General features: G+C 39.9%; 4 protein-coding genes across 21 annotated transcripts; 2 read left to right on the forward strand and 2 right to left on the reverse strand.

Moving 5' to 3' along the window:
* Window positions 1-749: 749 nt before the first annotated feature.
* LOC107971530 (uncharacterized) lies at window positions 750-2,958 on the reverse strand. Its single transcript, XM_063815933.1, has 3 exons — window positions 2,890-2,958; window positions 1,629-2,208; window positions 750-985 (listed from the first exon to the last, which is right to left on the reverse strand). Exons 1-3 carry the CDS (start codon window positions 2,956-2,958, stop codon window positions 969-971), a joined length of 666 nt encoding a protein of 221 aa, XP_063672003.1. The 3' UTR covers window positions 750-968.
* DMTF1 (cyclin D binding myb like transcription factor 1) lies at window positions 1,744-45,613 on the forward strand. Of its 15 annotated transcripts, none has more exons than XM_016945079.4 (19): window positions 1,744-1,898; window positions 3,729-3,867; window positions 12,838-12,960; window positions 14,280-14,396; window positions 15,824-15,946; window positions 20,325-20,419; window positions 22,872-22,986; window positions 23,928-24,004; window positions 28,868-29,025; window positions 30,636-30,668; window positions 31,555-31,664; window positions 33,724-33,952; window positions 35,153-35,304; window positions 37,412-37,621; window positions 40,236-40,318; window positions 42,488-42,643; window positions 43,015-43,392; window positions 43,977-44,121; window positions 44,324-45,613. In XM_016945079.4, exons 4-19 carry the CDS (start codon window positions 14,288-14,290, stop codon window positions 44,431-44,433), a joined length of 2,283 nt encoding a protein of 760 aa, XP_016800568.3. In that variant the 5' UTR covers window positions 1,744-1,898; window positions 3,729-3,867; window positions 12,838-12,960; window positions 14,280-14,287; the 3' UTR covers window positions 44,434-45,613. The 15 variants fall into 15 exon arrangements, with proteins under 15 accessions (XP_016800568.3, XP_016800567.3, XP_016800574.3 ...); XM_016945081.4 differs by having other exon boundaries at window positions 1,889-2,287; XM_054687623.2 differs by lacking the exon at window positions 1,744-1,898 and adding an exon at window positions 1,901-2,134.
* TMEM243 (transmembrane protein 243) lies at window positions 45,448-69,647 on the reverse strand. 4 transcript variants are annotated; one of them, XM_009453482.5, is made up of 5 exons: window positions 69,541-69,647; window positions 68,456-68,748; window positions 48,314-48,364; window positions 47,248-47,352; window positions 45,448-46,076 (listed from the first exon to the last, which is right to left on the reverse strand). In XM_009453482.5, the coding sequence occupies exons 2-5, from the start codon at window positions 68,531-68,533 to the stop codon at window positions 45,954-45,956; spliced, it is 357 nt and encodes a 118-aa protein (XP_009451757.1). In that variant the 5' UTR covers window positions 68,534-68,748; window positions 69,541-69,647; the 3' UTR covers window positions 45,448-45,953. The 4 variants fall into 4 exon arrangements, with proteins under 4 accessions (XP_009451757.1, XP_519179.2, XP_054543601.1 ...); XM_519179.9 differs by having other exon boundaries at window positions 69,378-69,604; XM_054687626.2 differs by lacking the exon at window positions 45,448-46,076 and having other exon boundaries at window positions 46,998-47,352; window positions 69,541-69,630.
* Window positions 68,990-74,826, forward strand: LOC134810623 (translation initiation factor IF-2). The gene is made up of 4 exons (XM_063815934.1): window positions 68,990-69,010; window positions 69,085-71,587; window positions 71,860-71,969; window positions 73,899-74,826. The coding sequence occupies exons 1-2, from the start codon at window positions 68,990-68,992 to the stop codon at window positions 69,739-69,741; spliced, it is 678 nt and encodes a 225-aa protein (XP_063672004.1). The 3' UTR covers window positions 69,742-71,587; window positions 71,860-71,969; window positions 73,899-74,826.
* Window positions 74,827-144,179: the final 69,353 nt, after the last annotated feature.

Raw genomic sequence — 144,179 nt, forward strand, 5'->3', positions numbered from 1 at the left:
TGATTATTCAAGCTAAAGGGATAGAGACGTTATTATATTTTTTTAAATTATGCATTAAGCTAATATTAAAATACATTTGTCATCCCCAAATAAATACCAATTGACTTGGGAAAAGGTAGTTATAAAAGAAACTCAACCAGAAAGGGAGAATTTAGTTATGAGGATGCACTTGACTTTTTGGGGGGAGTTAGCAGCGTGCAGGCTGACCTAAAATTTAGCAGAGGAGAATGGATAGCCCGACTATAATTTATATATCACTATTTTATGCCTTAGCAAAAATAATCCTATATGGTTATGTCTTATGAAAAATATGGCTCATTAGGAACCACCTTATCAATGTTAATGTCAACAATTTTGTATATGTAATTATTATTTTATTAGAACTGCTCTTTGAGTAGTTGTATTGCTTTCCTGGCTTTAAGGTTTATTAGTTACCATTTTTAATGCTTAATACACGTCAGATTCCATGCAAACTACGCTGTCTACAATATTCTGGAAGGTAGATCTTATTACTCCTAAAGTAAACAAAGCTAAAAGAGGTGAAGTGCCATATCCACTACTAAAAAATGGAGCCAAGATTCACACTCAGGTCTGACTGCCTGAGTCCATACCACGATACTATTCTGCCTCATAGTTTTGCTTACATAAACATTATTATGTACTTATTAAAAAATGGAATGATACACGGCTTAACTCCAACAGAATGCAGAGTGCCACAAATTAGTAATAAAGTTATCAACACAAGAAAATGCTGCTTCTGAGATTTATTTTTGAAAATTAGTCAAACATGTCGATCCTCCAGTAAAGCAAAGCATTTGTAAACTGGTTGTAATCATTTGTTTTCGTTATGAAAGTACTGCCAAAGTGTATTTTGTGAACTGCAACCGGGTAGTTCAGAACACAGGCTTTGGAGCTGAGGCTTCAATTCTAATTCCACCGCCAACTTGGGAGCCCTTGGACACATTCCTTCACTTCTCTTTGGTTCCTGTGTAAAATGGGATTCATTTGTAATAATTGTAGCGATGCACTTAGAACTTATGAACATTAAATGAGTTTAATACACGTAAAACATTTACCTGTCACATACACACTCAAAGAATGCTGGCTCACATTACAGAACCCAAAGGCTTATTTATCCTTTTCGTTTATAAGGGTATTAAAACGCATTTTCGATTTAGGATGGGTTTATACGGCTGCAACCCAAGGAGCATCTGTACTTTTAAGAGGAACTGGGCACAGCAAAACAGCATCTTCCTAGTCTAACAGTAAGACTACATTCACAGAGGACACATTTCATCAAGAACGACTTAACACGCCCAGACATCTCATATTATGGCCCTGCGGTAAGGCAAATCAAGTATGAAGACACACACTCCCTGTTTTCTTCAGCACTGAGATCACCGGTTCCCTCCGTTCCACACCGCGGCTCCCTCGGCTCGGGGCCACAGGGAACTATGAAAATCGGCACGCGAGGCCTAAGTGTCCCCAGAACCAGAGGAACCACAGTTGCGTCATAGCAGAAGGACCTCTTTTACAGCATCAGCAGTGGGATAGTCAGTGCCGAGTTTTCCTGGCAGGACAGCCGACAACCACCGCCACAGACCAGTACAAACATTCCAACCCAGGACCTTTTTTCGCGCGCCGACACAGCCGGAAGTGACGCGTACAGCCAGCACGCTGTACAGCCAGCACGCTGGGCCGCCAGCGGAACAGACGAGCGGGAGGGGCAGCGTGCGGGGAGCTGGGGGCGGGGCGCGGCCGCAGCTCCGTTTCCGGTGGCTCGTCGCGCTCGCTCACTCCAGCTGCAGCCACTCTCGCCCGTGGCTGCTTCCTCCATCCTGGTATTTTTTGGAGCTTCCATCCTGGTTCTTCCAAAGTGCCCGGACCCAAAACAGGAAGTAAGTGCGATGGAACCTTCAGGTTCCAACCGCCGCCCGGGCCGCTCCGCCCAGTGGAGCCTGTCCGGCCCCCTTGCTGCCCGCTAGCTCCCGCCGGCTGGCGCAAGCTGTCGGCGCCGGGGCACTGCGGGCGGGGTCGGGGCCTGGCCTTCCTGACGTTGCAGCTGCCGTCCCCGCACGTTCCGGCCAGGGCCTCCCTCTTAGGGCCGGGCGGAGCCCGTGGCTGAGGCTGCAGAGTAGGGAAGCGAGCGGCTGCCGAGGCACAGCAGCGATCCGGCGGGGGCGGAAAATGGCGGCGGCTTCGGAGGAGCTAAATGGCGCCGGGACCCCTGGGGGGTGGGGTGGGCCGGGAGGTTGAGTAGAGAACTGGGCCAGAAGGAGTGGAGACAGTAAGGAAGCGCTACTTTCTCGTGGTGTTCTATTTTTAGTTTTTATTTTTGTTACGTTTTCGGTTTTGTTTTATGGTCCAGCGTAGGAGAGGTAGGCTTGGGTGGGGTTGAGAGAGTGGGGGTGGGTCTCGACCCAACTTCCCCCCCCTTTGCTTTTTTGTTCTTTTCCCTCGTTTGCGCTTTAGATTCTTCTGTAATTTTGCGGGGGTTCAGCCTTGCTCGGCGATTCACGGCCCAGGCATAGAGAATCGGGATAGCTGGCCGAACCGTCTCTGTCAGTCTGACTCTCTTTAAAGAAGGAATGTGGGCTGGGGCGCGGGGACAGTCCTGGTGGAGCACGGAAAATGCGGCTGTAAAGTAGTAATTACCCTATTGTGCCGAGTTCCGAGAAAGTTCTTAAAATTGTTAAGTCCACTTTTTTCTCTAAAATGTACTTCGCTTTGAGAATTTCTTCAGGGAGGTATGTAGAATGTTTTTACCACAATCTCCAGAGCAGATTTGAGAGTAGAAGTGGCCAAGTGCCCTTTTGTGCAATTGAATGATAGAGCATATGTCTTTATATAAAATACTCGGTGTAGATAAGGAAAAGGATAATAGTATACAGTATGAGTCAGGACTCCTCCCTTTCTCTCATTGAATTTGTGTAGTTGCTTTTTTCGCAACTCATTCATCTTTGTGTACCTCTTTTTAATGTACATGGATTTGATTATGTGTGCCTCCTTTCTGACAGTCGAGGCTGCATGTTGGGACGTCCTACAAAATGCATATTCTGTGGAATTATTTTTTAATATGACATGTCTTAAGCTTAAAGTGACGCCATTTGGAAAATTTTAAATTATACCTGTATTTTTAATTCGTGGGAGAAAACCATTTGTAGTTTTAAGCTCCAAATAGGAAAATATTCTTCCACTATGTTGAAAGTATTGCAAAATCTGTTTTTTTCAGTTAAGGGTTTTCATATTTTTTCATTACTTCAAATTTCTTTAAGCTGGTTTTGAATTTATATTTCAAATAGCTTTCTGAGGATTACTGTCTTTTAATAACTTGAGTAATTTGCCATCACTTTAACATTTAAAGAATGACTATGGCGATACACCAAAATCTTATCTTTTTGCTCTTATGGTGTACTTAGAGACAGGATTTCATGTATTTGGTTAGGATTTAGAAATTCTGTTAAGATTTAGAGAAAAATGTTAAAGCTACATTCCTTAACGTTACAAAAATTGTCATGCTGAGAGAATCCAATTTGGTGTGAGAATAATTTTTTTCTTCCATACAGAAAGCACAAAAACCAGCCTGATTGTATTTGGAAAAAACCATTATGTTATAGGTGTGAAAAATAAATTTCATGATTGTGGTGATTTTTATCTCATTTTAACTCTCGATACTAGGTGCTTCTGTATGCCACCAAACAAGCTAATTTTTTTTCTTACTATTTTAGTTGATAGGCTCACCCCAAAATATGCTTTTTGGGACTGATTTAGCACCTGCATATTCTGCGTGAATCTCTTTAATTGGTTGCAGTTGAGCTAATGGTGGAGCCAAAATGCTATTGCCCTGTCTTCATCAACATTTAATCAGTAAGTACTGGGCATTGCATCTTTCTTAGAACTTTAAGTTCATACTTTGCAGTTATATGAATACATTATTTTATGTAAACATTTTTCTGAGTGTTCAGGTTTTAGAAGTATTTTGAGGGGAAGAAATCAAAGTTTGGGCGTTATGACTTGAGCTTTGAAAACAGCATGGTTGGGAAATGTTTACTGGTGGAGACTCATATCAAAAGTAGATAGCTGTCCTCTAGTCCTTTTTTTAGAGATCTCTTTTTTCAATCCTTTAGTTATCTCATTACACCCCAGGGGTGCTTTAAAGGTGGGGAGATAGTGTATGTATTTTATAAGGTTAGTTTGATATCACTGGTTAGTATTTAAATAACAACAAAAAACTTGCCTTTACCTCCTCCGCAAAAAATCTTACCTTTCTATTAGCCTCATTTATCTCTCCCACATCTACAGACTCTAATTTTTATTAATGGTGTAATAAACTTACATGTCCTGAAAATAACATCTCATTATTTTAAACAGTTGCCTTTGCCATGCTTCATTAAGTGCATTGGCTTAAATTAACACCTGTGAGGATGACTGGGATAATGTGAAACAAGTATTCCTAAGGATTTACTGCCTGGCACATAGATGTTAAAATATTGAGGGAGCTTAGAAGTGTTTTTGAAAGTATTGACGTCTTGCATCACTTGTATTAAACACACATCTGTCTGTTGCAAAGACATCAAAAGCTTAGAAAGGAACAAAGTTTAAGGAGGGTTCATTCTACTTTTTTTATACCTTATGTAGAGACTGCATATTTAACACTGAGGTGGTGTTCTGCCTTTCCAAAATGGAGTTTTCCATTTTAATAGTCCATTTTTTTTCTTACCACCATCATATTTTTCCTATATGAAAGGATTTCCTAGGAATTGATATACTTTTAAATGCTTTGCAATTGCAGCTCCTTTATGTCTCCAAATGATACAAGAAGACCCGAGAAAGTGGTAAACTAAATGATTTTTATTAAAGTAATTGCCAAATATTAAAGATAAAATATGGATAGTTACCAAATGTATGTGGCATTTGTTTACTTTCATGTCATTTCTCCGTTTATCTTGATGGTGCTTTCATTTTGTGAAGAAAATTCCTGTAATAGAAATCACAAATAGATTTTGTGTTTGCTTTGATTCTATAAAGGTAGATAAGTTTAAATAAAAAGAGGAACGTGGTTATGTCTCCTCCACCCCCCCCCCACCCAAGTTTGTAGAAAGATAATCCATTCCATGACTGAGTACTAGAAATAAGTTGTCAGAGAAAAGCACACTGGAGAGCTCATTATGAACAGTTTAATTTTCTATCATTTCATATATTTAAATGTCATTTTGATTATGTACACTGTTAGGTCATTCTTCCAAGCACCAGTGGTCAAAGCTGATTCATTCACTTCCCATCAGGTGTTACGTATCAGAAATGCTCATTAGGTTTATTTTAGTGCCGGTGTATATTTTAGTATCTAATGAGTAAATGTGCTTTAAAAATTAACTTCACTGTAAATCACAGGTGTCTGGTGATACTGTATATGTCCATGTAAAGAGCCTCTGATGGTGCCTTGTAGAAAAGTACTCAGTTTTGAAAGGATGAAATCTTTCAAGTGTGGCGAATAGCACATTGTAAGCTCCTGAACCATGCATGAAGTGAAAAATAACATTTTTGTTTTTGAATAAGCAATATAGTTTTATTGTCAAACCAGATATGAAATGCTGCACCTTAAAATCCTTGCTATTAAGTAATCCTCCTTACTCAAGTAATAGTGACATTGTTTTCAATAGTTGGTAATTGAAATCAACAAAGCCTGCTAGAATAGACTCCACTAACAGCTCTGTTGACATTTTTATGATATATAGTCATATTTTACCATCTTAAAACCAAGCCATAGTAAACATTAATTAGGTACCTTAATTGAATATGCCTTATGTTCATTTATGGCTCTGCTGCTCAAACTTTTCCACAAAGTATATAGAGGAACAAATCCCACGGGGCCTGGCACCATAGTCCAAAACATTCTTCAAGTGTGTAGTGTTCCTATTCGTATCTTGAATAAAGTTTGTGCTTATGAAGATGTTATGCTTATTCTATGACCTTCTTGTCTGACAGCCCTCTGTGTACCCATGTTTAGGATGTATGAATTTGTTACCTATTATCTTCCACTAAGATTTTCTACTAAGCAGACTTTCATTATTTCGAAATAAACATATCTTAAAATTTATCTTCCAAATTCCTTAGACGTTACTAAGCAAATTCTCTTTTAAGTAGTTTTTAAAGCATTAGTTATACAATGATAGAGTAATAGTCCATTTGGAGTTTTATAATAACATAGCTACAAAAACAAATGTTGAGTAATAGGTACGAATTAGATAAATTTAGATCTATGTGCTCATTCAAAATGTAAAGTAGTAATGATACTGGAAAATGCTCCTGATACAGTAAGTACAGAAAAGTGTGACAGTATGATCTTAATATTGTGAAAACAGTAAAAGATAGGCATGCTGATAACATGGGTAGAAGACTTGCAAATCACACAGAAAGAACATGAATGATTTTTCTTATACTGTATTGGGTCAGGAGAAAAAAACATCTGAAAACTGTCCTTACTGCCTTATTAGTTGATCTATGCCAGAGACTGTTTCTCAGCCTGTGTTTCTCAGTCTTTAACTCACCTAATAAAATTGTGGTGCTATATGTTCTGTAGCTTGCAAGATTTCACAGTATAAAGTGAGTGTATTAAAATAGGGAATGTTTTATATCATGTGGTCTCATCCCATGTTCCATTTTAGAATCACAGCTCCAAGCCTCTAGGGTCAGCAAATGTTGGTTCCTGTGCTTCTCATGATTGCCACTAATAGCATCTAAACTCTTTCATACTTGTATCAGTACTGTAGTTGGAAATGAGTATACAGCTGTTTACAGAATTAGCCCCCAAAACTGGGAAGAAAGGTGACTTTATTCCTTGATTCTGGTTTTTAGAAGATATTCAACACTTAAATGCCCAGAAAAATGAGGACGATAGGTAGACTCAATTGATGGAAATACCAGTCTAAGATAACCCATTGGATAAGGACTTTACATCAATACTGAAAGGAAGAATAGCATGAATAACTCATTTCTTTAATTGAATTCTGTGTTAAATAACAGATCCAAGAGTTATTTCTTTATGCTTATCCCTTTTCGTTCTTCCAGGTTATAGTATATTAAATAGGTTCATCTTTTTCATTGGGAGCTATAAGGTTATATTATAATGAAGACACAATAACTCCATTATAAGAGTTTTGTACCACACTTAAGGTTATGTGTTTTTTTTTTTAAGCCACCAGAATGGTTTTATTTTTGTCATTGACAACATGTACAAACCTGCAATTGTATAATTGTTTTGTTTGGTTTTTAAAATACTAAGTACACATTAAAAGTATGTTTTAAGAAATATGATGCATTAAAGAAGTTCACTGTAAACATAATTCTCAATGTATTTTCCTGCCTTGTTTCATGCATAAATAACAATCTAAGTAGTCATAAATAAAACTGTCAACTTTTGTGGCCCAGAACTATATACAAATTTTGAAGTTTGGCAGAAGGTGTTCTGTATGGTTTTATAAATTAAAACACACAGCATTTGTATTGATTATTAATGAAATGACTTATCCCAAGTCCTTATTGTATCCCAACCTGTTCTGTCAATAATAAACCTTCCAATGTACTTGGTAAAGATGCCGCATGTTTAAAAACTCAATGATTAAAATAATTCTAAAAGGTAATTTAAATAGTACTCAGTCTTATTAAAACCACTTCAGCTTGTCTGAAAAAATGCTGCTAAGGAGTGAATTCTGTACCATTATTTAAATGGCATCTAACAAAATCTAAAATTTAAGGAATCAAATACATTTTAGTCTTGCAAAAAAACTTCATTGAGATTGTTACAGGAACAGAATGCTATCCTAAGTTTTCTAAAATTTATTCTTGAGTCATCAATGAGTTAAAACTTTAAGAATTATAATAATTTTAGAAAGCCATAATTCTTGATGCAGAGCATGATTAGTTTTTAATGACCAGAAATTATTTCTTCAGAAAGCATTAAATAACTGTTGAAACATACCACCTATCTAGTGATTTATCAAGTAATCACTCAAGATTTATTAAGTACACATTTAAATTTTAGGTAATAAAAGTCAACTGGAATTTTGTACATTTCACTATTTCATTTTATACTTTTTTTAGGTCTTCATTTATAGGGTATAAAACTTAGAAAACATTCTTAACCAGTATCTTCCTTAGAGTTAAATGATTCAAACTACAAGTAATGCTAAGCTAAATGCTGTCGTTAATACTGAAACCTAAGTTTCTAAAAGTTGTATTTTTCAGTCAATACAAAAATGATCTGGCTCACTGTAAACTGCCTAACTTTAAAAAACTATTATTTGTTAAACAGCAGATTACAAGAAATGTTTCCCCTGTTCTTTTAAAAAACAAGATTATGAGATACATAACCTAAATAAAAATTTACAGATGGTGGTTGAAATCCTGTCAGCTTTCAGCCCAGTGTAACAAATTCCATAGTTATGCATGAATAATTCAAAATTAAAGTTTTTAATGGAAATGTCAGTAAGGCATATAACTATATTTGTCAGGCACATGATAAGACTAGAAAATTAAAGCTATCAAAGCTATAAATAAGGAGTGCATAAATAACGGCAATGCCAAAACATTAGGGCTGTTAAAATTTAAACACATCTGATAGTTCTTTCTGTAAGCCACTCTCCACTGATAAAGCTATGGATAAAACTTAATTCCTTGCACAGCTTTCTAATAACTGATGATAAAGCTGAATTCCTTGTTCATAAAGCTGTACATCAATAGAGAGAATTTTCACATCTATTCAAAATTCTTGAAATCTCAAGCAGATCGTACATGGTTTTCCTAACTGCATTTGGATTTGCTGCTACCCTCAGGTATTTTTTTCTTTAATGTGCTAAGGTATTGTGCTATTTAAAGATACGCAGCAAATGATGAAAACATGCAAAAATGCCACTTCAGTTAAAATGGCTGTTAAAATTGTGTTTCTTTTTCTTCTGTATCTTCTCGTTTTTAGTGTAAAAATAGTACATATGGTATAACCCATTACAAAGAAGGAAAATTGAAAAGAGCTGATGTGCAGTTATGTGTTGCTTAATGACAGAGTTCTGAGAAATGCAGTTTGGGTGATTGCATGTGAGCATCATAGAAAATACACAGACCTGTACAGCGTGTTACTGTACTGAGTACAATGTTAACACAATGGCAAGTATTTGTGTATCTAAACATATCTAAATATAGAAAAGGTACAGTAAAAATATAGTGGTATAATCTTTCAGGCTTACCATATATGCACATTTGATTGTTGACCAAAATGTTATGTGTTACATGACTGTCTTTATTTTGCTCCAAAAAGGACCAAAAGAGTGATAGAGTTGGCGATTTTCCTGTTTTCCAGATAAACCAAATGGGGAGGGATTCCAAAAGTTGTTAACCATAGGTTCATGTATAATGAATTGGAATAAAGGAACTAAATTACTAAACTTTCTACTCTACTATCACAATTTGATTTATTTTGATTTATTCACCACCGTTTCTCAGTCCAACATCAGAATACAGATATATTCTGTGTAACAACTGTCTTGATTGCACTTGGTCCTTTTGTTCTAATTTGAAAGCTTAAACTTCATGAAAAAAGTATCAGTAGTTTGTCATTTCTTTTCTTTTTTTTTTTTGACGAAGTTTCACTCTCGTCCTCCAGGCTGGAGTGCAATGGGGCGATCTTGGCTCACTGCAACTTCCGCCTCCCGGGTTCAAGTGATTCTCCTGCCTCAGCCTCTCGAGTAGCTGGGATTACAGGCGCCTGCCACCACACCCGGCTAATTTTTGTATTTTTAGTAGAGACGGGGTTTCAGCATGTTGGCCAGGCGGGTTTCGAACTCCTGACCTCAGGTGATCTGCCTGCCTCGGCCTCCCAAAGTGCTGGGAGCCACCCAAAATGAGCCACCACACCCGGCCTGTAGTTTCTTTTCTTCCCTACTTCTAATTCTGTACATATTTCAGTAAGGCTTCTGCCTCTACTACTCCCACCAAAACTACTTTTGTTAAAGGCACCAGTTCTCCATATTGCCAGATTACGTAGCTACTTCTCAGTTATCTTTCCCCCCAGCAGTTTTCAACATAGTTAACTACTTAATGCTCATTGAAAAAACACTCTTGTGCTTCTTAGTTAATACCTCTTAGGTTTTCTCCTGCATCTCTCTAGGTGGTCCTTCTCCTTTGTTTGACTTCCCAAATTTAGTGGAGTGCTCTAGAACTGTAATCTAGGCTGTCTTCTCTAACCTGTTTTAAGAAATCTTTAAAAACAATGTGTATGCCAGTAAGATTTATAGGTCTAATCCTGGCCTGTTGAACTCTAGTTTTATATATTTAACTCTCAGTTTGACATCTTCATTTAGATACCTTATATCTTATATTATTAGTATTAATACTAATATTAATAAAAATAACCTACCTTTTGAATCTTGAACTGTGTGTGTTACCCATTAAAAGTGAAACTAGGTCAGTTTCTTAAATATTAATAAATGTACTGACCACATAGCTCAGACTATAGGGGAAAAAAGGTGAGTCAAGAACATATTTAGGATGACGGGACCAGGCACATTGGCTCACGCCTGTAATCCCAACACTTTGGGAAGCTGAGACAAGTGGATCACTTGAGGTCAGGAGTTCGAGACCAGCCTGGTCAACATGGTGAAACCCCATCTCTACTAAAAAAAATACCAAAAAAATAGCTGGGCATGGTGGCACACGCCTGTAGTCCCAGCTACTCGGGAGGCTGAGGCAGGAGAATCACTTGAACCTGGGAGGCGGAGGTTGCAGTGAGCCAAGATTGTGCCACTGCACTACAGCCTGGGCAACAGAGTGAGACTCCATCTCAAAAACCACGAAAAAAAGATGACAGCATAAAAACAAAAAAGGTGACTGTATCCCCAGTACCTGCATATAGTAGAGGTAATATATTTGGATATATTTGTTGATTGAACAAATAAGCTTGATAATTTACAAAGTAGCATAGAATCATTCACTAATCTCTAACATGAGTTGCAGAACTTTAAAAAAGGAGCCAGGATTCCTGTTCTTTTTCTCAACGTTGTGGATTAACTGGGGTCCTGAAATGATATCATTAAAATGTTAAACCTGTGACCATTTTGCACCTATAAAATAAGCATTGTACTTTTTGCTTTGAAGTTTTAAAAAAATAACTATTGGCAAGATTACCAAGAGTACAGTTTGCATCTCAATGGTTGGGATATAAATTTGTGCAACTTTTTGGGAAAATATATTGCAATATGATTGAAAAGTTCGAAATTTTGTCATATCCTTTGATTTAACAATTTTTATTTACTAATATTCAAGGAAATAGTGTAAAAATATGTTTTTCAGTATGGTTTAAGGAAATTAAAAATTGGGAACATCATAAATGTCCAGTAACGGATAACTGTTAAATAATGTAACGCTTTTTATTGCAGCATAAGTTTTATTTTTTGCTTTTCTATTTTTTGAGACAGGTTCTCGCTCTCACCCAGACTGCAGCCTTGATCTCCTGGGCTGCAGCCATCCTCCCACCTCAGCCTCCAGAGTAGCTGAGATTATAGGCATACACCACCACACCTGGCTAATTTTTTATTTTTTTTCTGGAGACTAGATCTCACTATCTCAGGCTGGTCTCAAACTCCTGAGGTTAAGTGATCCTCCTCCCAAAGTGCTGGGATTATAAGGGTGAGCCACCACGCCTGGTGCAGTGTAAGTTTTAAGTAATAACTTTTGTTAGATGCCTACCTTGGTTTCCTTCACACTTTTCAATCTGAGCAGATTCTAAAAAGCAGGATATAAAATTGCACAATACACTATAATCACGGATACACATACACCGGGAGATGAGATTAGAAGGAACTACACCAAAGAGTATGAAAAATCGTTGGGAAGTTTATGGATGATTTTAACCTCCTTTTTTTTACTTTTTTACATTTCTTTCTCCCATCTTTTGTAGTAGGTATTACTAAAAAGCCAGCCTTTAAAAAATTAATGGATTCAGAATGATAACAACATGAAATCTAATAGCTTAATGGTTCTCCAGCAGGATCTGTACCTTTTTCACTGAAAATGCAAAGAGGATCTAATTAGAATGCCGCAAAAATTAGAATTTTAATCCCTAATTTTTGCTGAAACATCCCCTTGAACCTCAAATCATGTGCTTTTTTTTTTTTTTTTTTTTTAAGGTCTTTGGTTGGCTTTTGAGGATAAAGATGAGAAGCTTATTGAAAGAAACCTTTAAAAACCATTTCATATTTCATAAAGTTTCACATTGCTTTCAAGAGCTTGTAATTTGTCTTTTCTGGCCTAATTGTTTAAGGTTTTGTTTTTGTTTTTTCCACAGATTCCTAGATAGGGTTGTTCATCTGTCATCTTAAAAGGGTTTTCTGGATGAATAGGGTACTATATAATTTTTAATGCTTTAAGATAAAACATAAAGAGAGGTGTTAATAATTATAAAGAAGAACTATAGTTACTAGTAATATTTATGGTGCTGTATTGATTGATATACACATCATGTTACATAATGGTACCACGGTCTACAGTTCATAGAACCACTAGCATAGCTGAGCCTGTTTTTTTTTTTTCAGAGAACGTTTGTCTGCCTGATGAGAGCCACTTGGGTTAACAAACTACCTGTGAATAGTCATCATTTCTGTCCTTCATTGGGGAATACTTTTAGAGGCCAGTTTCCAAAAATTCTGCTTCAAAAAGAATTCTGGTTTTGTCTTACTCTTCTAGATGAGATATCACAGAGGCTTGGGCCTAGACTGTCATCAGCATACTGCTATACTATTCGTTTGTTCTTATTAAGCCTTATTGTGTGTAATGCTGTTACTTTTTCAGAGTGTTGCGGAGATAGGAACATGGGAGAGAAACAATCTGGATAACATGAAAGTGATGCTGGTTGCTAAGGGAAGGCAACCTGATTCTGTGGGAAGGGCTGTAGCTGATCCATCCGTTGTCTAGGTAAGTCTGCTTCTGTTGCAAGGATCTCACATGATTTGCAAATTTGTCAAAACTAGATCATGATTTCCATTTACCTTTATTTTGGGAATGGCATAATTACTATTGTAAAATGAATGATGTCCTTTTCAAATAGTAATTTGTATAGTAAAATTTTAATGAATTATTGGATCTTTACCATGTAAATGTTAATATATTTAAGTTTTTGTGCCAAAGGAAAATACATTCACTTCAGTGGTAAATATATGAATGGACTAATATCTTGTGTATAGGAGCCAGAGAGAGCCAAGCGTGTTGGCACATACCTGTACCCAGCTATTCGGGTGGCTAAGACAGGAGTATCACTTGAGCTCAGAAGTTCAAGGCTCTAGGGCCCTTAAGACTGTGCCTGTGAATAGCCTCTGCACTCCAGCCTGGGCAACAATGAAGACCCCTTCTCTGAAAAAGAAAAAAAAAAAAAAAAAGCTTAATAAACATTGAGTAATTATATCAGGGTTTGTGTCCTCTGTATTCTTTAGTTGGTAAAACATACGTGCCAAAAGTGAGTATTGAGGCAAGAACCTCCTTAAACCTTATAAGGTATTTCTGAAGACTTCAACCAGGCTATTGATTATAGTTTCATACCTTTCCCCCCACTAGCCATGAGATGCTATATTCTGAGACTAGTTATTCCATCTGTCTGAACAAGAGGAAAATAATATTTGTGTAAAATAGCAGGTAAGGATACTTTGAACGATGTTCAAAGTTACCTGTTTCAAAAGAAGGACTAACTCGTCTTTTAAAATTACAATTTGGTCAGTGATGGATGTATGCACTTTTTCAATATTTTGAAAAGAACACAGCAAGAATTATTTAGTGTTCCTGTTTTTCAGATAATAGAGCTTAAATACCTGTAAAAAATGTTTTGAAAAAATAATTCTTAAGATAAAAGTTTTGATGAATCTTCTGCTTAAAGAAAAAGAAGTTAAGCACCTACAAAGCTGTCCATAAAAACACAGTAAAAAAGTGGGGAGAGTTTTGCTGATAAGACAGATTCTCTTTTGTTGGATGTTGCAAAAACGTTTTTTAAAGTATTACAAATGTTGTAGGTTTTTAAAATTTATCAGAGCAAACAGATTCTTTGAGATATCTAATTCTAAATAATGGGTATAAATTTGTGAAAGGCAGTTTTTGAAATCTGAACTCTCGTTGCAATTTTCCATGAAGAACACTGTAGGCAGATACCCAAATAAATGTGTGTGGTATTTCAGGGGATTATAAGGGAATACTTCATATTTGGGAATAATTTTTGAAATCCTGATCTGGAATCTGTTCTTGTACAGATTTGAGTATGAGCACAGTGGAAGAGGATTCTGACACAGTAACAGTAGAAACTGTGAACTCTGTGACTTTGACTCAGGACACAGAAGGGAATCTCATTCTTCACTGCCCTCAGAATGGTAGGAGAACTTGCTGATATATAATTCTGACTCTCTGAATTTATGAATTCCATGTCACTTTTGACCCCTATTTCCCAAATAGGGGTCTAGGTGCCTATGAGTTTAGGCTGCACAGTAGAAAAGGAGATTATCTCTTTAACATAAATGTTAGTTTTTGTCAATCTTGTTGCTATGTTATAAATAGGATCTGTTGAGCCCCCAAAGGTAATCATGGAATAACTATAATATATACTTCTTTTTTTATACTAATTGGTACCAGCAGCATAGTTAATACATTAGAAAATGTAGAATTATTCCTCAATGCAAGTAGACTTTTTTGTTAGAAACTGTGTTAAAGAATTGTACACAATCATTTCAATATGACTTAATATGGTGATCTACAATGAATTAAGATTCAATAGCTTTCCAGCTGATAATTTTGTTGTTACTCCCCGACTTGCTCATTATTTATGTCATTTATTTATTGTGCTCTGAAGTTCATCTTTACTCAACCTAGGTTATGTCTTCTCTTCTCACTCTGTACATAATTCATAGGTTATTTAATTCAAAGTTAGGATTTTAAGTAGCACCTACCTATAAAGATGACTCAGAATCTGTCTTTATACAGAATTCTCTGTGCTTCTCATAGGCATCTTAGGTTTCATATGTCCCAAACAATCCTTACATGTACTTCCTAAACCTAGTTCTCTTTTTTCCTTTCTCTGTGAATTTCATTACTTAGTGTCCAGATCATGAATGTGGTTGGGAATAAATTACTTCTCTCATCACCTGCATCATTTCATTTGAAGACTTCTTGATAGTATTATGTTTTTTAAATCCATTGCATCCTCTCTGTTTCAAGCCTGCCTTTGTTAGTTCAGTTTCTCATTTCTCATCTAGGTAGCTCTAATATCCTTTTAACCAGTGTCCTACCTATCATTCATCTTTCAAGCAGCTGATGAAATTGTTCCTGATACATTTAATAGCATAAAGCTTCCCAAGGTTTTTAGAATATAGTACAGGTTCTTTAATTTGGCCCATAGGCCCCAGTCATTTCTGCTTTCCTCATAGTCTTACCTCCTGCCGCATTTCATATACCTGTGTTCCAGCAGATCACACTATCTTTATTTTCCTAACATACCTATACCTTAAGCTTCTCATACGTCTGTGTCATTGCACATATTGCTTCTACTGCCAAGAGAGAGAGCAGTTTTCCCCGGGCTTCCCTTCTCTTTCAAGTTTAAGACACCGCCTTGAGGAGTTGAATACTGCAGTAGGCATAGAAAGGCAGTGTCCTTTTGAATCCTGTTTGCACAACTAGGTTTAGTTAAATGAGCAAATTGGTAAGAAAATTTTTTTAATAGATAAGAAAATTGTAGAGCCATTGTTAGAGATTTTATTTTCCCTCTTTGGTTTGAAATTTTTGTTTGTTTGTTTTCTTCCATTAGAAGCGGATGAAATAGACTCAGAAGATAGTATTGAACCTCCACATAAAAGGCTTTGTTTGTCCTCTGAGGATGATCAGAGTATTGATGATTCTACTCCTTGCATATCAGTTGTTGCACTTCCACGTAAGTCACTACGTATTAAGAGCCATAGAGTTCCCTTTTAAAATCAAAGTTTAGCTTCCAGGACTTTCAGTTGGCATTTCTAATAGACTTGGACTTACTGCTTTTTTCTTCATTTAGTCAAACCACCTCTTTTTAGCTAACAATAAATACTATGTGCCAGGCATATCGTTAAATACTTTTACGTATATTGCCTACTTTAATCTTCCCAACCTTTTTTTTTTCAATTGCCCCACAAGGAGCCTTTTTAGACTTTTTTTCCTGATTGTGCTTTTCATGAAAATTACAAAATGTCCTCAAAAATAGCTTGTATTTCTTAATGTACTGTCTGTATGTCCTTGCTTTGTTCATAAAGATAATAAAATTGTTTGTCACATGCATTTCCCCCTACCCCAAGAACCATATTTGCCCTCATTGAGAAGAAAGCATGCTTTACAATAGGTACTAATATTGTTATTCCTATTTTATAAGTCAGGAAACCGAGACACAGAAAATTATAATAACTTGGCTAAGAGCATATCTAGGCATTCTGGTTCCTGTAATACATACTCTTAACCCCAATGCCATATTGCCTCTTCAGTATGCTGTATGACAGCATGAAAGTTAGAAGCCTAATTAGTTTATTCTTACTGAGAAAGTTCTTAATGTGTTTCTATTTCAAGATCATTTAGAGTAGACTGGCTTCTACAGGAGGTACAATATTTCAAGTGCAATACTGTTGGCACAAGACAGCATACCAACTGCAACATTAGGTTGTATTTCTGATTTGCTTAGCAAAGAGTGTGGAGTGTTCAGGAAGATTCTGGAGTAGATGCTTTTGTCCATGGCAATGGGGATGCAACACATGGCTGTTGGCACTCTTAGCACAAAGGAGGGTTTTGCCATAGCTGAGAACTTTGATTTTACACTCAGCATCAGGCAAAATCACATCTTCATCTTTTGAAAAAGCAAGACTTGGTTTTTAGCATGGAAAATCATATCTTAACAAGTAGATATGTACTCTGAATTTAGAGTTAATTGCTTGCTAAATTGAACAGAAAAACTTTTAGTTTACTGTAAGACTTAATTGAAAAACAGTGTTAATATTGCTTCCAGTTGTGGCATAGACAAGCATAACATTTCTAATTAAATATTCTTTCCTCCTGATGATTCCTATTTTTTTAAAAAATCTTTCCTAATTTGACTATCATTATGTTGTGTTTCAATTCTAAAACTTAATTGGCCTATCTATACAGATGTAATCCTAAATATTTTCTAAGCTAGAATTTTTGAGTGGCTATTTTGATATAAATTGACTTCAATTCATTTTGTTAAAGTGCAATGTCTTGTTCATGATTGTAGGTTCAAACTACACTTGGTATTAGTTTTATTTTATGGTGGTAAACCAAATCCTTCATGGCGCTGTTCACTTAGCTTCAGATAATAGAGGTATGTTGACATGAAAGCACATGAGCTGCTTAATGTTGGGTCATAGCATCATCACATCTGGAAGACACACTGAAGCCTAATGTTTAGCAATAAGACTGATAAAGTTTATCTGTCTAGATTGTAAAAATCCTCACAGCATCAGCCTAACTCTCATATTAATCATTCTAACTCACCACTTCTTTTTGTAGTCATCTGCCACTACATTTATCCCATTCCCTATTTATAGTTGTAACTATATAGTGATTACAGTATTCATCTAGATGATTCTTTCAGTACCTTAGCCTCTTATTCCTTTTGTTCTCCATTTATTACTCCCTTTACCACTCTTACCTATTACTGGAGTCCATTTGTGATCTATTTCAGAATTTCTGTTTTCCTACCGCTACTTCTGTCTTTCCAGCTCACTTCCTGTAGGACTCTAACTCTGTAGTCTTTTGCCTCACTGGGCCCCATTGATCCTGTTACGTTTTCATTGTTCCTTCTCTACTTGTATCCTTTCTTTCCTTTTTACCCTGTTTTACTTTTATGGTTAATCATTATAATCACTGTCTTGCATTCACCAAGTCCTTTTTTTTCTCTCACTTATTTGGTGAACTCATAACTGTCTAAATCTATCTTTGCCTGTTTATGTCTGTACCAGTGCAGCTAATTGAAAAGTATTAGAGAAAAATGGCACAAGCAGGCTGACTATTCTCACTCTAATTCCTGATCATTAACCTGAAGTGGGCTCATAATGCTGCCCACCAGTAACAACAGCTCTCTAGTGTTCTTTTTCCCACTCTGAGATGACTCTTTCATTTGTCCTGAAACTTGCAAATACCTTTTCCACCTTTTTACTCTGAGCTGATAACCCTATTCCCTCTTCACAAAGAAAATGGAAGTAACCAGAAAATAATTTCTACAAATTCCCACTACCACAAATACATACCTACCTGCATCTATGTCCATCCATATGTTTGTTGTCCTATCTTAGGCCTACCCTTCCATTTACTTAATTTCTTCCCCTTTACCTACTCAAGGACATTGTTCCAGTAATTATTTTGTTTCTTCTGTATCACCAGTTTTTCTTCTACTGAGTCATTCCCACAGTATCACAAACATACTGTTACTTTTCTTTAAAATAAAAAGTCCCTGGTCAGGCGTGGTGGCTCATGCCTATAATCCCAGCACTTTGTGGGGCAGAGGCGGGCAGTTTGCTTGAGCCCAGGGGTTTGAGACCAGCCTGGGCAACAAGGCAAAACTCTGTCTTTACAAAGAATACAAAAATTAGCTGGGTGTGGTGGTGCACGCCTGTAATCTCAGCTGCTAGGGAGGCTGAGGTGGGAGAATTGCTTGCGCCTGGGAGGTTGAGGCTGCAGTAAGCTGTGAGTGTGCCACAGCACTCTGGCCTGGGCAACAGAACAAGATCCTGTCAAAAAAATAAATAAAAAGTTCCTTTAGCTCACTTTTGGTTCTTACTCAATTTTCCTCCTTGTCTTTAGAGCAGAATACCTTGAAAATTGCCTATATTTGCCTTCATTTCCTTTCCTCATTTTTCCTTAAACTTACTCCAGTCAAGCTTTCACCCCTTAACTAAACTGTTTTTCCCAGCTCTCCAAAGACCTTCTTGTTGCCAAAGTCAATGGTCACCTTTTTAGTGTTTGCGTTACTTGATCTGTTGGCAACTTTTGACAATATTTATTACTCCCTCCTCCCTGAAACGTTTTCACTTGGCCTGTAGAAAACATTCCTCTGGTTTTCTATTTTTCTGTCCATTTCTTCTTAGTCTCCACTGCTGACTTTTCCATGTCACCAGAACCTCTAAATGTGGAGCACCACAGGACTAAGTCCTTAGACTGCTTCTTTGTTTTCTTTACTCACTTTTTAGGTGATCTCAGCTCAAGGTTTTAAATACTATCTGGTGTTAACTACCAGATATATTCCAGACCAGACTTCTCATTCTCTAAATATTTAGCAGTTGTCTCAAACGAATGTATTTAAAGCAGAGGTTCTGTAACTTCCTGAATCCTTACATTTGCTTCTTTTACAATCTTCTCCTACTAATTAGTAGCAGGTGTATTCTTCCAGTAGTTTTGATTTTTTTAAAAAAAATTTAACGTTATCCTTGGCTCTTCAGTCTCTTCCATCTCTTCTTTGTCTACAAATCATAGTGGCTCTGCCATCCAAAATACATTCACAATTTGAACTACCAGCCACTCTCACTTGCCTTCACCCTAGTCCAAGCCACTGACCTATCTTTTTTGCATTTGCCCTTCAGACTGTTTTTCTTATAGCAGCCAGAGTGAGCCTCTTAAAATAAAAGATTATATTATTCCTCTATTCAAAATCTTCCAGTCGTTTCCCACCTAAGAGTTAAAACCAAAACCTTTTGGCTTACAAGGGCCTACACAATCTCCTACTGTTCTTGTTTAGTCTGCTTTAGCTACACTGGCCTCCTTGCTATTCTCGTGAACACTCCAAGCATGACCTGTCTCAGAGCCTTTGCACTTGGCTCTCCTTGAAATGCTCTTCCTTGAGATACCTGTAAAACTAGCTTCCATCCTCACTTGTTCCAAGTCTTGGTCACTTTTCCTAGCCTCCTATATAAAATTTCAAATACTGTCCTCCACCCCAACACATTCCCTTTCCTGTTAGGTTTTTTCTCACTACTAATCACCATCCAACGTAGTATCTTGTCCATTTTGTGTCTTTCCCCACTAGAATACAGGCTCCATGAAGAAAGGATTTTTGTTTCCCTTGCTCACTGCTATATCCCCAGCACCCACAGCAATATCTACTATGAATTAGGTGCACATTAAGTATTATTAAGCAAATGAATGTATATATGTGAAGATGTATTAACAAGGAGTGTGTTAGGAAATTAGATGATCATGTTTTTTTTCCCATGGATATTTTTAGAATAATTAGAACTTGCCGTTATTATTCTGGAGATGAATGGTTCCTTTTCTTGAAGTTTCAGAAAATGATCAGAGCTTTGAGGTGACCATGACTGCGACCACAGAAGTAGCAGATGATGAGGTTACTGAGGGGACTGTGACACAGATACAGGTATAGTAAATCTTTTAACTGGCCTCAGGAGGATGATCCTTTACACATTGCTTAGCTAATAAAATGATGAGAAACCTCAGCCTCCCAAGTAGCGAGGACTACTGGCACATGCTACTGTGCCCAGGTTTAGCCCTTATTATGAAACAAATTACAAAGTTTTTTTGTTTTGATTACTGCCAAAGAGTTAATGAGTTATAATTTAATATTTAGCCTCTTGGTTTGTTATCACCACTTTAGTGAACAAAAAACTTTTCATAATAATTTCTAGTATTTGTTTAATAAGATTGACTTTAGACACAAAATGGACAAGATGTGAACTGAAAGTCAGCATAGTTAAAAACCCCCTCAGAAATAGTCTGTTTCTTACTGTGTCTTTGCTGTGAACCAGGTGCAGCTATTTTGACATAGTTTGGTAGTTAATGTACTGTGTCTCCTTCCAGTGATGAGACTAGCTTGAAAAACAATTAGAAACTATTATAAGTCCCTATGTATATAGTACTTTGTGGTTGCAAGAGGTCTTCAGTGGGCTGAATATTTTAATTTCTAAGCCTTATATATACATTATAGGCATGAAATCCTGCAACCAACTCATAAAAGCTTCATTTTAAAAGCAACAGCATACTAAATAAAGCTGAGTCAACTTAATAGATGCATAAAGTAGTGAAAAATGGGGGTAAAATACTCTAAGACTGATTAATATTTATATATCATATATAGATAGGTACCCTTCAAGGTACCTGAGTTTCCTGCTGTTGTACTCACTAAACTCATTTTATTGACAGTGTTGAATACTACTGCTACTGCTTAAGAATTATTTGCTCATTTGAGGGAAAATTTGAGCCCTAAGGCATTAAATGTTTGCCCCCAAATAGTGGTTAATCAGCATAACAGACTTATTCCTAAGGTTCATGGAATGGGCTCTGCTATATAGACATACTTTGGGAAATGGTGATTTGATTCTCATATCCAACTGATTAAGAGAAGATAATTTAAGAATATTTTCTACATTATAGTTCTTAAAAGTGAGTATTGTATGTATCAAGGTCTTTTGATAGCTCTCTGTTACACTCTTTACTGATGTATAACTCTAGGATCAAATCTTATAAAAATTGTGATCTTCAGAATATAAGAAGCCTTAGACACATATAGTCTGTCTCAATTCTTAGCTTTATACAGGTCCCTCTTGATTTCAAAAATCAAAAAGTATGACACATAAATAGAGGGCTATAAAACTTATTCACACTTGTTCCAGTGATTTCCAGCTTTTTGCCCATGGATTCAAAAACACTTTCATAAACACACTATATGTATTACCACCAGATATAAAAGTAAAGTAATAGGCAACAATAGAAATGTGGCTTTTCTCCTAATTGTACCTTGGTTGTCCACTGACAGCTTACCTCTTTCCAAGAGAGATGAGGACAACTTATCTCTTTCCAAGAGAGATGGGTTTCAATTTCTCTTTATATTAGAAGTTCAGTTTCTGTTTATTCAGGAAGTAGTAGTCCAGTCCTTCTTAGGATTTACCTTCAGCCGGTGACATTGCTTAGTCTTTTTTAGCCCAGAGACTGAATTGGGTTGAGTGGTCACTAAATACGTGACTCTTCCCTTATTCTGCTTATGATAGGCTAATACCTCATACGGTAGCACTGTTGCCAGGTCTTCCTCATTTACATTACGGTTCTCTTTAGGCCAGGGTCAACTCTGCCGAAGGCAGCTTTTTTCCCCTACAGGGTTTGTTAGATTAGATATGCTTGTAACTGAAAATACAGCTAGTGGTGGTTGCACAGAAGACTTAGCTGCATTAAGAATAAGTAGTACCATATAGTTCTTTGAGAGAAAGGTGCATTAATAAGGCTCTAGAGGTTGGCTAAAGCAAAGTTGTCAGAAAACAATAAGCGGACAGTGATTTTGCAATAATGACTTATGATTGTGCCTGTTAATATTTTAAGTTAAGAGATGACATTATTGATGATTTAGGCAGCAAGCTTATCTCTGAGGGCATTAACAAATCATAACACCCAACCCTAGGACTTCCATTTTCCTATCTAGAACAGATAATAACTGTATATTGTATATTGAGCTCATTTACATGTGTAAATATTTCAATTTCCCTGAATATTCTATGTTGATTTAAATACTTAATGGACTCTTGGCCCATTTTATATAAAACTGAAGCCAATAGTACATTTACTTGCTTAAATGAAGGTCATATTGTGTTAATGCATATAATTTTGTTTTCATACTGCCATAATAAAAACAGCAAGAAATATTTTTTTGTAAATTGGATATATTTTTACTATATCTAAAACAAGTGAATTCCATATGACTATATTTAAGTTTTATAATGCTTAGCATTACAAAGATGAATCCGGTTGGGCATTAAATCAAGCTGCCATTTTTTTGTTTTGTTTTGTTTTGTTTTGTTTTGTTTTACTTTTACCTTTTCAAGATTTTGCAGAATGAGCAACTAGATGAAATATCTCCCTTGGGTAACGAGGAAGTTTCAGCAGTTAGCCAAGCATGGTTTACAACTAAAGAAGATAAGGATTCTCTGACTAATAAAGGTAAGATACACTGTGAATTTTAGTGCCCAGTGAAAAAAAATGGAGATAGAAAGGGCTTATAGTCGTCAGGATTCTGAGTTGGACCTTCATCACTGGGATTGAGCAGTTAGAGTAATTGAGCTTTTCTAACTGAATTAAATTTGGCCCCAGATGACTTTGAATTAAGGTTATGAAACCACCATTTGTTTTTCAGTAATTAATTATTTCTCTCCTGATTTGAAGTAAATTTTGTCTTGTTAATTTTTGAACAAATGCATAGTGGTGGCATTTAAGACAATATAGTTATTGCTTATGAGAGTAGGAAGTCAAGCCTTTTCAAGGGTCTACTAACTGGTCTGATAAGCAGCTTAGAGGCTCAAGGTAACATAGTGTTTACAGTGTTGGCTATGCTCAAGCATAGCTGGGGAAGGTGCTACAAAAAAGTGAGGGTTGTGTCTGTGCCACTCTGAAGTACAGAAAGGAAGCAGAAAAACGTAAATAATTTTCAACCACTGTATAGTAAATACTTATTAAGAATACATTATTCACTTGATATTCAATATTTACCTTGCCCTAGAGTTTTTTGTATGTGTTCTTTTTGCCCATAAAATTTTCACTGGAGAAATTTTTCAAAAAGTTTTGAGCATGTTTGGCTTTTTTTATTTTTATAAGTTTCTTTTTAGCTGTTCTATATTGTTGAAAGGCTAAGAGAGGTAATATTTTTTTAAATCTTTTAATTACCATTGTCTTTTTTTAGTAGGGTCAAATAAATGTATTCTAGCATAAAAACCAGAAGTTACAAAAGCAAGTTTACCTAGAGACCTTTCAGATTTCAGAGGAATGAGAAATGAAATTAGCTAAATTTCATCCCCAAATATAATTTAATCACAAAGGAAATCTTTGGTGTTTTATTTCTTTCAAGGAGTAACATTTTTTATAACATTACTTGTTTTCTTTTAAAGGACATAAATGGAAGCAGGGGATGTGGTCCAAGGAAGAAATTGATATTTTGATGAACAATATTGAACGCTATCTTAAGGTATCTTATGGCATATTTTTATGTTTCACCAATTTGTTTATTGCCAGTTGCAAAAATATCAACACAGCATGTTGTGTGCACTTATTAGGAGCTTTTTACTTATTTTTGTAATGGATTTTTGTAATGGCTAACATGTAGCTGAATAATTCTAAAATACATTATTATAGTACAATAATATTTTGAATTCTCAGTTTAAAATAGCTTTACTGCTTTAGTTACCACCCTAAAGTTTAGATAAAATCTTAGTAGCCTCTCAACATTTTAAAGCCTTATCTTTTCAAGAAGCCTATAGAGTTTAATTTATTTTGTTTAAAGCTTAAGGTATGCATCTTTGTTTTGTTTTGTTTTGTTTTCGTTTTTTTTTTTGAGACAGTCTTGCTCTGTTGCCCAGGCTGGAGTACAGTGGCACAGTCTCAGCTCACTGCAACCTCCGTCTCTTGGGCTCCAGCTATATTCTCCTGCCTCAGCCTCCTGAGTAGCTGGGATTACAGGCATGCACCACCACGCCCGGCTAATTTTTATATTTTTAGTAGAGACGGGGTTTCACCATGTTGGCCAGGCTGGCCACAAACTGCTGACCTCAGGTGATCCACCCATCTCGGCCTCCCAAAGTGTTGGTATTACAGGCATGAGTCACCGCGCCCGGCCTAAGGTATGCATCTTTGAATGAATTTTTGATGTCATAGTAGTCCTTACCTTTTAAAAAAATCAAAAATTTAGTTTATTTTCTTATTCAGGTTTATTTCTTGTTAGCTTAGTACTCTTCATTAAATGTCTTTTGAACACAGTATTTTTAAGGCTTTAGATTGTGTTAAGGCATGGATTGCTTTAACAGTGTTTGCTTTTGAAGTCAGTGATCCATTTGGGCAGACTGGAAACAGGTGAAGAGTGTTAGAAAGCCTGGTATCATGTGAATGATACATGTGAATTCTGTACAAGATTACAGAAAGAAGAGTTTTTAGAGCAGTTATGGAAAATTTTGGTAGAGAAAGGATTTGAGCTGTCTTAAAGGATAGAACTTGGGCTAGAGTAGAACTTGAGGGAACTGCCTGAATACATGCCGAAGCAGCAAGAAATCAAAGATCAAAACCAACACACATTAAATTAACCCCTTTACCTTGAACTAAGATAAATAGCCTCTGGAAAACTGGGCTCCGAAGTCTATGCCAAAGAATTTGAACTTTATCCTATAAGAGATGAGAAGCATTAAAGGGCTTAAGAAAAGCTAGTAGTTTAGTTGAGTAAGAAATTGGTGGGGTAAATCTGTATTCTCAAGGAAATCTTTCTAGAGACTTGCTGGCCATCTCTGTAATGGAGTTAGATTCAAATAGTGTTATGTCTAAAATGTAGATCATTAGCATCATTTGAGGAAGGATGGTGTACAGTGTTTAACCATTCTCCTATCGTTTGATATATTGACTACTTACTCTTTTCCACTCTACACTAATGTAGAAACGCAGTGCTGTCTAGAAGGTCCACATTTTTAAGTTTAATTTTAACTGCAACTTTCCCAACCTAAGCTCTTTGAAATACAGAATTTTAAAACTCTAATTCTTCACTAATAAATGAGATCCTTCCACCATGTTTGTTGTTTTAAGAGAAACAGAAATACAGTGGCCATTGAAAATGAATCCAGAAGTGTATTTCAGTTGTCCTCTAGTCACATATGCTTTAGTTAAACCTGGAAAATGCTATTAGTTTAGATAAAGCAGTAATCAGTGCTAAGGAACACTGAACTTTGAGAATTAAGCTGGTTTCTTGTCTAGGGGATTGAAGTAGATGATCTCAAGGACCCTTCCAAGTTAGTGATTAATGGGCAGGAGTGTGAGTAGGATTTGAGACCTTTTAGAGGACTGTTTCAGTAGACCAACTGATTGTGGCAAAGGACTTAAACTACAGTGGTAGAAATAGAATTGGTAGGGAAAGGGCAGATAACCAAGTATCTGCAAGGATGCCTGAACTGAATGTTGGGAAAGAAGGGAAAGGAGTTAGAGCAACTTAAGAGTTTTTATTTTAGGTGATTGGGAGAATGATGATCAGATTGGCAGAAATAGGAAATGTCCAAAAGATTATTTTGGAAAAAGATGATTTGTTCAATTTTGGTTTTTGACCATAGCTTTTATTATGTGGTGCTCTTCTAAGACTTCTGTAGAGCTGGTTTTAAACTTCAGAGAATTCGAATTAATTGGGTGTCATATGTTTCATATTTGGGTTAAAAGGATAAATGCAAGTAACGTCTATAAGCAAGAAAAAGGGCAAGGAGTGTGGAGGCAGGAGAATCTTTCATCTCACTCTGTGGTCATCCTGCAATACAGTGTGCTTGCATGTAGTAGCTCAGTAAATATTTAGGTTTAATCATTGGCAAAATTGGAATTGCATAAGAAAGAATTTTAGAAACCATTCTAAAATATAGAAATTTTTTGCTGTGAAGTTTCATACATTCAAAAGTGTATAAAATGCATACACTGTGATTTCACCTGTTTTTGAAATTTATATAAATAGATTCATTCTCTGGATATTCTGTAACTCAGTATTATTTTAATATCCTTACCCATTTATTTAGGTGTATTTCATTGTGCAAATGTGCAAGTTACCCATTTCACAGTTAATGGTCATTTGGGTTCTTTTTAGTTTTTTGTTATTCATTTGTACCAATCTAGTGGGTGTTAATTATGGTTTTAATTTATTTCTCTGATAACATTTTGATATGCTTATTGGCTATTTGTGTTTCTTCTTTGAAATTCCTGTTTGTGTCTTTCACCAGTTTTTCTGTGGAGTTAACTTTTGTTTAACTTAGACTTTCTTAATGTATGCTGGGTACTAATGGTTTATTGGTCATTTGTATTACAGATACCTTGTCCCAATTTAGTGGCCTGTCTTTTCCTCCTCTTTAGGTGTCATTTGATGAGAAAAGATTTTTAACTGCAATATCAAATGTATCACCTTTTTTGTTTGTTTGTTTTGCATGCATGCTTGCTTGTTTAAGAAATCATTCCCCGCCTCAAGGGCATGAAGACATTCTCACATTATCTTGTAAAAGTTTTATAATTCTGCATTTCATTGCTGTAGGTGTGAGATATAATTTCAGTTGTATCTCTTTCTGTATAGATGTCTAATTCCTAATTTACAGTGTCCATTCTGTTCTAAATCAAGCTGCCACAAATTTGTTTCTAGGTTTTCTAACTTGTTTTTAGGTTCTGTTTGTTGATACTTGCACCAGTACAGCGCTGTCTTCAGAAATCCCAATATCTGATGGGGCAAGCCTCTTCATAAATATCTTGGCTGTTCTTGGCCCTTTGCTCTTTTGTTATAAATTTAGAATCAGCTTACAGAGAGTGAAACACTCAAATGGAGTTTTTATTGGATAGCATTGAATTTGTACATCAACTTGGGGGGAATTAATATCTTCACAGTATGTCATCTTCCTGTTTAAGAACATGGTATAACTTCATTTAGTTCCTCTTCAGTATCAAGTTTTATATTTTCCTCCATAAAGGACATTGATAACTTGCCTAAGTTCTGATGCTCTTAATTTTGACGCTGTGTGGGAACTTTTTAAAATGTTATGTAAACTGTGTAGAAACGCAAATAATTTTGGTTTTGTATCTAGCAACCTTGCTAAAATTAGTTCTTTTTTAAAGTAACATATTTTTTTCATAGATTTTTGGGTTTCTACATATATATCACAAGTGATTCATCTTTTCTATTCTTTATAATTTTGGTTTTTTTAAAAATCTGATTATCAGTGAATCCTAATTTGATAAGACTAATATGAATATTGAATTTTATGAATGTTTTTCCCACATCTGTTGAGATTTTACATTTTTTCCATAAATCTGCTGATGTGATTAATTACATTAATAATTTCCCTGAAATTAACACAAACTTGTATTCCTGGGATAAACTCACTTTTCTACGTGGACATACTAATGTTTTTATACATTGCTGGGTTCAATATGCTAAAATATTATTAGGATATCTATGTTAGTGAATGCGTTTGACCTGAAAATTCTTTTCTGAAACTGTCCTTCTCTGGTTTCACTATTAGGGTTATGCTAGCCTGATAAAATAAGCAAAGAAATGTACCCACTTTTTTTTTTTTTTTTTAACTTTTGATAGTTTAAGAACAGGATTATGTGTCTATTTGGTAGGATTTACCTATAATGTCATCTATGTCATGTGGGCCTAGTGTTTTTATTGTGAGAAGATTATTTAATAACTGATTAGATTTTCTTGATGGTCTGTGCCTATTTGATTTTCTGTCTCTTCCAGAGTCAGTTTTGGTAAGTTGATGTTTGATGTCTTCTAGGAATTGATTCATTTTACCAACATTTAAATTTATTACCATAAAATTGTTCATTTCTGTTAATGGTCTAATCTCTGCAGCATCTCTATTTAGGCCTCATTTTTCCATTTCTAGTACGGTTTGTGTCTTTTTTTAAAATTTTGGCAGAACTTTAATCATTTCAAGTTTTATTAATCTTAATGGATGTTTTCAAAGAACCAATTTCTAGATTAGTTTATCCTTTCTGTGCTTTGATTCTGGATTCCATTGATTTTGCTCTTGTGATTTTCTTCCTTCTGCTTTCTTTAGATCTATTTTTAACTTTTTATAATTTTAAAAGAGTTGATGGAAATTCAATTTATTGAATTTGATAGTTTATTCTTGGAACATTTAAGTGTCACTTTTGTATCTCTTGCAACATCTTAAAAGTTTATATTTGATTTATTAATGAATTAGTGATATATTATTTTTCTAAATGCCGTTGATGACCTTTAACATTAAAACAAATTTTAAAAGCATAGTATATCCATATGCATTTTATCAGAAATCCCTAAATCAAAGAAATGTAACCCATTTAGGCACGCGGAATAAAAGATGCTACAGAAATCATCTTTGAGATGTCAAAAGACGAAAGAAAAGATTTCTACAGGACTATAGCATGGGGTCTGAACCGGCCTTTGTTTGCAGTTTATAGAAGAGTGCTTCGCATGTATGATGACAGAAACCATGTGGGAAAGTATGAGAACTTGTAATGCTGCATGTTTTCATGTAATTAGGGGAAATATTTGAGGAACTGTCCATTTTTTTAAACAATAGAAATATGGTCAAGGTATTAATTGTTGTTAATATTTTTATCCTCCAGGTCCATGTTGTGAATATGGTGAAACCTTATTATTAAAGCCTCTTTTAGAAATTAGGATCTAATTCACTTTATATAGGTTAGATTTAAGACTTGGCTTACTTAATATGTCAAAGTGTGCTTTGTAGTAAAGTAACATAAAAAATACAGTACTGATTAAAGATTTAAGAAGTGTGAAAATAACTTGAAATTTATTGGTAACATTTTTCCTATTTATTTTTAGAATATAGCATTCCTAGGTCAGTGGCCTTTTTTTAAATCCAGAATGGAAAAGAACTACATTTCTGAAAACAATGTATGGATTTCTGTTTTAGATAGCATTTATGGGAAGGCATCATTAAGATTCTTCAAATGCAATGATTATATACCGTTACTGACATATTTTTAATTTCTCTTTGGAAATTTTAGGTGGCAGTAGTATGGCATATTAGATACTGCCGAGCTAATGTTGGAGCTCTTTCTCTAGCTCTTCAGCAGCCTGCTAATGAAAGTACATTTGAAAGCTGAAGAGGATTAAATTATGTTTTTGTGACAGTGGAAAAAGAGAAAAAATTTTAAATGGAGCATAAATGACTTGTTAGCAATTCATAAACTTTCCATGCATTACAAATGGTTACAAAGTGAGCAGCCTTTCATAATTATTAAATGGACATTTTTAAAAAGAACATTACATAGGCTGTATTGAGTACTTGCCTACTGTAATAAAGAGCAAGAGTATGTCAGATGTCCATACCTGGGTAAAGGAAATGAAGATAACCTTAATTTGTTCAGTGCTTTGAGGGAATTTTCTGTAGATTTTCTTTTTAGCTCTAGTTTACAATGTCACCCATAAGTTTTTTTGGAGTAGTTATGATTTGAGAGTGCCAAAATCTAAGTTTGAAATAAAGGAACTGTTAGACAGCATAGGAGCAAATGTATGTTTTAAATGTTGATTCTTTTTCTAGAGAAAATTATACAATCCTTACCTTTATTATAACTAAAAATATTTACTGTTTAAAAAAAAATAAAAATAGAAGCATTTATTTTCAACTTTTTTTTTTTTTTTTTTTTTTTTGAGACAGAGTCTGTGTTGCCCAGGCTGGAGTACAGTGGCATGATCTTGGCTCACTGCAACCTCTGCCTCGTGAGTTCAAGCTCTTCTCCTGCCTCAGCCACTCTAGTAGCTGGGATTACAGGCGCCTGCCACCAGCTAATTTTTCTGTTTTTGGTAGAGACGGGGTGTTTTGCCATGTTGGCCAGGCTGGTCTCGAACTCCTTGCCTCAAGTGATCCGCCTGCCTTGGCCTCCCAAAGTGCTGGGATTATAGGCGTGAGCCGCACCCTGCCTATTCTCAACTTTTATTAATCCACTTTAAAATGGGTTACTTTAAAAGTATTATATGCTAAGTGACTTAACATTCAGCTCCCTAAATGAAATTCTGATTTTTATTGAGGTTTTTAGCATTCATTGTTTTAATTGATTTTTTAAAAATTTCTCTGAATTTCTAGATATACACCTGAAGAAATTGAGAAGCTCAAGGAGTAAGTTTTAAAGTTTTTTTCATTAATTCTAATTTTTTATGTCTTACGTCCTTAAAAGTTTTACTTTGAAAATTTCAAGAGGTTTTTGGCAGACTGGTATAATTGAATTGTGCTATTAAGCATGATCGGCCTTAAAAAGATCGCATCAAATCCATTACTTGCACAAAATAACCATTTTCATAATGTATAATCTGGTCTCCTGATGCCATTCACCAGATGCTTCCTCAGACCACTAATAGGGGTTCCAGAAAAGATTAAGGGGCCATTTTTGGTAGCCTGAAGACTAAATTTGGGGCATTTATATACCAGGATCAAAACCAGGGTTGTGCTACATGGCTCGGTTTAGAATGGTGACTTGGCAAATGTTTCAGTGAATATCTGGGCTGACTCAACCTTGCAAAGGCTATTGAATCTCAGAAAGTAGAATTTTGCTTTATTGAGTTAGACCTTAAAGTATGGTTTAATGAATTGTATGGATCATGAAAAAATTTGAAGGTAGATTCTGTTCATAATGATAAAGACCTGTGAAACTTTAGATGTCTAAAGAAGAGTTTGTTGGGTATATGCTCAAAAGGGAAAGTCTGGGGCTTGCCTGGGAGATTGTGTCAGTAACCTGAGGGGAAATTGGTCTTTTTTGAACACATATCCAAGTTACTTATTTCTTCTCTGACCCAGGAAAAAGGCAATTGCTGCCTGTTTTTTTTTCACCCACAGACAACTGTGGACCCCAAAAAAAGGCCACACTTTCAAACTTTGGCTCTCAAAGTATTGCTGCCCACAACTTCCAAACCAGTCAAATGGGAAGAAGAAGAATGAAGAATAAATGATGAAATTAAAAGGGAGAAAACAATTGAACCAAATGCTGATTGGCAGACTCTTGTTTTAGGCTCCGGATAAAGCATGGCAATGACTGGGCAACAATAGGGGCGGCGCTAGGAAGAAGTGCATCTTCTGTCAAAGATCGGTGCCGACTGATGAAGGATACTTGCAACACAGGTACTGTGACTACTACTGGTAGCGTTTTCTTGTCACCACTTAAGCCTCCTGCCCCTTAGGATACTGCCTTTTCTTTGCTCTTGGGGAGTGATTTAGATCATTCACCTTAGTTCAGACTTTATTTTCTAGTCTTCCTTTTCCTTGAGCTTATTAGATATATCAAACTAATCTTTTACTTTGTTTTTGTATAAGGTAACATTGTCTTCAGGGACACAACATCACCTTAGTGTCAAGATGATTCAGATCTAACATGTTTCAGTTTTGTAACAATTTCAATACTTCCCCAGTTGAGAAAGTATTTTGAAGACATACATGCAGCAAGTAATTTTAATTTAGGCCCATCTAACTTTGAATTTACATTAGCAACAGCTAATCAGTGAGTGTTTATGAAAAACTTTAGTCACAGGTAAGTCCCAAATTAGGAAGAAGCTGTGTTCCAAAGATTTGTACATATTTTGCTTATTTTAAACTCAAAGTATATTTTTCCATAGAAAAAATTTATGATTGGTGTTTCAGTCCCCTGGCAAGACCACAAATGCCTCTTAATGCATGCAGATGTCCTGATCATACTGTTAAACCTAATCTTTGCGACCAACAACGTATTTAGGCTCTGCTATTAACTGTCATTTAACCTTTCTGAGCCTCACTTCCCTCTGTAAAGTAAAGAGATTAGAGTAGGTGGTCTCATAGTGCCCTTTTAGCCATAATGTTCTCTGAAGGATCCACAATCCATGCCCACTGTTTCAATTAAAAAAAAAAATTTCTGAAGTTTAGCTTTAGCTTCCAGGGCATATACATTTTGACCTTAACCCCCTGCTCTAAAAATGAAATCAGAATTCTTTCCTGCTTAACTACTGCACTATCACTGTTACCTGCAGGGCAATGAGAACATAAGTTCTACCAACTTTGTCATTCTGTGACATGGCTAGCTTAATGAAAGAAGCAGGGCTGTAAGCTTTAGATTTAGGATAGGATCTCAGAGTTTCATGTAAGATGCTGTGAGTACAGAACCCCTTTTGGTAACATAATTTGGAAGGACACAGTGGCATTTCCTGATTGCCAGCCTGAGGGATTGATTGATCTGCCTGCTTCCTTCTCATGTTGTGACATACAGCTGCTGATGAGGCCATGCCATGAAACAGCACAGTCTCAAAGTAGTCCCATCCTTTCACACCATGCTAGAATAGGAGAATAGGACTTTGTCTTGAATCCATCCACAGTATTCATAATTGTGCTTGGCATATAATGAAAATTCAATAAACATTTGCTAGATGAATGGAATCCCAAAGCAAGCACAGTCTTTTTGAAATTTTCTAGAGGTTTTTAGCTAGTAATAACAAAATGGAAACAGAGGTAAAGAAGATGAAAAAAAATGGCTTTTTTCCCTTTCTGTTTTTCTGCTCTAGCTCCATAAGAAAAAGACAGAGAGGAACATTTGGGGTTATCTATTAGTGGGTTTATGGGTTGAGAAAACACAGGAATAAAAGTAAATACTTGTATCAGACTTTACTAATATTTCATCACAGTAGCTTGGAGTTGGGATAGTGGGGAAACAAGATGGTAGAAACCTAGTTTTTACTAAAATAGGTTGAGCCCATTGGTGTAATTTCCCTTGTCCCTCATCATTCATTCCTATAAGTAATGGCCTCTTGAACTTACTTTTGCAGAGCAGGGAATCTTAGGTGACAGTAAGAAAAAAAGCATGCCATTTCTTGTCTGTCAGCCATTGATGAAGCTCTTCCCACTTCACTGTTTATAAAGGACTTAGTGTAACTTGAGAATACATTCTTCTTTGTAGTTATGTTTTGGGTGGTTTTTCTTTTCATAATTGGTCAGTGCTTTCCATTAGGATTCTTTATTTTCTTTTCTACTGAGACCCTTACTGGGCTAGTAAAATGAAACTGTCTTAGTGGGTATATATGGTTTTCCACCAGAGGGTCATTCAGAAACAAACTCTTAGTACTATTGCTTACTTCCTATCAGTCCTTGTAAATACAGGGCTGAATCAGATTTGTAAAAGAAGTTAGCAGTGGTAGTCTGGATGATTTCCTTCTTTCAGGGAAGTGGACAGAAGAAGAAGAAAAGAGACTTGCAGAAGTGGTTCATGAGTTGACAAGCACTGAGCCAGGTGACATAGTCACACAGGGTGTGTCTTGGGCAGCTGTGGCTGAACGAGTGGGTACCCGCTCAGAAAAGCAATGTCGTTCTAAATGGCTCAACTACCTGAATTGGAAACAGAGTGGGGGTACTGAATGGACCAAGGAAGATGAAATCAATCTCATCCTCAGGTTTGTGTCCTGAATCTTGTAATGACAAAAGCCACTTAATTTCTGTGGATGTCTTGATAGACTTTCCTCTTTTGGTTTTCCTAGATGCCTAGTGTCTGAAAAGTATCCTTTCCATAGAGCACTACTGTTTAAGATCTTAAGTACTTCATATTGAGCTCTTTTTTTGTGTTGTGTTTGTTCCTTTTTTTTTTTAGTGGGTTTAGTGCTCATGCAAAGTACCAGATTGAAGGCGTGGAGACTGAAGTCCTCTGTATATCCACAGAACAGGTATGGCACAGGCAGCGGCAGTGTAGCTTTTCCACTGTCCCACCAATGTGCCTCAGTCCTAGCCTAGGGGGAACACGTTTAGGATAAGAGGGCTGTTCAGTCTCCATGCCCTTCAATCCTTGGCTACTGTGCTAAGATTGCCAAGAAGGGGGCCCAGTCTGTAGTTACCTCCACACCTCCAAAGTAGACCAAATCAAACACATCCATTTCATACAAATTCGAAAAAGCTTTAAGATATCATAATCCCAGCTTATTTTTTTAAGTAGCTGGTTTAACCATTAAGATTTATTAACTAAAATGGGCAAAAATACTAGCAAGAAATTATTTAAGACCCTGAAGTAATAGAGACTGTCACCATGGCTACTCCCTACCAAAAATCAAATCGTCACAACAAGCTAGAAAACAAACAGATTTTTTTAAACCTCAAATTTTGTTGTACTATTGTGTTGTTTTTTGATTGCAGCTATTGCTTTTGTGTTATTTTGTTTTGGATTTTTTTTTTCAACTAATCTTTATAAATAGCTCATTTCTAAATATTTTTGCTTAACAATGGAAACGCTCAGATCCAGGAAATAAATGACTTAGTAAATGCCACACTATGAAACATTGCATATATACAACTAAATCTGTTCTTATTCTAACCTTTAGCATACTCCTTTCCCTTCACAGTGCCTCATCTGGCTCTAACCATTTGTAGTTTAGCCCATTGGTTGTACCTTTAATTAAAAGTGGTTGCTGTTGGTATTTCTTAGCTGTTAGCTCTGAAAGCAGATCTGCACTCCTGGAATCCTTTCCCGTGTAACTTAACAATAGCATCTCATTGGCATAACCTGCCATTCCCTTTATTTGCCAGTGCAATTACCTGTAGGCAGAGGAGGGGTTCTTATAGAGAAATTAATTTAATGTCTAACGATGCTTATTTTGTAACTGTAGGATAGCAGAACTTGATGTAGCTGATGAAAACGACATTAACTGGGATCTGTTAGCTGAGGGATGGAGTAGTGTCCGTTCACCACAATGGCTACGAAGTAAATGGTGGACCATCAAAAGGCAAATTGCAAACCATAAGGATGTTTCGTTCCCTGGTAATGTATTACTTACTTTTTAAGCTCCTCCCCTTTTCTTACCATATTTACTCCTTAGGAGTGAGAGGTTAGAAGTTCTTTGCCCCAGCTAGAGATATCATAGCAGATTTCTACTTACACAACTTCCCTGTTTCTCTCAGTAATTGTTTTCTTCCCCAGAGAAGAGTTAATACTGTTTGTAATTCCTAAAGCCCCTAAAATGAAAATGTACACACTTATTCTTGTTCTTCTACGTAAACTATCAGGAGGAAATAAAATCATGCCACATAACGATTTAATTTTTATGTTTTTAGAGACAGGGTCTAGCTTGGTTGTCCAGGCCGACATGCAGTGGTGTGATCATAGCTCACTGTAACCTTAAACCTGTCGGCTCAAGTGATTCTCCCACCTCAGTCTCCTGAATAGCTCGGACTACAGGCACACACCATGTCCAGCTATTTTTTTTCGTAGAGATGAGGTCTTGCCATGTTACCCAGGTTGGTCTCCAACTCCTGGGCTCAAGTGATCTTCCCAGCTTGGCTTCCCAATGTGCTGGGATTACCTGCATGAGCCAGCATAGCTGGCCACTCATAACCTTTCAGTCAACAACAGATGTCATACATAGTATTGGTCTCACAGTATTAAAATACTGTATTTTTACTTTTTTTCTGTTTAGATACACAAATATTTACCATTGTGTTACAGTTGCCTACAGTATTTGGTACAGTAACATGCTGTGTAAGGGTTTGTAGCCTAGGAGCAATAGACTATATAGATCATCTAGCCTACGTGTGTAGTAGGCTGTACCATCTAGGTTTGTGTAAGTACACTGTGATGATCCCATGACAGAATCACCTGATGGCTCATTTCTCAGAACATATCCCCATCCTTAAGTGATTGATGACTATATTTTTATTTTGTACAAAGATGTACTTCTGAAAACCTAAGTTTAAGTCAACTTTTGTGAGTTGTATAATTTCAAATATCTTAGCTAGGTGTGTTAGAGAAATTCTGTGATAATTTTGTAGAACAAAGGCTCTGTAATTTTCTAATTTTATTAATTATATAAATCTAGAGATCTTAAGTTGGGTTTGCTTAAAGTGAAGCATACTTTTTGTTGCCTGTTTTGCATTTAGGTATTAAACTGAGTTGTACAGTCTGTTTAATTTAGGTTACTAAATTTATTCCCCTTATTATAGCACTCTTAACTTCCATTGTTCCAAAGGAAAATTTAATGCTGAGGAACTTTGCCTTGATGAAAATGTGGTTTTTTAAAATACCCAGGTATAGGCCAGGTGTGGTGGCTTATGCCTATAATCCAGTACTGTGGGAGGCCAAGGCAGGAGGATCACTTGACGCTAGGAGTTTGAGACCAGCCTGGGCAACATAGCAAGACCCCATTACTACAGAAAAAATAAAAACCAATTAGCCAGGCATGGTGAGCATGTGCTTGTAGTCCCAGCTATTGGGGAGCAAGAGCCTGAGGCAGGAGGATGGCTTGAGTCCAGGGGTTCGAGGCTGCAGTGAGCTATGATCATGCCACTCCAGCCTGAGCAACAGAGCAAGACCTTGTCTAAAAATAAAATTAAATTAAAAAATCCAGTTAGAGAGGATAAGCGTATTTTACGAATAAAGCAAAGCAAAGTCTAGAATTGGCTTCCCTGTGCAAGAATACCATATTACTGTTTGGAAAAGATAAGTTGCTACCTCTAGACCAACAGTCAAGGGCCCTTCAGCCCTGGCGGAGAAAACATACACTATTCGTTTAAAAAATGAAAATAAGCTGTTTAGCATTGCCAGTATTCTTCCTAAATAATAATTCTATCAAGACACCCTAGAATAGAAAATGTCCTGTTTCCATGTTCTTTGTAATGTCTACCTTTTTTTAACACTATAAATCTTAGATGGCAAGAATAACAATATTAAGAATTAAAATTTGTTACAATGTTTATAAAAATCTCAGGATATGTTGTTTTTTAAAATATCTTATTTTTATAAGCTCTCACATCCAGTATGCAGTTATTTATTCCAAATACTTTCCCTCCTTACCTCCCCCCACCTCCCTTGCTGCTTAGATGGTGGTCTGTCGGAGAATCAATGTTCTTTTTGTCTACCCATCTCCCTTCAGTCTTAATAAAAGGTCTTAAACAGTTACATGAGAACCAAAAAAACAACCCAACGCTTTTGGAGAATAAATCAGGATCTGGAGTTCCAAACAGTAATACCAATTCCAGTGTGCAGCATGTTCAGATAAGAGTTGCCCGCTTGGAAGATAATACAGCCATCTCTTCTAGCCCCATGGCAGCATTGCAGATTCCAGTCCAGATCACCCATGTTTGTAAGTGTTTGATCTTCAAGATTCCTTGCTGTTTGATCTGTATGATTTGGTTAATGGCTCTGATGTCTTTTGGTTTTCTAGAATGTTAATAGAAATTTACCCAAGTCGGTGAACTGAAGGACATCTAAGATATTTTGTTTAGTTCAGTTAATATTTGCACACAGAATGAATGTGTGACAGGAAGGATGTATAAGCAGTTGCCCAACCATTATAAACCATTTGAAACCATCTTAATTTCTAGATTTTGTAATTAATGACTTAATAGAAATTATTAAAAATAGAAATTAGAATGAATGATAGAAAACTACCTAAAAAGCAGTCAATCAAGCAAAGAAATAGAATTCACCAACTGGTATGTCGTGTAGTAATTTCACTAGAAGACATATCAATTGGGGATTGATTTGAGGTCGTTTGGTAAAGAAATGAGTTTTGGCAAGGTTAAGAATGATTTTCTTCAGGGAGTAAAGGGCCAGTTTCCTATTGGGAACTGTGTTTGGACAGTTTTATGCTTAATGAGATTATGGGAACCCAGCCATTGTTAGAGTGAGAACTTTTTTTTTCTTTAGGTATAAGTCAAATTGATCTTTATCCCTTCCCGTCAGTCTTGAATTATAGTGACAAAAAAAGGAATGAGGATGAAATTCTCAGAACCATATTCTTCCTTGTTTTTGGTCTACATATGCTACCTGCATTTGAAAAGATAACCCAAGAGTATTCCAATCACTATGTTAGTCTCAACCAGGTGATTATTGGCATTTTGAGCGACAGGTTTTTGCAGACTGTCCTTTACATTGCAGGATATTCAGTGTCCTTTGATCTTGCCCACAGAATATTAGTAGTACATGCCAGTCATTATGAGAAACAGAAACACCCTGCATGTTTCCAAATATACCATTATGATTCCCTGGTTGAGAATCGCAGAACCACATATTGGTGTTTAACACCATATATCCATGTACATTGACTGTCAGAGTTACTTTAGAGACATTTAAACTAACCATACCTCTTATTCTTAAAATCCTAATCTGAATTTGGTTATCTTTCTACCAGTGTAATCAACAATGAAGGATTTCTTTTCGTTTTTGTTACAGTCTGAGGATTGCAAAGCAACTGAAATTACTAGTCCAAGTAAATATGAGAGTTGCTATTGGTTATAAATTGATTGGGCATGTTAGTTTTTCTTGGCTATTGAGTTGACAGTACCCATTGGGAAGACAAACATTTTATAAATGATACCTTAATATTGATAGCATCATTTTAAATAGTATTTAGAATTTTCCCTCTTACAGCAAGAAAAATGAATATAGTTAAGTGTTCTACAATCCACCTATTACCTGTAGCATTCTAACTAAAATCTCTTTTCGTTTTTTAGGTTAGGGAACAGGGATCAGCAAATTTCTTTATGTAATGAGCCAGATAGTAAATATTTTAGGGTTTGCAGGCCACATAGGTTTCTGAGGGATAGTCTTTGTTTAGCTTTTAAACAACCCTTTGAAAATGTAAAAACCATATTGGCCTTAAGCTACATTTGTCCCTGACAGTAGTTTGCTAACCTTGATTTAGTTTTATCTGGAATCACTTCAAATTATTATAGCTGTGATCTTATGGATCCATCAAACAGTAAGATGAATAATACAAATCAAGTGCATTTCTCTTGGTAAGGGCATTAGATTCCTTTTAAATAGCTGAGAATTGTAGTCAGAATTTAATAAAGTATAATAAACATTACACAGTAAAAGTTCCAAATCATATTTCACATAATTTACCTATAGGTATGACTGCAAGCGCCAAAAAAGATGACATTTCTAGCATGTTCTATTTAACCTTGAGCAGACGTTGATAAAGTCTGATCCTCAGTTGACACACATGTAAAGACATTATACTGTCTGATCTTTATTCAGTCCCCAAATGTGGTCTTCGGAAATAATGCTCTCTTAACATTTATTTGTGTTTACAAGCACTTTTGATCCTCACAGCTGTATGAGGTAGGCAGGACAGGTAAAAAAAAAATATCTGAACGTTAGTTTATAAAGTAAGTTATTTACCCAGGTTTTATACTGCTAGGAAGTGATTAAAACCTAGTATTTTTGGACTACCAGTCCAGACATCCATACTGCTTACCCATATGTACAAGAAAACTAGTTTTTACCAAGTTCCTGTCTTTTTGCAGGTTGGTCTTAGTGTGTTCCTCTTTACTTCCTACCGTTAGAAACATTTAATCATGTATACCAAGGGTTAGCAAACCTTTTCTATAAAGGAACAGATATAGTAAATATTTTAGGCTTATGGGCCTTCTGGTGTCTGTCACAGGTACTCAACTCTGTTGTAGTGCTAAAGTAACCACAGAAAATATATAAACCAGTAGGTGTGGCTGTGTTCCAATAAACTTTATTTACAAAAACTGGCAATGGGCTGGATTTGTGGGCCATAGTTAGCCCACCCCCGCACTATATGTCATGCAAGACAAATTCATTAGATTCCTTATCTAAGAAATGTAAATGACTTCAGGTCTCCAGGCAAATTATTCAATATTAAATTGCCTTTATGATAATTGAGTACACTAGAGAAACTTAAATTTACAAAACATTTATTGTTGTCCTTATTCTTACCACAGCTTCAGCAGACTCTCCTGCTACCGTTGACTCAGAAACAATAACACTAAACAGTGGAACACTACAGACATTTGAGATTCTTCCCGTGAGTAACGCTTCATATATATTGGCCATTTTTATGCATGAGAAAGATCAGTTGGTATCACTTTTGTGTTTCATTTGCTTATGATTCATAAAAGTCTGAGGCCAAATGAATGGTAGACTAAATCAGACTTCCACTTTTATAATTTTAATCAGCTTTTCTCTCATCTGTATATAAACCAAAATGTTATCTATATGAAAATGACAGTGCTAATGAGTATATACATACTGTGGATTTGTACTGAGTTATAATTTATAACCAAAAAGTTCATATTGGTTATTTGAGAAAGTTTGTGGACAAACTAATCATGAGCAATTTAACAACATTCATTCAGTAAACACTGTACTAGCCACTGGGGATACAAAATGTAAAAGTCCCAGTGCTAAGTGGTTTAGCTGCTTTGGAAATGTGTTGTGGCTCCTGAAGAGGTTAAGCACAGTTACCAAAGGATCCACCTAAGAGAAATGAAAATATCTGTCCAATAAAAACTTGTACATGAATGTTCATGGCATTAAACAACCAAAATGTCTAGCAACAGAAAAATGGATAAAATGTGCTATTGCCATGCAAATATTACTCAGCAATGAAATACTGAAACATGGTACAACATTGATGAACCTTGAAAAATAGGCTAAGTGAAAGAAACCAGACAACACAAAATATCACATAGTACTTGGCTCCCATTTATTTGAAATGTCCAAAATAGGCAAATTTGTAGACAAAAAGTAGATCAGTGGTTTCCTGCAGCTGAAGTGTAGGTTGAAAGTGGAGCATGACTGAATGCCCTTTCTAAAACAAGTAAACCTATAATTCATATTTCCTTAAGAAAATAAAAATTTTATTAAATCAAGATTTAATTTACCATGAAGAACACAGAGTTATTAGTGCAAGACTTTATTCATCCTCTCCCCAGCCAAATCCCAAGAGGATGGCCACCTTTGGAACTTTTTACTGGCAGCTTACTTAACCTAAGTCAGTCTCCTAATCCAGTGGTCTTTGAAATGGGGATGTATAAGACAACCATTTGACACAGGTAGAAAACTTTTACTTTTTTAAGCCCATTCCCCTGGTAAACAATATATGTACACACCTATATATTTGAGGTATGTGTTCAGGTTTTTACTTATGGGGTCACAATATTTAGGCTTTCCCTTAATTTATTAACAGGATAATAATAGTACTCCAGCTTCAAAAAATTGTGAAAATTAAATGTTAAGTATATTAAATAAAACACATATAATATATACGTGTACATATAAAGTATTTAAAATAAAGCCTCACATTTGTGATTAATATATGCTACCTTTAGGAAAATGATTTAACCTTTATGGAAAGGAAAAGAAATTGAGTCCTCACAGAGTTCCAGGCACTTTCATAATCATTTCTAATCCCAAACACTTTCCATGAGAAGTAGTTACTGTCTCCACTTTAGCAATAAGGAAACCTATATTTGGGGATTTAGTACCCAGGAGAGTTGTTTTAGCTAAGTACACAAGACTGAAAAACAGGCTACATGATTTTAAATCCCAGACCTATTTTAGAGTGTAAATACTTTTTTAGAATATTAAGATAAACCTAAATCAAATTTTTTATATAGAAGCTTATGGTCGTGAAAAGTTTATTGGTCAATTTTATTATACTTCCTTTAAAAATTCAAAAGAAAATGTGTTATTTAATAGTTAACCAGCTTTTTCAGATAAACATCTTTCTCCTTCAGCAGAACATTGCTAATTACTATTTCTGTACCCTGTCCCTTTCTGTAAAAAATTTCCCAAAATTATACCGTGAAAAAGTGTTCAAGTAAACACTGCTGTTGTGCCTTTTTTTTTTAAAACTGGGGGCCTGCCAGTTTTTACGTGCTACAAAGAAGGAAAAAGAGGGGTGATTGGGCGTTGTGGGTTACTGCACTGGAAACAGTGGCTCATACAACTGTCTTGGTGCCCTGAAACAAATAGCTGAGACCAGACCATAGAAATACACAGGAGCAAAGAGCAGCCTCTTAAACCTTCAGGCTAGGTAATGACTTGAGACGATTATGCCCTACATTGTATTACTTGTTCGCACCTTCACAATGGGTAAGTACATTTGTGTCTAGTAAACTAAACTCAGTCCGTTTTTGTGTATAAAAGTAGACTTAATCATTGTTAAACTATCTTTTCCTTTTTCCTTTAGTCTTTCCATCTACAGCCCACTGGCACTCCAGGCACCTACCTACTTCAAACAAGCTCAAGCCAAGGCCTTCCCCTAACTCTGACTGCTAGTCCCACAGTAACCCTGACAGCTGCTGCTCCTGCTTCTCCTGAACAGATTATTGTTCATGCTTTATCCGTATGTTACATAAATTACTTGATTTTTGAGTACCTGTTATAGACCAGGATTAGTTGATAAGGACCAAAATAGAAGGTAGTTATCTAAACAGTTCTTCCTACTGCTGCTGTTCCAGGCACAGTGTTACACACCATCACTCTGCCTTCACTGGAGTGTATGTTTCATCCCTTCTCTTTATGTAAGATGGCTATACATTAGAATAGGGACATTAGAAGAACAAAGGCCCTAGCAAGTAAAGGACAAGGGTTCTAGAAAAATAGTGATAAAAGTATTTACAGTTTGAGAGGTAAGAGATGTGGGGGGAGACAGTGAGGTACCCCCATAAATGTCATTTGATTTACAACTTTAACAGGTTCTTTAATGTTTTATAGCCAGAACATTTGTTGAACACAAGTGATAATGTTACAGTGCAGTGTCACACACCAAGAGTCATCATTCAGACTGTTGCCACAGAGGACATCACTTCTTCCATATCCCAAGCAGAACTGACAGTCGATAGTGATATTCAGTCATCTGATTTTCCTGAGCCTCCAGACGCCCTAGAAGCAGACACTTTCCCAGATGAAATTCATCACCCTAAGATGACTGTGGAGCCATCATTTAATGATGCTCATGTATCCAAATTCAGTGACCAAAATAGCACAGAACTGATGAATAGTGTTATGGTCAGAACAGAAGAAGAAATCTCTGACACCGACCTTAAACAAGAGGAATCACCCTCTGATTTAGCCAGTGCTTATGTTACTGAGGTAAGTTGTACTTTAAGAACAACTGAATGGATTCTTGCCTTGAGCCTCAAACCTGCAGTTTGGGAAACTTTTTTCTGAAGACTCATGAAATTAAGCTCAAACCCCTAACCTCACACCTCACAAAGTGTTGTCGCTGGCAGAAATGGGCAGGCAGTGATCCTGTGGCAGTCAGGAAGAATAAGAAAACCATGTTCTATCTTACCACAGTTCCTCACTAAAACTTTTTCCTCTTTACCTACAATACATTGAGAAATGTTTGTTAGAACCCATGGAAGCATTTTCCTGAGAGTGGTTAGTAATCTTTGTGGTTCAGCCTAGGAACATCATCCTACACTGTAACAGCATTGTTTCTTCTGTTATATTCAGCTGACCTATAACTGACCTAGTCCTTATGAGTTCCTTTTGTTAAAAGTATGTTAGATTGTGAGGTCATCTTTTGTCCCTGTGAGACCTTAACTTTTTATTTTATATTCTGATTTTTAAATGGGTTATGTTTAAGTCTAACCTATACATACCTATACATGGGATTTTAAGGAAGACTAGTAAGGAATATGAGTCAATATTTTTTTTCTAATGTTATTTAGGCTTTAGAGTCTCCCACTATAGAAGAACAAGTTGATCAAACAATTGATGATGAAACAATACTTATCGTTCCTTCACCACATGGCTTTATCCAGGCATCTGATGTTATAGATACTGAATCTGTCTTGCCTTTGACAACACTAACAGGTACTGTAATATAATACTTACTATGTGCCTGATAAATTTTAGATGGAAAAAATCAGACATTTAATTAACTTGTTTCAGTCTTTCTTGATCCAGTAAGCTACTAGTCCTGTTGAGTTCTACACTGTCGTAGAATACCTTAAATTCTTGACATGGATTAGAGAATAAATATATACATTTAAGACTAACTTGAAACTCATTACAGATCCCATACTCCAACATCATCAGGAAGAATCAAATATCATTGGATCATCCTTGGGCAGTCCTGTTTCAGAAGATTCAAAGGATGTCGAAGATTTGGTAAACTGTCATTAGAATAATTCTTAGAAATAGGCAGTTCAAGCAAAGAAGGCCCACTGTTAATTACAACCTCTTCAAAGAAATAGGAGCAACCCCCAAGAGGCTTAATTTACCAATTTAAATAGCCACAGTGCTTAAGCCACACACATTGTTGCTGCTATGACTTTTTACCTCCTTTAAACACATCATCTGAGGTTGAGTTTTATGACAGTATGTAGTTGAGTGGAGGCTGGGAGTTTTAAGCATAAATCCCTGTTTAGTGTTACATGGGAATAAGGAATTTCATTCACTTCAGCCACTAAGAAAAGTTTAGAATCACGAAAGCTTAACTGCTGTGGTTTAAAGTACAGTTTCTCTAAAGATCAGACATGGCACTGTCTCCTCTCAAGTAAGCCTGGTTGTAGTTCAGATGAGTCTTTTCAACATGGTCTAGAGCTTACCAGTGATCTTCTGATCTTCAAGAAGACTAAGTTTGAGACTTGACCAGCATACAAGTATAGAGACCTAGGAGGTGGTCTTGTGGTGGTTACATTTGGTTAACCCATTGCTGGCAGTGGGAGCTGATTTAGGCAGGGTAAACAGGAAAGCATTAAAAGTTAAAATTCACTACAGGTTTTTTGTTACTTTTAAAGGGAATATGGATAAGCATAGTAACAAAACCCACCAGAATCTAAGCAGTTTTCACCCCCTCAGAAACCACTGTCATTAGTTTACAAAGTTAGCACTTTGAAATAAAACTAAATGAGGAAGGAAGTAATGTTACCTATCTTTGATACCATGACCATTTATTAGATGTTTTGCTATATAAATTACCGAGAGAATAGTTTGTCATCCACTTAGTGTGTTAGCTGGTGGGGTACAATATAACCTCTCATCTCAGGCAATTTTAAAAAAACAATATTTGCTTCTATAACAAAAGGAAACAAATCTAAGAATCATTCCTGTACTACAGAAGGGTTAAGGCAAAGGTAGCCTTTTGGGCTTTTTAATGAATATGACCCCTATAGAAAAGTCAAGAAAAAAAAAACCTTGTATAAATTATTTTATTTATTATTGTAATTAGATCTTCACAAAGTTGTCTTTTCACTGTCTGTTTTGTCAACGTGAAATTAAATTGTAGTTATAAGCAAAAGTTGGTTGCCTAGGGAACAATTGTATATTCAGTTTGACAGAAATAAAAGAATATTTGTCTTAAGATGCAAGATTTGTTTTTACATAGCCTTTTGCCATACAATTATAAAAATTTCATTTCAAAAGTGAAATTTTTTTGTGCTGTTTTAGCTTTAAGGGTTGGAATGTTTAGGTGCTTAGCTTTAAGGGTTGGAATGTTTAGGTGCAACATCAGCTCCTTAAAGAAAAAGCAAAGTGATCTAGGGTATGTCTCCCTTGCAAGAGGGAATTAACATTTACAATTAACATGAAAATCATGTATCAGACTTCTGCAGGAGATTCTTCAGCATACCTTATCCAAAAATTACTCACTGTCCTAATGTATCATTTTGAAGAGTCCTGGTAAGTACTTCTCCTTGGCAGCCTCACCTTCCCACATCATGGAAGTACAGGTTTGCACATATACACAACATGATGATAGAAAATATGATATAGTAAATTAGCTTTCTAAATTTCGGTTCTAAGTCTCCTTGTCGATACCAGTAGATCTAAAAGAAGAATTAAAGTTTATAAATTAAAATTTAAAATATAACATTTTCTCTACCAATTTCAAATTTCATTAGTATTTGTTTATTCCCCTAAATGAGACAGACATTCTCCATATTCTGAGGTCTCTACATTCCTGAGATCAGTACAGCCAGAATTTAATTCTTACTCTGAGTTTCCACATCCAAGATCATACTTATTCCTACTTTCTCAGTTTACTTTCCTCTATATTCACACCTATATACTCCACCAGTCATCTGGCAAGCTATCCAAGAACATATACCTGGGCATACTACTTAACAGAAAAGGAAGACAACATTTAGACTCATGATTCATACAGTTGGTTCAGACTGTAAAATAGGGCTTCCATAATATATTTGGATTAAACTAGTTCATTGTTTGTTAGTCACTTTAGGCTTCAAGCTAGGGGAACAGGAAAGCTCCCAAAGTGGGATGGGCTAGTTCTTTTTCAGGTCATGGGAGTATATAGCAGGATCAGTGAATGAGAACACTTGGAGATGTCTCCTGGTTTAATTAATTTTAACTCAGATAAGCAAATTACTATTAATTGTTTTTTCTTTTGATTCTGCCTCTAAAGGAACATGAAACAATGTAGCCAACTAATGAATGAACACTGAGGAGCCACCACCATCTTTGTTTCTTCACCATAAAAGAAACATTTGCAGTAAATCAAACATTTTTACAACAACTGCAGCTTTAGATTTCCCAGGAGGTTTTGGTGTTAATACCTCCATTTTGGGAAACAAACATGTAGATTAAACTAATTTTGTAATAATTAGAATTAAATCCAGAGTGCTCTATCTCTTCCCTTAGCAGTAACTGGCATTTCCCAAAGACTGTTGGCCCTTACGTAGTCCTTGAGTGAAGATGAATTAAGTAAATTAAAATCTTTGGCCACCTACGTCTTTCCACTAATTTTTTTTTTTTTTTTTAGCTATCAAGGGAGTGGAATTTCTCTTTGGGGTTACAACTTTGGGATTTAGGAGAAAAGAAGACTCAGATTTTATTGAGAATTCTAACATACTTTTAGGGGGAGGATGAGGATATAATTAAGAGATACCCTTTTGTATAGACCCAAGGCTGAAAATTTTTGTCCTGTGCATTGCATCTTAAACCCTCAAGAACACTGTTTAAATTCTCAACAGTACTTACAAGTATGCAGGCAGTAATACTACTCAAAGAGATGCAGACAGCAAAGAATATATTCAACGGTTTTGGAGGTAGTTGAGGAAAAACAAAAGCACTTATCAGCGTTACCTGTATGAAGAGAAATTATGTAAGGCCTTAACAGTAATTCCAAGACTTGGTAATTACCAACTGGAGTCTAGGCAACAGTACTACAAAATGCTTCATGTTATAAAATTACATCTGCCACCAAGTTTGCTTTCTAGAATGTTAATACAGTAATTATAAATATGTTCGAGTTATTTTAGTACTTCTTTTCTAAACTTTCCCTTACTTATGAAAGGAGAGAAAACATCAGTAATACTAGCTGATCCCAAAATAACTTCATTAACTAAACCTCACTCCCAGGATTAATGTTTCTGCTGGTAAAAGTTCTAGCCATTTTGTTATTTTAAATATTTCTAGCAAAATGAATATAATCAAAACTGGTTTTGCTATAACATTATGAAACACACTGAAAGACTTCTAATGTTGTGTAGTTCTGTTTCTAACAGATGCAGCATTATATGCAATCTTTTCATTAAGAAGCCATGGAAAAAAATTCTCTTAAATTTAATGTGCCAGAAAAATGTCAAACTATGGAAAATACAGCTTTTAAAAATTTTATTGTAATAGCTCCCAGATGTATACTGTATACAGGATGTATACAGTAAAACTACTATACACTGTGACCAAATCTTTTAAAACTTGACCAAAGGGTAATGGATATGTTCTTTAGGAACAAAATAGAAATGGGGAATTATGGTAGATGACAGAAGGAAGTGGCTACTAGCCACTGACATTTTTACAAATTTACTAGGCAAAACATGGTAAACTCAATTATCTTAAAACCAAGTTGTCTGACTTGTACCATTTCACATATTCAACCTGGGGGTGGGGCAGAATTAAATTAGCTACTCCAATTAGCAACTGCAATTTTGTGGTAATAAAATTAAAAGCACTTATTTAGCTTCTTTTGGAAAGTTAACCATAATTGATAAAGTTTTCAAAACTGGCTAAGAGCCTGGGTGAGGCACAAAATGAGGATACTTACTAGAATCAATAAGGATGTTAAGCTGCCAACAACTAAATTGATGATTCGATCCTGAAAGAGAAAAGAATTTTTAAGCCATATGACTTGGATCCATGTTACCTTCAGTATAGTACAATGCAAGGCATTTGGATGGTTTACAATAAAGAAACCCAAGATCCAGTCCTTCTCTGAGCTTTACACATAAAACTACCAGACAAAGCAAAGTGTACTGAGCCATAAGAGTGGAAAATGTACTTTGGGAAAATGGCCAACTGGGGAAGGTTTCTTGAAGGGACAGAACATTTATACTAGAGTCTTGATTGGGTAGTATCAAATGGGTAAGGGAGGCTTACAAATAATGCATGTGCTGCTGAGGATAGCATGAGCCAAAGGAGAAGGACAGGCACTGCAGGAATGGCCAGGCCAGAGCATTGGTTAAAGGTATCAGGAACCGGACTAGATGTAGAGTACCATGATGTGTCTGGAACTATATTTGTAATACAGCTTAGGTATCCTTGTCTAGTCTAAAAATAGATGCTGTTAAAAGGGATGGGTCCTAGAGTGCCAAGGCTTGGCACTTGCAATCTTAAGAGACCATCCAGTCCAGTAGTTTTTCCAAGTTATTTAATAGTGAAGGGCTTTAGTATATAAACAAAATATTGGTTGAATGAAGAACCTACCTACTGAGCTTTCTTGTCATTCCCATCCCACCCCAACCAACAAAGAATGTTTGAAAAACTGATCCAATCCTAATTTTACAGGTTAAAGTAAATTTAGGCCCAGTGTGGTTAAATTATTTTCTAAGAGTCATAACAAGTTAGAAGCAATTTTGAAACCAGAGATTCCTAAATCCAGGTCACTGGTTAGAAGTAGTTTCAGGTACTACTAAAAAGGTAAAGTATGATAGTGACATGCAGTCTTACTTCTGAGAAGTCAAAGCTGAGTCTTTAACGAATCAGTCGTCTTAAATGTTGTTTTGATAATGGTCTGAGCAGAGAATGGCAGGATATGGAACATGCCGCCAATAAACAAAACCTCAGAGATGGGAAGGACACAGGAACAATCACAGAGCAGCAACCGAATTCTCATTTCCAAGTAGTCGCCTTTTAAGGATAAGAACCCACAGAAGTTAAGAGTCAGGCAAAATTGGGAGGGAAAGAGTAAGAAAGCCAAGTATTGGATGTGTGTGATCTAACCAAGGACAAATCACAACTCTCCAGACCAAGGCCACTGCAACTGAAAGGTTACAGAACAAAAGATACTGGACTCCAGCCACACCCTAACTCCAGAGGACTCAGAAGAGATCTTACCACGACCTCAGCTAGAGAAGCCTACACAGCACACAGGAGCCTGAACTTAGGACCACTTGTTAGGAAAGGGACCCAGGGACAAGTCACTGCTCACTTTAACTTCTTCCCACATGGGACAACATAAAATGTGTAGAGAGACAAAATCCATGGGAGCCCCACTGTTTTTGAGAAGCAAGAATATCTGCTGCTCTCTGAGTGCCAGGGATTTCCAAAATAAAGCACTGCATACCTCACAACAGCCCCCACCAATAGAAGTCAAGCCAATATATCACTAATTGCCAAATGACACACAGCAAGTTGCCTACCAGGATCAAAGTAGGAGAAAAATAATGGTAAAAGGATATTAACTATGCCAAGCACATTCACCAATCCTCTCTTTAAAAATTCTAGGATGAAATGGTAATATGACTGTTTAACAGGTAGCAAAACAGGCTCAGGGAAACTGAGAACTTTCCCAAGATCTCAATACCATTAAGTGATAAAGACAAGATTCAATGCCAAGCCTCCTTTCCCTATTTGCTTCTCACCCAAAGAACAACCTAGAGTGCTAGTGCTGGTCTAGACAAAGATGTCAAGTGGCAGATGACACCTCAAAAAGCCTATTAGCAAAGTACTACACTGTGCTTACCTTTCAAGAATGATTTCCTCATAGGTGACTTTGTTCCACATTGTTGGATTTCTCCATATAACTGATTTTAATCATCCTGATGAAAATATATCTAAACTTTAATGAATACTTTCCTGCCTACCTTTTAGATAGTCACTGAACAGAATTCCAACAGATTTTCATGAATATCAGTTATTGTTATAATGTAGTGGTCCCCTCTGGGATTCCCAAGATGGGATGAACTATTTCGGACATGGCAGAAGTGTTTCTCAGAATATTTTCTTTCTCCAAGCCAAGGCCTTCTATCAACCGTGAATTCAGGTATGCAGAGTTAACTTCAGAAGCCCTCCTACTTCTAATGCTCTCTGTTTTAAACTTGCTACTCAAAAGTGTAGTCTATGAACCAGCACATCGGCCTCACCTGAGAGAACTGCGAGAAATGCAGAATCTTAGGCCTCACTGAGACCAACTGAATCAGAATCTGCGTTTTAACAGGATCTGGTAATTTATGTGCACATTTAAAATGGAGAGGCTGTGCTCTAAAGTTTAGTCTAAAATAAGCCATTTTTAAATATTAAGTTCAAATCACAGGGTACAGCTCCTTCCCTGGGCCTAGAGATTATTTTTCAGGGTTTTAGCAGCTCTTCTAGCTCCCAATCTCCAAAGAGGATAATAGAGAATAATTAAATAGCTAGTTAATTAACACTTCAAAGGACAGTTTGGGGAATAATATGCTCCAAATTGGAGCTAGAGTACATGGAGAAAAGTGAGTAATACATTTAAACTTTGCTGTTTATGGAATAAATTGAAACTCATTATTTCTACTTCTACAGCTAGTCTCTATTAACTCAATTATTTCTCACAGAAACTAGCTCTGTCTCCTCCCCAGTTTTATTTTCACTCTAGTTCTACCTACCATAACTTGTCTCTCCTACCAGAATTTTAAACCTTGTACTGTGGCTTATTTTCACTCCACAAGGAAGCTTGACAGGACAAAGGATGGCAATTAGCCTGGATCCTTGCCTGCTGAGAGGACAGGATACAGATTTAGGATTTCCTTCCCAGAGACAAAATATTCTGCAACAGGTTTAGACATAGTCTGAATTCATATATACATGAACATAAAGACAGACGTTGTGTGCATACATACATGTATATATATAGTTGAGATTTCACCTATATCATCTTGTAAGTCATATATTTATGCATTTAAACATTATCTACTATAATTCAGATGCAAATACAAAAGTGAATAAAAACATCTCTACCTTCCAGAAGTTTACACTATCCAGAGTTCAGGAGGGCACTAAGAAGACAGAAGGTGAGCTATCTTGGACAGTCAAGGAGAGACTACCAGAGAAGTCAAAACCCTGAGGAAGACTAGCAGATGAAAAGGAAAGGAAAGATGGTTCATGAAAGGAATTCCACAAAGACCCATGGGAGAACAAAAGCATTGCTGTTACAAAAAAAATCAGTGGGACAAATGGAGATTGTTGACCAAGTTTCATGAGAGCTGAGAGGAAAAGAGCTGGAATGCAATGCACAGTGAAGAGCCTGGGCCTGACGGATTCATGTCTTTGTCTTCCTTTAGAATGAGGAAAGAGAAAAAGATGGAGATATATGCAACTGGTTTGTATCTGGAATGGTGGAAAGCAAGTAAGGAGTATGTTATCTCCATTTACCAATGGGTAACTAGGTTCCAGAAGACTGACTTGCCAAAGGTCACACGGCTAGGTAATGGCAAAAAATCTCCTATCCAATGCTGTTTGCAAAAGACAAGTGTAATGAACAGTTCAAAAGGTCTAACAGTCCTTAAACTAATAAATACAGACCTTAACACGGTCTAGAAACCAAGGTTCTCATCTCATTCTGCCACTAGCTAGCTTTGTAAACTCAAAAGGATTCTTTAACCCATTTGACTCTATCAGATGAGAAGACTGGGCTAAATGATACCTGGTCCCTTTCAGTTCTTACACTTTATGGTTCTGAATCACCAGACTGCACTTGGGCCAGAGAAGGACTAATCCCCTAGTGATTAAAAGCCAGAGAACCCCTATACTTGCCTGGTCAGTCATTAGCCAGCATCTGCTAGAGAAACTAAAACTCAAATGATCAGGTGGTAACAATGGCCCTGGGAGGAAACTGGCAATAACATCCCAAATAACCAAAAGCTAGCTCTGCCCTCAGCTCCTCAGCTCCCTGGAAATATCCTGGTTCTAAACAGTTTGGAATGCTTACAAGCAACATTGTATTCAGCCTTCCATTTCCATGGCAATGTTTTGCCTACTTCCAAAATGAATTTCAAGGGCATGTGCTACTATAATAAAACCCTAACCTAACTAACCAACAATAAAAAGACCAAGACAAAATTTCGAAAAGGCTTTGGGGAATGGTGGAATGGTGGGGGGGAAAAAGCTAAAGAATCTACAAAGGCCAGTCATGGTGGCTCACACCTGTAATCCCAGCACTTTGGGAGGCCAAGGTGGGAGGATCACTTGAGTTCAGGGATTCAAGACTAACCTGGGAAAAATACTGAGACCTTGTATCTACAAAAAATATATAAAAATTATCTGGGTTTGATGACATGTGCCTGTAGTCTCAGCTACTTGGGAGGCTGAGGTGGGAGGATCACTTGAGTCCAGGAGGTCAAGGGTGCAGTGAGCAAGGATCACGCCACTGCACTCCAGCCTGGATAAAATGAGAATCTTAAAAAAAAAAAAAAAAAAAAAATTGTCTTAAAAAACATTTCTCATTTAAACGCAAATGTTTGTATGAAGATTTCTGACAGCCAAGTGGGAAGTACAACAGAATTTTAAGTTCTAACTAATAATAAAAGTAAGCATACTGGATAATTAGAGTCAAAATTCTCCTGGCTCTAAAAAGAATTTGTCCCATGGGTTGGAACAAATCTAGGGACACAGAAAATATAGATAATTCATACACAATCATTTCTTATATTGGTCCATAAAAAAATCCCAAAGGCATAATGTCAACTCATTTCCCAAAAAACCAAGCTCTGGCATGGTTAAAATGCTACTCCCAATTTTGACTACTCATCTGTATTAGTTTCCACACTGCTGATAAAGACATACCCAAAACCAGGTAGTTTGTAAAGAAAAAGAGATTTAATGGACTCACAGTTCCACATAGCTGAGGTAGCCTCACAATCATGGCGTACAGTGATAGGCACGTCTTACATGATGGCAGGCAAGAGAGAAAATGAGAGCCAAGCAAAAGGGGGAAACCCCTTATAAAATCATCAGATCTTGTGAGACTCATTCACTACCACGAGAACAGTATGGGGGAAACTGTCCCCATGATTCAATCATCTCCCACCAGGTCCCTCCCACAACACATGGGAATTATGGGAGCTACAATTCAGGAGGAGATTTGGGTGGAGACACAGCCAAACCACACAATTTCATCCCTGGCCCCTCCCAAATCTCATGTCCTCACATTTCAAAACCAATCATGCCTTTGCAACAGTCCCCCAAAGTCTTAACTCATTTCAGCATTAACTCAAAAGTCCACAGTCTGAAGTCTCATCTGAGACAAGTCCACCTATGAGTCTGTAAAATCAAAAGCATGTTAGTTACTTCCTAGATAAAATGGGGGTACGGGCATTGGGTAAATACACACATTCCAAATCAGAAAAACTGGCCAAAATAAAGGGGCTACAGGCCCCATGCAAATCCAAAAACCAGCAGGGCAGTCAATTTTTAAAGCTCCAATGTCTCACATCCAGGTCATGCTGATGCAAGAGGTAGGTTCCCATGGTCTTGGGTGGCTGTGCCCCTGTGGCTTTGCAGGGTACAGCCTCCCTCCCAGCTGCTTTTACAGGCTGGCCTTGAGTGTCTGTGGCTTTTCCAGGCACATGGAGCAAGTTTCGGTGAATCTACCATTCTGGCATCTGGAGGATGGTGGCCTTCTCACAGCTCCACTAGGCAATGCCCCATGGGGACTCTGTATGGGAGCTTCAACCCCACATTTCCCTTCCTTGCTGCCCTAGCAGAGGTTCTCCATGAGGGCCCCGGCCCTGCAGCAACCTCTGCCTGGACATCCAGGTGTTTCTGTATGTCCTCTAAAATCTAGGCAAAGGTTCCCAAACCTCAATTCTTGACTTCTGCGCACCTGCAGACCCAACACCACATAGAAGTTACCACGTGCAGCTCTGAAGTCATGCCCTGAGCTGTACCTTGGCCCCTTTTAGCCATGGCTAGAGCTGCTGGGACACAGAGCACCAAGTCCCTAAGCGGCATACAGCAGAGGGGGGCCTGGGCCCAGCCCACAAAACCATTTTATCCTCCTAGGCCTCTAGGCCTGTGATGGGAGGGGCTGCCTCAAAGGTCTCTGACATGCCCTGGAGACATTTTCCCCATTGTCTTGGGGATTAACATTTGGCTCCTCTTACTTGTGCAAATTTCCACAGCTGACTTAGATTTCTCCTCAGGAATTTTTTTTTTTTTTTCTATTTCATTGTCAGGCTGCAAGTTTTCTCCTTAGGAATTTTTTTTGTTCTATTGCATTGTCAGGCTGCAAATTTTCCAAACTTTTATGCTGTGTTTCCCTTTTAAAACTTAATGCTTTTAACAGCACCTAAGTCACCTCTTGAATGCTTTCCTGCTTAGAAATTTCTTCTGCCAGATACCCTAACTCATCTCCCTCAAGTTCAAAGTTCCACAAATCTCTAGGGCTGGGGCAAAGTGCCACCAGTCTCTTTGCTAAAACATAACAAGAGTCACCTTTACTCCAGTTCCCAACAAGTTCTTCATCTCCATCTGAGACCACCTCAGCGTGAACCTTATTGTCCATATCACTATCAGCATTTGGTCAAAACCAGTCAACAAGTCTCTAGGAAGGAAACTTTCCCACATCTTCCTGTCTTGTGAGTCCTCCAAGTCTCTAGGAAGTTCCAAACTTTTCCTATCTTCTTCTGAGCCCTCCAAACTGTTCCAACCTGCCTGTTACCCAGTTCCAAAGTCGCTTCCACATTCTCGGATATCTTTACAGCAGCACCCCACTCCTGGTACCAATTTATGTATTAGCCCGTTTTCACACTGCTGATAAAGACATACCTGAGACTGGGTAATTTATAAAGAAAAAGAGGTTTAATGGACTCACAGTTTCAAGTGGCAGAAGGCAAAAGATAACGTCTTACATGGTGGCAGGCAAGAGAGAAAATGAGAGCCAAGCAAAAGGGGCTTCCCCTTATAAAATCATCAGATCTCATGAGACTTATTCACCACCACAAGAACAGTATGGGGGAAACTGCCCCCATGATTCAATTATCTCCCACCGGGTCCCTCCCACAACACGTGGGAATTATGGGAGCTAAAATTCAAGATGACATTTGGGTGAGGACACAGCCAAACCATATCATCATCCTTCAGAACTCAACACTATCAACTTCACTGTAAATCCTTTCTGGACACCACCCTGGGCACCTCCCCTCAGAGCACCCACATCACTTTGCTCAGTCTTTACACTTAACTGCATCAAAATGTATTGCTTGTGTCCCACACTGGCAGTTAATGGTGGGAAAGACAGTCTACAAGTAGTCCCCCTTACCAGCGGGGGATACACTCCAAGACCACCAGTGGATGCCTGAAACCACAAATAGTACCAAACCCTATACATACTGTTTTTTCAATCAGATAACAGAGATGGCTACTAAGTGACTAACAGGCAGGTAGCATCTACTGGACAAAGGGATGATTCACATCCCCAGCAGGAGCAGGACAGAGTGAGAGTTAATCATATTACATAGAACAGTGCACAGTTTAAAACTTACAAATTATTTCTGAAGTTTTCCATTTAATATTTTTGGACCATGGCTGACCACAGGTAACTGAAGCCTACAAAAGTGAAGCTGTGAATTAGTGGGAACTACTACACTTGTTTTCCTTCTTGACAGTGTGGCACGCTGTAAGCACTCAATGAATGTTTGTTAAATGAAAGACTCAAAGCAGAAATAGCCAACGGTATTTTCTTTAGAATGCCTCTAACCAGTAGAGACCATTCATCTCATCTTACCACTTAGGGCCTGGCCTATCAATAGGAACATAATGGGCCTCACTGCTGCAGGGCAGGCATGCAATGGCACCACAGAAGCTGTGGCCTGATCCTACAGACCAACAGGTCACGGTCTGCCAGCCACAAAGGTGCAACACCCTAACAGATACCTCCCAGGCTAGGCTCTGTTGTTCCCAAAGAAATATCAGTGGTAAACAATGGGGATCTCTGAGGTCCACGTTTTCCTGAGTAGAAGCCCAGTTACCTTCTGCTAGGGCAGGACCAAGGACTGATTTATAAGGCATCACAGCTCTGAACTCCAGCTGACAAATCAATCCTTCGGCAATGCTCCCCAACACTCCCAGAGAGGGGCAAGGCAAAACAGAGAAAAGTCCTTGCAGAAAAGCAAAAGCCTGGATGGACAATGCCATGAAGACATTCCCTACTACATTCTTGAGGGAGAAGGCAGGGTAGAGGGTGGAGGAAGATTGAGAACTCCATTTTTGGTGTTACTTCTAAACTTTCTATGTGATTCTACAAAAGTCTTTCTCCTCAGACAGGGAGTCCTATAGACCCACATCCCTTACCAGGTGCTCAATCCGATTTCCAGGTTAGACCTCACACCTTCAAGTGTCCTCCTCTGTCAGACATCCTACCCCTGGGAAGCTGTTCCACATGAGCAAACTGCATCCTAATAGAGCTCATGCCCCTGTGTACTCAGCCAGAGCTCATGAGACTTATTTACCACCACAAGAACAGTATGGGGGAAACCAACCCCATGATTCAATCATCTCCCACCGGGTCCCTCCCACAACACATGGGAATTATGGGAGCTACAATTCAGGAGGAGATTTGGGTAGAGACACAGCCAAACCATATAATTTCATCCCTGGCCCCTCCCAAATCTCATGTCCTCACATTTCAAAACCAATCATGCCTTTGCAAGAGTCCCCCAAAGTCTTAACTCATTTCAGCATTAACTCAAAAGTCCACAGTCTGAAGTCTCATCTGAGACAAGTCCACCTATGAGTCTGTAAAATCAAAAGCAAGTTAGTTACTTCCTAGATACAATGGGAGTATAGGCATTGGGTAAATACACACATTCCAAAATCAGAAAAACTGGCCAAAACAAAGGGGCTACAGGCCCCATGCAAATCCAAAAACCAGCAGGGCAGTCAATTTTTAAAGCTCCAGTGTCTCATACCCAGGTCATGCTGATGCAAGAGGTAGGTTCCCATGGTTTTGGGCGGCTCCGCCCCTGTGCTTTGCAGGGTACAATTCTGATACTTTCTTTGAAAACCCAGCTCCAGGTCACCCCCAAACCTCCAACCACTTCTAGATAGCAGCAATAGGCCTTGCTCTGAAGTCTTTAAGCTATCCTAACTACAAATGTCAGTTTACTCCTCTGTCTCTTCCTCTACCTTGGAAGGTCTGGGAAGGTAAGGACCATGTCTTCCTTGTTCACTGTTGAATTTTGGGCCACCATATATGGCTATATAGCTGAAGTTCAGCCCAATGTTGCACTTTCCAAGTTTTGCAGCCTGGCATCAGCCTGCATCTACCCAGAGGCAACAGCACATTTTTCTAATTCAGACAAAGCCAAGCCACATGTTTATGAGGGCTCCCACTACCCAGGGTGTAAATACTCTAACGATTGTACAAAGGTGCCACCGTATGGCTGGGTGATGGCCCTGGCCATATCCCTCTGCCAACCACGATGGCTAGCAGGAGAGATAATCAATATTAGTTGAAATAACACACTAACTGGGCTTACTACAAACTCATGTTTTCTATCCTCACCTGGGCCTTCACTGTATTTCCATGGCCTCTTATTTTGGGTGGACTGCCCCTGCTTCTCTCCGGGAAGTGGTTTGAAGCTCCAGCTTTCCTCAGGTTCCCAGTCCTACCCTTGAAGCCTTTACATCCATTCTCACACTACTAGAAAGAACTACCTGAGACTGGGTAATTTATAAAGAAAAGAGGTTTAACTGAATAACAGTTCCACATGGCTGGGGAGACCTCAGGAAACTTACAATCATGGTGGAATGTGAAGGGGAAGCAAGCTACATATTACATGGCAGCATGAGGGGGTGGGAAAGGGTGGGAATGAGGGAGACTGGGGAGAAGAGGTTGAGAGGGGGGAAGAAGAGGGGAAGAGAGAGAGGTGGGAGAGAAAGACATAGTGAAAGAGTGAGAGAGCGAGAGTGAAAGAGAGTGAGACAGAGATTGAGACAGTGAGACAGACAGAGTGAGACAGTGAGAGAGTGAGATAGTGAGAGAGAGAGACAGTGAGAGAGAGACAGTGAGAAAGACAGAGAGAGAGACAGTGAGAGAGAGACAGTGAGAGAGAGACAGTGAGAGAGAGACAGTGAGAGAGAGAGTGAGAGAGACAGTGAGAGAGACAGTGAGAGAGACAGTGAGACAGTGAGAGAGACAGTGAGACAGTGAGAGAGACTGAGATAGTGAGAGAGCGAGAAAGACAGAGACAGAGCGAGAGAGAGCGAGAGCGAGACACAGTGAGAGCGAGACACAGAGCGAGACACAGTGAGAGCGAGAGACAGAGCGAGAGACAGTGAGAGCGAGACAGTGAGAGCGAGACAGTGAGAGCGAGAGACAGTGAGAGAGCAACAGACAGAGAGCGAGAGACAGTGAGAGAGCGAGAGACAGTGAGAGAGCGAGAGACAGTGAGAGAGCGAGAGACAGTGAGAGAGTGAGAGACAGTGAGAGAGTGAGAGACAGTGAGAGAGAAACAGGGGAGGGGGACAGAGAGAGACAGAGGAGGGGGAGGGGGTACAGAGAGAGAGACAGAGGAGAGGGAGGGGGGACAGAGAGAGAGGAGGGGGAGGAGGGGACAGAGAGACAGAGGAGGGGAAGGGGGGACAGATGGGGAGGGCGGGAGCGGGGAAGCGTGTGGGAGCGGGGAACTGCCACATGCATTTAAACCATCTGATGTCATGAGAACTCGTTCATGAGACAGCACTTGGGGATGGTGCTAAACCATTAGAAACTGCCCCCATGACCTGATCACGTCCCTCCCTGCCCCTCAACATGTGGAGATTACAATTTGACATGAGATTTGGGTAAGGACACAGCCAAACCATGTCATTCAGCCCCTGGGCCCTCCGAAACCTCATGTCCTTCTCACATTTCAAAACCAATCATGCCTTCCCAACAGTCCCCCCAAAGTCTTAACTCATTCCAGCATTAACTCAAAAGTCCAAGTCCAAAGTCTCATCTGAGACAAGGCAAGTCCCTTCCACCTATGAGCCTGTAAAATCAAAAACAAGTTAGTTACTTCCAAGATACAATGGGGGTTACAGGCATTGGGTAAACAGACCCATTCCAAAAGGGAGAAATCAGCCAAAATGAAGGGGCTACAGGCCCCATGCAAGTCTAAAACCCAGCAGGGCAGTCATTAAGTCTTAAAGTTCCAAAATAACCTCCTTTGGCTCTATGTTTCACATCTAGGCCACACTAATGCAAGGAGTGGGCTCCTAAGGCCTTGAGCAACTCCACATGGCCCTGTGGTTCTGCAGGGTACAGCCCCCACAGCTGTTTTCACAGGCTGGCGCTGAGTGTCTGTGGCTTTTCCAGGCATACAATGCAATCCATAACGGCTCCCCCTTGCAGCAGACTTCTGGACATCCAAGCATTTCCATACATCCTCTGAAATCTAGGCGGAGGCTCCCAAACTCTTGCCTTCTGTGCACCCACAGACCCAACAGCACGTGGAAGCCACCAAGGTTTGGGGCTTGGACCCTCTTAAGCAACAGCTCAAGCTATATCTTGGCCCCTTTTAGCCACAGCTGGAGCTGGAGCAGCTGTGACACAGGGCACTGGAGTCCAGGACCTGATCCACAAAACCATTTTTCCTTGACAGGCCTCAGGGCCTGTAGTGTGGGGGCTGCTGTGAAGCTCTCTGAAATTCCCTGGGGACATTTTCCCCATTGTCTTACCTATTAACATTCAGCTCCTCAACTGCATCTCATTATTGGGCCACCAGAAATAGCAGCCCGACCCTCAGTTTGGTCTAGGAACAATACCTCCAGGCACTTTGTTCTTCCTTTTATAAAAGGCTCAATCCCATTTTATACTCATCCCTTACCCTCCCTACCCACGAGTTCCTCAGGCCACTGAAGACAGTGATTGTCTTCTCCTGGGATGGGGAAAGAGCAAGGCAACACATTGAGCAGGTATTAAATGCCCAAAGGGTGCTACTTCCTACCATTGTTTACCTGGACTGAGTGATTCAGACCCTTGAGCCACATACTACAATTTTGCCTCCAAAGTTCTGCATTTCTCAAGCAAACTTAAGGGTCCCAATACCATAAATAAAAGTTTGATTCTCAGAAATGACTTTGCTTCTCTTCTTCCAAATCACAACTTCCCACCATGAAAGCTGTGTAAGTGGCCCAGTCAGAAGCCTAAGGGGCCAGGAAAAAGCATAACGAGAGGATGCAAAATGTGGGAGAAGGTTTATTTTGAGCCCAGCTGAATAAAGAAACCTCAGGCCCTGTGTCCAGGGATTTAATATGGGTCCCTCAGAGCAGCATGGCTCTGACTGTACAGGAGCTTCCCCTTGCACTGTCACTAGAGACAACCAGAGGTATAGCAGCCACACAGGTGGAAAGCAAGGAGACATTCTGTCTCACTGGCTAACTCTAGGACGCAGCGAATTATGACCCATAGGTACTACTGCTCTGAGACTTCCCAAAGCAACACCAGACTTTGAACAGTGCCGAGAGCACAGGATGTGCAAGAGAAAGCATTTATGAGAATTCGGGCACACCCACCCTTTACAACTTTTACACTCGATTCTCTCCCAAACACATGACCTCCACTGCTACATGTGGACCTGTATTTTAAAAGTTACAACTTTTAAGCCTTAGTTTTCATATTTGTACAATGTCTACCATGTGAAGTCGTAATAAGGATTAGAAGAGAATACATAGAAAGCCCCTACAAGATAGTATCTGACATTCAGTAGAGGGTCAGTAAATGGCAGCTAATATGGTATTTGCACTATTTATACCATGTCTAAGGGGGAATCTTACCAATGAGAGATCAAGCTCCTCAGAGCTGAGAGAGCTGAGCTGGCTTCACACCCTGGCCCCAATTTCTATGGCAGCCCCAATTTCAAATGCATTCCACCATTCTCACAGGGACACTGAGGTTTATCCACCCATATGTCCCTTCAGCAACTCAGAAAATATGGTCACTATACCCATACATAGCCTATGAGCCAACTATAAGAAAAAAGTGACTCAATTCAGTAAGCAAAGGATATTACCAAAGACCAGCAAAAATCACATCCAGAGAAAACTCAGTAGACCATCAGCTTCTGAGAGACCAGACCTCAGTTTAAGTTTTTTTTAATACAATATTTTATTTACTACTGGCCTCTGCTACATACAACTTAGCAGAAAGAAAAAGAAAGAGAAAAATGATTTTAATTGCATGAGAGCTTGAAGCACCACTTCCTGTTTTGATATCTAGCATATCCAGGTTTCTAAACAGTCCCTGCCTTCTACTGTGAGCTCAGAATGTCCCAAGAATGTAGGTTACTTTTTGATAACGCTAAATTCTCACTTTGCTTAAAACTTAATATACATGAAATCAAGAACTTGGTAAGTCATTGTCCCTAGGGCTAAAAAGGCTACAAAAATGAGGAAACTGGCACCTATCATTAAAGAAGAGCTTATTCTATAGTTAGGAGGCAAGACCTACACAAGTCCCTCACAGCACAAGGAGTAAGTGCCAGGGCATATCTTTGACAGCCAGGCTCACAGAAGGAAAGTGAGAAGAGACTGGATTACAGGGAAGGTTCTAAAGTAGGGAATCAGACTGAGCAGAATTCAGATATTTAGAGAAGAGAAGACACAGCAGAAAGGAGAACGACATTTATGAAGAGCAAAGAGGCAGCTAAAAGAAGGGGTCCATGGAGAGGTATTAGCCTGGACTGGGCTTACACAGAGCAAGAGTAAGGCCAATGCATCTCAACCCTTCCTATGCACCAGCATCCCCTGAGGACCTTCCAGAAATACCAGTGCCTGGGCCCCACACCCAGAGATTACAGTCCACTGATCTAGGGGTGGAAGAGAGAAAACTTAGAGTACTAAAGAAAAAGTGATGGCATTTATTTTTCCTAATTACTTTTCTAGCACACACAAAAAGAGGCAAAGTTGTTTTGGCAGGCTGAATGAGAGGAGAGGAGAGAACTGTTTCACCTTTGGGTGACTAACCCTCCTTTGAGAGAAATAGCTGTGCTTGATCACCTAGAAGCTCTATCTAGAGGAAATAAACTAAAGCCTGCACTCCTCAGAGAATAGCATTGGTAGCTCTAAGACAGAGGAAGGGGCTGCTGGCACAGACCCAGCTATCTTAATCATAGCTTTATTCTTTTTCTCTTCTTTGCATTTTTTAAAATTATTTTATTACCATCCCTACTGAGCCTTGTTCTTAAATAAGCGACAACAAAAATGGCATGAAGTAGCAACTCTAATCTTACATGATTATTTGCAGAGGCCAAATGCTCCAAGTTTGAATTGCTTGACTAACACTAATCATAAAAAGCCCTTGCTTTTCACCGTCTTTGTTTTCTTCTTCTTTTTTTTTTTATTGGGGGGATGGGGATAAAGGAAGATACTTTTGTCTTTGGAACCAAAGATCTGAGCCTCAGAGCCCACTAAACTTGCCCCCTCCACAGAGGGCCTCCCTCTCACTATGGTATCTACTGAGGAATTCAGTGTATGTATCTTCTCCCCAAATCATTGACTTTATATATCACATCCAAGAAGGAATAAAGGAGCAAGAACTGTCACCACCCTTCTTAGAGGATGAGTCACTTATTTTGTGATCAGTGACCACCCACAGAGTGGGCTGATTTAGAAACTGGTTTGCACTACATGGCACCAAGTGGAGAGTGTTCCTTCTTTTCCCATTTGCCCTAGCTATGGGATGCTGCTTTGCTTTCTCGAGAAAACCATTCTCTCCCTCTCCTCCTAGTTTCACCAGTCTAGATGGACTGAAACTGACTTCAGATGATACCACAGCCAGCTAACAAGTTGAGATCAAGACTGACTCGCAAGCCCTGAGAATAATTTAGTGCTCTTCTAACACAAGACAGTGGGAAAGACTGTCCAAACTGTGTACTAAAGCTTGTACTAAAGAAAACTTTTAAAGGTAGTTGTGGGCAGAAGAGGGGAGAACATTTTCAGGTTTTAGTTTACCCTAGGGGGCAGGATGGGAGGGAAAAGCAGAGGAAGGTGATTCATTGAACCATGTTTCCCAAAGTATATTCTGCAGAAACGTATCTAGTGAATGCTCTAGGGAGCTGGAGTTAAGAATTGAGTAAGGCATTGTGCTAGGGCTAAAAAGGCCACACCACCTAAACAGTTTATAAAGTGCTACTCATCCACCCTCACCAACTACAGTCACAATGAAAATTGGCATATTAAAGCTTCCAAAGTCCCACAACAAAGAAAAATGTTTCACAAACTTGGTTATGGAATCACCATAACATTTCAGCTGCTTTAAAACTAAGCTGTCTGAAATGGTTGGGTATCCCTTATCCAAAATGCTTGGGACCAGAAGCGTTTCTGATTTCAGATATTTTTTCGGGCTTTGGAATATTTACATATACATAATGAGATCTTGGGGTGGGACACAAGTCTAAGCACAAAATTTGTTTCATATACACCTTACACACATAGCCTGGAAGACAATTTTATATTTTTAAAATTTTTGTGCATGAAATGAAGTTTGTGTTAAGTACTTTTGTGTGGAAATTCCCACTTGTAGCATCAAGTCAGTGCTCAGGAAGTTTTGGATTTTGGAGCATTTCGGATTTTGGATTTGGGACATCAGCCTGTACTAGCCATACGTGGTTACTGAGCATCTGAAACATGGCTAGCGTGAATTCAGATGGGCTGTTAATGTAAAATACATACTGGATTTCAAAGGCTTCATACAAAAAAATTGTAAAAGTATCTCAGTTTGTTTTCTGTTTGAGATAGAGTCTTGTTCTGTCACCCAGGCTGGAGTTCAGTGGTGCGAGCCTGCAGCTGGGACCACAGGTGGGTGCCACCATGCCCAGCTAATTTTTTTTGTGTGTGTGACAGGATCTCATTTTGTTGCTCAGGCTGGTTTCAAAATCCTGGGCTCAAGTGATTCTCCCACCTCAGCCTCCCAAAGTGCTGGGATTACAGGCCTGAGCCACCATGCCTAGTTAAAATTTTTTTTTTAAATATTGATACGTTGAAATGATAGTATTAATATTTTGGAAATAAGGGGTTAAATAAAATTATTAATATTTCACTTGTTTCTTTATACTTTTTCATATGGCTACTAAGAAATGTAAATTACATATATGGCTGCTCACATCATATTTCTACTGGACAGCACTCTTTTAGAAAATGCTAAGCCATAACACAGGCTTGGAAACTTCAGATATTTCTTATCATCTTGGTATCTGTGCCATATTTTTCACCTGAAAGAGAAGTACTATAGCACAAAACTTGGGAATGGTTCAAAAAAGATGTAAAAAGCATCTGGGCATTCAAACTAGGATTCATAAGATAGCCAACCTAACATGAAAATTCCATAGGTATCAAGGAATGAGGTCTATGTTTCTTACAAAAGATGAACACCTTTTGTTTTTTGTCAATAATCCCTAGTACAGGCACGATGGCTCAAGCTTATAATCTCAGAACTTTGAGAGGCTGAGGTAGGAGGATCGCTTGAGGCCACTAGTTTGAGACCAGCCTGAGCAATACAGGAAGCCCCATCTCTACAACAAATTAAAAAGGGCCAGGCTTGGTGGCTCACGCCTGTAATCCCAGCACTTTGGGAGGCCGAGGCGGGCAGATCACGAGGTCAGGAGATCAAGACCATCCTGGCTAACACAGTGAAACCCCCATCTCTACTAAAAATACAAAAAAAATTAGCCAGGTGTGGTGGCGGGTGCCTGCAGTCCCAGCTGCTTGGGAAGCTGAGGCAGGAGAATGGCATGAACCTGGGAGGTGGAGCTTGCAGTGAGCCAAGATTGCACCACTGCACTCCAGCCTGGGCAACAGAGTGAGACTCCGTCTCAAAAAAAAAAAAAAAAAGTTAGCCAGGCTTGGTAGAAGGCACCTATAGTCCCAGCTACTCAGGAGGCTGAAGTGGGGGAATTGCTTGAGCCCAGGAGGTCGAGACTGCAGTGAACCGTGGTCAGGCCACTGCACTCCGATGTGAGTTACAAAGTGAGACACTGCCTCAAAGACAAAAAAATCCCTTAGATATTTATGGAACAATAGAGAACTGTTTCACTTTGCCTTTCTCTCCATGACTATGTCTGTAAAGCTATTCCTAAATAGGAATAACTTAGAATGAACAATTTTCATGCTAAAGATTGAACAAATTTCAGTAACTGAAATCACTATGTGCACTCAGCACCCATAAAGGCAAAAAAAGTTCCTTCAGGGATTCCCCAAGAGGGTGCTGCTCAAGGCCAACTTAGTTATATATTAATAGTCATTGTTCTATAATAGATTTCATTATCCCTCACTCACCTCACGACTTGGGGCAAACCACTTCAACCCCTATTTTCTGTGAAAGGGCAACAGGTATGCAGATGTCTGGAGCGCTTTGAGAAGCAAAAACTGCCTAATTACTGACTTCACTATTCAACTCATGAAAGGGAGTTGGTGAAGCATTACCAGAGGAAACTACTTGTATGACTGAACACGTAACTGTCTCTGAGGGTTCCACTTCCTTAGTTGTATAACAGAAATAAGAACACCCATCTCACAAAGGAATTTGATGATCAAACAAGGGAAAGCTGAATGCCCACCATGTTGCCTGGCACTGAGGAAACACAAACATACTCTAGACTCTTCTCTGCTCTTTGAGCTTCAGTTCTCTTTGCCTTAGAGCTTGCACCTAAAGTTGAGAGGCTATATGTGTCCGTTCTCATAAAGCAAGTAAGATTACAAAATGCACAGGAAACCACCTGTGAGACTAGGATAGGAACTGGGCTTTTATTCTTTCTCGATGTTCTCAGAACTTGTAGTTCACTAACAGCAAGTTTCCACTGTGAAGTGGCTATTGTGTCGTTTCCTGGCATGTAAAACAGCAAGCTGCAGACACCCACACACAAGAGCAAGGGATGGGTTTCTCAGTGTCCCCAGGATCCTGCTCTAGCAGTTGCTGCCTCTGTGGAAATGGCTCCACTGTAATGTGTCCTGCCCTTTCACTATTGAGGCTCCATTCCTGGGCCTTACTCTCCTCAGGCCCTCAAATCTTCATTTGCTGTGAACACATATGGAGGCCTCTCCTCTCTCAGATGTGGCATCTCCATTTATAAGATACATGTTTTCTCCCACCTCAGACCAGGGGTCTCTCTCCCTTCTCCATTCTGTAGAATTTATCTATGTCCAATCACCCTGTCAACTTCACAGAGGGAGCTAAAGGGAGAAATTTTGAGAGATCAGGAATTAATATATATTAACTTTTTTCTCTGAATAGCTGAAGCTATTATTACAATGCCCTAAAGTTTCCTAAATAATCCCAGTGTGATATATTCTTGTAGTAAGTAAGTACGCAATAAAAGATACATTTGGAATAGTAAAATTCTTGAATGGGTTTCAAATGGATCATGGGCAATAGGAAACTGAAATCATTGGACGTTTTGGCCCAAGCTGTTCAGAAAACATCAATATTTCTAAGTGTCTGCATAAATGGACAAGTCCATTACACCAAGTCATCTACCTCTATAATTACAAGAGCTATGAGTTAAAAGAGGTCAAAGGTCTGGATCACCCAGAACCCCAATCTATGTGCTGAAGCACGCTGGGGAGGCACTCTTTGTTCTTGGGACAGATGGACAACTTTCCCATACAAAAGCAACCAGTTCTTGTCTGTACCCTAACATGTCCCTGTCGTAGCACAGATCCAACCACATCACATTTTTCTACGTTTTTTTTTCTCCACCTGACAGGGTTCCTTGGCTCCCCAGGGCCAAGTACATAATGGTCAATAAAGTTTGCCTAAGATGGAACATCTACTGGAGGAGGAATGCGTCTCAAACCAGGAGCACTGTGGGCTGGGATTATACAAAGCCACAAGATGAACAAGGTGCATCTTCCCGGAGATCGAGTTTAAAACGCTTTCATATTAAAACATTTTGAGAAGAGAAAGTAAAATCCACGTGGAGTTTAAAAAATAAAGTAGTCCTGTGGCAGCCTCTTAGCTTCCAAATTCAGGGCTATTCCCCAGACTGCCAGGTGTACCACTTCCCTATCCTGTCTGCTGGAGGGCTCCTGCCAAAACTAAGAAATCCCGGAAGCTCTGGACTCTACACGTGCATTACCTTTGGAGAGTTGAAAGCACTTTATCAGAGGTCAAAGACCACCAATGCCACTTTTTTTTTTTTCCTTCTTTTAGGCCAGTCAAGTGAAGCAAGGAGATTGGAGAAGGAACAAAGAAATCTGTAACGGGCTATGATCAATTAGTTGTCAACACCACTGCACTGGGACCAGCCAACCAATGCCACTTTTAGATGAAAAAATAAACCAGGCAGATCTTGCCCAAACTACTCAGAAAGTTAATGCTGACGATAGAAAAAGATCTCTCCTCAATTGTTGGCCCAAGACATTACATAATTAATCCTTTTTAAAAGGTGTTAAACATTTTAAAGCCTAGAATAATGTACGGTAGCCTGTTCAGGTTCAGGGACCCCTTGATCACTTCCTGGAATTGAGGCCATCATTCAAGAACCCCTCACCTCAAGCCTCTCCCCTTTCCTTGCTTGGCTGCTTCACTGCTCAGCAATGAACCCTTATGAGTTCTATGTAAACAGGAATCAGAAGCACCCCTTCTCGGCTCTCTCAGGAAGCTTTGGGCGCACACCTGAAGTCTCTGGAGGGTCAGTACTCCTGCTGGAGGTGCAGCTGTACAACCACTAAATCAACCTCCCCTCCGGAGGGGGTTCCCGCACTCCCCAGAAGGGCTTTCAACAACCCCGAACTTTCTGAACTTTTCTCCACTCCAGCCTTCAAGGCTCTTAGCCAACCATGTCCCAAAGCAGGCGACGATTGGCCGGGCAAACATCTTGAGAGGGAAGCGGGATTGCAGAACCAGCTTCCTCCCTAAAAGTGCTTTTAGGAGCCGCAGAAAGACGCAGCCCGGACTCCGCCAGAGGGCAGGCGGCAGACACACCCCCCATCCCAGTCTGGAGTCACAATCCGCACTCACCTTGGCGGACGTCTCCCCAAACAGAGGTCTGTTGTCCAGGCCACTGGTGCCGTAGGTCCTGGTAGCAAAGTCCTCCATTTTGGGGTTTCTTCACTTTCCCCAAGCCACTTAAAAGCAAGACAGCATGACCTCCCGAGGTCTCAGGTCCACGACTGCAAGCCTCCTCCTCACGGCTCCCGCATAGCCGAACCTGAGTGGTCGGGGAAGCGCTGGCGCCAGGGATGGGTGGGGGCTCACACGCGGGGAACGCGACCGCTCCGCCCCGGCCCCGCGCACCTCCTCATCTTGAGCAGCTGCCGCAGGAAGTGAAAGGAAACAAACACTGCGTGGCAGACTCTCAGCGGGACGCCCCCGCCCGGGCAGCTCCCACTTCCTCAAATCTCAGCCCTTGGCGCCGCGTGGCTCTCCGCCCCTCTGGGCCGCCAGGGCAGCGCCGCCCGCCGCTCGCCCCCGGCTAGCACAGCAAATCGCAGTCCCCTCGCCCCGGGAGAGACTCCCACACGTCGCCCCCCATTTTTTACACAATAATTTCCCATGTTTTCCCAATTTTCTACGGTAAGCACGTATTCCTTCATGTTCAAGGGAGAAAAAGTTTTCTTGGAAGAACGCATTGAGAACCCCTCGCCTAGCCTTCTGCGTCTCCCCCACTACGTTCCCCAGTGGCGGCGGGAGGAGTGAAGTTGCCGGAGCACAGCCCAGCGCTCCGCACACCCCTCCCGCAGGGCGGCGGGTTCAGGTCGCTGCCGGGGCCGACCCAAGCAACTTGGATCCCCTCTCGTGTTGCATCTACCCCAGGGCCGGCGTGCTCGCCGCTGCTCTCCCCGCGCTCTCTGCCGGAACCGCAGCAGGAGTACGGTCTAGGCACAGCGAGAGGGAGAATCCCGCCTCGGCCCTGCCCATATTGGTCCCGCGCCCGCCAAACCTCGGCATCCCCTAGGCGCTCGCACGCTGGGGGGCCCTGGCCGCGCCGGGGAGAGTGGGCCCTGGGTCCACACCCCCGCCGGGATCCAGTGCCGCGGCCCAGGAACGAGGGCCAGATGCGTGGGGGAGGAATCGCGCGGTCCCGTCGCAGCGCTGCGGATCACCTCCCGGCTCCTTCTCAGGTCCCCCGACCCGGACCCGCTGCCTCCGTCGCAAGTCGGCCCGCCCAGGTCGCGTCACAACCGAGGCCGCCAATCCCGCGGGCTAAGGCGCCGCATTGGCTGCGGAGCTTTATTTCTAGACGTGCCAGCTTATTCCCCGTGGGGCGGCCAATCTCCGCGGCTGCACGTTTCTCAGCTGCTTAGCCCTTAGTAATTAGTGTCCATGCGATCCACGTGGGCAAAGCACATTTCTGCAGATAGCCTTGCACCTGGCTGAAAGCATCTTAAAAACAATCAACCTGCTTTAACCACCTCAGTCTTCGCTTAACGAGGACAGAATGGCAGTCACTGGTAATTTTGGTTTAGGGTTGTTTGCATGTTTACCTTGATTTGTTCTGTGACAGGGATCTTATGTGTTTATAGAAAGTCAGGAGGCGACAGTGCTAGATACTTATTTGACTTGTCCACTCATGCCGCCAGTGATGGTGCTGACTAAGCAAGTTTGCAGCTGTGGAGCCAGCGCTTCGCGTACCAATCTCGTCTTCCAGGCTCTAGGTCATAGACAACTGGAGGTGGACAGGTCGTTAAAAGTAACAACGTCACTCTGCATTTCGAATCATGGATAAATATACAGCCACGCTGGATTCTCAGGGCACTATAGCGCCGAGATTGAAGAGAGCTCTGAAAACGTTCAGAGGAGGATCTGTGCAGGGAGGATCTGGGTTGGAACGTTGTACCCACACAACATTTAGAATCCAAGCCATGATTCCCGGCGTCCACTCAACAGTTTAGGACACGGGATGGACTACAAACCATGTAGATACATAGATCTGGAATTTGCAACACTGAGTAGGATTAGTACGGTGCATATCTGACCTACAAGTTATATATTTTACAAATCATGTTTGTTTGCTCAGGACTTTCTGATAAAACAGCAATGCTACGCAATCCTGCACCCAGTTATCTTAGAAGATTGAATGGCGGTACAAATAACTTTATTCACTCACATTCAGCCACATTCAACAAAATACTTTTGAGAATCTGCTATGTACCAGACAACTACCAGACATGGTAATATAGTGGTGAAGACACAGGCATAGTCATAGTCTTGAAGCTAGAGTGGAAAACAGAGATGCATAATTAGAATCTAGAGAAAAGAGATACGGTGGCTAAGAGCACAAGCTTTGAGGTTGATAGTTTCTGCCTTCAAACCCTGATGCCACCATTGACAAGCTATGTGATCTTAGACAAGTTATCTAACCTCTCTTGAGCTCCTTCATATGTAAAAAGTGAAGATCATAATAATAAGTGGAACTATAGTATCTACGTTTAACTGTTTGTTTTAAAGTAATAAAGAATATATAAGACACCAACAAATAGTAAGTATCCAAATGGTGGCTGTCATAAATGGTGACAAGTGCTGTGAACTGGACACAATGGAATGCTATGGAGATACATGGGAGGAAACCCACTAGCTTCAGGTGGCAGGAAAAGTTTTCTCGAGGAAGCCTTCTAAATCAGGACCCAAAAGGAGAGTGTGAGTTAGCCAAGATGAGAAGGAGAAGCAAAAAGCCAGTCCAGAGAGGCCAGATATCCGTGGAGGCTATGTTGGAGGTGGATGGTTAAGTAAGGTATCATGACCTTAGCACTCAAGAGCTGCTTATTCCCTTCTCATCAATTTTCTATGCCTCTGCTCCATTTGTTTTCCTAAAAACCAGCTTCCTCTGCTTCCTCATGATCACTACTTTCCCAAAACTTCAACTTGCATATGGCTTTAGTTTGTCTTGGTGCTAAACTCAAGGAAAATGGACCTTACAGCTCCAGTGTCCAACAGTGCTTGGCAGGCCCAGTCTCTATTTCTCAGTTCAGTTTCTCACAAGGAGTTTTTATTGTCTCAGTCCGGATTATGAACGGATTTATAGCTGCATCAAGCTCTTCACCCCCAGCCAATAGGAGGGACAAAGTGGCACCTAGCTTCTAAGGTCTGCCTCCTTTAGCCAAGTGGGATAGAAGATTATTTACAAGAAGACAATATATGTGGAAGTCAATGGTAAGATTCTCCAGTGCCTTGTGCTCAAAGTGTGGATCTCCAGACCAGCAACATGGTCATCCCCTTGTTAGGAATGCAGAATTTCAAGCCTCACCCCAAACCTACTGAATGGCAATCTACTTTTTAATAAATACCCGGGAGATTCATATGCACATTTAAACTTGAAAAGTCCTTATTTCATACACCTTTATATTTACAAATTGGACCAAGGCTGTAGAGTTTACTCTCCCAATACCATGACTTACCAATTCTTTCTCTTCATTCTGCTTCAGCCACTCATTCCCGTTTCAATTCTGGACTTTGTCAACATTTAGAACTGTACCAAGCCTGAAATAAATCCAGACCATTTGGTGAGCTTTATCTTCCAGTTCTCTCACTCACGGTCAGTATATCATTTATTTGGCCACCTTAGTGTCTCTGATCCTTTGGTCCCTTGACTTTCTCCTGGTAGATCTACTCCCCTATTTTCACTTTCTTCTAATTTAGATTCTGTGTTTTATCACTCTGATTGCTCTTTTGATAATATCTTCAATTCTTTTGCCTCATTTATTTTATCACGCCTGGGCAGAAAGTCCCCTGAGATATTAATCCTTCTGTGTTCTTAACACCTGTAACTTACTAGGTGTCTAGTGCAGCTGAAGGGGGAAAAAAAAATCATAAATGCCCCTGATTGCAGTAATCTTAAATTGAAAGCAGCCAATCTCAACTGTGCCCTTAAAATCATCTGGAAATCCTGCGTTGCCTGGGCAACTCTCCTTATGTTGCCTATTTTATTCAGTCTCCTGGCCTCTCTCTGCTCCTCCCTTACTCTCAGCAGATAACTCAGCTTCCTACTTCACAGAGAAGAAAAAGAAGCCATCAGATGGGAAATTCCTCAACTCCCCAACAAAACTGCACATTCACCTATATCCAACCTGTTCCATTTCTCCTCCTTTCCAATTAGGATGGAAGAGATTCTTGCCCATCTCTCATATTTTATGTCCCATTGCATCCCATGATCACAGAGGTCTCACTATTCTGATTATATTTTTTCTTTCAAAGACATTTAAACATGATCAGTTCCAACCATGTTAAAACAAGCAAAAAAAAAAAAAAAAAAACCCCACCATTGAGCCCATGTCTCTCTCTGGCTACCACACTCTCATCACACCCTTTGTGGAACTCGTAATTGGCTATACAGCCATCCTTCTCCTCCCTCTTCCCTAAAAGCAAAGCCTACCTCCAAATGTAAAGGAAAAATAGACCATATAGTCACTTTCTGAGACTCCCTTGCAGCTGTGGGAAGGGATATGAGTGTTTAGGCTAATGAGTCATTAGGGCAAGTCCACTGGAGGCTTTCAAGGTTTCCTCCCTGGTAAGAGAGAGGCCTATGAGGAGAGTTACCTTCTTAGACATTTTTGTGTTGAGGACATGGTATTTGGAGAAGTTTCCAACATCTTATGACCATTAAGGGTGACCAAAAGTATCCCAAAGAAGCCAACCAGAGTCTAAACCTGTGCACCACCCACCTCTGGCTTCTTCTTATGTGGGGTGTGTGTGTGTGTGTGTGTGTGTATTTTGAGTGGAGATCTCTATTGTATAAGTCACTTTTAATTTGGATATTCTCATGCTTATAGCTGAGAACATATTGATAACATTTTTAAAGTCAAAATTTCTGTAGAAAAGTCCATACAGATTGTATCCACTTCCTTACCTCCCACATTTGCCTCAACTCACTGAAAGTCTGGTTTACGTGTACTAGTCCATGAGTATTCTCCCATGAAAGTTCCAGTGAGGACTTATAGCTGAATCTAATGGATATTTTTCAGGCCTTCTCCCATAATGGCCTTTCTGCAGCATTTAGCATAGAAAATTCCTGGAAATAGCCTTCACTGTAGCTCTTCTGCTCTTCCTCTCCACATCTCTTAAATATTATCTCCCAGGGCCTTGTTCTTGGCCTTTTTCTCTTCTTATGACGTGCTTTGCAAGGGTTAGTTATCACATCCATGGCAACCATTAATACACCTCTATGCTAACTTCCCAAATGTATATGAATAGACATCCACAATTTAGCAGGAGGCGTGTAATTTATAAGGCCACTTTTACAATTAACTTAAATAACTCTATTCATTTTAGATGCAAATTAACTGTGTTTCTCTGTTTTATTGTCTCTACAGTAAAGCTGTCACAGTGGAAAGAAGTGGTTCTGAATTCTGGTTGGACATTAAAATACTTGAGGAGTTATATAATAGTCTCAGACTATACCCAGATGAATGAAATCAGAGTTTCTGGAGATGAGACTCCAGCATAAGTATTTTTTTTTATTTTCTAGGTGGCTCTGGTGTGCAGCTACCAGAATCTCTGGGGTATTGAACCCCTGGATGAGCCTGAAGTTCTTCTGTGGATCCTCACTCTATTATCTGACAAGTATTAACATGGACTTTTGAGTCAACAGACATTAGTTTGAATCCTGGCTTAACCCTCACTAGATGCATACATTTGAGCAAGTTACTTAACCCCTATCAGCCTCAGTTTTTACTTTTGTGAAATAAATAAAACAATACTTGTCCTATAGGTTTTTGTGAGAAATCAAATAAGGTATTGTAAACACCTGACACAGTTAACACTGTAAATTAGGCATATTATGCATCTACTAAAGTGAACATTACAACAATTGCAGCAAAATGGAAAAATGCATATAATTTAATGTTAAAGGGAAAAAGTAAATATAAAGTAGAATTTATATGGTATAATTGTGTGAGATACCTATGCATATTGTGACATAACAAGAAATATGTATTTGATCTCCACTCCCAGATCATAGCACAGAGCTCCAAAATTCCTTAGAATGTCCTGGGTGATGGAAGCATCTTGTGTTTTAATGAGGCAACTCTTGGTGAGCCCCTAAATGGCTTGAGGATGGGGACTGGTCACCAGAAAGCCATGATTCGAAGCTTGGAACTTTCAGCCCCATTGCCCCATTCCCAGATCTTCCAGGGAGAAAGAGGGGCTAGAGATTGAATTAAAAATTGACCATGCCTATGTGATGAAACCTCCGTAAAAAAAATCCCTAAAAGATGGAGTTCAGAGAGTTTCTGGGTTAGTGAACACATCCACATACCAGTGGGTAGCACACCCCAATCCCACAGGGACAGAAGCTCCTGTACTCAAGACCCTTTCAGACTTTGCCCTATGTACTTCTTCATCTGGCTGTTCACCTCTATCTTTTATAATATCCTTAATAATAAACTAGTAAATGTAAGTGTTTCCCTGAGTTCTATGAGTCATCATAGCAAATCATCAAACTTGAGGAAGGGACTATAGGAATCCCTGATTTGTAGCTAAGGCAGGCAGAAGGGTGAGTCAGTGGGGATGCAGTACTTGGAATTGGTGCCTGAAGTGGGGGCAGTCTTTTGAGACTGAGCCCTTAACCTGCGGGGTGTGTGCTAACCCCAGGTAGTGTCAGAAGTAAAGTACTGAATAGAGAAAAATTGTTTTTCCTCTTTAGTTAGTGCCAAAAGTTGAGATGAGAGTGAGTAGAAAAAAATATTGTGTTTTTTCTTTTACATATGAAACAAAACTGAAAGGGAGCCTGAAAAATACAAAAATGGGTATTTTTTTTACTAGTCTTTCTCTCTTTTGAAGTTCTGTACCTTTGTGAGAAGATAACAAAACTGGCAATGATGCATTTGTGCCCCTTTATCTTTTTCCCCCCTTAAAATATGCTCAGTAACAAGAGTGGCATCATAGGATTTTTTTCAGTAGCCAAGTGCAAAAGTATTCAGAAGCTGAAAGTAAAGCCAGGAGAAGGTGAGGGAGGAAGCAATGTTCAAAGTCAGTCCAGGAAGGTGAGAACTGAATTAAAGGAAAAAATCAGAATCCAATTCCTGTCAGGGTTATAATAGGAGCAATGTAATTATCTACATGCAATCCTTGCTGGTGTATAGAATTATGTCAAATAGCTGGATGTAGGGAGGGTCACACTCAGTGGAGAAGTTAGAAGATGTGTGCTTTCACTCACGAATGAGAGGAGAGTAGATCAGGTAAGCAGAAGTTGGAAGATGTGTGCTTCTCTCAAAGCAGAAGTTGGAAGACTTGTGCTTTCTCTCTCTTCCCAGTGTTCACGAATGAGAGGAGAGTAGACCAGGTAAGCTGTGCCTGAGTCTCGCTGAACTGAGATGTCTCTTAAAGGGCAGGAAGTGGAGAGAAACACACATCTTCAAACTTCTGCTTTGAGTGTGACCCTCACAGCCTCACTCAGCGGACTTCAAGAAAAATAGGCAAAGGGAAAAACCAAATCAAGATGGGAGGAAGGCTGCAGTTCCAAAGAAAAGTAACAGAAGGAGATTAAGGGAGAAAATGTCTTTCAGCAGCGCAGGAGCCAGATGGGAGTAACTGCTGGGGGTGCACATAGTCTGAATAGTCATGTAATGGGAAAATTGATTTACAGATATAAGGAGCTTAGGCATTGCAACAAATTGCACACATCAATCTGTATGTGCTCCTAAGTGTAGGTAGGATCTGTGGGCCTACTGATAAAACTTTTTGAATAGAAGGATGAGATTTCTACATACCCCTTGCATATCAGGCAGGTGCTATGGACCAACCACCTCCACAACTGGGAGACTCGAGCCTGGTCTGAGCTGAGGAAAGTCAGTGTCAGTACCAATTTTCTCATCTGTAAAAGGAAAGATTATATTCTACTCTGACTGATCTAAAATGCTAATATATTAGCTGGGCATGGTGGCAGGTGAATGTAGTCCCAGCTATTCGGTAGGCTGAGGTGGGAGGATCACTTGAGCCCAAAGTGGATCACTTGAGCCTGGGATGTCAAGGCTGCAGTGAGCCGTGATTGCACCACTACACTCCAACTTGGGTGACAGAGTGAGACCCTGCCCCTGTAAAATAACATAATCAAATAAAATGCTAATACACTGTGAAATAATTAGAAGATCTATTTTTAAATTTTTATACTTTTGCACCAGGCGTGGTGGCTCATGCCTGTAATCCCAGCACTTTGGGAGGCTGAGGCGGGAGGATTGCTTGAGGCCAGGAGTTCAAGACCAGCCCTGGCAACATAGCGAGGGCAGGCTTGATGGCACATGCTTGTAGTCACTGTACTGGGGAGGCTGAGGTGGGAGGATGGCTTGAGACCAGGAATTCAAGGTTGCAGTGTGCTGTGATCACACTCTGCACTCAGCCTGGGTGACAGAGCAGCAACTTGTCGAAAGAAGGAAGGAAGGAAGCAAAGAAGGAGAAAGAAAGAAGAGGGAGGGAGGAGAAAGAAAGAAAAAAGAAAAAGAAAGAAAGAGAAAAAAGACAAGAAAAGAAAAAAGAAAAGGAAGGAAGAAAGTATTTCTAGATTTACGTAAAAGTTGAAGAGAGAGATAGTACAGGGTATACCCTTCACCCAGCTTCCCTAACATTAACATCTTATCAATATAAAACCATGGTACATTTAACAAAACTAAAAAAAAATAGCATTTGTACAATACTATTATCTAACTAGGGGTGTCCAATCTTTTGGCTTCCATAGGCCATATTGGAAGAAGAAGAATTATCTTTGGCCACACATAAAATACACTAACATTGATGATACCTGATGAGCTAAAAAAAAAATCACCAAAAAATCTAATAATGTTTTAAGAAAGTTTATGAATTTGCATTGGGCCACATTCAAAGCCATCTTGGACTGCATGTGGCCCATGGGCCACGGGTTGGACAAGCTTGATCTAAACTATAGATATTATTGAGAGTTCTCTATCTTTAAATAAGGCTGCTATGTAGTGAGACCTGTGTCCTTGAGCAAATCTCAGAGGCTGTCTCTTATGTCCACTAATAAACAAAAATTTCCTCTCTCATAGAGGTGTTGTAGGAATTAAATGAGATGTAATAGGTGAAATAGATTTTTTTTTGCCTTTTTTTTTTCTTTTTGTGGAGAACGGGGTCTCACTATATTTATTGCCCAGGCAGGTCTTGAACTTCTGGGCTCAAGCTATCCTCCTGCCTCTGCCTCCATAAGAGCTGGGATTACAGGCTTGAGCCACTGTGCCCAGCCGTGAAATAGATTTTTACTCTAAACTGCTATTCACTGGAATAAGCCACAATGGATAAGAGATAATTTTTAGATGTTTTAATAATTGACTTGGCAGTGCTACTGAAGCAGATAAAATCTGCAGCACTGGTCTAGCAGCACATTGCTGAAACACTATTCTCAATTTGAAAGTGTAAAATTTGCCCAGAGAAATTAGAGAAATACATTCATTAAGTCAATCCTCTCAAATATGAGCAAATAGATTCTTGAGCAGATAAACAATTTCCTAAAGTTCCTACAATAACTTTTGGATTTTCATGTGTATTATTTTTAACTAATTAATTTCATGAGTCAGGAATTTGAAAATATTTAAGGACAGGCAAATAATTTTTCAGGTTTTGAACTATATTTCTTAAGAAAACTTAGGAAAAAGTAATGGAACTAATACCAGTTGTTATTTCGTTATTTCATTCAAAATCTAGAATATTACTGATAATAATTTTGAGTAAATTATTTAAAATTCAGGCATACCTTTAGGAAATGTGTGTACCATACCCTGGCTGTTTTTTTTTTTTTTTTCAGTTATTCATTTAGCCTTAGGAGTTTCCATTTCTTCATTGTAAAATGGGCACAATGGAATAGTTTTTCAAACCTCTCTGAGACTGACATCATGTGACTGTTTCACCACAAGAGAGAGGCCTAACATTAAAGGGGAGAAAGAAAAAACAAAATAAATGTAAATGTAGTTAACAGATGCAGGACAGTTATAGCCGTTTTTCATATAATGATATTATTGGCCTTTACATTTTGGACGCAGTGGTGGTTTAAAGTCTTTTTCACAAAGGTATTTTCTCTGTGATAATTTTAAACACAGCACAACACAAACACTGTACACACTCAAGCTTAAACCTGCCAGCCTTGATGTAGGTGACTTTCCCATACTATTTAAGTTGTTCTCTAAATAGACATAACAGTGGGGGTTGTAACACTTCTTTTCTTAGAATAATGCCACTCTAATTTTTTAAGGAAGACTAGACAGAAATACAATCTTATTGCTTAAACATCCAGCTTCACAGTGAAAAATAAATATCTGAAGAAGTTAATAATATTGCTTAACATATCTATGACATCTTTTTCTAATAATGGGCAATATATCAATTTAACCTTTCAAGTGTACAAATATGGGCAGGGTGTGGTGGTGCATGCCTATAATCCCAGTGCTTTGGAAGGCCAAGGCAGGAGGATCACTTGAGTCCAAATGTTTGAGACCAGCCTGGACAACATAGGGAGACCCCACCTTGAGCCCAAGTGCTTGAGACCACCTGGGCAACATAGGGAGACCCCATTAACTAGGCATGGTGATGCGCACCTAAAGCCTTGGCTACTTGGGAGGCTAAGGAGGGAGAATCACTTGAACCCATGAGTTCAAGTGAGCTATGATCACACCACTTCATTCTAGCCTGGGTAACAGAGTAAGACCTTGTTGATGGCAGAGGCAGCCAATCTGGTGCACCCACTGCAAAGACGTCTACTGCAGCAGGGGAGGTTATCAGGCTGCAGGTAACTAGTGGGAGCCCAGCCCCTTTCTGAATTGGTGGGGCAGGAGCCCTGCCCTCCTGGGTGCAGCTGCAGCTGCCCAGCCGCAGCTGTGGACCTGGGCATCTCTGAACTCTTGAGGACCAAGGAAGACCCCTTCCCCCACAGGCTGGGAAGTGCCTGCTCCCACTGCCTGGCCTCGCCCTCCTCCTGGCACCCTCTCTGATTTTGGAGCAAAGTTGAGGCCCAGCCCAGGCACTGTCATGACCCAACCAGGTGTGTGTGCACTCAGGGTGGTGCTAAAATGCCAGCCCCCTGCCACCTTGGCCCCCTCTAGACTTTGGGTGCCTACCAGCATGGGAGGGAGGCTGATGGGGGCCACTGAGGGGAGCTTGGAAGAGGCCTGGAGGCTGCCCTCCTCACAAACAGACTGGGTGCTGTGGACAACATGATTGATGAAGGCAGGAGGCAGACAGGCTCCTGTGTGGAAAAGGGTGGTCCCCAGTGAAGCCCCACCTTCAAGTCAAGGATGGCCTGAAGCATGAGGGCTGGGCTGTCAGTTCCAGTGGAGTCAGCCAACTGGAGTGAGAGCTGGACACACCTTGGGGTGACCTGCCAGAGGAATGGAGCTACCCACTGTGGATCTCCTCTCTGCTGAGAGCTGAACAGACATCAGGATGACCTGCCTGTGGATAGGAGCTACCCAGTCTAGATCTCCTCTCTGCTGAGGGCTACACAGATGTCAGGACAACCTGCCAGCAGAAAGGAGCTAGCCACTCTGGGTCTTCTCTCCACTGAGAGCTGGACAGATGTCCGGACAACCTGCCTGCAGAAAGGAGCTGCTACCCACTTCAGGTCTCCTGAGAGCTGTTCTGTTGCTCAAGAAGCTCCTCTCCGCCTTGCTCACCCTCCAATTGTCTGTGCACCTCATTCTTCCTGTACATGGGACAAGAACTCGAGAGGGACTGAATGGCGGGACTGAAAGAGCTGTAACACAAACAGGGCTGAAACATGCCCCCGTCCCCACTCACCATGTTGCCTAGGATGAGAAGGAGAAGAGCTGTGGCCCTTCGGGGACCCCAGACCTAGGGTGCTCCCTGAGCCAGGGCTGTGACACCCTCTTTGGGGCTCTCCCGTTCCTAGTGTCTCCAAGCTTCTGGGTGCCACAGCATTCCCCTTGTCCAGACACAGGTGCCCACAGTGGAAGCTGTATATTGTACATCTGGTCCAGCCACAACCTCTCATGGAGCCGCCAGCCAACTGCAGCAGCCAGTGTGTCTGGCTGTGCATGGTGGCCAGACCCCATGCTTGCTCACCCACACACCACTCGCTGCTCCGCACCTGGCTCGCCTTTGGCAGTTGTGGGATGTGGGCCAGTAGTGCCAGCCAAGAGCAGTCTGCCAGGCCAAGGGGTCAGAACAAGCCCAGCAGTGCCAGCAATACTCAGGCAGAAGGCGCCGCTGGCCACAGAGGTTTCCAGCTGGCAAAGCGACAACTCAAGGATCCTGTGACATTTTCTTTAAAAATAAACAAATAAATAATACAGAAAAATCAATCAAACAAAAACAAGAATGAAAACATTTTGTCATCATGACTTCTGACATTTTAGATAAAATAAACAGAACATCACAGAATAAGTTTGTCTAATTTGTTTCTCTCTCCAAGGAAGAACTTTTGAGAGGCTTTATTTTTTCCTAAAGAAAAACATCAAGATTGAGAAGGAAAAAGCAAATAAATAGCAACCAGGACAAAGAAATTGTCTTGCAACTTGCCCTTCCAACAGTACACATTTTTCCTTCTTAGAGAGTCATTTGCATTCTCCCCAGTGAAAACATTGGCACCACTATCCCTTGGCTGAGTTCCTTGACAATCCCTGCACTGAAGACATCTGTTACTGAAATAGATTAGGAAAATAAATAGATTAGGGAAAAGGTATTAAGTCTCAGAATATACAAAGGAAGAAATTTCATCTCTATCACCCAACATGGTGTTTTTCCACCTCAGACTCTAAAGAAAGAGATAACCAGAAACTCTGAATATCTAATGTAATTAACTTCTCCTGCCTACATGTCTTCTGTTGCCTCCTGTAATGGGTTGAATTGTGGCCTCCCAAAAGATATGTCCACCTAAAACCTGTGGCTGTAATTGTGTTAAAAAAAAAATCAATGACACTTGTTAAAGCACAGCATGGAAAACTTTATCCAGAAACATCATGATTGGTATAGGGACTGCTACAATGGGGTCTTGCAGTAGCGGAGAGAGATTTGGCTCAACTCTGAATACAGAATAGGCAAGTGGGAATTTATAGCCAAGGAGTAAGGTGGGACTCAGTGCATGGAAAATTACTAAAAGGAAACATCAGGAGTAAGATGGGCATTCTGGTTAAACCGGTGTCCTTGTTGAAGACACACCAGGGTGATCAGACATCACCTGGGGAATGATGGAGGATGAGGAACCCGATCAGCTACAGAGCATGATCAGATATTGAAGGTAGGGGCTTTTAGCTATCCTGACCTAGCAGGGTTCTTTTCTACAACTGGATTTTATAAGGAAGTGCACAGATGAGCCTAGGAGAAGTGTCAGGAGCCTGACTAAAGTTTGGCCAAGCAGAGAATCTTTGTCAACTGCTCTGGATTTAATGTTTATGTCCTTCCCAAATTTATAAGTTGAAGCCCTATCCCCAGTGTGATGGTATTTGAAGGTGGGGCCTTTAGGAGGTAATTAGATCATGAGGGTAGAACCTTCTTGAATGGGATTAGTACCCTTATAAGAAAATACATGAAAGATATTATCTCGGTCTCTCTCCCACATGATGATACAGCCAGAAGGCAGCAATCTGCAAGCCAGGAATAAGTCCCTCACCAGAACCCAACCATACTGGTACCCTGATCTTGGACTTCCAGCTCCCAGAACTGTGAGGAATAAATGTTCATTGTTTAAGCCACCCGATTTATGTTATTTGTTATACCAGCCTGACCTGAGTAAGACAGTGAACGTATTTGGAGAGAAGGCTCTTTGCAGGTGTAGTTAACGATCTCGAGAGGAAATCATCTGGATTGGGGTGGTCCCTAAGTCCAATGATTAGTGCCCTTTTAAGAGTAGGTGACCATATAGAGACACACAGAGAAGGCCATGTGAAAATGGGGTTGAGATTGGAGCATGGAAAGGATTATCCCTCAGAACTTCCTGAAGAAACCAACCATGACTACACTTTGATTTCAGACTTCTGACCTGCAGAACTGTGAGAGAATAAATAAATGTCTGTTGTTTGAAGCCACTAGTTTGTGGTAATTTGTTTCAGCAGCCCTAGGAAACTACAACTGTTCTACTGGGAACTGCTTTTCCCTTCATTAAAAATGTTTCAAGAATTTGTTAATGTTGACAAAGTTTTCTCCTGTGCACAGCCCCTAGAAAAACCACTTGTTCAAAAGTGAAAAGTGTTCTAAGAGAACAATTGCATACAGAATAGGAAACCTATCATCTGTATAGTATGAAACCTACCTGGTGGCTTAATATTCAGAGAAGGACTGTGTGGTAGATAGAGCTCCCTCTCCCCTCTCCCCTCTCCCCTCCCCCCTCCCCCCTCCCCCCTCTCCCCTCTCCCCTCTCCCCTCTTTCCACGGTCTCCCTCTGATGCCGAGCCGAAGCTGGACGGTACTGCTGCCATCTCAGCTCACTGCAACCTCCCTGCCCGATTCTCCTGCCTCAGCCTGCCGAGTGCCTGCGATTGCAGGCGTGCGCCGCCACGCCTGACTGGTTTTCGTATTTTTTTGGTGGAGACGGGGTTTCGATGTGTCGGCTGGGCTGGTCTCCAGCTCCTAACCGCGAGTGATCCGCCAGCCTCGGCCTCCCGAGGTGCCGGGATTGCAGACGGAGTCTCGTTAACTCAGTGCTCAATGGCGCCCAGGCTGGAGTGCAGTGGCGTGATCTCGGCTTGCTACAACCACCTCCCAGCCGCCTGCCTTGGCCTCCCTAAGTGCCGAGATTGCAGCCTCTGCCTGGCAGCCACCCCGTCTGGGAAGTGAGGAGCGTCTCCGCCTGACTGCCCATCGTCTGGGATGTGAGGAGCCCCTCTGCCTGGCTGCCCAGTCTGGAAAGTGAGGAGCATCTCTGCCCGGCCGCCATCCCATCTAGGAAGTGAGGAGCGCCTCTTCTCGGCCGCCATCACATCTGGGAAGTGAGGAGCGTCTCTGCCCGGCCGCCCATCGTCTGAGATGTGGGGAGCACCTCTGCCCTGCCGCCCCGTCCGGGATGTGAGGAGTGTCTCTGCCCGGCCGCCCTGTCTGAGAAGTGAGGAGACCCTCTGCCTGGCAACCGCCCCGTCTGAGAAGTGAGGAGCCCCTCCGCCCGGCAGCCACCCCGTCTGAGAAGTGAGGAGCGTCCTCCCTCCTCGTCTGGGAGGGAGGTGGGGGGGTCAGCCCCCCGCCCGGCCAGCCGCCCCGTCCGGGAGGTGAGGGGCACCTCTGCCCGGCCGCCCCTACCGGGAAGTGAGGAGCCCCTCTGCCCGGCCAGCCGCCTCGTCCGGGAGGGAGGTGGGGGGGTCAGCCCCCCGCCTGGCCAGCCGACCCGTCCGGGAGGAGAGGGGTGCCTCTGCCCGGCCGCCCCTACTGGGAAGTGAGGAGCCCCTCTGCCCGGCCAGCCGCCCCGTCTGGGAGGGAGGTGGGGGGTCAGCCCCCCTCCCGGCCAGCCGCCCCATCCGGGAGGGAGGTGGGGGGGGTCAGCCCCCCGCCCGGCCAGCCGCCCCGTCCGGGAGGGAGGTGGGCGGATCAGCCCCCCGCCTGGCCAGCCGCCCCATCCGGGAGGGAGGTGGGGGGATCAGCCCCCTGCCCGGCCAGCCGCCCTGTCCAGGAGGTGGGGGGGGCGCCTCTGCCCGGCCGCCCCTACTGGGAAGTGAGGAGCCCCTCTGCCCGGCCAGCCGCTCTGTCTGGGAGGGAGGTGGGGGGGTCAGCCCCCGGCCCGGCCAGCTGCCCCGTCCGGGAGGGAGGTGGGGGGGTTAGCCCCCCGCCGGGCCAGCCGCCCCGTCGGGGAAGTGAGGGGCGCCTCTGCCCGGCCGCCCCTACTGGGAAGTGAGGAGCCCCTCTGCCCGGCCAGCCGCCCTGTCCGGGAGGGAGGTGGGGGGTCAGCCCCCCGCCCGGCCAGCCGCCCCGTCTGGGAGGGAGGTGGGGGGGTCAGCCCCCGCCCGGCCAGCCGCCCCGTCCGGGAGGGAGGTGGGGGGATCAGTCCCCCGCCCGGCCAGCCGCCCTGTCTGGGAGCTGAGGGGCGCCTCTGCCCGGCCGCCCCTACCGGGAAGTGAGGAGCCCCTCTGCCTGGCCAGCCGCCCCCTCCGGGAGGGAGGTGGGGGGGTCAGCCCCCCGCCGGGCCAGCCGCCCCGTCGGGGAAGTGAGGGGCGCCTCTGCCCGGCCGCCCCTACTGGGAAGTGAGGAGCCCCTCTGCCCGGCCAGCCGCCCTGTCCGGGAGGGAGGTGGGGGGTCAGCCCCCCGCCCGGCCAGCCGCCCCGTCCGGGAGGTGAGGGGCGCTTCTGCCCGGCCGCCCCTACTGGGAAGTGAGGAGCTCCTCTGCCCGGCCACCACCCCATCTGGGAGGTGTACTCAACAGCTCATTGAGAACGGGCCATGAAGACAATGGCGGTTTTGTGGAATAGAAAGGGGGGAAAGGTGGGGAAAAGATTGAGAAATCGGATGGTTGCTGTGTCTGTGTAGAAAGAGGTAGACATGGGAGACTTTTCATTTTGTTCTGTACTAAGAAAAATTCTTCTGCCTTGGGATCCTGTTGATCTGTGACCTTACCCCCAACCCTGTGCTCTCTGAAACATGTGCTGTATCCACTCAGGGTTGAATGGATTAAGGGCAGTGCAAGATGTGCTTTGTTAAACAGATGCTTGAAGGCAGCATGTTCGTTAAGAGTCATCACCACTCCTTAATCTCAAGTACCCAGGGACACAAACACTGCGGAAGGCCGCAGGGTCCTCTGCCTAGGAAAACCAGAGAACTTTGTTCACTTGTTTATCTGCTGACCTTCCCTCCACTATTGTCCTGTGACCCTGCCAAATCCCCCTCTGCGAGAAACACCCAAGAATGATCAATAAAAAAGAAAAGAAAAGAAAAAAAAAAAAAAAGAAATAAAAGAATGTCTGCTCTATAAAAAAAAAAAAAAAAGAAACCTACCTATAAAATAAGAACACTGAATTTTTAATAGACCCCAGAACATTAGTGTCATACTTCAATGTCATCCTTACACTATACACCTAAATCAAATTGCTACATTCATTCACTCACTCACCCTCTTGAAAGTCTTCTTTTGTATTCACCTTAGAACCTGTTGGCAAGTTACATGAGCAAAACAATTTCATTCATTTATAGTTACAACTCCAAGAATTATTATCCAATCTTTACTCTTAGAAAATTTAAGTTGCAGTGCAGAAACAAATATTGAACTGGACCCCATTTTAAATTTAAAATATATGTATATTACCAAAAGATGAAGAACTTTGTTGTTTTTTTTTTTTTTGAGACAGGGTCTCACTCTGTTGCCCAGGCTGCAGTGCAGTGGTGAGATCACAACAGGCCTTGACCTTCCAGGCTCAGCTGATACTCCCACCTCAGCCTCTCAATTAGCTGGGATTACAGGCATGTGCCACCATGCCTGGCTAATTTTTTCTTTTTTTTTCAGAAACAGGGTTTTGCCATGTTGCCCAGGCTGGTCTCAAACTTCTGGGCTCAAGCGATCTACCTGTCTTGTCCTCCCAAAGTGCTGGGATTACAGGCATGAGCCGCTATACCAGGCCAAAACTTTCTTTATTTATTGTTTTTACACCCACCAAACTAGCGAAAATTAAAAGCCTAACAACAGCATGTTTTGGCAAAGATATAAAATATTAGAAAATCTCATACTTTGCTGGTGGTGTGGGTGTAACTGGAACACTACTTTAATCATCATATAGTAAAGTTTAAAATGCATTATCTCTTCCTCCAACAATTCTAAACCTAGGTGTATAGAAGAAACTTTTGCACAAATATACCAAGAGACTTGTGCAAGAAGCTGCAAGGGAACATTGTTTGTAACAACAAAAAGGTGGAAACAGCCCAAATGCCCATAAACAGATAGAACAAATAAATAGATGAAACATACTAATACAATAGAATATAGCAATAAAAATAAGTAAACCACAGTTATATATATCAACATACCAACAAGGGTAAATCACACAACCGTAATGGTGAACAACAACCAAAAAAGGAAGTTGCAGAATCTCATGGAGTTTGTAGCAGACACTGGCAATGCCTTGCTTGTATCCCATTGGACACTACCATTTCAGTGCAGGCCAATCCACCCTCCAACCGCCAGTAACTGCAACTCCTTGCCCAGGGGCTTCTCTTTGCTGAAATCACTCTGCCTGCATGCATGGAAGGCCAGAAGTGCCAGGGAATCACAGGTAATATGTGTAAATACCCCAGCTCCTTTACCCCATGGATGGGATAACTCTAAGGTATATATTCTGGTTCCAGAGCTCCTCCATGTGATTAAGATATAGTTGCCCACAGTGGTAACTTCTTTGATAGCAACCCTAAGCTGGCCTCCTTTCCTCCCCCATCTCAGTTCCCAGCTCCCCTACTGGGTTTTTGTGGCCCATTTCCCAAATCAACCACTTGCATTATAGTCCATATCTGAGGGTGTGCTTCTGACAAACAAAATTAAGACACTATGATTCTATTTGTATGTGGTTAGTAGAATGGCATTGCAGGCATACCTCAGAGATACTGAAGATTCAGTTCATGAATATTGCAGTAAAATGAGTCACACAAACATTTTGGTTTCCTAATGCATATAAAAGTTATGTTACACTATACAGTAGTCTGTTAAATGTGCAATAGCATTATATCTACAAATACAATGCACATACCTTGATTTTAAATTACTGTGTTGCTAAAATATGCTATCATATGGGCTGGTAGTGATCTTCAGTAATCTTTTTGCTTATTATGCCTTGATGTTGATGGCTCCTGACTTATCAGGGTGGCGGTACTAAAGGTTAGGGCGGTACTAAAGTTTAGCACTTTCTAAAACTAAAACAATAATGAAGTTTGCCACATCAATTGACTCTCCCTTTTACAAAAGATTTCTCTGAAGCATGTGATGCTATCTGATAGCATTTTACCAATAGTAGAATGTCTTTCAAAACTGGAGTCAAACCTTTCAAACTCTGCCAATGCTTTATCAGCTAAGTTTATGTAATATTTTAAATCCTTTGTTGTCATTTCAACAATGTTTATAGCATCTTCACCAGAAGTAGATTCTATCTCAAGAAACCACTTTGCTCATCCATAAGAAGCAACTCCCATTTATTGATCATGATATTGCATTAATTCAGTCACATCTTCAGATCCCCTTCTAGTTCTAGTTCTCTTGCTATTTCTACCATATCTGCAGTTATTTCCTCCACTGAAGTCTTGAACCCCTCCAAATCATTCATGAAGGTTGGAATCCACTTCTTCCAAACTCCTGTTAACGTTGATTTTTGGACCTCCTCCCAATGAATCACAAATATTCTTAATGGCATTTAAAATGATAAATCCATGCTGTCTTTCTGCGTGAGAAAAAATAATAAAATAGAATAAAATGATGAGTCCTTTCCAGCAGGGTTTTCATTGACTTTGCCCAGATCCACCAGAGGGATCACTATTTATGGCAGCTGTAGCCTTATAAAATGTATTTCTTAAATAATAATACTTGAAAGTCAAAAATATCCCTTAATCCATGGGCTGCAGAATGGATGTTTTGTTAGCAGCATCCATCCTGCAGCCCATGGATTGAGGTGTATTTTAATGAAAATAACATTCATCTCCTTGTATATCTCACCAGAAGTCCGTTTGACCAGGTTCATTGTCAATGAACATTAATATTTGGACAGGAGTCTCTTTTTCTAAGCTGTAGATCTCAACAGTGGGCTTAAAATATTCAGGAAACGATGCTGTAAACAGATTTACTGTCACTCTGGCTTTGTTGCTCCATTTATAGAGCAAAGGCAAAGTAGATTTTGCATAATTCTTAAGGGCCCTGGGGTTTTCAGAATGGTAAATGAGCATCAAAGTGAACTTATTATAAAATCACCAGTTGCATTAAAAAGGGAGTCAGCCTGTCCTTTACAGACTGAAGCTTTAATGCCAGGCATTTGTTTCTTCTCTCTGGCTATGGAAGTTCTAGATGACACTTTCTTCAAATAGAAAGTTATTTTGTCTACACTGAAAATCTGCTTTTTAGTGTAGCTACCAATGATCTTAGCTAGATCTTCTGGATAACTTGCTGCAGCTTCTACATCAGCACTTGCTCCTTTACCTTGCACTTTTATGGTACAGAGAACGTAAGCCTCATAAACCAACCTCTGATAGCTTCAAACTTTTCTTTGGCAGCTTCCTCACCTCTCTCATCCTTCATAGAATTGAAGAGAATTGGAGCCTGGCTCTGGATAAAGCTGTGGCTCAAGGGAATGTGGCTGGTTTGATCTTCTATCCAGACCACTAAAACTTTCTCCATATCTGCAATAAGGCTTTCTTATCATTTATGTATACACTGGAGTAGCACTTTTAATCTCCTTCAAGAACTTTTCCTTTGCATTCACAATTTGGATAATTGTTCCTAGAAGCCCAGCTTTCACCCATTCTCAACTTCTGACATGCCTACCACACCAAGCTCAATCATTTCTAGCTTTTGCCCTGAAGAAAGAGACATGTGACTCTTCCTTTCTACTTGAATACTTAGAGGCCATTGTAGGGGGAGTAACTGGCCTAATTTCAACATCGTTGTGTCTCAGAGAATCTGAGGAGATGGAGAGACATGGGCAAAGTGCTGGTCGATGGAACGGTCAGAACACACACATTTATAGATTAAGTTCACAGTCTTATATGAGTGCTGTTTGTGGCACCCTGAAGCAATTATAATAGCAACACCAAAATCATTGATCACAGATCACCATAATAGATATAATAAAAGTGAAAAAGTTTGAGATATTGTGAGAAATACCAAAATGTGGTACAGAGACATGAAGTGAGCACACACAATGAGAAAACTTGTACCAATAGATTTGCTCGATGGAGGGTGGCTACAAAACTTCAATTTGTAAAAAATGCAGTATCTGTAAAGCACAATGTTGTTTAGAGGAGGTAGATAGCTAATGGTTAAGGGCATTAGCTGGACTGCCTGGGTTTGAAACCAGGGTCTGTCACTTACGAACTACGTGATTCTGAGAAAGCCACTTAACTTCTCTGTGCCTCAGTTTCCCTATGTACTGAATGGGGGATGCTAATAACAGTATTTACCTCATATGGTCGTTGTGAGGATTAGAGTTAACACAGGTGTATTAGTCAATTTTTGCATTTCTATAAAGGAATACCCGAGACTGGGTAATTTTATTTATTTATTTATTTTTTTGAGATGGAGTTTCACTCTTGTTGCCCAGGCTGGAATGCAGTGGTGCAATCTTGGCTCACTGCAACCTCTGCCTCCCAGGTTCAAGCAATTCTCCTGCCTCAGCCTCCCAACTAGCTGGGATTACAGGCATGCACCACCACACATGGCTTTCTGTACTTTTAGTAGACATTGGGTTTCTCCATGTTGGTCAGGCTGGTCTCGAACTCCCGACCTCAGGTGATCCACCTGCCTTGGCCTCCCAAAGTGCTGGGATTACAGCCATGAGCCAACATGCCCAGCCAAAACTGGGTAATTTTGTAGAGAAAAGAAGTTTAATTGGCTCATGTTTCTGCAGGCTGTACACAAAACATGGTGCCACCATCTGCTTCTGGTGAGGCCTCAGGAAGCTTCCAATCATGGTGGAAGGCATCAGGGGAGCTGGAGTATCACACGGTGAGAGTAGGAGCAAGACAGAGAAAAGTGGGAGGTCCCAGACTCTTTTAAATAACCAGATATCCTGTGAACTGAGTGAAAACTCACTCATCACTGAGGGGATGGTGCTAAACCATTCGTGAGGGATCCACCCCTATGATCCAATCACCTCCCACCAAGTCCTATCTCCAACACTGGGAATCACATTTCAACACGAGGTTTCGAAGGGACAAATACCCAAATCATGTGAATAGGTAAAGGATTTAGAATAGTGTCTAACCAAAAGCAAGCACTCAAATAACATTAACTGTTGCTGTTATTAAAGACACATGCATTTTCAATAAAACCATAAAGGTTAACACAAAATTCGGAATTGTGGTAACAATTAATTATGGAAAGAAGGGAGAATGATAGGTTCAGGGAGGTGCATATGAGGGTCTCAAGAGTATTAGTTGTGTTCTATGTTTTAAGCTTGGGCAATGGATTTTTTTTGTTTTATTATGTTTCATAACTTACATATAAATTATTTCCTTTAACGTATCACTATCACATAATTTTTAGAAGCCAAAGAAATAAAACAATCTCCACCAAATATATTCAGAGGTTTGTGTCCTTTAACGGAGTGCTCTCTGCTTCAGCTTCAGTCAGCCTCCCTCTAGAGAGGCACTGGCCTCTCTGACTTCACCCAAGGTGGCCCCTTTGGAGAAAGTTCCCTACAGGACACCTCTGCCTCGCAAGTCCTCTTGATCCCACCACAAATCACATGATCCTTCTGGAAACATTCAGTAACTGTGCTGTTATCTTTAAAGAGATCTTGGTTTTTAGAATTTTCTATTTAATGAAACTTTTTAAAACTTGTAAAACATAAAACAATTACTGTATGCTTATTTTGTTTAAAAAAAAAAACTTGTGAATAAAGGTTAAAGCATGCCCACTGTGAGTAGAAAAAAATTCAAACTGTTTTTTCTTCTGCTGTCACACTACCACAACAATCAACACAGAAGACTTCTGTGACCACAAAGATTGATGTTTGTCTCCACACACTAAGCAAGCAATCAGTTCTGCAGTGGAGTGTCCTCCAATTCATTTTAGTTCTAACGCTCTCTACCTGTAGATAGCCTCAGAAACCGCAGGAGGAGACCACCCCTCCTTCCCACCAGTCACAAGTCTGGGCCTTGGGAACTTCTAACCAAACGGCTTCAAATTGCGGTTCCCACAATTCCTCTTTGGGTTTGGTTAATTTGCTAAAGCAGCTCACAGAACTCAGGGAAACACTTGCTTATGTTTACCAGTTTATTACAAAGGATATTTTAAAGAATACAAATAAACAACCAGATGAAGAGATACACAAGGTGAAGTCTGAAAGAATCCTAAGTGCTGGAGTTTCTGCTCCCATGGTGCTGGGGCGTGCCACTCTCCCAGCGCACGGAGGAGTTCTTGTTGCCCTTCCAGTCAGCCTACCCATGTTCAGCTATGTGGAAGCTCTCTGAACCCTCTCCTCTTGAGCCTTATATGAAGACATCACTGGATAGACACGATTGAAGCATGGACAACCAAAACATGATTGAACAAAAAGAGTATGATCTAATACTAAGGGACAGTGGGGAAACCCAGCAAGGCCTGCTCAGATTCTTTGTGGCCTCTCTGTGAAGCATGCTTTCCTCCAGGGTATGGGGCAGGACTACTCTGGAATGATGGTCTTTGACCCACATTAGATTAGAGTCCTGCCTTGGGCAGGTGAAAGGAGGGCAGGGAAAGGTCTGAGAGAGATACGTGAGGCCTGCTTCTGATGCCTAAAGTGCCCCAACATTATAACAGAAGACTGCAACAAGGGCTATGGGAGCTCTGAGCCAGGAATTGTGGATGAAAACCAACATATTTATATCATAATATCACACTCACATTACATTATTCAGCTATAACCTCTGTTAATAATGTCTATCCTTCCAGATTTCATACTATATTATACATTTTAAAACAAAATTAGATTTTAAAGAGGTGATATTAATATGCCTTTTAAAATTAATATACTGTTTCAGTACATTTTTCTTTCTTTTTTTTTCTTTCCAATTAGACTTCTTTGTAGGAATAAACAGAAGAGACTCAACTGCCGCTAGGTCAGCAAAGGTAGGAAGAGTTTACTCTAATGTTACCAACGCACTAAGAAATACAGGGATCCACACGAAATCTAGAAAAAGAACCTGTCTGACCCGGCCTTACAGAGCTTGGAAGCTCTTGGAATGCTGGCAGCAGGAGTCTGGGGCCTGACTCTAGGGTTTTGCCATTAATGTGATTACACAGTAATGCCTATCTCTTCCTGTCAACAGGTTTTCCAGCCCTGTGTCTTTCCCCCACTTATATCTCTTGCTTATTCATAGCTTCTATTTTCCCATAACCTCAACTTATTGAACCTTTAGCTTGTAAATGACCCATTATTACCATTCTAGCCTCTCCTTATCTCAAGGACTTTTACCTTTTGCCTACTCTGTCAACCACATAAAATCTTTCTGCATGTTCGATTTCAGATTCATGACACAGAGACTCTGATGGACACTGACAGCCTCTTTATCAGCAAAGTTTTTTGCATCAGGCGTTTTGATAGGTGATTGGTCAAGATAGAGACTGGCTACCCTGGTTGGACTGTGCCCTGCAAGGGTCAACATTCCTGCCCTTCCCAGTGGAGCTCCCTTGGTATGTTATGTGTCTGGCTAGAATTGTGGTGCCCTCTCGTGGACATTTTCAGTATTACAAGAGCCATAATTTTCTTCTAGGATTGTTTTCAAACTATGGGTACGTTAATTTAGGATGATGAAATCAACGAGCAGTTGACAACAATACATTTGGTCCAGAATTGTAATAATGAAATGGAAAAATATAAGAGTGCATCTCATTTATTAAGATTGAGTATTGTTTTGGCCGGGCGCGGTGGCTCACGCCTGTAATCCCTGTACTTTGGGATGCCGAAGCGGGCCGATCACGAAGTCGAGAGATCGAGACTATCTTGGCTAACACGGTGAAACCCCGTCTTTACTAAAAATACAAAAAAAAAATTAGCCGGGCGTGGTGGCGGGTGCCTGTAGTCCTGCTACTCGGGAGGCTGAGGCAGGAGAATGGCGTGAACCCCAGAGGCAGAGCTTGCAGTGAGCTGAGATCACGCCACTGCACTCCAGCCTGGGCAACAGAGCGAGACTCCGTCTCAAAAAAAAAAAAAAAACAAAAGACAAAAAACAAAGATTGAGTATTGTTTCATGAAATTTTGTTTTAGATGTGAGTATGTGTGTGTGTGTGTGTGCGCGAGTGCGTGCGTATAAATGTATTTGGTGCAAAAGCAATTGCGGTTTAAAAAATGTCAAAAACCACAGTTGCTTTTGGACCAACCTAAATATGTGATATTCAAATATCGTAACATAGGCATAACATAACATAGGCATATGTTATGCCTAATCTAATCTAATGTGGGTCAAATAACATAGGCATAGACACCCATTGTAAACAACTAACACAGCTATATTAGAGGGAGCTAGCTATTCAGCCTTTAATGGATGGCCAAGATTGAGATGTAAAATGTTTATTTTTAAATATAGGTCATGTCAAAACAATTTGAAAGATACTGTTCTAGAATACAACTCAATGTAGCTATATATCATACATTTTAATAATCACATAGTATTTGTATAATTTACTATAATTTAGGTAACCCAGTGGTTCTCTCTCCTTGTATAACACATTCCTACCAGTAAGAGAGGCTCTAGGTAATTTGGAAACACTCTTATGACACTTCTGTCTCCCATCTGACACCCACATTCTCTCTTTCTCTCTCTCTCACTCACACACACACACACGTTGAGCATTACTAATTTTAACAATTTTCCTATCATTGGCTATTTAGATTAGAAACTTTGGAGAGGGAATAGAATGAATGGTTAAGAATGTAGGCTCTAAAGCTAGACTGCTGGGATGAACTCTTCCATTTACTGGGTGTGTGACCAGGTTACTTCATCTGTCAAATGGGGATGGTAATAGCCTCAATAGTACCTCCCTCATAGGGTTGTCTATGAGGTTTGAATGAATTAACTTATCTAAAGTGCTCAGATCAATATATGGTAAATACTCAATTAAATGTTAGGTATTATCACTATTTAGGTTGTTCAATATATGGTAAATACTCAATTAAATGTTAGGTATTATCACTATTTAGGTTGTATCCAGTTTTTCACTATTGTAAGTAAAAATATTGATGCAATGAATATCTATGTAGCAAAATCTTTGGAAAGCAGACTTTGTTAAGTCTACTTGTGAAAATAGAATTGCTAGGTATAATGATAAGTATATTTTTAAGGGGTTTTAAAAATTTTGCTAAATTATCCACCTGGAAGGACCCTTTACCACCAGTGATTGAAAGGCCAAACTCGGAGGAGGAGCCAAGATGGCCGAATAGGAACAGCTCCGGTCTACAGCTCCCAGTGTGAGTGACGCAGAAGACGAGTGATTTCTGCATTTCCATCTGAGCTTTGAAGAGAGCAGTGGTTCTCCCAGCACGCAGCTGGAGATCCGAGAACGGGCAGACTGCCTCCTCAAGTGGGTCCCTGACCCCTGACCCCCGAGCAGCCTAACTGGGAGGCACCCCCCAGCAGAGGCAGAATGACACCTCACATGGCCCGGGTACTCCAACAGACCTGCAGCTGAGGGTCCTGTCTGTTAGAAGGAAAACCATCAAACAGAAAGGACATCCACACCAAAAACCCATCTGTACATCACCATCATCAAAGACCAAAAGTAGATAAAACCACAAAAATGGGGAAAAAACAGAGCAGAAAAACTGGAAACTCTAAAAAGCAGAGCGCCTCTCCTCCTCCAAAGCAACGCAGTTCCTTACCAGCAACGGAATAAAACTGGACGGAGAATGACTTTGACGAGTTGAGAGAAGAAGGCTTCAGAGGATCAAATTACTCTGAGCTACGGGAGGACATTCAAACCAAAGGCAAAGGAGTTGAAAACTTTGAAAAAACTTTAGAAGAATGTATAACTAGAATAACCAATACAGAGAAGTGCTTAAAGGAGCTGATGGAGCTGAAAACCAAGGCTCGAGAACTACGTGAAGAATGCAGAAGCCTCAGGAGCTGATGCGATCAACTGGAAGAAAGGGTATCAGCGATGGAAGATGAAATGAATGAAATGAAGCGAGAAGGGAAGTTTGGAGAAAAAAAGAATAAAAAGAAACGAGCAAAGCCTCCAGGAAATATGGGACTATGTGAAAAGACCAAATCTACGTCTGATTGGTGTACCTGAAAGTGATGGGGAGAATGGAACCAAGTTGGAAAACACTCTGCAGGATATTATCCAGGAGAACTTCCCCAATCTAGCAAGGCAGGCCAACATTCAGATTCAGGAAATACAGAAAATGCCACAAAGATACTCCTCGAGAGGAGCAACACCAAGACACATAATTGTCAGATTCACCAAAGTCGAAATGAAGGAAAACATGTTAAGGGCAGCCAGAAAGAAAGGTCGGGTTACCCTCAAAGGGAAGCCCATCAGACTAACAGCAGATCTCTCAGTAGAAACTCTACAAGCCAGAAGAGAGTGGGGGCCAATATTCAACATTCTTAAAGAAAAGAATTTTCAACCCAGAATTTCATATCCAGCCAAACTAAGCTTCATAAGTGAAGGAGAAATAAAATACTTTACAGACAAGCAAATGCTGAGAGATTTTGTCACCACCAGGCCTGCCCTAAAAGAGCTCCTGAAGGAAGTGCTAAACATGGACAGGAACAACCGGTACCAGCCCCTGAAAAATCATGCCAAAATGTAAAGACCATCGAGACTAGGAAGAAACTGCATCAACTAATGAGCAAAATAACCAGCTAACATCATAATGACAGGATCAAATTCACACATAACAATATTAACTTTAAATGTAAATGGACTAAATGCTCCAATTAAAAGACACAGACTGGCAAATTGGATAAAGAGTCAAGACCCATCAGTGTGCTGTATTCAGGAAACCCATCTCATGTGCAGAGACACACATAGGCTCAAAATAAAAGGATGGAGGAAGATCTACCAAGCAAATGGAAAACAAAAAAAGGCAGGGGTTGCAATCCTAGTCTCTGATAAAACAGACTTTAAACCAACAAAGATCAAAAGAGACAAAGAAGGCCATTACATAATGGTAAAGGGATCAATTCAACAAGAAGAGCTAACTATCCTAAATATATATGCACCCAATACAGGAGCACCAAGATTCATAAAGCAAGTCCTGAGTGACCTACAAAGAGACTTAGACTCCCACACATTAATAATGGGAGACTTTACCCCACTGTCAACATTAGATAGATCAGCAAGACAGAAAGTCACCAAGGATACCCAGGAATTGAACTCAGCTCTGCACCAAGCAGACCTAATAGACATCTACAGAACTCTCCACCCCAAATCAACAGAATATACATTTTTTTCAGCACCACACCACACCTATTCCAAAATTGACCACATACTTGGAAGTAAAGCTCTCCTCAGCAAATGTAAAAGAACAGAAATTATAACAAACTATCTCTCAGACCACAGTGCAATCAAACTAGAACTCAGGATTAAGAATCTCACTCAAAACCGCTCAACTACATGGAAACTGAACAATCTGCTCCTGAATGACTACTGGGTACATAACGAAATGAAGGCAGAAATAAAGATGTTCTTTGAAACCAACGAGAACAAACACACAACATACCAGAATCTCTGGGACGCATTCAAAGCAGTGTGTAGAGTGAAATTTATAGCACTAAATGCCCACAAGAGAAAGCAGGAAAGATCCAAAATTGACACCCTAACATCACAATTAAAAGAACTAGAAAAGCATGAGCAAACACATTCAAAAGCTAGCAGAAGGCAAGAAATAACTAAAATCAGAGCAGAACTGAAGGAAATAGAGACACAAAAATGCTTCAAAAAATTAACGAATCCAGGAGCTGGTTTTTTGAAAGGATCAACAAAATTGATAGACTGCTAGCAAGACTAATAAAGAAAAAAAGAGAGAAGAATCAAATAGACGCAATAAAAAATGATAAAGGGGATATCACCACTGATCCCACAGAAATACAAACTACCATCAGAGAATACTACAAACACCTCTACACAAATAAATTAGAAAATCTAGAAGAAATGGACAAATTCCTTGACACATACACTCTCCCAACACTAAACCAGGAATAAGTTGAATCTCTGAATAGACCAATAACAGGAGCTGAAACTGTGGCAATAATCAATAGCTTACCAACGAAAAAGTTTCCAGGACCAGATGGATTCACAGCCGAATTCTACCAGAGGTACAAGGAGAAACTGACACCATTCCTTCTGAAACTATTCCCATCAATAGAAAAAGAGGGAATCCTCCCTAACTCATTTTATGAGGCCAGCATCATCCTGATACCAAAGCCGGGCAGAGACACAACCAAAAAAGAGAATTTTAGACCAATATCCTTGATGAACATTGATGCAGAAATCCTCAATAAAATACTGGCAAACCGAATCCAGCAGCACATCAAAAAGCTTATCCACCATGATCAAGTGGGCTTCATCCCTGGGATGCAAGGCTGGTTCAATATACGCAAATCAATAAATGTAATCCAGCATATAAACAGAACCAAAGACAAAACCCACATGATCATCTCAATAGATGCAGAAGAGGCCTTTGACAAAATTCAACAACCCTTCATGCTAAAATCTCTCAATAAATTAGGTATTGATGGGACATATCTCAAAATAATAAGAGCTATCTATGACAAACCCACAGCCAATATCATACTGAATGGGCAAAAACTGGTAGCATTCCCTTTGAAAACTGGCACAAGACAGGGATGCCCTCTCTCCACTCCTATTCAACATAGTGTTGGAAGTTCTGGCCAGGGCAATTAGGCAGGAGAAGGAAATGAAGGGTATTCAATTAGGAAAAGAGGAAGTCAAATTGTCCCTGTTTGCAGACAACATGATTGTATATCTAGAAAACCCCACAGTCTCAGCCCAAAATCTCCTTAAGCTGATAAGCAACTTCAGCAAAGTCTCAGGATACAAAATCAATGTACAAAAATCACAAGCATTCTTATACACCAACAACAGACAAACAGAGAGCCAAATCATGACTGAACTCCCATTCACAACTGCTTCCAAGAGAATAAAATACCTAGGAATCCAACTTACAAGGGATGTGAAGGACCTCTTCAAGGAGAACTACAAACCACTGCTCAAGGAAATAAAAGAGGATACAAACAAATGGAAGAACATTCCATGCTCATGGGTAGGAAGAATCAATATCGTGAAAACGGCCATACTGCCCAAGGTAATTTACAGATTCAATGCCATCCCCATCAGGCTACCAATGACTTTCTTCACAAAATTGGAAAAAACTACTTTAAAGTTCATATGGAACCAAAAAAGAGCCTGCATCACCAAGGCAATCCTGAGCCAAAAGAACAAAGCTGGAGGCATCACCCTACCTGACTTCAAACTATACTACAAGGCTACAGTAACCAAAACAGCATGGTACTGGTACCAAAACAGACATATAGATCAATGGAACAGAACAGAGCCCTCAGAAATAACGCCGCATATCTACAACTATCTGACCTTTGACAAACCTGAGAAAAACAAGCAATGGGGAAAGGATTCCCTATTTAATAAATGGTGCTGGGAAAACTGGCTAGCCATATGTAGAAAGCTGAAACTGGATCCCTTCCTTACACCTTATACAAAAATCAATTCAAGATGGATTAAAGACTTAAACATTAGACCTAAAACCATAAAAACCCTAGAAGAAAACCTAGGCATTACCATTCAGGACATAGGCATGGGCAAGGACTTCATGTCTAAAACACCAAAAGCAATGGCAACAAAAGCCAAAATTGACAAATGGGATCTAATTAAACTAAAGAGCTTCTGCACAGCAAAAGAAACTACCATCAGAGCGAACAGGCAACCTACAAAATGGGAGAAAATTATCACAACCTACTTATCTGACAAAGGGCTAATATCCAGAATCTACAATGAACTCAAACAAATTTACAAGAAAAAAACAAACAACCCCATCAAAAAGTGGGCAAAGGATATGAACAGACACTTCTCAAAAGAAGACATTTATGCAGCCAAAAGACACATGAAAAAATGCTCACCATCACTGGCCATCAGAGAAATGCAAATCAAAACCTCAATGAGATACCATCTCACACCAGTTAGAATGGCAATCATTAAAAAGTCAGGAAACAACAGGTGCTGGAGAGGATGTGGAGAAATAGGAACACTTTTACACTGTTGGTGGGACTGTAAACTAGTTCAACCATTGTGGAAGTCAGTGTGGCGATTCCTCAGGGATCTAGAACTAGAAATACCATTTGACCCAGCCATCCCATTACTTGGTATATACCCAAAGGACTATAAATCATGCTGCTATAAAGACACATGCACACGTATGTTTATTGCGGCATTATTCACAATAGCAAAGACTTGGAACCAACCCAAATGTCCAACAATGATAGACTGGATTAAGAAAATGTGGCACATACACACCATGGAATACTATGCAGCCATAAAAAATGATGAGTTCATGTCCTTTGTAGGGACATGGATGAAATTGGAAATCATCATTCTCAGTAAACTATTGCAAGAACAAAAAACCAAACACTGCATATTCTCACTGATAGGTGGGAATTGAACAATGAGAACACATGGACACAGGAAGGGGAACATCACACTTTGGGGACTGTGGTGGGGTGGGGGGAGAGGGGAGGGATAGCATTGGGAGATATACCTAATGCTAGATGACGAGTTAGTGGGTGCAGCGCACCAGCATGGCACATGTATACATATGTAACTAACCTGCACATTGTGCACATGTACCCTAAAACTTAAAGTATAATAATAATAAATAAATTAAAAACAAAAAAAGAAAGTCCCAACTCTAGTCAACCCTGGATCTTAAGATTTAAAACAAAAAAAGCTCTGCCAATTTCATCAGGGAATGATGTTATTTAAATTTTGTTTGTCTTTGTTTACTAGTGATGTAAAACAATTTTTCACATTTTTCAAGCTTATTTGTTGATATGGTTTGGCTGTGTCCCTACTCAAATCTCAAATTGAATTATATCTCCCAGAATTCCCACGTGTTATGGGAGAGATCCAGGGGGAGGTAATTGAATCATGGGGGCTGGTCTTTCCTGTCCTATTCTCATGATAGTAAGTCTCACCAGATCTGATGAGTTTATTAGGGGTTTCCACTTTTGCTTCTTCCTCATTTTATCTTGCTGCCACCATGTAAGAAATGCCTTTCACCTCACGCCATCATTCTGATACTTCCCCAGCCATGTAGAACTGTAAGTCCAGTTAAACCTCTTTTTCTTCCCAGTCACGAAAATGGACTAATACAGGACATTGGTACCAGTAGAGTGTGGTGTTGCTGAAAAGATACCCAAAAATGTGGAAGCGACTTTGGAACTGAATAACAGGTAGAGGTTAGACAGTTTGGAGGGCTCAAAAGAAGACAAGAAAATGTGAGAAAGTTTGGAACTTTCTAGAGACTTGTTGAACAGCTTTGCCCAAAATGCTGATAGTAATATGGACAATAAAGTCCTGGCTGAGGTGGTCACAGATGGAAATGAGGAATTTTTGCAAACTGGAGCAAAGGTGACTCTTGTTATATTTAGCATTTTGTCCCACCCTAGAGATTTGTGGAACTTTGAATTTGAGAGAGATGATATAGGGTATCTGGCAGAAGAAATTTCTAAGCAGCAAAGCATTTAAGAGGTGACTTGGGTACTGTTAAGGGAATTCTGTTTTATAAGGGAAGTAGAGCATAAAAGTTTGGAAAATTTGCAGCCTGACAACGTGATAGAAAAGAAAAGCATACTTTCTGGGGAGAAATTGTAGCTGGCTGCAGAAATTTGCATAAGCAGCAAGGAGCCTATGTTAATCCCCAAGACCATGGAGAAAATGTCTCCAGGCCATGTCAGAGATCTTCATCGCAGCCCCTCCCATCACAGGCCCAGAGGCTCAGGGGGGAAAAGTGGTTTCATGGGCCAGGCCCAGGGTCTCCATATTATATGCAGCCTAGGGACTTGGTGCCCTGTGTCCCAGTCACTCCAGCCATGGCAGAAAGGGGCCAACGTACTGCTCAGGCTGTGACTTCAGAGGGTGCAAGACCCAAGCTTTGGCAGCTCCCACATGGTGTTGGGTCTGTGGGTGCACAGAAGTCAAGAATTGAGGTTTGGGACCTCCGCCTAGATTTCAGAAGATATATGGAAACGTCTGGATGCCCAGGCAGAAGTTTGCTGCAGGAATGGAGCCCTCATGGAGAACCTGTGCTAGGGCAGTGCAGAAGGGAAATGTGGGGTCGGAGCCTCCACAGAGTCCCTACTGGGGCACTGCCTAGTGAACCTGTGAGAAGAGGGCTGCCATCCTTGAGATCCCAGAATATTAGATCCACCGACAGCTTGTACTGTTCACCTGGAAAAGCCACAGACACTCAATGCCAGCTCATGAAAGCCACTGGGAGGGAGGCTGTACCCTGCACAACCACAGAGGCAGAGCTGCCCAAGACCATAGGAACCTACCTGTTACATCAGCGTGACCTGGATGTGAGACCTGGAGTTAAAGGAGATCATTCATTTTGGAGCTTTAAAATTTGATGGCCCTGCTGGATTTTGGACTTGCATGGGCCCTATAACCCCTTTGTTTTGGCCAATTTCTCCCATTTGGCTGTTTTTACCCAATACCTATACCCTCATTGTATCTAGGAAGTAACTAACTTGCTTTTGATTTTACAGGCTCATAGTCCAAAGGGACTTGCCTTGTCTTAGATGAGACTTTGGACTGTGGACTTTGGGTTAATGCTGAAATGAGTTAAGACTTTTGGGGACTATTGGGAAGGCATGATAGGTTTTGAAATGTGTGAACATAAATTTGGAGGAACCAAGTGTGGAATGATATGGTTTGGCTCTGTGTCCCCACCCAAATCTCAACTTAATTGTATCTCCCAGAATTTCCATGGGTTGTGGGAGGGACCCAGGGTGAGGTAATTGGATCATGGGGGCTGGCCTTTCTCGTGCTATTCTCGTGATAGTGAATAAGTCTCATGAGATCTGATAAGTTTATTAGGGATTTCCACTTTTGCTTCTTCCTCATTTTCTCTTGCCACCACCATGTAAGAGGTGCCTTTTGCCTCCCACCATGATTCTGAGGCCTCACAAGCCATGTGGAACTGTAAATCCAATTAAACCTCTTTTTCTTTTTTTTTTTTTTTTTTTTGAGACGGAGTCTCGCTCTGTCGCCCAGGCTGGAGTGCAGTGGTGCGATCTCGGCTTACTGCAAGCTCCGCCTCCCGGGTTCAGGCCATTCTCCTGCCTCAGCCTCCAGAGTAGCTGGGACTACAGGCACCCACCACCGCGCCTGGCTAATTTTTTGTATTTTTAGTAGAGATGGGGTTTCACCATGGTCCCGATCTCCTGACCTCGTGATCCACCTGCCTCAGCCTCCCAAAGTGCTGGGATTACAAGCGTGAGCCACCGTGCCTGGCCAAACCTCTTTTTCTTCCCAGTCTTGGGTATGTCTTTATCAGTAGCATGAAAACAGACTAATATATTTGTCATCTATGTTTGACCCACCAGTAGGCCCCCTTGAGGATGTGTCTTGATGTAGAGTAACTTTTACAATGTGACAATTTCCCAACTAACCTGTGAGGCTCTCATTTTATAATCTTATACCCTGGCCAAGTGCAAAGTCCTGCACATCACTGATCCAGATACATTTAGTTGAATTGAGTATTCCAGTTTCCACATCTGATTTCTGCAATGAATTTTTGAGCAGAATTATCTGGCAGTCAGGAAAAGGAAGACATCAGATTGATCTCTTCTACTGTCTCAAAATGGCCTTAAGGTATCCTTCCTTTGCACTTCTGGGAATTAGGTAATTACATAAGAACATTTAAATGCATTTCTTTATTATTACTGCTTCTCTCTGTTGGTTATACGTTAAAATGTTCCCCTCGTCAAAGAAAAAAATCATTTTCATATTTGAGACATTGTAATTCCAAATGGGACTGCCTTCTCATCAGCAGCAAACATTTATAAAGCATCTACTGCATATCAGACATGGGGATGGTGTGGGGGAAAGAGTATGTACAAAGAGGATACCCATTTCATTCTCACGAGGAAGTTAGCCCTTAGCTGGTGAGGGAAAAAGCATAGTGAGGGGAGAATGCTATGGAAGGGGCATTAGGAATTGATGTTCTATGCCCAGGCCAGATCTAACTTACCGGGTAACCACGGATAAATCCCTTAACCTCTCTGCACTTTCATTTTCTTACCTGGGAAGTTAAGAACATGAGATTATGTTTATACCATCCTCCCAACTGCATCATTCTATGAGCTACAGGGTTTAAGAAATAAAAAGATGGAGTAAGAAAGACAGACAGTCAGATTACTAAGTGGTCACTGCCAGACAGCAAGATGGGAACCACACAACAGGGAAGGGCTTAAAGGAGAGAAAGGGCATGTCCAGTTGAGGCAATGGAGGGAGATTTGTAGAGGGTGAAGTCTGGCTGGACCTTGTTGGGAGAGGGTTCAGTAGGTAGAGAAGATGGTGTGAAAAATGAAGTTAGAGAAATGGCATGAACAAAGGGTAGATGCCAAGGTAAGAAAGTGCTACACATGCTCTTGGGACCCTGAATAGAGCAGTTTAGCTAGAACAGAAGGTTCTTGTAAATTTCCAATGAGATTTCACCCTAATAATGAAATGATTTATGGGGAAGGCCTTGACTATACAGCATAGTTTAGCTTCAAGGCTTCATGTGCACCTGTGCCAGATGAGATTTTCAGGAACACTAAATGTGAGAGGAGAGCGCTGTGGTCTGTTAGTGCTATGCACTGGGATAAGAGTCAGGTGTGCGGCAAGGAGGGGCTCCTCTGTGACAAGAGTTTGTCATTCCAGTCATAGGTTCCAGGATGAATCAAAGTTTTTGAACAAGGTCAACACAATGCAGTGTTTTAGGGTAACTCACCTGTGTGAAACACAGATTACGCTGGAGAAAGAAGAGATTAGAGGAAGGAAACTGGTTAGAAGTTTATCATAGTACTCAAGGCCCCGTGCCTAGCTTTGGGTACTGGCCATGGGCATGAAAAAGCTATGGCCAAAGATGGTTGCTGGAATGGCCAATAGAAAATTCCTAAAAGGAAGTGATTATGCAGGCCTAGAAGGTGGGAGAGGTGAGGAGAAGTCCTGGGAAACTGCAGGCAGTGGAAATGCAGAATACAGAAGGGGAAAGGAGCACTAACTCCTCTTCTGAGCTGTAAGGAAGACAAGACATTGAAAAGTTCCAGGTGGAGGAAAGGAAGCTCATACCTTTGTCTTTTTCTTTCTTTTCAATGTATGGTACAGCGGGAAGTAATCTATTGGCATGGCTGGGGGCATGAGTTTTGCAGCCAGACAGAATGATTTTTTAGTCATAAAGTTTTACTTCAATTCTCCCATGACAATATTTTTAGAAAACACAAGACTAAAATTTAAAAAGAAAAATTGCTGGATTAAACTAAAGGGGAAGAAAACTGTTAAAAATACAATGAAGAGTTGGCAAGAAAAAGGAATTTTCAGAGGCAGAATAAGTGAAAATAAGAATCAGAGAATTAAGCAGATAAATGAAACCAGGTTTCACTTTGAGGATTTTAATTTAACCCAAATGAACTTGAGCTTCTATTCTTAATGGTTTCTATGGATGCACCAGAGAGGACCTAAAACCCAAATCCACACAAGATGGGAGGATGAGAGATCACCAGTCTTCCACATTTAAGCTGGGCTCCCCTGGGGCCACATCCTCAGTGGTAATGTAAGCTAGAAATAGCCAGCTTCCCAGGGAGCCACAAGAAAAACCGATTGCCTCAAACCTTGATACTGAGCGATGTAGAAAAACATCTATGAGAATTTATAACCACAAAATACTCTCTCAATAGGTTCTCAGCCCCAAAACAGCCCTATCAGAGTACTTTGGAAAATGAAAAACCCTTAGGGCAAGAATTTAAAGTGGCCCTGAGTTAGCAGTGGCCTCAGGCATCTGGCAGACACAAACATATGTTCTCCGTGGAAGAAAACACCTTAAATATGGGCTTCCAAGAATTTCCATAAAGTTCCAAGAAAATGTAACTCACTGTCAAAAACCACAATACTCACAAACAAACATGAATGAGAGCTAACAAGAAAACAGGCACCAGACACTAGAATCAGAACCACAAATCCTTCACAGATAAGAATCATCAGACAAGTATCAGAACATACATGTGTAGGTAAAGCAATTAACACTAAGAGAAGTAGGTAACTTGCCTAAGTTTGGCGAGCTGTAAGTGACAGCCAAAGTCTTTAGCCACAGTCTGAAATCAGGTCTGTCTGATGCTAAAGCTTTTTATTTTTTCTTTTAAAGGGAATACTTAATGCATTAAGTATATACCTCCCACAGCTTTGCCAATGCTTTATCATGTTTGCTTCATATTTTTGTAAAGAAATAAAATATATTTAATATATAAAATTGAAGCCCCATTTGCATCTCTGCCCCATACCATTTCCATCCCACATACCCTAGAAGTTTATAATACCCTTGCATGCTTTTGTCATTCTTCTGCAACTTGCTTTTCCCCTTACCACTGCATTTTTGAGTTTCATCTATGTTGATACTTAGAGCTCATCTAGTTCATTTATTTTAATATTGTATAATTCTCTATTATTTGAAAATACACAAAGACTCATTTACTCACTTTTACAATAATGGAAATTTAGGTTTTCAATTTTGTACCGCACTTGGGGGTTTCTTTGGTATATACAGACGGCAGGAAGAGATGAGCATCTTTAACTTATTAGATATAGCCAGATTGATTTCCAAAGTTGCACAGTTATTATTATTATTATTTTGAGACAGAGTTTCACTCTGTTGCCCAGGCTGGAGTGCAGTGGCACAATCTCGGCTCACCGCAAAGTTGGACAGTTTTATGTTCCCACTAGCGATGCATCCAAGTTACTTCAGCTCCACATTCTTAACAATACTCAGTATTGTGAGATATTTTTATTTTTGATAATATTACAGGTATGAAATTCTATCTCATTGTATTAATTTGCATTTTCCTGTTTACTAGGGAGACTAAGCATCGTTTCAGATATTTATTGGCTTTTGGGTTTTCTCGTTAGTGACTTACCTATTCAAATCCTTTGCCCATTTTGCTACTGACTTCTTTGCCGTTTTTCTTGCTGATTTGTAGAAGTCCTATTATATATTCTGGATACCAATTTTTCACTGGTAATAGATGCCAGTGAATCTATTAGTGAATATCTTTTCCCTATCCATGGTTTGTCTTTTCATTTTTAAAAAGCATATTTTGATGTGCAAAAGTTTTAATTTGGACACAATTTATTAATCTTTCCCTTTATGGTTTGTTCCTTGCATGTCTTGTTTAAAAAGCATTACTCTATTCAAGGTTATAAATATACTCTTCTATACTTCATGCTAGATGTTTTAATTCTGCTTTCCACATTTAGATCTTTAATCCATCTGGAATCCATGTATGTGTTTGATGTGAAATAGGAACGTAATTTTACTGTATGCTGTGTAGGTAACCAAGAACCCGTCCTTTCCCAGTTAATTTAGTAATATAATGTCAATGAAGACAAGGAAGATGATGATTCAGAAACTCACTAAGAACCAGGACATTTATCAGAATGTGGCAGAAATGTTTATTAAGTCCACTAGAACTGAACTGAACACATAATTGGCAGACAATCCGTTCTATGCTTCGGAAACTGAGCAAACTGGCCTGCTTTCAATAGAGGGAATGTCTTTAGTTTTTTTGCCACTGTATTTCAGAAAGTCAAAGTCTATTGGCTAGTCATAGGCACTGTCTTTTGAGGCAGCCATTGTGCTTTTCCCATTTTTCTGACAGCCAACCCCATCAATTTACTCTTGTTAAAATTCCTTCTCACAATATATATCTTATTCACTTTTGTATCCCCAAGTGCCATTTATACTATTTAACTCATACTTTCGAGTAAATGTTTTTTGCATAAATATCTTAAAAGAATCAGTCCCTTTCTTCATATATCCATCCAGGGATTGCGACCTTCAGAAAACAATTAGACAGAAAGCTATTTTCAGTCACACAACACATGCTGGAACATATAGTTCCCATAGCAAAAGCTGTAAATACAGGCAGAAACGTTCTGGGAAATAGTTTTGTTTCCTCTATTTGATTACTAAGAGCCAGGCACCGAGGGCAGAAGGCTCCACTTCATTTGGCAAAATCACATCAGAGTGACTGTCAGACACTGAGCATCAGGAGAAAGGCATACAGCTAAGGATGTGGGAAGGATGCCTGCCAATTCAACATGCTTATTGAACATCTGTAAAATGATAATGTCTGTGTTTTATACAACACCTGGCATCTAGTAGAAGCACATTAAACTGAAGTTTATCATTGTAGTTATTGTTTTTATGTGCCAGTTACTTACAAACCAGAGAATAATAAGACAAGGTTCTTATCCAAGTACATTTAAAAGGGTGGTTGGGGTGGGGTAGTAAGGCCTTCAGGAGGGAGAAGCAGACATGGAAAGGAGTGGGTTGTTTGCTTTTGTATAATAGGTGAAATTTAAGCATGTGTGTAGACTGAGGGGAAGGAATCCAGGAAGAGAGAATAACAAAATCTAGGAGAATCAGAACATCATGCAGAAAGCTTCCAGTGAAGTGACAAGAAATTCCAATCAAGAGCTCAGATGGAGGAGTTACACTTGGAAAGCAGGGAAACTTCTCTTCTTAGAGAAGATTGGCAAAGGGCCAAAAAACTAGGGTGGACTTCAGATCTTCTGGGCTTCCGCACAAGAATAAATCCTGGTGACCCTGGCAAGGAGACAGCACAGTGGAGAGAAGAGACTTTGGAGCCAAACAGACCCAGTGTTACATCCTAATTCACCACTTACAGCTTTGGACCCTTAATCAAATTTCTGATGTCTCTTATCCTCCTTTTCATCATCTGTAAGATGGAAATAAAACACAAGCAATGACATGAGTGTTTACATAAAATGCACATAATCGCATGTAATTATTTAATGCACGTAATGGGCATAGCACTGTGTTGGGCAATAATCCGTGAGTGGTAGCAATCATTAAGAAGCTAAGAAAAAATGACACTAAATTCTGACCAAGTGAGTTTACAGCTTTGTATAAAAATAATTACTTGAGTAAAAATCTTTTAGAATCCTTTGTCTGCCTGAGAATGTTCCTTTATTTAAACAAATTTCAAAGTAAGCCTTCCTGTATGTCTTCCCATTACCCTCTACCACACTCCCAACAACTGAAGATATTTTCTTTATTCAAATGTATTCAACTAATATGAAACAAGAACAGTTTTAAAAGTCAGCTATTTAAAAGAAACTTTTAAGAATAAAACAACTTTTAGAAAACATATTAAATACATATATTATTGAATATTAGTCATTTGGGTTAAATATGTAATTTAATAAAATACATGAAGTTATATATTATATTATATATTATATAATTTATTAAAATCAAGTAAAGTGTCTATAATATTTGTAGATTAATTTTTAATGCTGAATTCCCAAATTTAGAAAGATGTTGATTTTTTTTGTTGAAACTTTGAAAGAGTAGAAAATTATTTATTTTCTTACTAAATAAAATGAACATTTAGAGATATGGCATGATGAACTACCCAACTATCATGTTATCAAAAATTTTTTAAAATAGTAGAGAAAGACTCACAATAAAAATGCAATAATCCCCTGCCCTACTTCTTCCTAGTTTGTTTCTCACCTCCACAGACAACAACTATTAATCATTTGTTTTTTGTCTTTCTGGCATTATCAACAGAAAGACTATAACAGAAAGTATATATTATACTTTCTCATACTATTTTTTTAAATTCTTGTCATTGAAAAGCTCAAACAAAATAATCACATAGCAATAACTAATTTAAAAACCTAACTCAAGATCATTTAAAGTGTACTCAGCTTCTGAAGAGCATGTATCTATATTAAACAAGTTCTCTTTAAACATATGTGTATTAGTCTGTTTTCACACTGCTGATAAAGACATACCCAAGACTGGGCAATTTACAAAAGAAAGAGGTTTAACTGGACTTACAGTTCCACATGGCTGGGGAAGCCTCACAATCATGGTGGAAGACAAGGAGGAGCAAATCACATCTTACATGGATGGCAGCAAGCAAAAAGAGCTCGTGCAGGAAAACTCCCCCTTATAATGACCATCAGAACTCGTGAGACTTACTCACTATCATGAGCACAGCAAGGGAAAGACCTGCCTTGATGATTTAATTATCTCCTACCAGCTCCCTCCCATGACATGTGGGAATTCAAGATAAGATTTGGGTAGGACAAAGCCAAACCATATCATATGGTATAACTTAATTGGCAATGCATGACTCTAAATAGTCAAGTAGTTCAAATCAACAAAAATGGTCCAGGGTATGGCAACTTACGTATGCTTACAAGAAAAATTATTGACTGCCAAAATTATACTCACATTTTATTTATTTTTACCAGACTGTAGTGAAAGCATGCACCATATCACAGTCATGTATTGAAGTAGAAATAATATATCTCTCCCTGCTGGGCTACTAGGGAAATTTCAAATGGGTTCTGTGTAGTTCTTATTAAGAAGTGAGAGGCCAGGTGCAGTGGCACATGCCTGTAATCCCAGCACTTTGGGAGGCCGACGCAGGCAGATCACGAGGTCAGTAGATCAAGACCATCCTGGCTAACATGGTGAAACCCCATCTCTACTAAAAATACAAAAAATTAGCCAGGCGTGGTGGCGGGTGCCTGTAGTCCCACCTACTCGGGAGGCTGAGGCAGGAGAATGGTGTGAACCCAGGAGGTGGAGTTTGCAGTGAGCCCAGATCGCGCCACTGCACTCCAGCCTGGGTGACAGAGCGAGGCTCCATCTCAAAAATAAATAAATAAATAAATAAGAAGAAGTGAGATTCTCCCTTCCTCCCCACAAGATAGTCAAGTGTCCAGCCCTTGTTCTGGCAGCTTGCTTTGCCCTCAGGTACATTGGATGGTGGTCTGATGGCCTGGCAACTGATGGGACTCACTCTACTCCAGCTGGGCACAGGGCCCCTTCCATGCTGTTCCCTGGGCCCTGTGTTGGACCATCTTCTTCCCTCCCTTTCTAGAACTCAGGCACTCCACTCTTTCCTCTCCCTCTTATGCTAGTCCCTCTTTTCACTCTTCCATCCTCTTCCGCAGTCTGAGTTGCCTCTGGTTTTTGGATATGGAGAATTTTGCTTTACAAGCTGGCTTCTAAAATAAGTAAGTTAGATTCATTGATTTTGGGGGTAGGAGAAGGAAAAAGCAGAGATTAGAAAGAGCATCAGGAAGAGAAAACAAGCTTACATCCTTATAGACATGGACCCAGCATACATGTATTATGTTGAAGACATTTTAAATATGGTTGTGAAAAATAGAAATATCTTAGTTATTGCATTCCTTTATAATTCATGACTCAAATTTGGAAGTGGAAATCTGATACCTTTTCTTCTGTTTCTAGCTGCCAGTCTTAGGTCTGGTACCTATTATAAAATTTTTGCCTTGGATTCTTTAATTGGAGGCAAAAGTTAGTTTTATTTGAAATGGAGAAGAGTGATTCACAAAGATATGTTCTTCTGAATATGAAAAGATACCATAATTTTTTGTTTAAAAATATTTTATTTTATTTTATTTTATTTTTCTTTTTAGAGACAGGGTCTCACTCTGTCACCCAGGCTGGAGTGCAGTGGTACCATCATAGCTCAATGCAACCTCAAATTCCTGGGCTTAATTGATCCTCCCACGTCAGCCTCCCAAGTAGCTAGGACTACGGGCACCTGCCGTCAAGCCCAGCTAATTTCTTATTTTTATTTTTGAAGAGATGGGTGTCTCACTTCGTTGCCCAGGCTGAACTGCTGGCCTTAACCAATCCTCCCACCTCAGGCTCTCAAAGTAGTAGAATTGTGTGAGCCACCATGCCTGGCCCCAAGAAAAGGATTTTAGAGATATTTATAATAAATTTGATTTTCTAAGAGTCTGATGTTTCATTTTCAGTATTATATTGCATCACTGATCTATAGCTTCCATTTTTAGTTCTTCACTCATACTGTCAATATTCATTGAACAAAGAGAATAGGACAAATGTTAATTAATTTTCTCTAAGTTTTAAGACAGAGAGCCTTTCCTGAAATCTATTTTCCAACTCCACAATTTTAGGAGTGTAGCTGCCTAGAACATCACTTTAATATCTGGGAACCAACTTCATTGCAAAAAAGTAGAACACATCTTTTTCTCATGAAATTAGTGATTTAAATCATACATTTATGCAACTATTGTTAAAACTCATGCAGAGAAATATGTTTGAATGAATGGGAACTTCAAATCTAAAGGTTTGGTTCATTCTTCACTGGTGACCTAAGGTAGGAATTTTTGTCTTAGATAACATGAGCCATCTGATTTCTTTAAATCTAATCACCAAAAAATGTTACTTTGCATTTTCTTCTGTTCTAAGTTCCCTAAAAAAGTAATACTTGATAGGTAATTATGTTATTCACATAATCTAAAAACAGTGCCTGTTTTTTAAAACAGGAATGGATTTCATGAGCAGTTTATGCCTGATATAATTCAGTATTATTGCAAATGTTATTCATATATATCTTTTTCTTTGCATCAACTAACAGGCAAAATAACCAGCTAGCATCATAATGACAGGATCAAATTCACATATAACAATATTAACCTTGAATGTAAATGGGATAATGCCCCAAGTAAAAGACACAAGACTGCCAGATTGGATAGTCAAGACCCATCCGTGTGCTGTATTCAGTAGACACATATCATGTACAAAGACACACATAGGCTCAAGATAAAGGGATGAAAGAGAATTTACCAAGTAAATGGAAATAAAAAAAAAGCATGAGTTGCAATCCTAATCTCTGATAAAACACACTGTAAACCAACAAAGATCAAAAGAGACAAAGAAGGCCACTACCTAATGGTAAAGGGATCAATGCAGCAAGAAGAGCTACCTATCCTAAATATATACGCACCCAATACAGGAGGACCCAGATTCATAAAGAAAGCTCTTGGAGACCTACAAAGAGACTTAGACTCCCACACAATAATAGTGGAAGACTTTAACACCTCATTGTCAATATTAGACAGATCAACGAGGCAGAAAATTAACAAGGATATTTAGGACTTGAACTCAGCTCTAGACCAAGCAGATATAATAGACATCTACAGAACTCTGTACCCCAAATCAACAGAATATATATTCTTCTCAGCACCTCATTGCACTTATTCTAAATTGACCATGTAATTGGAAGTAAAACACTCCTCAGCAAATGCAAAAGAATGGAAATTATAACAAACAGTCTCTCAGACCACAGTGCAATCAAATTAGTACTCAGGATTAAGAAACTCACTCAAAACCACACAACGACAGGGAAACTGAACAACCTGCTCCTGAATGACTACTGGGTAAATAACGAAATGGAGGCAGAAATAAAGATGTTCTTTGAAACCAATCAGAACGAAGACACAACGTTATCAGAATCTCTGGGACACATTTAAAGCAGTGTGTAGAAGGAAATTTATAGCACTAAATGCCCACAAGAGAAAGCAGGAATGATCTAAAATTGTCACCCTAACATCACACTTAAAAGAACTAGAGAAGCAAGAGCAAACAAATTCAAAACCTAGCAGAAGGCAAGAAATAACTAAGATCAGAGGAAAACTGAAGGAGATACAGACACAAAAAAACCCTTCAAAAAAATCAATCAATCCAGGAGCTGGGTTTTTGAAAAGATCAACAAAATATATAGACCTCTAGCCAGACAAATAAGAAAAGAGAGAAGAATCAAATAGATGTAAAAAAAAATGATATAGAGGATATCACCACTGATCCCACAGAAATATAAACTACCATCAGAGAATATTATAAACACCTCTATGCGAATAAACTAGAAAACCTAGAAGAAATGGATAAATTCCTGGACACATACACTCTCCCATGTCTAAACCAGGAAGAAATAAAATCCCTGAATAAACCAATAACAAGTTCTGAAATTGAGGCAGTAATTAACAGACTACCAACCAAAAAAAGTCCAGCACCAGACAGATTCACAGCCGAATTCTATCAGAGGTACAAAAAGGAGCTGGTATCATTCCTTCTGAAACTATTCCTAACCATAGAAAAAGAGGGAATCCTCCCTAACCCATTTTATTTATTTTTATTTGTTATTTTTAAAATTTTTTTATTATACTTTAAGTTCCAGGGTACATGTCCACAACATGCAGGTTTGTTACATAGGTATACCTGTGCCATGTTGGTTTGCTGCACCCATCAACTCGACATTTACATTAGGTATTTCTCCTAATACTATCCCTCCGCCTCCCCAACAGGCCCCAGTGTGTGATGTTCCCTGCCCTGTGTCCATGTGTTTTCATTGTTCAACTCCCACCTATGACTGAGAACATGCAGTGTTTGGTTTTCTATCCTTGTGATAATTTGCTGAGAATGATGGTTTCCAGCTTCATCCATGTCCCTGCAAAGGACATGAACTCATCCTTTTTTATGGCTGCATAGTATTCCATGGTGAATATGTGCCACATTTTCTTAATCCAGTCTATCGTTGATGGACATTTGGGCTGGTTCCAAGTCTTTGGTATTGTGAATAGTGCCGCAATAAACATACATGTGCATGTGTCTTTATAGTAGAATGATTTATAATCCTTTGGGTAAATACCCAGTAATGGGATCGCTGGGTCAAATGGTATTTCTAGTTCTAGTTCCTAGAGGAATTGCCACACTGTCTTCCACAATGGTTGAACTAATTTACACTCCCACCAACACTGTAAAAGCGTTCCTACTTCTCCACATCCTCTGCAGCATCTGTTGTTTCCTGACTTTTTAATGATTGCCATTCTAATTGGTGTGAGATGGTATCTCATTGTGGCTTTGATTTGCATTTCTCTGATGACCAGTGATGATGAGCATTTTTTTATGTGTCTGTTGGCTGCATAAATGTCTTCTTTTGAGAAGTGTCTGTTCATATACTTTGCTCAATTTTTGATGGGGTTGTTTGTTTTTTTCTTGTAAATTTATTTAAGTTCTTTGTAGATTCTGGATATTAACCCTTTGTCAGATGGGTAGAGTGCAAAAAACTTTCTCCCATTCGGTAGGGTGCCTGTTCACTCTGATGATAGTTTCTTTTGCTGTGCAGAAGCTCTTTAGTTTAATTAGATCCAATTTGTCAATTTTGGCTTTTGTTGCTATTGCTTTTGGTGTTTTAGTCATGAAGTCCTTTCCCATTCCCATGTCCTGAAAGGTATTGCCTACATTTTCTTCTAGGGTTTTTATGGTTTTAGGTCTTACATTTAAGTCTTTAATGCATCTTGAATTAATTTGTGTATAAGGTGTAAGGAAGGGATCCAGTTTCAGCTTTCTACCTATGGCTAGCCAGTTTTCCCAGCACCATTTATGAAATACGGAATCCTTTCCCCATGTCTTGTTTTTGTCAGGTTTGTCAAAGATCAGAAGGTTGTAGATGTGTGGTGTTATTTCTGAGGCCTCCGTTTTGTTCCATTGGCCTATGTATCTGTTTTGGTACCAATAACATGTTGTTTTGGTTACTGTAGCCTTGTAGTATAGCTTGAAGTCAGGTAGCGTGATGCCTCCAGTTTTGTTCTTTTTGCTTAGGATTGTCTTGGCTATGCAGGCTCTTTTTTGGTTCCATATAAACTTTAAAGTAGTTTTTTCCAATTCTGTGAAGAAAGTCATTGGTAGCTTGATGGGCATGGCATTGAATCTATACATTACCTTGGGCAGTATGGCCATTTTCACGATATTGATTCTTCTTATCCATGAGCATGAAATGTTTTTCCATTTGTTAATGTCCTCTTTTATGTCATTGAGCAATGGTTTGTAGTTCTCCTTAAAGAGGTCCTTCACATCCCTTGTGAGTTGTATTCCTAGGTATTTTATTCTCTTTGTAGCAATTGTGCATGAGAGTTCACTCGTGATTTGGCTCTCTGTCTGTTATTGGTGTGTAGGAATGCTTCTGATTTTTGCACATTGATTTTGCATCCTGAGACTTTGCTGAAGTTGCTTATCAACATAAGGAGATTTTGGGCTGAGATGATTGGGTTTTCTAAATATACAATCATGTCATCTGCAAACAGGAACCATTTGACTTCCTCTTTTCCTAATTGAATACTCTTCATTTCTTTCTCTTGCCTGATTGCCCTGGCCAGAACTTCCAATACTATGTTAAATAGGAGTGGTGAGAGAGGGCCACCTTGCCTTGTGCCAGTTTTCAAAGGGAATGCTTCCAGTTTTTGCCTGTTCAGTATGATATTAGCTATGGGTTTGCCATAAATAGCTCTTATTATTTTGAGATACGTTCTATCAATACCTAGTTTATTGAGAGTTTTTAGCCTGAAGGGCTGTTGAATTTTGCCTTTTCTGCATCTATTGAGATAATCATGTGGTTTTTGTCATTGGTTCTGTTTATGTGATGGATTACATTTATTGATTTGTGTATGTTGAACCAGGCTTGCATCCCAGGGATGAAGCCAACTTGATCGTGGTGGTTAAGTTTTTTGATGTGCTGCTGGATTCACTTTGCCAGTATTTTATTGTGGATTTTTGCATTGATGTTCATCAGGGATATTGGTCTAAAATTCTCTTTTTTTGTTGTGTCTCTACCAGGCTTTGGTATCAGCATGATGCTGGCCTCATAAAATGAGTTAGAGAGGATTCCCTCTTTTTTTTTTGATGTGCTGCTGGATTCACTTTGCCAGTATTTTATTGTGGATTTTTGCATCGATGTTCATCAGGGATATTGGTCTAAAATTCTCTTTTTTTGTTGTGTCTCTACCAGGCTTTGGTATCAGCATGATGCTGGCCTCATAAAATGAGTTAGGGAGGATTCCCTCTTTGTCTAATGTTTGGAATAGTTTCAGAAAGAATGATACCAGCTCCTGTTTGTACCTCTGGTAAAATTCAGCTGTGATTCCATCTGTTCCTGGACTTTTTTTGGTTGGTAGGCTATTAATTATTACCTCAATTTCAGAACCTGTTATTGGTCTATTGAGAGATTCAACTTCTTCCTGGTTTAGTCTTGGGAGGGGGTATGTGTCCAGGAAATATCCATTTCTTCTAGATTTTCCAGTTTATTCATGTAGAGGTGTTTATAGTATTCTCTGATGGTAGTTTGTATTTCTGTGGGATTGGCGGTGATATCCCTTTTATCATCTTTTATTGTGTCTATTTGATTCTTCTCTTTTTTCTTCTTTATTAGTCTTGCTAGTGGTGTATCTATTTTGTTGATCTTTTCTGAAAAACAGCTCCTGGATGCACTGATTTTTTTGAAGGGTTTTTCGTGTCTCTGTTTCCTTCAGTTCTTCTCCGATCTTAGTTATTTCTTGCCTTCTGCTAGGTTTCGAATGTGTTTGCTCTTGCTTCTCTAGTTCTTTTAAGTGTGATGTTAGGGTGACAATTTTAGATCTTTCTTGCTTTCTCTTGTGGGCATTTAGTGCTATAAATTTCCTTCTACACACTGCTTTAAATGTGTCCCAGAGATTCTGGTACACTGTGTCTTCATTCTGATTGGTTTCAAAGAACATCTTTATTTCTGCATTCATTTCGTTATTTACTCAGTAGTCATTCAGGAGCAGGTTGTTCAGTTTCCATGTAGCTGTGTGGTTTTGAGTGAGTTTCTTAATCCTGAGTACTAATTTGATTGCACTGTGGTCTGAGAGACAGTTTGTTGTGATTTCTGTTCTTTTACATTTGCTGAAGAATGTTTTACTTCCAATTATGTGGTCAATTTTAGAATAAATGTGATGTGGTGCTGAGAAGAATGTATATTCGGTTGATTTGGGGTGGAGAGTTCTGTAGATGTCTATTAGGTCTGCTTGATGCAGAGCTGAGTTCAAGTCCTGGATATCCTTGTTAACCTCCTGTCTTGTTGATCTGTTTAATATTGACAGTGGGGTGTTAAAATCTCCCACTATTATTGTGTAGGAGTCTAAGTCTCTTTGTAGGTCTCTAAGGACTTGCTTTATGAATCTAGGTGCTCCTGTATTGGGTGCATACATATTTAGGATAGTTAGCTCTTCTTGCCATCTTAATCCCTTTACCATTATGTAGTGGCTTTCTTTGTCTCTTTTGATCTTTGTTGGTTTAAAGTCTGTTTTATCAAAGACTAGGATTGCAACCCCTGCTTTTTTTTTGCTTTCCATTTGCTTGGTAAATATTCCTCCATCCCTTTATTTTGAGCCTATGTGTGCCTCTGCATGTGAGATGTGTCTCCTGAATGCAGCACACTGATGGGTCTTGACTCTTTATCGAACTTGGCAGTCTGTGTCTCTTAATTGCAGCATTTAGCCCATTTACATTTAAGGTTAATGTTGTTATATATGAATTTGATCCTGTCATTATGATGTTAGCTAGTTATTTTGCCCATTAATTGATGCAGTTTCTTAATAGCATTGATGAGTTTACAATTTGGTATGGTTTTGCAGTGGCTGGTACCAGTTGTTCCTTTCCATGTTTAGTGCTTCCTTCAAGAGCTCTTGTAAGACAGGCCTCTTGGTGACATAATCTCCCAGCATTTGCTTGTCTGTAAAGGATTTTTTTCTCCTTTGCTTATGAAGCTTAGTTTGGCTGGATATGAAATTTGGGGCTGCAAATTCTTTTATTTAAGAATGTTGAATATTGGCCCCCACTCTCTTCTGGCTTGTAGGGTTTCTGCTGAGAGATGTGCTGTTAGTTTGATGGACTTCCCTTTGTGGGTAACCTGACCTTTCTCTGTGGCTGCCCTTAATATGTTTTCCCCTCATTTCAGCCTTGGTGAATCTGACAATTATGTGTCTTGGGGTTGCTCTTCTTGAGGAGTAACTTTGTGGCATTCTCTGTATTTCCTGAATTTGAATGTTGGCCTGCCTTACTGGGTTGGGGAAGTTCTCCTGGATAATATCCTGAAGAGTGTTTTCCAACTGGGTTCCATTTTCTCCATCACTTTGAGGTACACCAGTCAAATGTCGATTTGGTCTTTTCACATAGTCGCATATTTCTTGGAGGCTTTCTTCTTTTCTTTTCACTCTTTTTTCTCTAATATTGTCTTCTCACTTTACTTCATTAATTTGATCTTCAATCACTGAGATCCTTTCTTACACTTAATCGAATCAGCTATTGAAGCTTGTGCATGCATCACAAAGTTCTCGTGCTGTGGTTTTCAGCTCCATCAGTTCACTTAAGGTCTTCTTTACACTCTTTATTCTAGCTAGCAATTTGTCTGACCTTTTTTCAAGGTTTTTAGCTTCCTTGCAATGGGTTAAAACATGCTCCTTAGCTCAGAGAAGTTTGTTATTACCCACCTTCTGAAGCCTACTTCTGTAAACTCATAAACTCCTTCTCCATCCAGTTTTGATCCATCGATGGTGAGGAGCTGTGATCCTTTGGAAGAGAAGAGGTGCTGTGGTTTTTGGAAGTGTCAGCTTTTCTGCTCTGGTTTCTCCCCATTTTTGTGATTTTATCTACCTTTGGTCTTTGATGTTGGTTACCTACAGGTGGGGTTTTGCTGTGGATGTCCTTTTTGTTAATTTTGATGCTATTCCTTTCTGTTTGTTAGTTTTCCTTCTAAAGTTCAGGCGTCTCAGCTGCAGGTCTGTTGGAGTTTGTTGTAGGTCCACTCCAGACCCTGTTTGCCTGGGCATCACCAGTGGAGGCTGCAGAACAGCAAATATTTCAGAACAGCAAATATTGCTGCCTGATCCTTCCTCTGGTTGCTTCATCCCAGAGGGGCACTTGCCTGTATGAGGTGTCTGTCGGCCCCTACTGGGAGGTGTCTCCCAGTCAGGCTACATGCGGGTCAGGGAGCCACTGGAGAAGGCAGTCTGCCCATTCTCAGAGCTCAAACGCTGTGCTGGGAGAACCACTGCTCTCTTCAGAGCTGTCAGACAGGGATGTTTAAGTCTGCAGAGGTTGTCTGCTGCCTTTTGTTCAGCTATGTCCTGACCACAGAGGTGGACTCTAGAGAGTCGGTAGGCATTGCTGAGCTGCAGTGGGCTCTTCCCAGTTCAAGCTTCCCGGCCACTTTGTTTACCTACTCAAGCCTCAGCAATGGCGGACGCCCCTCCCCTTGCCAGGCTACAGTGTCACAGGTTGATCTCAGACTGCTGCACTAGCAGTGAGCAAGGCTCCGTGGGCGTGGGACCCCCAAGCCAGGCACAGGAGGGAATCTCCTGGTCTGCCGGTTGCTAAGACTGTGGGAAAAGTGCAGTATTTGGACAGGAATGTACCGTTCCCCTAGGTACAGACTGTCATGGCTTCCCTTGGCCAGAAAAGGGAAATACCCTGACCCCTTGTGCTTCCGGGGTGAGGCAACGCCCCACCCTGCTTCACCTCACCCTAAGTGGGCGGCACCCACTCTCCAACCAGTCACAATGAGATAAACCATGTACCTCAGTTGGAAATGCAGAAATCTTCCATCTTCTGTGTCGATCTCGCTGGGAGCTGCAGACTGGAGCTGTTCGTATTTTGCCATCTTGGAAGCGACCCCCCTAACCCATTTTATGAGGATAGCATCATCCTGATACCAAAGTCTGGCAGAGACACAACAAAAAAAGAGAATTTCAGGCCAATATGCCTGATGAACATCAATGCAAAAATCCTCAATAAAATACTGGCAAAGCAAATCCAGCAGCACATCATAAAGCTTATCCACCATGATCAAGTCAGCTTCATCCTTGGGATGCAAGGGTGGTTCAACATACACAAATCAATAAACATAATCCACATAAACAGAACCAATGACAAAAACCACATGATTATCTCAATAGATGCAGAAAAGGCCTTCAACAAAATTAAACAGCCCTTCATGCTAAAAACTCTCAATAAACTAGGTATCAGTGGAACGTATCTCAAAATAATAAGAGCTATTTATGACAAACTCACAGCCAATAGCATATTGAATAGGCAAAAACTGGAAGCATTCCCTTTGAAAACCATCACGAGACAAGGATGCCCCCTCTCACCACTCCTATTCAACATAGTACTGGAAGTTCTCCTCAGGGAAATCAGGCAAGACAAAGAAATTAAGGGTACTCAAATAGGAGTAAGGAAGTCAAATTGTTCCTGTTTGCAGATCACATGATGTATATTTAGAAAACCCCATCGTCTCAGCCCAAAATCTCCTTATGCTAACAAGCAACTTCAGCAAAGTCTCAGGATACAAAATCAATGTGCAAAAATCAGAAGCATTCTTATACACTAATAAGAGACAAACAGAGAGCCAAATCACAAGTGAACTGCCATTCACAATTGCTACAAAGGGAATAAAATACCTAGGAATACAACTTACAAGGGATGTGAAGGACCTCTTCAAAGAGAACTACAACCCATTGCTCAAGAAAATAAGAGAGGACATAAACAAATGGAAAAACATTTCATGCTCATGGATAGGAAGAATTGATATCATGAAAATGGCCATATTGCCCAAAGTAATTTATAGATTCAGTGCTATCCCCATCAAGCTACCAATGACTTTCTTCACAGAATTGGAAAAAACTACTTTAAAATTTATATGGAACCAAAAAAGAGCCTGCATAGCCAAGACAATCCTGGGCAAGAAGAACAAAGCTGGAGGCATCATGCTACCTGACTTCAAGCTATACTACAAGGCTACAGTAACCAAAACAGCATGGTACTGGTACCAAAACAGATATATAGACAAATGGAACAGAACAGAGGCCTCAGAAATAACACCACACATCTACAACCTTCTGATCTTTGACAATCCAGACACAAGCAATGGGGAAAGGATTCCCTATTTAATAAATGGTGTTGAGAAAATTGGCTAGCCATATGCAGAAAACTGAAACTGGATCCCTTCCTTACACCTTATACAAAATCAACTCAAGATGGATCAAAGACTTAAACGTTAAGACCCAGGACTATAAAAATACTAGAAGAAGACCTGGGCAATACCATTCAGGACATAGGCATGGGCAAAGACTTCATGTCTAAAACACCAAAAGCAATGGCAACAAAAGCCAAAATTGACAAATGGGATCTAATTAAACTAAAGAGCTTCTGCACAGCAAAAGAAACTATCATCAGAGTGAACAGGCACCCTACAGAAAGGGAGAACATTTTTGCAATCTACTCCTCTGACAAAGGGCTAATATCCAGAATCTGCAAGGAACTTAAACAAATTTACAAGAAAAAAACAAACAACCCCATCAAATAGTGGACAAAGTATATGGATAGACACTTCTCAAAAGAAGACATTTATGCAGCCAACAGACATATGAAAAAATGCTAATCATCACTGGTCATTAGAGAAATGCAAACCAAAACCGCAATGAGATACCATATCACACCAGTCAGAATGGCGATCATTAAAAAGTCAGGAAACAACAGATGCTGCAGAGGATGTGGAGAAATAGGAATGCTTTTACAGTGGTGGTGGGAGTGTAAATTAGTTCAACCATTGTGGAAGACAGTGTTGCGATTCCTCAAGGATCTAGAACTAGAAATACCATTTGACCCAGTGATCCCATTACTGGGTCTTTACCCAAAGGATTATAAATCATTCTACTACAAAGACACATGCACATGTATGTTTATTGCGGCACTATTCACAGTAACAAAGACTTGAAACCAACCCAAATGTCCATCAATGATAGACTGGATTCAGAAAATGTAGCACATATTCACCATGGAATACTATGCAGCTATAAAAAAGGATGAGTTCATGTCCTTTGCAGGGACATGGATGAAGCTGGAAACCATCGTTCTCAGCCAACTATCACAAGAGTAGAAAACCAAACACTGAATGTTCTCACTCATAAGTGGGAGTTGAACAATGAGAACACATGGACAGAGGGAGGAGATCATCACACACTGGGGTCTGTCGGGGGTGGGGGCTTAGGTGAGGGATAACATTAAGAGAAACACCTAATGTAGGTGATAGGTTGATGGGTGTAGCAAACCACCATGGCACGTTTATACCTATGTAACAAAAGTGCATATTCTGCACATTGACCCCAGAACTTAAATTATAATAAAAAAGAAAGAAACTATAAGAAAAAGAAACAGGAATAGATTTCATGAGCAGATTATGCCTGATATAATTCAGCTTTATTGCAAATGTTATTAATATATATCTTTTTTCAATATTTTCAGCCTTTGATTCAAAAGATACACAACTTCAATCTCCCTACCAAGTTTATCTAATAGCTCTTGCTCTTTTTAATAAGAAACAAATTTGTGTTTCAATTGGTGTATTTTTATTTGATATATATTTCAATTGATGTTTTCATTTTTTGCTTATTAATAGCTGCATGTATATATTTATTTAATCTTTACCATTAAAACAAGATCACAGTTACCGTCTTCACTCCTGAGCACCCTACCTGGTATGCCTAAATACCAAACTTTTCTAGTATACTGGGAAATGCTGTTGTAATCCTTTTAACGTAATGACCCCTAGAATGTAAAAAGCTTTTAAGAAAAAATGCCAAGTGAACATTAGAGTGCCAACTAAGGCAATAGAAACACTTTCAAATTTTAATCTTGTATTTTACATAGATTTATTAATATTTCTAAATCATATTACAAATGAAGTATTTTTTTCCAAGAGGTAAAATAAGATTAATTATTGTTTTGCTGTTGCTATTGAACTATTTTATGGTTTCATTTCTTTTAGTAAATCCATGGAGTTTTGATTATTGATTTATATAGTAAAAACTACGAATAAATAGTGTAGACCCAGTTATTTTTTAAATAAGAATGTAAAAGCAATCAGGTAGTAAAGAGATCAGTTGAATCCTTGGTGAAGGAAATTAGCAGCAATCTGAAAGGGATGGCGTATAGAATCTATGAAATTAAATCAGAAGATAAAAGAAGAGTAAGAATCAGATAAAACCTTAACATGATTGAAACTGGAAGATGCTCAGAGATCTATGACATCGCAGGCTTGCATAGCTGAGACCTAGCTGAAACGCAGCCTTAAGGTCCCCCATTTACCTGGCTGGCCATTCCTAACTGTAGGAAAGGGCTTGGCATGTTCACTTCTAGTTCAGGTAAATTTACCCAGGAAATATGTAGTGCCCATGTTTCATGTCCTGGTATCCAACTGCTGCTCACTAAGTGAAGAAGATGAACTTACCCCTTGTCCTGCTGCAACATCATATACCACAGTCAGAAAAAAAAAAAGTTCTTCGCTATTTAAAATAAAAACTTTAAAAAGGTACTATCTTTAGCAATAGGTGAAACTGATTCTCTTACAAAAATAAATGTGACCATGAAATTTGCATAGCTGACTTCTACAGATAGTGATGATTCTAGGAGATACTAATCAAATGAAGCGAAAAAAATTTTGCTTTCCTGCCGTGAACAGATTAACTTTGGTAACTTTTGGAGTATTGTTGTATTTTTGATTTGGTGAACTAATTCTTTTTAAATCTGAAGTTTGAAAGTAAGAGTCATTTTATTTTCTCAATGCTTTTGTTTCTGAGTATTTCCTTAACATAAGTAATTATTTCACGGTCCAAAATATTCTATCTAGTAACCTCAGCCCATCTTAGATGTTAACTCTGATGATAAAGTTTGTATTCATTGGGATGAGCCCTGCATATTTTGTTATTTAAGATGTTTGCAAAAGCTAACTTGTTAGAGCATCTGATATTCCAAACGTGATTTTTTATCTGAAATGTGTAATTTATGTTACATTTGTGATTTGGATTAGCATGTGTAGAATTTTATTAAATCTGTAAACTGATTCTGAATGTTTAAGAGAATTTGATTTACAAGAGTTAAGTACTAAGAATGATCTTGCTGATGTGTTTTGTTTGGCTACCTCAATCTATGTTTGAAGTGTTCAAGAAGGTCAGATACATTATATCTGTACTTGTTGCTTTAAATGATAAAGGTTGTAATTCTCCAAGTGTGGTTCCCACATCAGTAGCATCAGCATAATCTGGAAAAGTGTTAAATGTGCATATTTAACCTCAGACTTACTATATCAGAAACTGTAGGGATGGAGTCCAGCAGTTTGTGTTTTAATAAACTCTCTAGACTTTTGAGAACCACTGGCTTAAGGTAACTTAATTAAATAAGATTATAAATAGGTTATTTGTTCATGGGAATTTAAACTGTTAGGGGAACATTAGTTAAAGAGTATTTGAGGCCAGGCGCTTTGGCTGACACCTGTCATCCCAGCACTTTGGGAGGCCAAGGCAGGCAGATCATGAGGTCAGGAGTTTGAGACCGCACTGGCCAGCATGGTGAAACCCCATCTCTACAAAAAATACAAAAAATTAGCTGGGCATGGTGGCACGTGCCTGTAATCCCAGCTACTTGGGAGGCTGAGGCAGGAGAATAGCTTGAACCTGCGAGGTGGAGGTTGCAGTGAGTGGAGACTGTGCCACTGCACTCCAGCCTGGACAACAGAGTGAGACTCTGTCTCAAAAAAAAAAGTGTTTGATTTTTCTTAAGAGATTTAAAATTATTTTATTTATAAATAGAAAATCATGATTTTTTTAGTTGAACCCAATGCCTTAAAAAACTAGGTTTTAACATTTTTGACTTTAATAAATTTAATATTAATTTAAATACAAGCAATGATAAGCAGTTTTTCAGCACACGAAAGTCCTTTTTGAATTTTAGAAAATTCAACTAATGAAGACCTAGATATATTTTAATTTTGCTTGTGTATTTCCCTGGTGACACCAATGTCAGGTCCAACAATTATGTGAGCTTAGGGTTCCTTCCTCCTCATTTCATATGTTTCAAAAATATAGGAAAAAAAGATATGCTAGGTTAGAAAGGTTATAACAAAGGAAGAGTTTTAAGGCTGGTTAGGAAACCAGCATGCTTTAAGAATTGCAGATCATGGTACTAAGAACTGACCACTTCAAAATTACTCATATTCTGTCTAGTGCTAAATTGTTTTCCAAATGTCACAGGAACAATTTTCATAGAGCTCCTGGTGCTTTATATCTCCACAGTAAAGTGGTGGTGCCAAGTACTGCATTTTTAGTTTTATAATTCTTCTAAATTTGTTCAAAATATTCAATGATAATAAACTACATAACCTATGTTACTTTTGTGTGGCAAAAGATTTTAGTAGTTCTGGGAAATCAATGGCCATAGAAATTATGCTTAGAACATGTAGCACTTGACAATAAAAGTATTGCTACTGACAATAAAATGTATTGTTGCTGACAATAAATGGCATTGTTACTGATAGATATGACAGAAAGTTTGTTAAAGTGTATCAAGATATACTGGACTTATTCAACTGTTAGTCATTTCTGCCAAACCACTTTAGAGGTAGAGCTATTTTTCTCTTGAATCCTCAAGACTTTGTAGTGTACTTAAAATAAATTTTACTACATTAGGGATTCTGCATTAATATGAATCCTAACTATCTCACATTTATGACAGTTCAAAAAAAGACATAAAATACTATAAAGTACATAAGGTACTTTTCTTTTTATCCACTGTAATTTCCCTTCTGCTCCCTGAAGCAGTGTTTGACCTTAGGAAGCCATTTTCTTCCTGAAATATTCTCACACTTTTAGTGATGATTTTCAGTTAGCTCCTACCAACTTATGAGAGCCAGTTGTTAATTTTTCAGGAATTCCACGAGCCAGTTGATTAAACTAGCCATTATTAACCATTAAAGTACAAAAATTTACAATTAGATAAGTTACATATTTTTATTAATACATAATAATTATACACATTTATGGAGTACATGTGATATTCTATTACATCCATAGGATGTGTAATGATCAAGTCAGGGTATTTAGGATATTCATCACCTTGAGCATTGATCATTACCATGTGTTGGGAACATTTCAAGCCCTCCTCTCTTGCTATTTTGTAATATATAATGCATTATTTTTAACTATAATCATCCTAGTCTGCTATTGAACATTAGAACTTATTCCTTCTATCTAACTCTCTGTTTGTACCCATTAACCATCTCTTCTTCATCTGCCTACCCCTACACATAACCTTCCCAGCCTCCAGTAACTATATTCTACTTTCTACCCCCATGAGATAAACGTTTTTAGCTCCCACATATGGGTGAGAACATGTAATATTTGTCTTTCCATGCCTGGTTTATTTCACTTAACATAATGACCTCCAGTTCCATCCATGTTGCTGCACATGACAGAATTTCATTCTTTTTTCACAGCTGAATAATATTCCATTGTGTATATATGCCATATTTTCTTTATCTATTCAACCATTGGTAGACACTTGGGTTGATTCCACATCTTTGCTATTGTGAACAGTGCTGCAATAAAAATGGGGGTGCAGGTATCACTTTAATATACTGATTTCCTTTCCTTTGGATAAATACCCAGGACAGAATTGCTGGATCATATGGTAGCTCTATTTTTTAGTTTTTGACAAATCTGCATACTGTTTCCATAATGACTGTATTAATTTATGTTCCTACCAACAGTATATAAGAGTTCCCTCTTCTCCACATCCTTGTCAGCATCTGTTTTGTTTTGTTTTATTTTATTTTTTTGATAACAGCCATTCTAACTGGGGTAGGATGATATCTCATTGTGGTTTTGATTACTGCATTTCCTTGATGAATAGTGATGTGCAGTTTTTCATATAACTGTTGGCCATTTGTATGTCTTTTTTTGAAAAATGTCTATTCAGATCTTTTGCCTATTTTTTAATGGGATTGTTTGATTTTTTGCTATTGAGTTGTTTGACCTCCTTGTATATTCTGTATATTAGTCCCTTGTTAGGTGGACAGTTTGCAAATATTTTGTTCCATTCAACAGGATGTCTCTTCACTATGTTGATTGCTTCCTTTGCTGTGAAGAAGCATTTAATTTAATATAGTCTCATTTATCCATTTTTGTTTTCATTGCCTGGGGTTTTGAGGTCTTAGCTATAAAATCTTTGCTTAGACCAATGTCCTGAAGTGTTTCCTCCATGTTTTCCTCTAGTAGTTAGTTTCAGGTCTTATAGTTAAGTCTTTAATCCATTCTGAATTGATTTTCGTATGTGGTGGGAGATAGGGGCCTAGTTTCATCCTTCTGCATAAGAATATCCAGTTTTCCCAGCACCATTTACTGAAGATAGTGTCCTTTCCCTAATGTATGTTCTTGGCACCATTATCAAAAATCAGTTGGCTATAAATACATGGATTTATTTCTGGGTTCTCTAATCTCTTCCATTAGTCTATGTGCCTGTTTTTATACCAATATTATGCTACTTGGTATTGGCCACTATAACCTTGTGATATATTTTAAAGTCAGGGCATGCAATGCTTCCAGCTTTGTTCATTTTGCTCAGAATTCCTTTGGCTATTTGGGCTCTTTTTTAGTTCCATATGAATTTTAAGATTGTTTTTTCTATATGTGAAGAATGTCATCAGTATTTTGATAGAGATTATATTGAATCTGTGGATTGCTTTTGATAGGATGGTCATTTTAACAATATTTTCTTTTCCAATCCATGAGCATGAAATATCTTTCTATTGCTTGGTGTTCTCTTCAATTTCTTTCATCAGCATTTTGTAGTTTTCCTTGTAGAATCCTTTTACTTTCTTGGTTAAATTTATTCCTAGGGTTTTTTTGTAGCTATTGTAAATAGGATTGCCTTCTTTATTTCTTTTTCTTTTAGTTCATTATTAGTGTATAGAAATGCTATGACTATTGTATGTTGATTTTGTATATTGAAATTTTATTTAAGTTATTTATCAAATCTAAGTTTCTCGGTGGAGTCTTTGGGTTTTTCTAAATATAAGATTATGTCATCTGCAACGAGGGATAGTTTAACTTTCTCTTTTCCAATTGGGGTGCCTTTTATTTATTTATCTTGACTAATTGCTCTGGCTATACTTCCAGTACTATGTTGAATAGGAGTGGTGAAAATGGGATGGGCATTCTTGTCTTGTTCCAGTTCTTAAAGGAAAAACTTTCAGCCTTCCCCCATTCAGTATGATGTTAGCTGTGGGTGTGTCATATTTGGTCTGCATTATGTTGAGGTATTTTCCTTCTACATCTGGTTTGTTGGGAGTTTGTTTTATCATGAAGTGATGTTGAATTTTATCAGATGCTTTTTCTGTGTCTATTGAAATGACCATAAGGTTTTAGTCCTTAATTCTGTTAATGTGATGGATCACATTTATTGATTTGCATATGTTGAACTATCCTTGCATCCCTGGAAGAAATCCCACTTGATCATGGTGCATTATTGTTTTGATGTGCTGTTGGATTCAGATTGCTAGGATTATTTTGGGGATTTTTTGTGTCTATGTTTATCAGGGATATTGGCTTGTAGTTTTCCTTTTTTGTGTCTTTGGTTTTGATATCAGAGTAATGCTGGCCTTGTAGAAGAGTAAAGGAAGAATTCTCTACTCTTCAATTTTTTTGAATAGTTTGAGGAGAATGGTGTTAGGTCTTCTTTGTAAGTTTGGTAAAATTTTGGCAGTGAAGCCATTTGGTCTGGGACTTTCCTTTTTTGTAAAACTTTTAAGTTACTGATTCAATATTGTTACTCATTATTGGTCTGATTAGGTTTCCTATTTATTTCTGATTCAATCTTGGTAGGTTGTATACATCCAGGAACTTATCCATGTCTTCCAGGTTTTTCAGTTTGTTAGTGTTCATAATAGTCTCTGATGATCTTTTGTATTTCTGTGATATAAGTTGTAATGTCTTCTTTTTCATTTCTAATTTTGTTTATTTTGGTCTTCTCTCTTCTTTTTTTTGGTCAGTCTAGCTAGTGCCTTATTGTATTAGTCCATTCTCAAACTGCTATAAATACATACCTGAAGAAAAGAGATTTAATTGACTCACAGTTTTGTATGGCCAGGAAGCCCTCAGGAAACTTACAATCATGGCAGAAGGTGAAGGGGAAGCAGACACATATTCACATGGCTGGAGGAGAGAGAGAGAGAGAGAAGGGAGAGGTGCTACACACTGTTAAACAAGCAGTTCTCGGGAGAACTCTATCACAGCAAGGGGGAAGTCCATATTTATGATTTAGTCACTTCCTACCAGGCCCCTCCTCCAACATTGAGGATTACAATTCAACATGAGATTTGGGTGGGGACACAGCCAACCATATCATTCCACCCTCAGCCCATCCAAAATCTCATGTCCTTCCCACATTTCAAAATACAAGTATGCCTTCCCAACAGTCCCCCGAAGTCTTAACTCATTCCAGCATTAACTCAAAAATCCAGACCACAGTCCAAACTCTCATCTGAGACAAGGCCAGTCCCTTCTGCCTGTGAGTCTGTAAAATCAAAACAAGTTAGTTACTTCCAAGATACAATGGAAGTACAGGCATTGGGTAAATACTCCCTTTCCAAAAGGGAGAAATTGACCAAAACGAAGGGGCTACAGGCCCCATGCAAGTCCAACACAAATTAAGGCAGTCATTAAATCTTAAAGCTCCAGAATAATCTCTTTTGACTCCATTCTCATATCCAGGCCACAGTGATGCAAGGGGTGGGCTACCAAGGCCTTGGGCATCTCCATCCTGGTGGCTCTGCAGGGTATACCTCCCATGGCTGCTTTCATGGACTGGCATTGAGTGCATGTGGCTTTTCCAGGTTTACAGTGCAAGTAGTAGGTGGATCTACCATTCTGGAGGTCTGGAGGATGGTGGCCCTCTTCTCACAGCTCCACTAGGCAGTGCCCCAGCGGGGACCCTGTGTGGGTGCTCCAACTTCACATTTTCCCTCTGCACTGCCCTAGTAGAGGTTCTCCATGAGGGCTGTTCCCCTGCAGCAGACTGCTACCTGGACATCCAGGCATTTCCATACATCCTCTGAAATCTAGGTGGAGGCTCCCTTGCCTTCTCGGCACCCAACTGCAGGCTTAACAGCATGTGGAAGCCACCAAAGCTTGGGCTTTGCACCCTCTGAAGCAATGGCCTGAGCAGTACCTTGACCCCTTTTAGACACAGCTGGAGCTGGAGTGACCACAATGCAGGGTGCCATGTCCTAAAGCTGAACAGAGCAGTGGGGCCCTGGGACAGGTGATGAAACCATTTTTCCTCCCTTGGACCTCCAGGCCTGTGATGGGAGGGCCTGCTGCAAATGTCTCTGAAATGCCTTGGTAGCATTTTCCCCAATGTCTTGGCTATTAATATTGGGCTCCTCTTTACTTATGCAAATTTCTATAGCCGGCTTGAATTCCTCCCCAGAAAATGGGTTTTTCTTTGCTACCACACTGTCTGGCTGCACATTTTCCAAACTTTTATGCTCTGCTTCTGTTTCAAATATAAGTTATAGTTTCAGGTCATTTCTTTGTTTGTGTAAATGAGATTAGGCTTCAGAAGCAGCCAGGCCACATCTTGAATGCTTTGCTGCTTAGAAATTTCTTCTGCCAGGCTGGGTGTTGTGGCTCATGCCTATAATCCCAGCACTTTGGGAGGCTGAGGCGGGTGGATCACCTGAGGTCAGGAGTTTGAAACCAACCTGGCCAACATGGCGAAACCCGTTCTCTACTAACAATATGAAAATTAGCTAGGTATGGTGGTGGCCACCTGTAATCCCAGTGACTTGGGAGGCTGAGGCAGGAGAATCACTTGAACCTGGGAGGTGGAGGTTGCAATGAGCTGAGGTCACGCCATTGCACTCCAGCCTGGGTGACAAGAGTGAAACTCTGTCTCAAAAAAAAAAAAAAATTTCTTCTCCCAGGTACCCTAAATCACCTCTCTGAAGATCAAAGTTCAACAGATCTCTAGAGCAGGGGCACAATGCCACCAGTCTCTTTGCTAAAGCATAGCAAGAGTGACCTTTACTCCAGTTCCCAATAAGTTCCTCATCTCCCTCTGAGACCACCTCAGCTTGGACTTCATTATCCATATTACTATCAACATTTTGGTTACAACAATTTAACAAGTGTCTAGGAAGCTCCAAATTTTCCCTCATTTCTTATCTTCTTCTGAGCCCTCCAAATTGTTCCAACCTCTGCCTGTTACCCAGTTCCAAAGTCACTTCCACATTTTCAGGTACCTTTATAGCAATGCCCCAATTTTCTCAGTACCACTTTTCTATATTCGTCCATTCTCACACTGCTATAAAGACATACATGAGACTGGGTAATGTATGAAGAAAATAGGTTTAATTGACTCACAGTTCCTCATGGCTGGGGAGGCCTCAGGAGGCAGAAGGGGAAGGGGAAGCAGGCACATCTTTGTATGACTACAGAAGGGAGGCAGGGCAAGGTGCTACATACTTTTAAACAAGCAGTTCTTGGGAGAACTCTATCACAAGAACAGCAAGGGGGAAGTCTGCCTGTATGATTCAATCACCTCCCACCAGGCCCCTCCTCCAACATTGAGGATTACAATTCAACATGAGATTTCAGTAAGGGCACAGCCAAACCATATCACTTATTGACTTTACCTTTTCAAAAAGCCAACTTTTCATTTTATTGATCATTTATATTGCTTATTTTTTTTAGCCCCTATTTTGTTTAGTTCTACGTTGATCTTTATTTCTTTCCTTTTACTAACTTTAGGTTTGGTTTGTTCTTCCTTCTCTGTTTCCTTGAGGTGCATTGTTAGATCATTTATTTGAAATCTTCTTGGTTGTGAAAGGTGTTTACTGCTATAAATTTCCCTGTTAGCACTGGTTTTGCTATATTCCATAGGTTTTGGTATGTTGTATTTTCATTTTCATTTTTTACACGAAAGTTTTTTTTATGCCCTTCTTAATATTTTCATTGACTCAATAGTCATTCAGGAGCATGCTGTTTAATTTCCATGAATTTGTACAGTTCTCAAAGTTCCTCTTGTTATTGATTTTTAATTTTATTCCATTGAGATCTGAGAAGATACTTGATATGACTTCAATTTTTAAAATTTGTTGAGACTTGTTTTGTGGCCTAAAATAGGGTCTATCCTGGTGAATGCTCCATATGCTGATAAGAATCATATATATTTTGCAGCTCTTGAGTAATATGTTTTGTATATATCTGTTAGGCCCTTGTGCTCTAAAGTGCAGTTTAAATCCAATGTTTCTTGTTAATTTTTAGGCTAGATAATTTGTCTAGTACGGAGAGTGTGTTGCTGAAGTTCCCAACTATTATTGCATTGTAGCCAATCTCTTTATTTAAATCTAATATTTGCTATACATATAAGGGGTGCCCAGTTGTTGAGTGCATATATACTTACAATTGTTATCTCCTGCTGATTTGATTATTTTATCATTATGTAGTGACATTTTTGACTCTTTCTACTGTTTTTGACTTAAAGCCTGTTTTATTTGATACAATCATGGCTACTCCTGATCACTTTTGGTTTTCATTTGTGTGAAATATCTTTTTCCATCCCTTTATTTTCAGTCTGCGTGTCTTTACAAGTAAAGTGAGTTTCTTGTGGGCAGCATGTAGTTGGGTCATTTTTTAAAAATCCATTTGATTTAATGGATTAAATTTAATTTTTTTAATCCATTCAGCCAGTTTTCTGTCTTTTAAGTTGAAAATCTAATATGTTTATATTCAAGGCTCTTATTAATATGTGAGAACTTTTTCCTGTTGTTTTGTTCATTGTTTTCTGTTTGTTTTGTATATCCTTTGCTACCTTCTTTCTGTCTTATTGTTTATCATTGTGGTGTGTGATTTTCTGTAGTGGTAACATCTGATGTCCTTTTTCTTCCTCATTTGCATGCCTGCTCTACCAGTGAGTTTTATACTTTCGTGTGTTATTATGATCATGTATATTTGATCATAATATAAAATATACTGATTGATATGAGTTGATTGATCTGATCAATCAACTGAATTGATTGATCTGAGTCCTTTTGCTTCCACATTTGCATGCCTCCTCTACCCATGAGTTTCATACTTTTGTGTGTTATTATGGTCATATATATTTTTCTTTGGCTCCCAGATATAGGAGTCCCTTAAGCATTTCTTACAGGACCAGTCTAGTGAAGAATTCCCTCAGTTTTTCTAATCTATGAAAGACTTTATTGCTTCTTCATTTTTGAATGATAATTTTGCTGGTTGTAGTATTCTTGGCTGATAGTGTTGTTTTCTTTCAGCACTTTGAATACATCATCTCATTCTTCCTGAGCCTGTAAGGTTTTTGCTGAGAAATCAACTGTTAATCTGATGAGAGTTCCCTTATATGTGACTAGATATCTTTCTCTTGCTGTTTAGGGAATTGTTTCTTTGTCTTTGACTTTTGATAATTTGACTATAATATGTCTTAAAGAAGATTTTTTTGGGTTTGTGTCAATTTGGAGATTTTTGGGCTTCCTATATCTGTATATGTCAATCTCTTCCTAGACTTGGGAAGTATTCAGCTATTATTTCATAATATAGGTTTTATATGCGTTTGCTCTTTTCTTCACCTTCTGAAACACCCAAAATTCAAATTTTCTTTGGTTGCTACATAGTATTCTATATGTCATGTAAGCTTTCTTCATTCTTTATTCTTTTTATTTCTCTAATATGCATCATAAATTTTAATTTCAGTAAATGGCAGAGTTTGACAGAGAAATAGCTTTGTAGGTAAACATTGAGATTATATTATTACAACATGTTTCCCCTTCAGGTTTTTTATGCAGGTTTATAAATAAATATATATATATATACACACACACACATATATGGATACATATATGTGTGTATATGTAAAAAGAATATATAAATATATAAAGGAAATATAGATATATGAAATGTAAGCATTGCTTCTTAAAAATTCATCATAAACTGCTTTTCTTTGCAGTGAATAAAAGTGTTTGACAAATCAATACCACTTCTAACTAGTCTTTAGAGTATAAGAACATGTGAATATCTCCATTGGGCCCTAATAGGCTGTGATGGTTAATACCGAGTGTCAACTTGACTGTATTGAACAATACAAAGTATTGATCCTGAGTGTGTCTTTGAGGGTGTTGCCAAAGGAGATTAACATTTGAGTCAGTGGGCTGTGAAAGGAGACCCACCCTTAATCTGGATGGGTACAATCTAATCAGCTGTTAGTGCTGGTAGAATATAAGCAGGCAGAAAAATGTGAAAAAGAGAGACTGGCATAGCCTCCCAGCCTACATCTTTCTCCTGTGCTGGATGCTTCCTGCCCTCAAACATCAAACTTCAAGTTCTTCAGTTTTAGAACTTGGACTAGCTCTCCTTGCTCCTCAGTCTGCAGATGGCCTATTGTGGGACCTTGTGATCATGTGAGTTAATACTTAATAATCTCCTGTATATATGTATATTCCATTAGTTCTGTCCCTGTAGAGAATCCTGACCAATACAGATTTTGGTACCAGGAGTGGTTCTAGAGGAACAGAATATTAAGGTTGGAGGTTTTTTGTTGGTTTGGGGGTTTCTGGAGTTGGCTGCTTAATATGATTAGACCCAAAAATGCTAAGGACTCTGCTTCTAATAGTATGGAGAACACTGATAGTCCTTGGTGTGAACTGTTTAAAGAGTTATGCAAAATAAATGCATTTGACACTCCTGATTCATTGGTCATGAGAGGCAAGGTGTTTAGTGACTCTATACATAATATCTTTGACCATATGTGGACAACCAAGGAACATAATGAAGCTAGTTGGTTGCTCCTAAGTTCAGTGGACAGTGATGAAAGAAAATGATGAACTCAGGGATTCTATCTCCTGGTCTCAGAAGCAGATACTGAGCCTCAAATCTGCTAAGACTGCCCTGAGTGAGAGTCTTATCTTCTGTAGAGAAAGAGCTGAAATTGTGGAAAAACAGACACAAGCTCTTATCATGCAAGTGGCTGACCTGCCACAAAAGGTGCATGCACAGCCTCACCAGGTATCTATTGTAAAAGTGAGGGCATTGATTGGAAAAGAATGGAACCCTGCAACTTGGAATGGGGATGTGCTAGAGGACCCTGATGAAGCTGGGGACACTGAGTTTGTAAACTCTGATGATACTTCTTTTGCCAGAAGAAACAGCTTCCCCATCCCCAGCAGTGGCAACATCCCCTCTCCAACCCATGCTGCCATCAGCCTTTCCACCTTTGTCTGAAAAGATAAACCCTGCACTGCCTGAGGGAACAGTGATGGCCTCCACAGAGGCAGTTTCCAGGCAAGATAATGTTGATTCTCCTCAGGAGCCACCCCAACACCTCTGTTTGCTCCTAGATGTATAACTAAAGTCCCAGCAGGCCCCTAGAGACAAGTGAGGTTGAGACTGTGACCCATGAGGAGGTGCACTACACTCGAAAAGAACTGCTTGAATTTTCTAATTTGTATAAACAGAAATCTGGAGAACAGGCATGGGAATGGATATTAAGGGTGTGGGATAATGGTGGAAGGAACATAGAATTGGATGGATTTATTGATTTGGGCCCCCTAAGTAGGGACTCTGCATTTAATGTTGCAGCTTGGGGAGTTAAAAAAGGTTCTAATAGTTTATTTGCTTGGTTAGCTGAAATATGGATTAAAAGATGTCTCACTGTGAACGAGCTGGAAATGCCTGATCTCCCTTGGTTTAATGTAGAGGAAGGTATCAAAAGGCTTATGGAGATTGGGATGGTGGACTGGATTAGTCACTTTAGACCTACTCATCTCAGCTGGGAGGGCCCAGAAGATACATCCTTAACCAATGCCTTGTGAAATAGATTTGTGAGGGCAGCACCTGCATCTTTGAAGAGCCCTGCAATTGCTCTCCTCTGTATGTCAGATCTAACAGTGGGAACCACAGTCATTCAACTACAAAATTTAAATACAATGGAAATAATTGGATCCTGAGGTGGCAGGGGCCAAGTGGCAAAACTAAACCATCAAAGGCAAGGTGGGGATAGCTACCATAATGGACACCAGAGGCAAAGTGGCAACCAGAATAGTCTGACCCATGTAGAGCTCTGGCATTGGCTAATTGATAACAGTGTTCCTAGAAGTGAAATTGATAGGAAGCATACGGCATTCCTACTTAATTTATAAAAGCAGAAAACTTCTAGGTCAAATGGACAAAAGACTAATTTGAATTATAAAAACAGAATCACAGCTGCTCAATCAATTTCCAGACTTGAGCCAGTTTACAGACCCAGAATCCCTTGAATGAAGGGAAGGCTGGGTCCCCTTGAGGAAGGGCCCAACTATATTACCGACAATTTATGCAGTGAATCTTTCTCCTATCCTTCCCCAAGGAGACTTTTGGCCTTTTACCAGGATAACTATGCATTGGGGAAAAAGAAATGATCGGACATTTTGAGACTACTGGACACTGACTCTGAGCTGATGTTGATTCCAGGGGAAACAAAATGTTATTGTTATTCTCCAGTTAAAGTAGGGGCTTATGGAGATCAGGTAATTAATGGAGTTTTAGCTCAGATCTGACTTACAGTGGGTTGAGTGAGTCCCTGGACTCATCCTGTGGTCATTTCCCCAGTGCCAGAATGCACAATTGGCATAAACATACTTAGCAGCTGGCAGAACCCCCACATTGGCTCCCTGACCTGTAGGGTGAGGGCTATCATTGTGGTAAAGGCCAAATGGAAGCCATTAGAGCTGCCTGTACCTAGAAAAATAGTAAATCAAAAACAATATTGCATCCCTGGAGGGACTGCGGAGATTAGTGCCACCATCAAGTACTTGAAAGAAGCAGGGGTGGTGATTCCCACCACATCCCCATTCAACTCTCCAATATGGCCTGTGCAGAAGACAGGCAGATCTTGCAGAATGACAGTGGATTATCATAAGCTTAACTAAGTGATGACTCAAATTGCAGCTGCCGCTGTACCACGTATGGTTTCATTGCTTCAGAAAATTAACACATCTGCTTGTACTGGTATGCAGCCATTGACTTGGCAAATGTCTTTTTCTCCATTTCTGTCCATAAGGCCTATGAGAAGCAATTTGCCTTCAGTTGGCAAGGCCAGAAATATACCTCTACTGTCCTACCTCAGGGGTTAATCAACTCTCTAGCTTTGTATCATAATCTTATTCGGAGAGACCCTGATCGCTTTTCACTTCCGCAAGATATCACACTAGGTTTGTTATATTGATGACATTATGCTGATTGTATCCAGTGAGCAAGAGGTAGCAAACACACTGGACTTACTGGTGAGATATTTGTGTGCCATAGGATGGGAATAAATCCAATTAAAATTCAGGGACCTTCTACCTCAGTAAAATTTCTAGGGATCCAGTCGCGGGGGGCTGTCGAGATATTCCTTATAAGGTGAATGATAAGTTGCTGCATTTGGCCCCTCCTACAACCAAAAAAGAGGCACAATGCCTAGTGGATCTATTTGGATTTTGGAGGCAACACACTCCTCATTTAGGTGTGTTACTCCAGCCCATTTATCAAATCACCCAAAAAGCTGCTGGTTTTGAGTGGAGTCCAGAACAGGAGAAGGCTCTGCAACAGGTCCTTGCTGCTGTACAAGCTGCTCTGCCACTTGGGCCACATGACCCAGCAGATCCAATGGTGCTTGAGGTGTCAGTGGCAGATAGAAATGCTATTTGGAGGCTTTGGCAGGCTCCCATAGGTGAATCACAGCAGAGGCCTCTAGGATTTAGGAGCAAGGCCCTGCCATCTTCTGAAGATAACTACTCTCCTTTTGAGAGACAGCTCTTGGCCTGTTATTGGGATTTGGTGGAAACTGAACCTTTGACTATGGGTCATCAAGTCACTATGTGACCTGAACTGCCAATCATGAACTGGGTGCTTTCTGACCCATCTAGCATAAAGTGGATCATGCACAGCAGCATTCCATTATCAAACGGAAGTGGCTATATGTGATTGTGCTCAAGCAGGTCCTGAAGGCACAAGTAAGTTACCTGAGGAAGTGGCTCAAATGCCTATGGTCTCCAATCCTGCCACCCTGCCTTCTATCCCCCAGCCTGCACTGATGGCCTCATGGGGAGTTCCCTATGATCAGTTGACAGAGGAAGAGAAGACTAGGGCATAGTTCACAGATGGCTTTGCACAATATGCAGGTACAACCCAAAAGTGGACAGCTGCAGCACTATAGCCCCTTTCTAGGACATCCCTGAAGGACGGTTGTGAAGGGAAATCTTCCCAGTGGGCAGAACTTTGAGCAGTGCACCTCATTGTGCATTTTTCATGGAAGGAGAAATGACCAGATGTACAATTACATATTGATTCATGGGCTGTAGCCAACGGTTTGGCTGGATGGTCAGGGACTTGGAAGAAGCATGATTGGAAAATTGGTGGCAAAGAAATTTGGTGAAGAGGTATGTGGATGAACCTCTCTGAGTGGTCAAAAACTGTGAAGATATTTGTATCCCATGTAAGTGCTCACCAACGGGTGACCTCAGCAGTGGAGGATTTTAATAATAAAGTAGATAGGATGAGCTGTTCTGTGAACACTACTCAGCCTCTTTCCCCAGCCACCCTGTCATCACCCAATGGGCCCATGAACAAAGTGGCTATGGTGGCAGGGATGGAGGTTATGCATGGGCTCAGCAACATGGACTTCCACTCACCAAGACTGACCTGGCTATGGCCACTGCTGAGTCTGAATGCCCAATTTGCCAGCAGCAAAGACCAACAGTGAGCCCTCAATATAGCACCATTCCTTGAGGTGATCAGCCAGCTACCTGGTGGTAGGTTGATTATATTGGAACTCTTCCATCATGGAAAGGGCAGAGGTTTGTCTTCACTGGAATAGACACTTACTCCAGCTATGGATTTGCTTATCTTGCACACAATGCTTCTACCAAGACTACCATCGATGGACTCACGGAATGCCTTATCCACTCTCATGGTATTCCACACAGCATTGCCTCTGACCAAGACACTTGGTCACATGGCTGAAGAAGTGCAACAGTGGGCTCATGCTCATAAGCCAGGCTCATTCAGAGGTGGTATTGTTTCATTCTTCCATTGCTCATGGATCTCTCTGGTCCTACCATGTTCCCTATCATCCTGAAGCAGTTGGATTGATAGAATGGTGGAATGGCCTTTTTTTTTTTCTTTCTCACAAAACACAAACTAGGTGACAATACTTTGCAGGGCTGGGGCAAAATTCTCCAGAAGGCTGTGTATGCTCTGAATCAGCGTCTAATATATGGATTCACGGGTCCAGGAATCAAGGGGTGGAAGTGGAAGTGTCACCACTCACCATCAACCCTAGTGATCACTAGCAAAATTTTTGCTCCCTGTTCCCACAAAATTGCATTCTGCTGGGCTAGAGGTCTTAGTTCCACAGGGAGGAATGCTGCTGCCAGGAGACACAATAATAATTCCACTAAACTGGAAGTTAAGATTGCCACCTTGACATTTTGGGCTCCTCCTACCTTTAAGTCAACAGGCTAAGAAGGGAGTTACAGTGTTGGCTGGGGTGATTAACCCAGACTATCAAGATGAAAGCAGTCTACTGCTTCACAACGGAGGTAAGGAAGAGTATGAGTGGAATACAGGAGATCCGTTAGGGTGTCTTTTAGTATTACCATGACCTGTGATTAGGGTCAATGGGAAACTACAACAGCTCAACCCAGGAAGGACTACAAATGACACAGACCCTTCAGGAATGAAGGTTTGGGTCATTCCACCAGGAAAAAAAACTGGACCTCCTGAGTTGCTTGCTGAAAGTAAAGGAAATACAGAATGGGTAGTAGAAGAAGGTAGTCATTAATACCAGCTAGGACCACGTGACTAGCTGCAGAAATGAGTTCTGTAATTGTCATTAGTATTTCCTCTTTCTACTGTTAAAAACATGTTTGTGCACATATACACTTGTACTAAGAAAAGATCTTCATTTTATTTCCATCTCAATTGTCATGTGATATAAGATTTATTGACTTCACATCAGCATTTAAGTATTATTAACTTTATGTAATAGTATTTTAGTTGGGGATTGGTGTGTTTCTAGTTATACAAAGGATAGTTGTACTATGTTAGGTGTAATTATGATCTTATTATTGTCTTTGAAGATTATGTATAATCTCAGGAGATATGTATGAATTCACATTGACAAGGGATGGACTTGTGATGATTAATACTGAGTTGCAGCTTGATTGGATTGAAGCATACAAAGTATTGATCCTGGGTGTGTCTGTGAAGGTGTTGCCAAAGGAGATTAATATTTGAGTCAGTGGGTTGGGAAAGGCAGACCTACCCTTAATCTGGGTGGGTACAATCTAATCAGCTGCCAGCACAGCTAGAATATAAGCAGGCCGAAAAATGTGAAAAGAGAGACTGGCCTAGCCTCCCAGGCTACATCTTTCTCCCTTGCTAGATGCTTACTGCCCTCAAACATCAAACTCCAAGTTCTTCAGTTTTGGAATGCAGACAGGCTTTGTTTGCTCCTCAGCCTGCAGATAAAACCTTGTGATTGCATGAGTTAATACTTATTAAACTCATATATATATATAGTTCTGTCCTTCTAGAGAACCTAGACTAATACGTAGGCCAAGTAGCAAAATCCAGCAGTAAATGGCAAATGTAAACATGCCTTATTTAAGATGCATCATAAACTCTTTTCTTTCAGTGAATGGCAGAGTTTGACAGAGAAACACCTTTATAAGAAAACATTGAAAATATGTTATTAGAACATGTTTCTTTCTCCATTGGGTGCTAACAGGTCAAGTAGAGAAATCCAGCACTCATAGGCAAAGATAAGCATGCTTTCTTTAAGATGCATCATAAACTGTTTTCTTTCAATGAATGGCAGAGTTTGACAGAGAAATGCCTGTTAAGCATTGAGAATATGTTAATAGAACATGTTTCTTTCTCCATTGGTTTATATTACACAAGATTACATATGCAGCTACAAAAGGAAAATATAAGCATGGTTTCCTAAGGATTTATCATAAACCATTTTCTTTAGGTGAATGAAAATGACTGACAAATAAATACTTTTGAAATCTAACTTTTAGAACATGTTATTAGAACATGTTCATGTCTCCATTGGACCCTAGAAGGCCAAGTAAAGGAATCCAGCAAAAATAAACAAATGTAAGCATGCTTTTATTAAGATACATTGTAAACTGTTTTCTCTCAGTGAATGGAAGGGTTTCACAGAGAAACACCTTTGTAAGTAAATGTGAGAATATGTGGAGAGGCCAAGATGGCAGATTAACAGCTGCTCATTCTTTTCTCTTTTCTTTTTTATTAGTCTGGCTAGTGGTCTACCTATTTTGTTGATCTTTTGAAAAAACCAGCTCCTGGATTCATTGATTTTTTTGAAGGGTTTTTCATATCTCTATCTCTGTTCTGCTCTGATCTTAGTTATTTCTTATCTTCTGCTAGCTTTTGAATTTGCTTGTTCTTGCTTCTTTGTTCTTTTAATTGTGATGTTAGGGTGTCAATTTTAGATCTTTCCTGCTTTCTCCTCTGGGCATTTCATGCTATAAATTTCCCTCTAAACACTGCTGTGGCTGTGTTCCAGATATTCTGGTATGTTTTGTCCATGTTCACATTGGTTTCAAATAACTTATTTATTTCTGCCTTCATTTTGTTATTTACTTAGTAGTCATTCAGGAGAAAGTTGTTCAGTTTCCATGTAGTTGTGCAGTTTTGAGTGAGTTTCTTAATCCTGAGTTCTAATTTCATTGCACTGTGGTCTGAGAGACTGTTTGTTATGATTTCCATTCTTTTGGGTTTGCTGAGGAATGTTTTACTTCCAATTATGTGGTCAATTTTAGAATAAGTGCGATTTGGGGCTGAAAAGAATGTATATTCTGTCAATTTGGGGTGGAGAGTTTGGTAGATGTCTATTAGGTCTGCTTGGTCAAGAGCTGGGTTCAAGTCCTGAATATCCTTATTAATTTTCAGTCTCATTGACCTGTCTAATATTGACAGTGGGGTGTTAAAGCCTCCCACTATTATTGTGTGGGAGTCTAAGTCTCTTTGTAGGTCTCTAAAAACTTGCTTTATGAATATGGTTGCTCCTGTACTGGGTGCATATATATTTAGGATAGTTAGCTCTTCTTGTTGCATTGATCCCTCTACCATTATGTAATGCCCTTTTTGTCATTTTTGATCTTTTTGATCTTTGTTGGTTTAAAGTCTGTTTTATCAGAGACTAAGATTGCAACCTCTGCTTTTTTTTTTTTTTTTTTTTTTTTTTTTTTTTTTTTTTGCTTTCCATTTGCTTGGCAAATATTCCTCCATCCCTTTATTTTGAGCCTATGTGTGTCTTTGCACTTGAGATGGCTCTCTTGAATATAGCATACTGATGGGCCTTGACTGTTTATCCAATTTGCCAGTCTGTGTCTTTTAATTGGGGCATTTAGCCCGTTTACATTTAAGGTTAATATTGTTACGTGTGAATTTTATCCTGTCATTATGATCTAGCTGGTTATTCTGCCAGTTAATTATTGAAGTTTTTTTCATAGTGTTGATGGTCTTTACAATTTGGTATGTTTTTGCAGTGGTTGGTACTGATTTTTCCTTTCCTTGTTCAGTGCTTCCTTCAGTATCTCTTGTAAAGCAGGCCTAGTGGTGCCAAAATCTCTCAGCATTTGCTTGTCTGTAAAGGATTTTATTTCTCCTTCACTTAAGAAGTTTAGTTTGGCTGGGTTGAAATTCTGGGTTGAAAATTCTTCTCTTTAAGAATGTTGAGTATTGGCCTCCACTCTCTTTGGTTTGTAAGGTTTCTGCAGAGAGATCTGCTGTTAGTCTGATGGGCTTCCCTTTGTGGGTAACTTGACCTTTCTCTCTGGCTGTCCTTAACATTTTTTTTCTCCATTTCAACCTTAGTGAATCTGACGATTATACGTCTTGGGGTTGCTCTTCTTGAGGAGTATCTCTGTGGTGTTCTCTGTATTTCCTGAATTTGAATGTTGGCCTGTCTTGCTAGATTGGGGAAGTTCTCCTGGATAATATCCTGAAGAGTGTTTTCCAACTTGGTCAGGTCATTTATGTTCTTTTCTAAACTGGCTATTCTAGTTAATATTTCCTCTAACCTTTTTTCAAGGTTCTCAGCTTCCTTGCCTTGGGTTAGAACATGCTCTTTTAGCTCAGAGGAGTTTGTTACCCATCTTCTGAAGCCTACTGCTATCAATTCATCAAACTCATTCTCCATCCAGTTTTGTTCCCTTGCTGGCGAGGAGTTGTGATCCTTTGGAGGAGCAGAGGTCTTCTGGATTTTGGAATTTTCGGCCTTTTTGCACTGGTTTTTCCTTATCTCTGTGGTCTTTGGTCTTTGATGTTGGTGAGGTTCGGATGGAGTTTCTGTGTGGAAATCCTTTTGGTTGATGTTGATGCTATTCCTTTCTGTTTGTTAGTTTTGCTTCTAACAGTCAGGCCCCTCTGCTGCAGGTCTGCTGGAGTTCACCGGAGGTGTACTCTAGACTCTGTTTGTCTAGGTTTCACCAGTGGAGGCTGCAGAAAAGCAGAGATTGCTGCCTGTTCCTGTTTCTGGAAGCTTAATCCCAGGGGGGCACCTGCCACGTGCCAGTTGTAGCTCTTCTCTATGAGGTGTCCGTTGACCCCTGCTGGAAGGTGTCTCCCAGTCAGGAGGCACAGGGGTCAGTGATCCACTTGAGGAGGCAGTCTGTCCCTTAGCAGAGCTCGAGTGCTGTGCTGCAGGATTTGCTGCTTTCTTCAGTGCTGGCAGGCAGGAGTGTTTAAGTCTGCTGAAGCTGCACCCACAGCCACTCCTTCCCCTAGGTGCTGTCCCTGGGAGATAGGAGTTTGATCTATAAGCTCCAGACTGGGGCTGCTGCCTTTCTTTCAGAGATGCCCTGCCCAAAGAGGAGTAATCTAGAGAGGGAGTCTGGCTACAGTGGCTTCATGGAGCTGCAGCGGGTTCTGCCAAGTTCAAACTCCCCGGTGGCATTGTTTACACTGTCAGGGGAAAACTGCCTACTCAAGCCTCAGTAATGGCAGATGTCCCTACCCCCATCAAGCTTGAGCATCCCAGGTTGACTTCAGACTGCTGTGCTGGCAGGAAGAATTTCAAGCCAGTGGGTCTTAACTTGCTGGGATCCATGCGAGTGGGATCTGCTGAGCTAGACCACTTGGCTCCCTGGCTCCAGCCCCCTTTCCAGGGGAGTGAAACAGTTCTATCTCACTGGCTTTCCAGGCGCCACTGGGGTATGACAAAAACTCCTGCAGCTAGCTCAGTGTCTGCCCAAAAGGCCTCCCAGTTTTGTGCTTGAAACCCAGGGCCCTTGTGGCATAGGTGAGAGGTGACAGCGTGCTGGCAGCCTTCACAGCTCTCAC

This window comes from Pan troglodytes, chromosome 6, assembly GCF_028858775.2.
Source record: "Pan troglodytes isolate AG18354 chromosome 6, NHGRI_mPanTro3-v2.0_pri, whole genome shotgun sequence".
Lineage (NCBI taxonomy): Eukaryota > Metazoa > Chordata > Mammalia > Primates > Hominidae > Pan > Pan troglodytes.

Excerpts from the sequence above, each read along its gene's own strand:
- LOC107971530 (XM_063815933.1), bottom strand. The coding sequence starts at position 2,958 with ATGAATGAGTTGCGAAAAAAGCAACTACACAAATTCAATGAGAGAAAG. Across the intron at positions 2,209-2,889 it reads GAGGAGTCCTGACTCATACT|CTCCTCCGAAGCCGCCGCCA; the intron begins GTATACTATTAT and ends GGCGCCATTTAG.
- DMTF1 (XM_016945079.4), top strand. The coding sequence starts at position 14,288 with ATGAGCACAGTGGAAGAGGATTCTGACACAGTAACAGTAGAAACTGTG. Across the intron at positions 43,393-43,976 it reads CCAGTGCTTATGTTACTGAG|GCTTTAGAGTCTCCCACTAT; the intron begins GTAAGTTGTACT and ends AATGTTATTTAG. Across the intron at positions 44,122-44,323 it reads GCCTTTGACAACACTAACAG|ATCCCATACTCCAACATCAT; the intron begins GTACTGTAATAT and ends AACTCATTACAG.
- TMEM243 (XM_054687626.2), bottom strand. The coding sequence starts at position 68,533 with ATGGAGGACTTTGCTACCAGGACCTACGGCACCAGTGGCCTGGACAAC. Across the intron at positions 48,365-68,455 it reads TTGGGGAGACGTCCGCCAAG|GATCGAATCATCAATTTAGT; the intron begins GTGAGTGCGGAT and ends TTTCTCTTTCAG. Across the intron at positions 47,353-48,313 it reads TAACATCCTTATTGATTCTA|GTAACGCTGATAAGTGCTTT; the intron begins GTAAGTATCCTC and ends CTCTTCATACAG.
- LOC134810623 (XM_063815934.1), top strand. The coding sequence starts at position 68,990 with ATGTTTTCCCAATTTTCTACG. Across the intron at positions 69,011-69,084 it reads TGTTTTCCCAATTTTCTACG|CCTTCTGCGTCTCCCCCACT; the intron begins GTAAGCACGTAT and ends CCCCTCGCCTAG.